General features: G+C 41.3%; 2 protein-coding genes across 2 annotated transcripts; one reads left to right on the top strand and one right to left on the bottom strand.

Moving 5' to 3' along the window:
• Window positions 1-27,886: 27,886 nt before the first annotated feature.
• Window positions 27,887-91,566, bottom strand: FAM120B (family with sequence similarity 120 member B; the record flags this gene model as incomplete). Its single annotated transcript, XM_080342110.1, has 10 exons — window positions 90,523-91,566; window positions 87,125-87,305; window positions 80,932-81,027; window positions 75,477-75,649; window positions 71,316-71,408; window positions 53,934-54,140; window positions 49,625-49,733; window positions 48,285-48,398; window positions 44,360-44,417; window positions 27,887-27,938 (listed from the first exon to the last, which is right to left on the bottom strand). Exons 1-10 carry the CDS (start codon window positions 91,540-91,542, stop codon window positions 27,887-27,889), a joined length of 2,103 nt encoding a protein of 700 aa, XP_080198236.1. The 5' UTR covers window positions 91,543-91,566.
• Window positions 91,567-102,283: 10,717 nt separating this feature from the next.
• DLL1 (delta like canonical Notch ligand 1) lies at window positions 102,284-109,642 on the top strand (the record flags this gene model as incomplete). The annotated part of the gene is made up of 11 exons (XM_080341446.1): window positions 102,284-102,343; window positions 102,545-102,856; window positions 103,121-103,181; window positions 103,443-103,700; window positions 106,140-106,200; window positions 106,701-106,831; window positions 106,976-107,145; window positions 107,285-107,501; window positions 108,231-109,023; window positions 109,138-109,252; window positions 109,637-109,642. 11 exons carry the CDS (start codon window positions 102,284-102,286, stop codon window positions 109,640-109,642), a joined length of 2,184 nt encoding a protein of 727 aa, XP_080197572.1.
• Between the last annotated feature and the right edge of the window lie 34,537 nt (window positions 109,643-144,179).

The raw sequence follows: 144,179 nt of genomic DNA, 5'->3' as shown, positions 1-144,179 counted from the left end.
TATTGTTTGCCATTTGTTACACAGGATTTGCGTGCATTTAAGAGTTTTATGTGTTTAATAGTTATTTAAGAGGCTTAGCATAGCTAATACCTTCAAGCAGTTCTGTCCCTGCAGACTGCAGAGAAGTAAAGGCTACTTCTGACAGCAGTGGTTTTGCCTCTAAGAGTTTTAAAAATTTTAAAAGCCTGAGTGGCAAAGGAGCTGGGAAAGCAGGTAGCAACTACTGAAGCTATTTAGAGAGCGTGCTGCTGCTGTCTGTTGCCTGATAGAAGGAGCTACAAAGCAGACCCACCTCCCACTGGTGGAAGAGGCCCTGCAGGATGCAGGTCTCCAAATTCCATATTGTTCAGCTACTGCCTCTTTCCACTCATGTCCATGCAAAAGCCTGGATACCAGCATAGGCTCCTATTCTGGCTCGAGGCTGACTGCAAGCGAACACATCGGCATTTCCTCTCAGCTGCCAGATCCTGTTCTCCTTAACATGTTGCCAAAGCATTAATCATATCTCAAATCCCGCGTGCCCCTAAGCAGCCTTTCCCTCCCAAGTGCCTCATCCCCATTCCTTGATAGACAAGACTTTCATCTCTCTCCCACTCTTTACGCATCCTTGATCTTTTCCAAGAGCTGCAGCCCTGCCAGAACGAGCAGGCGGGGAACAATGAGGGGTTTGCTGCCATCAAGTTGGCTTTTCTGCTCCCTCTCCGGTCGCATAGCAGAGGCCACTCCAGTGCACTCAGCAAAGCACACAGAATCCAGGCAATACCTACAGCTTTTCTGTAAGCAATTAACTGAAGAAGTCAGGTTTGGTTTTCTTAAACAAATTAGCCTGTTAGTATTGAGTAATACACACCGTTGAGAAAACAGAGAGTAAAGTAAATACGTTCTTGAAAAGCAACCCTTCTTCCATGCAGCCCCAGAGAGTCGTACTCACACATTTGCCCACTGCAAACAGATGGGCCATTTTCTTGTGTCTCTATTAGGTAATAGGCTCAAGCTGTGAACAAATAAAGCAGAAAACACCCAATATGCCAATGTGTTAATTTTGTCTTCCTGTAGGTGTCCCTGTCGATTGCAAAAACAAGTCAGGCTCAACTTTTTTGTTTCTTATTTTTCACTAACAGAAAAAAAGAGACTTGTTATAACCTTTTTCCTGCGTGAAATCAACTCTGAACATTTTTTCACAGTAACACATCTATAGAAGCTGTTGATTAAGCCACATGCAAGAAACAACAAAACTGTCCCTAACAACTTGATAGGCTGTTTGTATATGTGTTATCTTCTTAGCTAGCTGGATACTCCTTTAAAACATATATTTATATACATGTTCCTTATCAACCCCAAGTTTTAATGGTACGCCCAGAACTAGTCTCCCTAATGTGCATATGAATATGCATGGTATGTACAATTATTTGTCATTTGCATGGCCTTTCCAGCCTGTGGTACTTGATGTACTTCACTGGTATATAGCTTGGGACAGAATCTGGCTCAGGCTGCACAGAGCTTATAAACTAGAAACATGTGTGAACGGTTCATCATCACTTTTATACACAAGACTTTCCATACTTGCACTGGAACTGCCAAGAGGTTTCCACAGGGAACAAAATGGAAGAGAACAACCTCTGAAAAGGTCTAAATATTACCTAAAACCAACTAAGATTCAGTATTATTTTTCCAAGGCGCTTGGTCCAAATCTGCAGTTTTACTTATTTTGCCCAGAACGGCTTTGTTGTTGCAGGTCTGGATTCTTCAGGCCAAGGAGGAGCGAGTGCTGAGTGCCACAGGGATTAATTTGTGTACTCCCAACAGTTCTTAATGCACTCAGGCCTATACCCAGGAGATACAAAGGTGCTTCTCTTTCTTTAAAGTCTAACCTGATTAGAATCACTCCTATGACTCTTAATTTACCGCTATCAAACTACCTCTCCTATTGTTATAACCTTTCTTTCTTTCTTTCATGAAGGCTCTTTGGAAGCTTTTCACGTACTTGTTAAATGCTCTTGGTCACAAAGCCTGCTCAAAGTTCCCTTGATCATGTCATTGCTATGGTGTAAAATTGAATTACTTTTACAATGCATGCTGTACCCTGGCGAAGTGAAGCCTTTTCCCACAGTTAACAGAGGCAGAAGGCCTCAAAAATAAATGAATAAAGCGGGACCAAAAAAAAAAAAAAAGAAAAAAAAAAGAAAAAAGTGAATTTTTATTAAAAAGAGAAATGCAGGAAAGGCAAGCTCAAATGGCTCTCTGGTTAGTGTCAGCCAGGCAGACTATCTCACTGTTTCAAGAGAGAAAAGGATTGACTTGCTGGAGATGGGTCAATAATAATGAAAAATAGAGTATCTGCAGCTTACTCAATTTTTTGGTGGTGGTTATAGAAAATTGACCAGAGTCTTGTCTCCCACAAAGAATCAAGAACATGAACAGCTTCTTCCTTGCTGAAAATGGCTGTGGGATATTGTAGGGTTGCAGATCACGAAGTTGGTTCTCATCCTTACTTGTGTCCTTTTTGTAAGACTGGACATCAAATGAATGAGGTTATCCAAACCAGAAATAAGTACCAAAACCAGACAAGCATATCCTCAGAGCATACTTCCCCTGCCCTCAAAAGAAACCCTCCTACATATCCCTTCCTGGAAAATAAGCCAGGCTTTGTTATTCCTGTTGTATTGTTTAAACAAAGGACCTTGATTAGCCCTGCTTTTCCCAGGTTCTTGTTACGTGTTTGCAACTCAGGACAATAAGGAGCCTGCACTGACAATCCGTTGCCTCATGTTGCAGATAGCAGAATGCCCCTTGGAAGCCTGAGGCTTTCTTGGAAGAGCTCAGTCATGCTACACCTTCTACAAAGAATGAAACTCATGCAGCAAAACACATGGACATGCCTAACATCCTTCCTGAATTCAGCGTGGTCCTCCTGTGACTATCAACCTGTTGACAAACCATTTCACCCAGTGTCAAAAACTTGGGCTAATTTTCTTTCTCCTCAGCTTCTGGTGCATGTCCTATTCATTGCTATTACACTTTTTCTGTGAAGCTCCCACTCCTTCCTGTCACAGCTACAGCGGCTTCCCTCAGCTTCAAGTCTTCATGTACTTGACAGCACATTCAGTCCAGCGGCCAGTGGGCCAAGACCAGTGGGAGCTCATGCTCAGGGAGGTGCAATGGTCATCCCCAAGGTCCTAGCTGGAGAGGGTCTAGATGCACCCATTTTTGTCTGTGGTAACTCAGACCAAGTCTTAAGTGCCCACAAAGTCCTAGCTCAGTTCAAGACAGTCCTGAGTGGTTTCAGTCCTGCCTCTTCTGTAAAAGAGACTGTGTTGCCGTGTCATAGGGTAATCATCTTCCACTGGTGGTTGTGCTTGCAGGTATATATTCTGCTAAAACCATGCTTTCATGGTGAGAGCTTGTGTCCTGCCTCGCAGGGTGATTTCCTTGTGCTTTTACCATGAAAAGGTGTTTGTGAAGGGCCACTTACACACTGGCAGCACTGCCCTGCCCTAGGATACAAGCAGGGCACATCTGGGGAGATGTGACCTCTCTGTGGCTCAAAGGGATTCCCAGTTAGCCAAGCAGCAAGAAGAACAATGGGAGCAGAACCCTTTTGACTTGCATGGTTTTCATCTTCCCTTTGCTTCCCTTGGATTTTCTAAGGCAGGCTGTGAATACTGAAGTGTCACCACTTGCACTTAAGGACTTTGCAGGTGATAGTGCGGTGCTTGTTCACACCAATATGAGAGGAACCCCACAGCAGGAAGTCAGCTCTTTCAGACCTCCTCAGAAATGTGTGATAATCTTATAGTGCATCAACACTTTCTCCCGCCCCACTCTCCCAGCCTCTAATTTCTCTTAAACAAGGCTGTGTTAGTCTCTACGTTTTGATGCTGCTGCTGACATAGCTCTCCTTTCTCTAAATTTGCCCTATTTCACACCTCACTGTCCCATGTTGTCGCACTATTCAGTGTTTTGGGGATAGGTTTATGTATTCAGTTTACACCTAGCCTGCTGTGTTGCACTCTCCATGATGTTTTTTTCCACATGCTTTGGAAAAGACACATTTGGTGATAGATATGCAGTCCTTTTTATATTCTCTTTTCTTCTCTCCCCTCATGTCTTGCCTTCTCTATAAGGATTGGTCCATATTTATATTTTGCACTTATGCATCACATTCCTTTTGTTCTTACTGTGGCAGAGCCAGCCAGATTATTATTTTTTTTAAAACACAAACAGCTTGTTTAGTTTTGTTTTGTTTTGTTTTGTTTTGTTTTTTAACCAAGCACCCCAGTTCTGAACAGTTTTCCAGGAAAGAAAAGCCACAGGTCCAAGTTCCTCTATGAAATTAGTTATTGCCAATTTCAATGTGAATTCATGTCCTATACGAGCATGCTTATCACCAAAACTATGTAAGTTCTATGCATGTGTTTGTTTCAATTACCAATCCACCAAACAACCTTTGAAAGACTGGTTTATCTTGACATGCAATAATGTTGAAGGATCTGAGAAGAGTTTCCTGGCCAGCTCTATTTATACCACTGTAGTATCTGAGTGCATCTCAGAGGCTGATTAATTTGCTTATGCAATCCTGCAAACAAGGCAATAACATATCAACTTGGATTTAGTATTGGACGATAAAAACACAGCGGACAGGTTAAGCAATTTTCCCAAGGTCACATTCAAAATAGGAATGCGCTCTCCCATAAGACTCCCTCTCATGCCAGACTAATACTTTATCCCCAAACTCATCATTTTTAGTTAAGTACCTAGCAATATTTGTGCCATCACCTGATACCAGAGCACTGAGACTTATTGAACCTTTCATTAAAGCCATGTACAAACACTAAATTCTCACAGTGTCTGTCTGGAGTAGCGCTCACTATTTTGTCTCATCTGCAGGTTGTGACACCAGAGGACATACGGGAAAGATGACATGACCGAAACTGTGCTGAGAATCAGCAGGGGAAGTCCTGTCATTGTCCCTGTCTCCCCATGTGCACACACTGGGTTCCCTGTAGTGAACACCAGGTTCCCAGGCCACTTTTCATTTGGTTTAAATATTGGATGCTAATATTTTTGTGTACCTTATTAATCCTGGAGAAGATCAGCATTTCTCTTTTTAATGCAACTGAGGTGTGTTAAAACCCACCAGGATTTACACACCACATGTGGGCCTCTCTTAAGAAGCTCAGCTGTAAAAATAATTCTCATCACACATTACAAAGTTGACTGTGGTGTTAAACACAGCAGACATTTGGCGATGTGTACACCTGGAAAGGACCAAGTAGTTGTTAAGCATGCCAAGAAATGGTTCTCTCATTCAAACAGGGGCCACCAAAATGGTTTTTGAATAAGGACTCACTGGGTTTTGTTCACACTTTCATCTTGCTGGGAAATCTCTGTGAACTTCTCTCCATTTGCTTTCCTTCCCCTTTCTGTGCTGTCACTTACCAGCCGGGCTATTTTCTTCAAAGTACCCTCCAAATGTCACAGCCACCAAACAACCACAGCAAATAATGGAAATGCCCTAGTAACCCTTCCCAAAGCACTTATATACCAATGCTGAATAATTTGACCTGCTCTTATTCTTGGGTGCATATTTCACAGTAGTGGCAGAGGAAAGAGAACGGTTTTAAGATTTTGTTCTCTTTTCTCTTGGTTCTCTTTTGATGTGAGACAGCTCTACAAATGCGAACTAGAAAAACCATACAGCCCAAACCAGACACCCCTCAGAAGGGGTGTGCCACATAATACAAAATGAGGAACATTCCCACTTTGAGTGCTGTTGCACATGCTTCACTGTGTCCCCCTGATTATAAGAAAATTACTTAAAAGTCCTCAGGGACCTCTAAAACAAATAATCCATAACAATAAAGGGCTTGGGTGCAGCAAAGGTGTACACGTGCTTATCTTTGAACATAGGGCTTCAGCTGGGAGACACAGCCTGTGATACAGGATTTCAGGCAGAAATCCAACTCTTACTTCAGTTTTAGAAAAACAGGAGCCGTGAGAACTGTTCTTTTGCTGATTTTTTTCCAACGTATCAAAAGACACTTGCTGTAAAGGCCCACACTAATAGGCATTTAACCACGTTAGAATATGTTTAGATACTGTATTTGGCTAGTATTGGGAGTTGGACTTGATGATCCTTGTGAGTCCCTTCCAATGGAGGACATTCTATGATTCTGTGATTTCTGTATAATTTATTTCTGTGTTGGCTAAAATTCTTATCTCACAAATAGGTTATTTCTATCTGTCTCTTTGATCACTGACAAATATGAATTTCATGGTATTTTGTACTCAAGATGTACCTGAAGCAATATCCTCAAACCAGCTCCTACCCAAAATCAGAAAACAAATATTTAAGTCAGCTGTGAAGATGATCTTATTGCAGTCTCAACAAGACCTCTGGATCTAATCTAGATCAGGGCTTTGGTCGCTGCCCTCTTTCTCTTTTACAGGCTATTCTCACAATAGCCTTCCCTCCTTCCCTTCAGGCCTTTCACTGTACCTAATTTGCCCTACCCTACACAAGCAACACTGACCTTATCTACTGTCACCAGAGAGACATTTCAAACCCAGCTGAGTTACTCACTCTGGTTTACAGGTCGGGAGTGAACAGAGTGTTCAGTTAGGCTCTCAGAGGTGTGGGTTTAGCAATACACTTATCTGTTCACACATAAGCTCCCTCTGAACTGCTTCACATCTACAGAAAACAAAACAGTGGCACTGACAATGCAACCCAGCCAGAGTCTAGGTGCTTCCCTGGACATGGTTGGAGTACACAAGTGAAGGAAATTCAAAAGAAAGAAACAAGATCCCCTCCACAAATTAAGCTACCTATGCAATTAGATAATGAAGAAAAAAATTGTTTATGGATTCCAGCTATGAAATTTGGGGACTAACATAACTCTCCTGCCTGTATACCTGTTTCCAGGTCTGCACTGGAAACTCCTCTCAGACCAGTTGTAGCAGCCAGGATTTGGAGCATATTCTTTCTCTTACCACCACCATTTTTCCAGGAAAAGACCTTGTGCAGGTACAACTAAACCAGCAGAAACGCTCATCTGTAATTCTGCTCAGAAAACGAGCAGGATCAAAACTGGACAGAGAACGTGATGTCCACTAGCTGGAAGGCTTGCCTACATGTTTCAGGGACTAACTGCACCAAGATCCCCTCTGAAGAAGAGACAAAGTCTTGTTCTCCTTGCTGTGCAATTGCAGGAGTTATCCTCTGCCTCCCTGACACCACGTGGCTGCAAGTTCCTCTGGTTAATTTGAAGCAGCGCAAGCAGGAGAAGTTTCTACACCCAGTCAGCCCCCTCTGTGTCTTACACAAGTACTAAGGATACAAGCTGGTCTTGTGGTTGATGGTACTGGCCCATCTTGCCAGAAATGTGTTGCTGCAATACCCATGCTACTCATATGCTGTAGCCTTTTGTCTCTTGCCTGTCATTTGTGGCAAGGATGATCTGGGCATGTGTGGTACCTGGTATGACATGGCTCCCCTATCAGCTGTGGTTTCTGAAACCTTACACAAGTAGCTGCTGATGATAAGAGATCCTTTGTCCTCAGTGTGTAAAAATAGGCAAACAGGTAAAAGTTTTAAATGCTCAGCTCTTGGTTTTGCTGAAACAATGCCAAAATGGTCAGCAGAGTTTGAAGGAAGGAGGCCCAAGCGATTCAGCTGTGCCCTCACCCACCTACCAACCCTGTGTCCTCCATTTTCACTGCAGCCTCTTTGCGCACATGGAGCTCTTCACTCAACTGTTAATATACTGAAGGTCATCATGTCCTGTGCTGCCCTGTTGGCTTCACGGTGGGATTTGCAAGCTTGCTCCTTCTGGTGATCTGATTTCCATGTGTATGAGATGAGGTGAGAGCATGGCCATTTCAAAGCCTCGGAAATGGACATCCAGCACTGGGATGCCAAAGGAGGGCAGAGGAATCAGCATGAGAATGTTATCCTAACACCTTGGCAAGAATGGGAACCCTCACATAAATGTTTATTCAGAGGCAGAGGGATGGCCTAGCTGGGCAGCATTTTATTTTTCACTCCTAGGAGTGTGAAAGGAGAACACGTAAAGAAATTTACAACTTGTAATTCCCCTCCTGAGCCCTAGGAAAAACAAAAGGCTTTTAAGATGAGGGAGGGTATTTGCTGCCCACAGTGAGCTTAAACCTGCAGCTTGTTCCTCTGTGTTCAGACAAAAATTCAGACAAAAATTTGATGTCGGTAGGAGTGGTATCAGAAAAGAGCAATGGGATTTTACCCAGGCCACAGCTTTCGAAATCAAACAGGATCCATTTTTTTTGTGGCTGGCAATGCTCAGCAGCATGACACGGTATGGACACAGAGCTGTGCAAGGGGTGAGATAACTAACAGGAGATCAGAAAATCTGGTCAGGTAATGAAAGTTACCATCTGCCTAGCAAAAGCTGTGAGTACTTATCTGGTGCTCTTGAAAGAGCACATGACATATTAATTAGTGTCAGACACTAATGAAAGACTAACTCAGTGATTACTGCTGAACCCAAGCCTTGGCTGCTCCTGCTGCTGCTCAGCGCACGGTGCAGGAGAATGCAGAGAAGGGTCTTGTGTTCGGGTCCAGCCTGAGCTGGTCCCAGCTGTGCCCCAGGAGCTGCCTTCAGCTTCCAATGGCCACTCTCTCTCATGTCTTCCCTCCACAGCGAGAGGGAACATGGCTTTTCACATTAGCATATCACACCTTTCTCCTGGATGAGTACACACATGGGATATTTCTAAAGATTTCGTCCAGCTTTAGGAGAGATTTGCAAAAAGACAAGCCTCTTCTGCCCCACAACATCCTTTAGAAGACCATCCTGTAAGAATATTTCACATATGTAGAACAATGACCAAATATAATTAGAACAAACTGTATCTAGACAAGCGTATTTCAAACCCAGAAAGCCCATTGTATTTTTCTGACCTGAACACTCCTGCATCCTAAGCATCCTCAGCCATGGAACTTCAGCCCATTCCTCTGCACTGAGCAGGGCTTTCACTTTGGAAAGATGAAAAATTGCTGTGCTCTGGTGGAGATTAAAAGTAAGTAAACAGACAGCATGGCCTTGACCTATTTCTTGTACATTTCACACAGGTGAGTTCAGCCAGTTTCTAAAGTTTACCTACCTGTCAATGATAAGCAATTTACATTAGTTTCCTGTTTTAACCACCAGCCTCTGGCTAACTTGTGTTACAGGGTCATGCTTCTCTACAACAGATCAGTGAGTCTGTCCCATGAGCGTGCTTCTGACCCAAGCTGAAGCAGCTGAGGAGGAACTGAAATAACAGGCCTAGCACAGAAGCTTGATCTTATTGCCCAGCCTTTTAGGACAACTGAATGAGATGAGCACATTCACCTGTACATCAGAAAACGGTGGCACATACTTCTAACTTGTCCTAATGTGACTAGGACTAACATGAGCAAGGCCAGTTTTCTGGAGCAATGTGTTGGCAAGTGAAAATTTATTGTTATATTTAGTTTTCCAAATAAAAGCAGCCCACTTTGTTAAGTCTATGGGAATGAGTGTCTGTGTTCAGATGTCATAGCAGACTATTTTCCAATCAATATGGCACGTATCTTCACTTCATGAAGAAAACCAGCTTGGTAAGTCAAAATGCTTTTGGTAAAGCATTTGTATCCCACAGACGGTAACACTTACAGACTTCCTTATACAGAAGAACAACAGGTCCCAGAGAGAGATTTCCAGTGACCTGGCAGAGCTCTGGGGCTCTGCAACAAGTCCCTTTCCTCCAGAATTAGACCGCAGGAAGACAACCTGGTTTCATCTGAACACTGTCTCTCTGAGCTGCCCATTTGTAATAGTCAAAGGGAAAACAGCACTTCCCAAGAGCAGATTCAGTTCCCAAGTGAACTGAACAACCTCCTGGAAGAGACTGTCTTTCCTTTATCGTGAGTGAAGGGAACAACGAGGTTAACTGGGGTAACACTCACCCCAGGTAACCAAGCCACGAAAAATCAGGTTTCCAGCTCATGTCAGCACTTTAGGCTCCCTTTACAGTCAAATAAAAAACACAAATCTGTGGGAGACAATTCTCCTACCTACTTTAGGAGGGGCTGAACTGCCCTCTGAAAATACCTCTTGTGTCCTGACCGGCAAGTGAAGGAAGACAGACTAGATCAGTTTGGATCTGCAGCAGCCTGGCCTTCTGACAGCTGGTGCTGGGTCAGAGCCTTAGGCATGGTCGGTTAGATGCCTCCAGCTAGCTGATGGAAATCTGGATCAAACCACTTTGTCAACTTCAGAGAGGAGTTTCACATTTTCAGTACTGAAACCCTTCTAAAAAGAATCAGGAAAAAAAAAAAAGAAACAAACAGCAGAAGAGATTAGATCATATTGCAGGCTATTTATCAGACATTTATGTTTTAAAATTGCATCATCTTCAGCTCTCTGAGGGCAAAACAAGAGCAATCAGAAACAGCTGCATTTATTTTAGTTGAAGGAATAAACCTTCCAGCCTGGGCTAAGATTTTGCATGCACACTGGCCACTCTGGCTAGTGCTACACTCGACAGCATCTTGGAAAATCAGATGATAAGCTTGCACATCCACATGGAATTTTCCGCAACAGCCACAGGCAAAACTTATTCCAGTGATCCAACCTCAAACTTCCTATCAAGGCATTTCAATTCCCGTATTACTGAAGACAGAGCATAGCTGGCTACTGCTTCGAAGGGCAGTAAAACTGCATGGAAAATTCAGGTTGTAGAATTAAAATAGTAAAATAATTATAAGCAGAAGCACGAAAACCCTGCCTGACCAGCAAGAATAATGTGTAAACAACTGACAGTGAACCTAAGAAGCACTATACATTCTTTGCAATGTTATAAAGAAGCATTCTTGATTTCTTTGTAACTTGGCAAGCTCAGGCCATATCTGAAGATAGTGTCAGGCAACCTGAACTGATAATCTGATCTGGTGCAGCAAATCCCACTTTGTTCTGATTTCAGCCTCTTTTTTTTTTTTTTCCACCATGTTAATGTTAATGTTTGATATGCAAGGCACTGGGATAATTATCACTGCATCTGTTTTCTCTATTACGGACTGCATTTTTAGCCATATAATCACTTACAATTGGATGGAGGATTCTCAGAATGTGTTTACCAAAGAAGTGTATTGAGAGGCATCTGTTTCATTTAGTCTGGAATGAAAAAAAAAAAAAAAAAAGTCAAAATTGAATACTTACCCTGCAGCAATGCTGAAATTATGCTACAAACTTAAGTCCAGACTACTACTCTATTAAATCAATTTTTAATGCCTCCTTGTTAAATCCACTAAATTTTCCTGCACCAGGCATGCCCGGATTTCATGAGCATCCTTGCCAATACTAGGAAGCAACTGATGCTAACCCAGAATAGAATGCAGCAAAATTTAATTCTCAGAGTAAAAGCAGCTTGTATTTTGCACTGTTATAATAAGCAAACTCTAATCTAGTGTGCTAAGCAAAGTCCTGGCTTGCAGAAGATCTGCACAGACTGCAAAAGCTCTGAAGGGCAGGAGATGCTTTATTTGACAGCTTCTGCTAAAGAAAATAAAAATAAATACTTATATGGAATATTCACATAACCCTTTGTTCATTTCACAGTCTGTGGTTTGCAGATCACTGCAGCCGAACTAAAATTGCAACACTTGGCTAAGTGAACTCCCACGTATCTGTCTCAAAGTCTTGTTCTTTGAAGATGGAGGAAGTTTTGACTATTAAAACCATCTTTAAAATCTTTATGAGAGTTTGTGACAAGCTATTTTGTGCTTGTAGGGAGATGGAAAGCCAAAGACTTGTAATTTTTTCCAGCTTTTCTTATGCTACTAATAAAACATGCTTGTACAGGGAGATACTCTCCTCTCATACTGTCCTCTCAACTCCTTCCCAGCTCCAGGTAGAGTAGGACCTTGAGCTGTAGAGCAGATGTATCTACTGTTTGAGAGATGACACTTCACAGGTCTTGGGCATGTCTCAGCTGTGCCACACGCTACACCATTTAGCTTGCTTGTATAGGTGTAGAGTCCCCATATTCAAAACCTGAAGAGTAAGGTGGACTAAGTTAAAACCACCTCTTTCACTGGGGACACGCAGCCCTTACATACCTGCATATTTCTGCTGCATTTTGGCACTGTGATTAATTACTTCTTTCTATAGCTGCCTCCCAGAAGTAAACTACCAAATAGGTTTCTGATCACTCACATTTAATTATTCATACCAGAGGTTTTGCTTTCACATCAAAGCTCTGGGATGTGTGATGACTTTCAACAGGATCTGTATCGATCTGTCTATAATATCTCTCTCTCTCTCTCTCTATCTTTCTATCTACCCAGAGCTAGCAGCGTTAACTGGTGTTAATGAAACACTGCATAATATTTCAACATTTAGAAAACTCAACAGCATGAGGTGAGATTTAAATAAAAGCACATTTTAAAGTCATAAAAATGACCATCAAAAATTGACTTCCTGTTACTCTCTCAGCTGGCTGCTGTCAGTGTGAAGAACTAAGTTATTCCATTTTTTAATGCCATGTAAATTATATCACTGTGTTGTGATACATCAATTAAGTTCTTTGAATAAATTAATCAGAAAATTCTGTAAAGATGCTTCTTTGCTTTCTAAAGGGGAGAAATAATAAACCCAAACACAAATCCAGGCTTTGTGTTTATCTGGTGGTTTGTTTTCCTCTGGAGTTAATTCGTGGGTTGAAATCTCCTTGCATATATATTCACACATGTAAATAAGGAATGAAAAGCTTCACATTCTGTGTGAAAGGCCTCAAAACACTTCTCATAATTTAACTTAATAGATGTTAGCAACATGCCAACTAAATAAAGTGCCTTACACACATTCAGATGAAGCATCAGTTTTGCAGCTGACTACTGCTCCATTATTTCTACTAATTACATATTTATCTGCCTTAAGGAGCAGTTTTACTATTGATTCAACTAGAAACAGCTTGCACAAAGCCAAAAATAAAGCAGCATTATGAAGTCAGACTTTTACATGCAAATACAGGACCCTGTTAGCGGGGTATAGAGCAGCAGAGTCATGTAACTTCACTAGGAGCTGCACCACCTCATCATACAACGAAATTTGTTTCATCTCACGTTTTAACATGAAAGCAGGCAAGTGGGTTGAAATCAGATGAACTTATGAATGACCTGTGAACATCCTCTGGTTAGTGCAAACACATCAGTGCTACACAAAAGAACGAGAGTCAGAATCACAAATGCTGAGTATCATCAAAGCTCTCATCATGGCATCAAGAGCTTGGGTCCTTTGTGAGTGTGTAATGCTGTGTTTTGAGCAGAACCTAATTTCTCAAAAACTAACAGACTCTTCTGTCTGCCACACAGAATGAACTGAGATCAAACCTTGTTATGCTTGAGTTTTGCTGTAGCGTCAACAACTTTCTCTTGATTGCTGCATCACACTTAAATCTTCATTAATCATTTAAATCCTGAATTTTGTTTATTTAAATTAAATAATGATTTTTAATGCTTACAACTTCTCGGGAGAGGCTCTGGCTATCTGGGTAAATGAGTGCAATATTTATGTGTTGCACAAAAATCTCAGTTGCTGGTTTTGCTCAGCCATCTCCAGATACAAAGTGCTTTCATTAACTAATAAAAGGTGCATCCTATCCCCTCTCTCCCACAGAAAACATAAAAAAAATAGGAAAAAGGAAACGTCATCAAATGCCAGGGATCCAAATCTCAGCTGGCATGGGCCAAAACACTGGTGCTGAAAGACTATGAAGTTGCACTGATTTATGCAAACAGAGCCAAGATGCTGAGCTGTTGCAACGGCATATGCATTCTCAGAGTATTCCCTGTATTGTTCTCCATAACTCAGAGCCCACAAGGGAATATTACAGCCAGGCCATGAAGCAAAAATCAAGGTCTTGCTGATGACAAGGCACTGGGAGGCTACCTTATAGTGTGTTTTCTTTCTTTTTTTTGTTTAAAAATTAGTCTATGTGTTTAGGGATTTTGGTGTCTAGCATATGCAAAAGGAGACTGGGTATATTTTGTACACTTCCATTATGTGTGAAAGTGCTGAAAGAACATGCACACATGAGGAAATGTCCAATACATGTTATATATTTTCAAGGGAACACACGAGTCTTTCTTTTGGAATAATGAAGAGAGCAGTAGTTGACAGAGGGAACAGAAAAGTTCCCCCATCCCCTTGCAAAATCAAGCATCCTCTGTACTGCATTCTGGCAAATAATAAGCATAAAAGCCCTTAAACAATGTGTGCTTGAAGAAAAAGGATGGATGGATTGAGGGAGGGGAGGTTTGTAAATATTGCCCACAAATCATTCAGTACTTCTTTCACAGTGCAGTATTAAAGCCAGACTAAATTAGCAGTCCACTTCCCCCGCTCTCCTTCCCACTCAAGTCATGTCTGTTTACCCTCAGTAATGACAAAACGTAGACAACTGTCTGCTAGGACTGTGGTGACATTGGCACACACATACCAGACAAGCAGAATGTTGTGGGAAACAGAGATTGAAGCATCTTGATATACGAGAAACAATTATCATGGGAATTGTTGTTTCTCAATGCAACAGCTATAATAAATAGTTGCCATATGCTAAGCACAGATGCCTCCTTGAAAAGCAGCCCTGTGATGGCACAGCCCATTTTCTCCAGAGTCTGGGCCTCTGATGAGATGATTGGCTTTTTGCAAGCAGAACTGCTGCCCCAAGGAAAGGTATCTCAGGACACTGAAGAGCTCGGGGGGAAAAAAAAGGCTCAGTAACAGCTTTGTGGTTTGCTGGTGGGTTTTGCAGGGGAATCTGAAACCGATCCCTTTGGTCAGGTGAGAGAAACTGGGATGCCTCTTGGTAACACGGGTTTCACCTCTGCTTGCTTCTCAAAAACTAGACAAATGGAGAGGCACAGAAAAGCTTTTTGGAGAAGACATACTAGTTGCCTGCTTTATGCATGTATCAGAACCGCAAGAGGATTTCGTGCACTGCAGGGGGCTCAGCCTTTGTTTGATTTCAGGACTTACGGGTGGAATGCTTCTTATACACATATGCACGCACGCACACACACACATACACACACACACACACTTGCATCTTTACCCATATATCACAAGATAGTTCTGTCAATCTAGACAGGAAAAACACATTTTTGTAGCAGAGGAAGATAAAGAAGCAAACAGAAGACTTACACCTGTTTCACTGATACATCACAGAAGGCTGGTGCTGCTCAACACGGAAAGCAAAACAAAAACCTGAAGGGTCAAAATAAACCAGGCAGACCAACTGATACAGCATCCCATCAAGGCTGGCAGGACTGATGCTGTTTTATCACTGCTCCTGATTTTACATCTGCCTAGATCCCAAGTTCTCTAAAACCCTATCTTACTTGCATTCACAAAACCCTACAGGCACACCTTCAGCCTTTCCCCCTGCACAATGCAGAGGCTAGATTGTAAAAGATAAGTGCTAAAAAGGCAGAGAGCGCCAGACCCTGGACCATTAAATGTCTGAAGACAGTCGACTACCAGACTTCTGTGAGACCTAGAAGGGTAGATTCTGAAGGGAAAAAAAACCCCCAAACCAAAAGCTTATCTGTATCATTAGGCATCAAAAACTCATTTAAAAATATCTGTCTCTGTATTCTTCAAGGTTTTACAACAGTTTCAACCCTTGCACTATGATAGAAGCAACTATTAATAATTTCTGCTTCTTCACTTGTACTAAAATGGGATTACAGTCTCAGTCTGGACATCAATGTGTTATTGTAACAAAAACATCTGTTTAACACTCAGGACGTCACCTCCAGAACACGTGAGAACTGACACTGCAACAAGCTTCCCCAGATGAGAAAACTGGATGAAAACCTAAACCTGCACGCGATCTCTCTGTGTGTGTGTGTGTGTGTGTGTGTGTGTGTGTGTGTGTGTGTCACTTTAAGAACGTGGCAGGGCATATATTTGGAAAGCCAGCTGTAAACCCCTTAGACAGGCTTTGGAAAAGCGAACCCACCATGCACAGCAGATGCTGGCTTCATAAATGTCACAGAAGGCAATGATGTAACCTGCCGTACTGTTTGGCTGACATAATTTACGTGTGTTATCATATAGAATGCTAAGAGGTTTTAAAATACATTTTTTTTTAAAGTGTTAACCGAATTAATATAACATGCTACAAAAATCTTGGCTGGTTTTTCATTTCTCATATGATTAACATATGACAATGATTAACAACAGTGAGAAATTTCCAATAACTTTTCAAATTTTTCATTCATACAGTTCCTTTTAATCAGAAACTTTCTTTTATCTGAATTCAGCTGTATGCTTTATTAAGAACTGTAACATCAACAATACCAGGAACTTCCTTATTATTATCCCATTTATGCCAAAGATTCTGATTGCTACCTCCCACTCCCACCCCAAATTTGAAGGAATATGGAAAACTGTTAAGGAAAATTAAACCCTGCCGAGTGGTTGCTATGCATTTTGAATAGCCCTTTTGTGCATGTATTATACATAGATACATACTACATGAACCTTTTATTGGCTAAATTTGTATCTAGTGTATGTTTATTAAACAGCCAAAAAAAAAAGCTGCTGTTAAAAGACTACCTATTTTCAGCTCCTGCTGCATTTGCAGTAACACTTACCAGATAGCTGAATAAAAGACAAATGCTGAAGTGTTAAAGAATCTTTTTTTTAGCATATGAAGACTTTCACGGCTTCACACTTGGAGTTCTCAGAAGTTGCCTTGTTTCCATGATCTTTTTGGGCTCTGACTGAAACCTTTGAAACTATTTTTTTAGAGCTAACCTACTGGTCATTAAAAACAAACAAACAAACGCCCAAAACACTAAAAAGACCCAACAATGGGATTTTTCTCACCAACCTTGCTATGAGCCTGTTAAAAATATTGTACAATGATGACAATATCTATATGCAATCTGTTTTAACTCTGTGAATTCTACAGCAGCGTTTTATCTGAGGGATGTTTAGACTCAGAACCCATTGCTGCACCTGGCTGCTGACAGAGCAGCCTTTTCAGGCTCACAGAGCTGAAGAGAAGGAATGAAATTGCACCAAAGTCCACTTTAATTTAGACCTAGGATTGGAGGCATTTCACAGCCCTCACTTAAACCTTCTCCTCACAACATTTGCACTGAAATCAAGGGAAGTGCCAGCTGGAGTACAGACTGAAGGATTCAGCTTGTAGGTAATGCTGCGAAAAACAAACTCACTTCTGAAATTAGGCTGCCCTTTGCTAGTGTGGCACAAGGAAGTGGTTTAGCCTCACAAGTGCCACCCAGCCATTCAGATCAATACATGAACGCGAGAACTGAAATCATGTAAAGAAGGCAGAGAAGTGAAGTCCAGTTACTCCAATGTGGAATTTAGTTGCAATGTACAAGTTGGCATTGGACAGCTGTGAAAAGTACCAGGAGATGTTCTGTAATAGGAGTCAGGGCCCTGGTTTACGGTATACTTGAAGGAGAAGTTCAGGCACATCAAACAGCATCTATCATGGACCTGAACTGTGTTCACGGAGGGCAGGAAGTTCTCCTCCTCTTTTAGACCAGATCATTAAGGAGGGCAATTTCCTTCTCCTTCCTCTAGATGAGAAGGTTTGCTTAGGAGATATTTGCAAGTGAAAAATCTGACACTCAGATGAAGGGAAGGGTTAGAAAACCAGTAGCTGATGGCGTTCATGACAAGAGCTATATGCTCCTGAATGTTTATCGTGGTGTGCCTAAGAGGAGTGGCACAAAGCACTCTATAGAATAGATCAAGCTGGACAGAATGGCGTTAATCTCCTGAGTCATACATTTTGTCAACCCTTTCTATCAGCAACCCTGCCCCAGGCTCCCTGTGTAGATCCTCCCACCTGAACACACTGCTGAACTACCAGTACATCAGGGTACGCTTTTGGAACTAAGAGAAAAAGCTTTCAGAAAAAATGCAGTTCTGTACAATTCGTTTATTCTCACAAGCTAAAGTTAAAGCACTTTTACAAGCACCATTATGATACATTGCCTGTAAGGAGTTCTCCAGAAACCCTTGTGCTTGGGGTCTAAAAGAGTGTCTCCACCACTCCTCAGTGTCAGCAATGACAGGCATGCTTGGAGCACTGCTCCATGTGTCCTCCGGCTGCAGTAGCGGGGACACAAAGCAGCTGTCACACCGGGGTCTCACCAGCCTTTGGCTGCCACGAAAGGGACAAGTATGTGTGGCACCAACATGGCCCACTATGGCTCCAAATGCCACCACAATGGAAATACTGAGAGACCAAAGGGCCAAAAAAAGACAAGAGAAATGCAAAATTGCTAGGAATGTTACTCTTCACAGTTGCCATAGTGGTCCTCTACAGCCAAACAATTTGGACATTTATTTCCTCATCTGTAAGCACCTCAGACAATTTATTTCAGGTGCTACATCTGTATTTTCTTGTGACAGATAAGATCTTATATATTGTTGCACACCTAATTGGCAGCAGACACCTTACAGCCCTGCTCTGAATGGGAGTTATCACAGCCATCCACGAGCAGCATCTCCCCAGGCCCATGTTGCTTACTTGGCTTGCAGGGCCCGAGGAGGGGATGGTGGTCGTTTCTGACTCTCCCTTTCTCCCACCTCTGCTGCCCCAAGGATTAATTTCTGATGGACAGTGCTGGGCTCAGAGGCTGTTGTTAGCTCTGCTTTCTGACATGTCTAATTCAGGACAGTCTCTTAAGATTTCCTCTGGAGCATCAAGAGTTCCTGCAGAGAGATCTTTATCTAATCTCCTCTGGGATAGTCTTAAGTGTCTTGTTTTCCCTTTTCCTCCTGCTTGGGCTTTGTCCTTTTCAGTTTGCATAGCAGTTAAATTCTCAAGATGACAGCAGTTACTGAGCATCTGGGGGTAACTTAAGTATCTCTTTCACCAGAAGAAAATATTTCTATTTTCCTCAGCTCTATTTTGCATAGACTGCGTAGTTGCCTTGGTTAATTCCTTAATTTTTCTACTCAAAGACATATGGTTTCTGTGCTTGACTCTCAAGTTTTTCAAAGCACTAAAAACCACAAAGGTAATAATAACCAATGGTTTCAAGCATGCAGGGCATGTTTTGAATAGGACAAAGCCTCACGTTTGAAGAGCTATGTCCATGTTCCTCTGGGGATGGACACAGGAACTTTGCACCTCACTACATTTTCAAAGGAGGTAAGCTGTTAGAAAAAGTGAGCTTCACATCAGATTCCTAAACGCACACATAAGCAGATAAGAAAGCTCCCAAAGCATCAAGGATTCACAACTGCAATATAGTCACTAGGAGCTGACAGAGTATTACCACACAGAGGAAAGAGCCTGGTGTTCAACGACCATTTTGAGCCAAGTTTACTGGAAAAAAAGTTTGTTCAAGAATTTTCTGCACACTTGCCTATCTGCATGTATGCTTGGCTCTCTTGATGGCCGTAGAGTTAAATAACCCGTTTCCATCAAGTTTGATGGAGGTGGAAATTACACTACAACATTCCTGAAAGTCTCATGAAAATGGACACCTGGGTTGGAGAAGGTGGTTCTGTTTGTGCCCCTATTGAAGAAAAGTCTTCAGCAGAAGCTAAACTTTACTAGGTGCGGTGTCTCCCACATGGGAGACACTAATGTCTCACTCATGGGGAAAACCCTTGACTAGAGCCAACGCTTTCTTCAGCAGCAGAGTATACAAGCACAAAGCAGAATTCCCACAGAGATCATGCTCCTCCAGTGCCTCTACCCTTGCCATGGAACTTCTCATCTTAAATTTTTAAGAAATTTTCATAGGTGGATTATCCTCAGGTTTCCCTGTCTTGGTCATTTTGGGCCATTTAAAACATCTGAATCAAAGCAGAAATACCAAGCATTACACAGGCAGTCAACCTACCTTATTCATAGCTTATTTAGTCTGTTACTACTAGTTTGTCTGCTCCTTCCACTCACCATCTAAATGCAGATAATAAAAAAGATGAATGGGAGAACTGTGCTAACAGTGTTCTGCATGGGCAATTGCTTTCTGAGGGTAATATCTATTTCATTTATGGCACTACTAAATACTGCTGGCCAGGGCTGATGGGGGTATTTGCAACCACATGAAATCTAGCCAAATATGTTGTTTTGCTAAGGATGAAATGCTTCCCAGAAACATATCCATTGCAACAATTTTCTGGTCCAGATCCCTCTAGTCACTTCTTATTACAGAGAGAGTAAAGAGTGAACTGAAAGGTTTGAGTTTTCAAGGCTTTATATATGAAAATCCAGTGACAAAGTAGTTATCCATCTTGTTCTGAAGGGCAGCCAGTAAAATATTAGTAATATCAGAAATTTAAGTGAGTTGAATAACACAAAGCATTGAATGACAGCAGTTGTTCTGAGAGGAACCCATCTTTGCGTTATTTTGCTGTTGTGTCTTACTCAGCTGTTGAATTCTGCCCTTTTGCTAAAATGTCACATGTTCTACTTGGTTAAGGAAAGTCAGGGATAGCATAAAGAATATCTGTCTTCCTCCTCCTATTACTGTTCGAGTGCTTGCTGAGCTGGAGATAACAGCAGTTTCCCCCTTATTCAATGACTCTGGGTAGTTCAGTGGTATCATCTGAAGTGGTAAATTTTGAGTTAGGATGGATTTATCTGTATGAATCAGCAGACTTTTCATTATCTCTGTGGTTTGGCTGTTGTTACAGAACTTATCTATGTGGTTTAGCAGTTTGAGGACAAATCACAACAGTCAATCTGGTTAGCTTTTCCAAGAAGGTCACCAAATGAAAATGGAATGCCACAATATCAGTTTTTATTATACATAAGCTTATTTTCTTTATGTTTACACGATGTTGAACTTCACTGCTGCCTCCAATACATGTATCTTTTATTGCAGATTTGAAATATTAAATGCCACATCAATAAAAGTAAGCAGGAAAGAGAAGAGGAATGAACATCTTTGAAACCGCACAGAAAACACACACACTTCACACAATTTCAGAAGTCCAAGCTCCAACCTAAAGCCACATCTGAACGTTCATTTGCAAATACTCTTTTGAAAGCTGCCTAAATCTGCAACCACATTATGTTTCAGGATATTGCCAAAGGCTTGAACAGAAATGAAGCAACACAGACTCAGGATTATGAGAAGTATGAACAACCACGGCCAAAAATAGGTCTTTTGGGATGCCATTGGGTCAAAGGAGTAAGGCAATAACAGCTGAGAAAGAAGAAACTTCTAGGAAAACAAAGAAAGAGGACCCAAGGATTACGAACATGTCTTCCACCAGAAAAAAAGCCAAAAACTTTAAAAAACTGGCCCCCAAAACAATGCCCTCCCCTCCCCCAGCAATACTTGAAAAGACAAAGGACTAGTAACCGCCTGTAAAACGTAATACACCATGTGCTAGTGTGCGAGTACGGAATATTGCAAAGAACCAGGCACCTTGCCATTTTCAATAGAAAAACTGTGTCTACAGCAGTTCATTAATTACTGGTAGTATTGCTACTTGTTCTTTAAAGCAAAGGCAGACAAAATAATAGTGCTGAAGAATACCAGATGGATAATCTAAATTCTGAATATTCTGCAGGAAAAAGGCCCTTTGTATACCAAGTGATCTTTGCATTTATCATAAAGTGTCTTTGTTAACCCATATATGACAGCAACTTTTACTCAAAGCGAGAGAAGTTCTATTAAAAAAAAAATGCAAAGCAACAAATAATATTGCAACTGAGAAACAAAACATTTGGAGCCTGAAAGACCAAATTTGAAGGAGACACTAGGTATGTATCAGCCAGGGTGACAAAGGGAAAACAGATCACGTATCCAGACAACTTGTTGATGGATATGCTTGCCAAAGATAATTTAGTGCTGAACACAGAGCTGAAAGCAACCAAGTAAAAAATCAATAGGCATCCAAGTGGTGCTGTGTAGAGCAGTTTTACAGGGGACAGCAGACATCAAAGTCTGCAGTGAGAGTGAGCTGTGGCCTTTTCAGCCCTCAGAACTGAATTAAGTCAAATGCACATGGCTTCTTCATACAATGCTAACAGGATAGAAGGAAGACTTAAGCCCATCAGCAAGAACAGAGCAACAGATAAACCTCTTTGACTAAGACTTAGTTTATTTAGTCAGATGGGGGAAAAAAAAAGCCCCCCTGAAACCATCACTATCCCATCTGCCTGTGTTATTAACAAAGACTTGTCCAAAGGCTGAGTGGTGTTAACAAGGCATCTCTGCTCATTTGAACCACACGAAGGTGCAGAAAGTCATAAAGTTAATACACTGTTAAACATTCACCAGACAACAACAACAAAGGTGGTGAGAAATCCAAGAGGATCTGCTACCAGCATTTATTTCACAGACACAACTGCAGGCCACAAAATCCAAATAAGAGACAAATTTTTCTCTTGCCTTATCGGCAAGTCAAACCTCATCAAATTCCTGCTTAAAAGATTGTGTGTGTGTAATCAGAAAGGTAAAGTACATCACATCTCTAATCTGCTGTGTCTCACACTAACTGAAGACTGCCACAAGAAAACAGAACTTCCCAAAGCGTCATTAAAGAAGGAAGATGTGTGTTATACTGCATGCTCAAACAATGGGTAAAATCCCACAGTAATATAGATCTTGGCTAATGCATGAGAAAGTCAGAAAACAGACACAAAACATCACTCACTGACAGCAATATAATAGGGTGTTCCCCTGGGACCGACACACGCAGAGTACTGATTGGCCTGCATGTCTTTTTGGGATGCAGTGCTGTTCGTGCTTTTTCAGACAAAGGAAACCTGGGAGCCCTAGAACTCATGCAAAGAAAATGCCATTATCAATATAACTTTTCAGTGTTTGGACAACCCTGGGAGCTTTCATCAGGCTTCTTTCAGAAATTACAAGAATTCACATGCCATCTGTTTGTCCCTAAAAGTGCAACAACTGATGCCATTATCTACCCTTCTCTGCCAAAAGGGGTGAAATCAACTCCAGCCAGCTTCCCTCATGCAAAGAGTGCTTATTCCAATATGAACTGCAAACAAACTGTTAAGCAGGAATTTGGAGATGATTCCTGCAATGTGAACCAACTCTGCTAGATCCAACAAGTTATGGCTGGACAACAGATGCCAAAGGGAATTTGGACATTCAGTGGATGCCTGAATCATCATCACCCAAAATTGTCTTGAAGCTTATGAATTACAGATGTGTAATGTCCATTCCTGCCAAATTGATGAATGCTTATGCATTAGTAATGGATTCAAATGTACAAAGATATGCAAGTTCCAAGTCATACCAACTAAGTGACTGATAGTGGAAAGGAACCGAGTTTTCAAGGTCACTTCAGTGAAAATTTGGCAGTGAAAGATGAAAAAGAGAATAATCATGTTATCTGAAATAACATGTTCAAGAAGTGTAGTGTTATACAAGACCTATGAAACAATTATCTGACATGCTTCCACAGCATTTATTGATGGTATATTTAAACTTATCAGTTACCTACTTGTGATCAGAGTTTCCTTTTACCCACAAACTATGTAATCAGATAAAGTGATGGTCATGATCAAAAACATGATTAGCACCATTGGGCTATGCCACTGAGAAAGCTACCACATCCAAACAAAGTCTAGAAGTAGAAACACCTGTAAAGAGCTTCATAAGAATTTTGACCACAGGAACCATGAGTAAGAGGAACACCTGGCCTTGGCTCACCAGCTGTTGGCTGGACAAGACTCTCACTTGTACTTTGAAGGATCTCCTCAAGTGGCTTATTTGGGCAGATGATCCAGCTGCTTAAAATGGGAAAACTGTCCTTACTAAATGGGAAAACAGACTTCAATGGACACAGCTCGTGCTAAAACAAAACAAACAAAAAAAATTGGTCCTGCTTGCTCTCTGCTCTGGTTGCTCAATTCTATCCTTGGAGGTACCATGTGTTGTCTACTGTCACAAGGATTTGTGTAGTCTTGCAGTGAACTGGACTGGGTAATATGGGTCCACCTACATCCCCTCAACTGCCTCATCTCAAGCTCTGAAGTAATCTCAAAAGGTTATTTCCAGTTGAATTGGCTTGAGTTCACCATTAGGCTGCAAAAATAAAAGCCTGGTTAAAGGAAGAGAATAATACAGGGGTGAGAACAAGCAGCCAGAAGCAGCGGAATTGTGGAACTACTGCTTTTATCAACACTGACAACTTATGCCAGCTTAGAATATTTGTCTGACTACAACCCTGGGATCTTTCAAAGAGCATCTCATTTCAGCTTATGTATTACCAACCCATAATCCTGTCACCACTGTCTGAAGCCAGTCGAAACACTGCAAGGCAGGAGTTTTTTCGAATAGAGTTTCTTTTTTCAAAAACTGAACTCAAGCCTTTCTTCGGGTGTGAAAATGACTGAATACCTGAAGAATACTCCTGTACATTTAGATCCAACATGATCCCTCACCCCAAAATATGTCTTTCTTCATTGCCCTTGACAAGCACTACTTCCCAATTACCAAGCACCAAAAGTCTAAATCCTATTGGGAAGATGACCGAAGAGACTGAGAAAGAAAACCCAGAATAAACTTGTGAAAGCCAAAACTGAGTAAGTTGATCACATGTATTCAGAGACCATTGCACCTTCACGGCCGATTAACCTGGCTTCAGGACTCCTCTCCCAGGCTTTGGAAGCGATAACCATTACCCATTCCCCCCTGTTCTTGCACGGCACACACGGTTTGTCGTCCAGGGCTGATGGTGTGCAGAACCCATGCAGGTCTCTCACCTCCAGTGGGAAAAGTGAGCAGTCTTCACACCACTCTAGATCAGTCATTTCTGCTCACCAGCGGTGTCAGCAACAAGTGCCAGCCTGAAAGCTCCAGGCCAGGATTTTAAAATGGATGTTTTTCTGTCCATCAGCCCTCATCTCAGGATGCTCCGACTTTCTACATTGCTATGAAAAAAATCTTCAAACATTTATCTTATCCTTTTCATCTTGTTTATTTTGGCTCAACTTCTTGGTTACCGTTTACTTGTGATTAATGTGAATTGACTTTTGGTATGAAAATATTTTAAACACATTATACTAAATATTTAAATTTAGAATTTACCATAACCTGCTGTATTTCACCACAATTTAACGCTCATTTTAATAGTGCATTTTTGTGTATTTTACTATAAAAAGCATAAAGACACTGACATGACTGAAATAAGAATTTCAGCCTTATTGAAATAAAAATATTCAATCAAGCTGAAGGAGTAAAAAGTGGTATATCTCTTCTGTGACCAATGTAAACACTTTTGCCTTCCACACTGATTCTGAAAATGAGCATCTATAAAATTAATTTCCCATGTACTTCCCACCCCTAAAGACAGTGGCTGTGGAGCAGCTGATGCAGGTACCCCATACCCACGTTTGCTGCCTCTGGTACAGCTGCTGCTGCTGCTCCGTTGGAGCCTGCAGTGCTGTCCCTGAGCTGCTGCTCACCAGTCACAATTTTACTTGTACTTTTTTTGTGAAATTGATTATTGGGCTAAAACTTTTACATTCAGCACCAGTTCTCTGGTATCTGGACACTCACTCGTTTCACCTGAATCCAAAGTTCCTTTGCGATTGGAGGTTTTTTACATATGAAACAAACTCTGGCCAATTCAAATGCTGATGTTAACCTCCTCAGTGTTCAGGTGATGAGAGGGGTCTCATTTCAATCTAATGGCTCAAACCCACCTTTGCTGTAAGATCCTTCTACCCCAGGCAGTCTCTAAGACTGTCTGAAAAACTCCTGGAGCCCCGAGAGTCGGTCTCTTTCCCTCGTACCCCTCTCCAGGTATTTGCATCAGCACTGAAAATAATACCAGAAACAACAGCAAATTCCCATTCGAGGGACGGACCGCACGTCTGTTCGGGAGGGACGCAGGTAGCATGGCTCCCTCCTTCTCCCCAGCAGATCCTCCCCTCCACGGGAGCACACACGGAAGGTTTTATGAAGTGACATATGTCTAATTGGCTGAAAGGTAATATTCAAAGGCTCGCCGCTCCTCTCGGAGCTCAGGGACTGCAGCTGGCAGAGTGTTAAATCAGTTAACAGTTGGGCCCATTACCGCGCTGCACCACTGCTGCTGCTGCTGCTGTTCCCGGGGCTGCTGCCCGGTTTGGCTCATTGAGCTTCGCAGTCAATGGAGAAGGCATCTCTATTGTGCACCTCAAAGCATGCTCACAGCCCCTGAAAGAGAAACAGGCCCCAAACTACTGGGGCAGATCGTATGACAGGATTACTTGCTCGTTGTTCCTCTTTCTTTTTTTTTCTTCTCCCTCTTTAAAGGACTTCTATTGGACTACAGGAAGGAATTACGTGAGGGGGAGGCTGTATTACATAGTGACAGCTGGAAAACTGGGGATTGCAGACTGGTAACAGAGCTGGGTTCCTTCTGTGCCGGCTGGACACCTACCTAAGGCATCTTTTAATTAATTTGTGCGGAGAGTGATCTCCAGAACCCAGGCAGCGCAGAGCAAATCCTTGTGCTACTGATGTTAGTGGCAGCCTGTCCCCTGGACTGCAGAGAGGATGGGATTTTTTCACAAAAGCACACACAACAGCCCCGCTTTGCAAAGCTTAGAGCACAGCAGTGCAAGCAAGTGTTTACTGTTCTTACAGGATCTGCCCATCCAGATTCAGGAAATGTGTTAAAACTGTGATTCAGCAGAGTTCTGAATGTTTAACATTCCAGCCACAGCAGAGATCAGGTTCTTGGCTGGTAAAAATCAGTATTTCTCCAGTGGTATCAATAGACATTGACTGGCTGAGGAACTTCCCTTGCAGCCCAACAGCACTTTCACAACTGCCTCTGATGCCTCTGTCTAAGCAACATCAAACAGGCAAACTATATCCATGCCTCTGCTTTTTGGAAGCCAAGGCTATGTGTACACATCTAAGAATCCTGTACATGTGCTTGCAATCAAACATCTACAGTTTGCCTTCCAGTGCTGTAGACAGGCACAGCACCAGAGGCCTCCATTACCACTTAAAATCAGGACAGTATCTGATACATAGCCGCTCATGAGGACGGCAAGGGTAATGCTACCTGGAATTTTAACACGATGTTTAGCTGCTACCCTGTCCTAGAAATGCTCAGGCATTACAAATTTCTGCTGAAGTACAAGTATATGCCTCATCTCACCTAGTTAGTAGCATCTCAAAGCTCTGAAAGTCTTTAGTTTGCTGCTCTCACTGTTAAAATACAACTCAGTAAAGCCACAGTGTAATCTATCCTCTCAGCCACATGTAGAAATCAGTGCAATTATTTAATCTGAGTCTAAAATCTACACAAAACACGCAGTCCTGTCCTGCACAAACCCAGCACTTTCAGTAGAGAACTGCAAGTCCTGCTGGAGCCTGGGTAGATGGTCAGTCATGCTACCAGTTCTCTTTCACATTTTTTGATCAAGGGAAATTCAACTTGTCAAATCATAAAGCAAAGTGTTAAATTCTGCATTGTTTTGATTCAAAATGCATAGTAGTCCATGCCTGTAAAACCAGGAAACCCCCTAAGCTATGACATTCTTGGAGGGGAGAAAAAGATTGGCCCAATTTTCATTTATGTACTGGCATGTTTGCACCATTCTGGCAAAACATAAGGACACCACAGTGGATTTAAAAGCAGACTGGAACCAAATGAGCTGCCACAAGAGAGGGTATAAATTTAGAATGCTCAGGCTCCATTGTGGTAATTGTGATAAACTGCAAATAAATGTTTTTATCATAACCAGAATAAAGGCAAGGTAAGACCCAACTTGCCACTTGACAAAAGCACCACACACTGCCTCACCCTTGCTGTGGACCCAACACTCAGGCATTTAGCACAAAGAATATGAGGCAATGTAAATCCCCACCTTGGCTGGCCTTGCAGTAATTTGTTCATGTACTTGTCCCCAGGGTGAATAAAACCAGCCTGTTGTAACAGCTCATCCTGAAATAGCAACATATGCTGAAGTAGTACATTATTATTAGCACCTAGGATTATGTCAGTGTGTATCATATCTTACCCAGCTCTACCACATACGTCATGTAGTCTCTGAGCACACAGTGTTACTGTACTATTCAGTCATTTAATTAAAACAATAATTGGTGTATAGGGTGAAAAAGAAATCACCCTTTTTCTAAAGAGCTTATATCAGCCTTATGAAAAGATGGTACAGATATCTGCCACGTTGAATTAAAATAATAGGAAGAGGATTTTTGTGCTAGGAACAGAAGAGACGAGAATTTTAGAAACATGAGAAGCGAGAGGAGCTCGCAGAAATGCCAGCCAGAGTACAACTGACCGGCCAGGCTACAGGTATGATTGATAGAAGGCTGTGATAGAAGGCAGAAAGGATAGGCTGGAGGAGAGAGAAGTTAACTTTTTGCTATGTAGGGACTGCAAAGGGCTAACATACATGAGAAATGATTTTGAGGAAACAGGAGAGAGGCAAGGCTGGACAGAAGGGAAGGGAGAGGAATGGAAGGATGATGGGAGAGTCTTTGTCCCCAGAGCTGGCCCTGAGAGATATTGGAAGTGACTGCTGATATTCAGGGACCAAAACACCAAGGAACACCAAAGCAGAAAATGAGAGGCCAAGACATTTCACAGCTTCAGAATGTTTAACACTACCAAGCATCCAGACTTTCTGCACCCTAAAGGCCACTGCTTTTTACCCCAGCTGTTATGGTCAGCTTCACCAATGAAGTTCATTTATCAGACGCTGCCCTTTTCCCTTCACATGTAACAGCGAAATAACTACGGGACACAGTTTACTTGGCCCTGGTGTCTGGTATGCAGCTCCTGTTGGCACCACGGCTGAGCTGTGGCTCTTGGTGTGTAATGAAGGGCAATATGGTCTAGTGATCTCAGCAGGCGAGGGCTGGGAGGTGGGCATGCCGCGCTTCTCATGCCAGCTCTCACACTTTGCTTCTCCCTCTTCAAAATGGGAATACCACCTGCTGGCCCCACAGGCTTGTCAAGAGGATTGATTAACGTTTGTAGACATTTTTAAGAGAGAGGAAAAGCTCACCAGACAGCACTGCAAAAAAGCTGCATGCAGGCAAACAGTTTGATTATCACTATTATCACTACTATTATCACTACTACTGTTTAACGTTGCTTTGACTCCACAAACTGATGCCTATACTGTAAAGGAATGGTTATATTTGGATTTAGTTATGCCAGAAAGATTTGTGGCTGTCAGGCACAACTACAACACACAGCAATTACAGAACAAGTGACTCTTAAGCAAGGGAAAAGTTGCCTATCATCTCCCACGTTTTGTTTCAGCTCAAAAATTCCCTGTGTCACCTTGGACATCTTCAGGGGTATCGGTGTTTCTGCGTGATGCCAGTCACAGTCTCATCACACAAACTTTCTAACCACCACCAGATGTGCTCCCCTGACCCCGGGCTCCCATCAGAAAGTGTTCCTGCCCCTGCATCCAAGCCCATGACACCAGCAGTTTATCTCGGGCATGTTAGCTCTGCTGCAGCCTTTTACATTTGCCAAAAAACTTGTAACTTGAATTTTGACTGCGCTCCTCACAACAAGTGGAGGGAAAAGGCAGGGATGGGGTAACCCGTGCCACGGCGGGGCTGCCATTCCAAAGCAGGGATAAAAGTGAAACCTAAGCGGAAAATGTTTGCGGTGCCAGTGGCAATCAAGGGCTGGGTTGTCCCAGCAACGGGAACACTTCATCAGCTCAGCTAACAGATGGTCAGTGAGCAACAGGCAGCATATGTTCCAATAAGCACTGACATCAGCACAGATGGAGGGTGGGCAGGAGGCTGGCCCTGAAACATAACCTGACATTTCCTTCTCATTTGGTGCTGCATTGTTATAACTCACACAGGAAGATTAGCAGGGAAAAGTGAATAGCATTAGTGAATCTGCTCAGGAACCGATTACTAACACTTCACTGCAGTTTTAGATTTTTACTTAACCAGAGTGCAACATTGTTAACAACATTCGGGGACAGAAAAGGAAAATGCAGTGGGTTTTAACGATGGAGCTTTATTTTCATCACAGGCAGGTTTTCCCAAGAACACTAATTAACAGATTGCCACCTTCTAGGACTCTAGATCTCCAGTTCCACTGATTTCTACAGCTTTTTTCTTTTACTCCTTCCATCTCTCTCCCAACAGAATGCACCCAAATACCCCACAGGATTAAATAAAGCCCCACAACATGTTGTCAGAAGGGGTATAACTTTCCCTAGCCCACAAATAAACTTTAACCATTGCTACAGAAGACAGAAAAACAGCCACAGAAGGAAGAAAATAATCAAGCATATATCCCTGCTGAAGAGCACTCAATAAAATACCAGGAATCAAAGGAGACTGTAGTCCTTGGAAATCAACAGATTGATCTAGGGGACAGGGAACCAGTATGCAAACAGATTACACACAAGTTGTATATTTATAGACTTGCATTGAGGATAATGGGAAAGCATGCTGGACGGCTCCAAAATGCCTCTTTGTGACAGATAGTAAGATGTCAAGCAGATACATCCAAATGACGTAAGCACACAGCTATACCTCACGCCAACATGAAAGAAATGACATACGCAGAAACAACCTTCTGTTACCTTGTGAGATACCTGTAGAAGACTTTTCCTCTGCTAATGTGTGGGAAAGTTTATCAGGCACCTCCCTTCAATGCTAATGGGACTTGTATGTACATCCATCTCCTGTGTCAGCAGAACAGACCCTCTGGCGAAGCCAGTCCTGGGGGACCGCCAAGCTGTTCTGGGGGTGGCAAACCCTTGCATCTCTTTTCCTCGTGCCTTTCTTTGGAGAGTATGGGTTTGCTCAGAGACTGGCAGTCTGGATAAGCCTGTGTACACCCCACTATTTATTAATACAGTTTCTCATCTAGAGCTTTACCCAGATACTATACAGCCCTATAACCCATTCACATAAGGCTCTCTTCCCATTCTTCAAGCTATAATATCTCTCAGAGGTGAATATTGTCAGCCCTCTTTTAGCAAGGACCAGCACAAGGAGTCAATTGCTCATATTTTCAAGTGGCTTCCAGTTTTGTACACCTCTACATCTGGCTTCAACATTACAGAGTTATTAGGGGTACTATTCCACATACTTACTGGACACCCACTACAGCAATCAGTGCCTAGTGGATCTAAGCTTCATAGAGACTTCTAGAGATGGCAGACTGTCCTCTAACAGGTGACAAGGGGTGGCACAAGATGACCAAGGTCATTGAGTGAGTAAATAGCAGTTCTAGGGAAATGCAGGGGAATTAATCAGGTTTCCTAACTGTGTCCCATATCCTACCGATTAGACAGAATCCTCTTACAGCAGACCAAATTAGATACTCATCAACTCTGAAAACATGTGTCCAGTGAGAATGCCCTAATGCAGGATGTATGCCAATCACCGGACAGACAATCCCATGCAAACTGCAGATTTTTGCAGAAGTAGCAAGGCATCCCAAGCACGTACTCTTGTTGCTGACCTCCAGGGATAAGCACTGCAACTCCAGTAAAGCCATTTAAACCCACTTTTAACCTGAAAAGACTGAGTAGCTGAACGATTTTTCATTCACTTCAAACACAAGGAAGCCAGGCTCCTGATAGGTGTCCATTTTATGCTCTGTGCTGCTTCAAGCCATCAATGACTTTTAGCCCATCTGTGAGGCACTCTGCAAGTTGGGGATTGTGATGTCAAAAGCTCAGCTCCTTCAGTGACATTTGGGGGACTTTCTTCCAGTCACAGAAGATGATTTTATTTTCTCTCCACCACACATAAGCAAAGCTTGCACATACTTACTAGTTTCGTGCAGCCTCACTGTCCCCATTTCACCAGACACTTGGTTCTTTGGCAAATCTTCACTGAGGTTAAAGCAACACAAATCCTTTATGTTCTCCTTACACGGAAGTTGAAGATGGTTGAAGACACACAAAGTCAAAATGAAAAATTCAAAGCATGTGTTTTAATTGCAGCAATAATGCTGACTGTTTGAGAAACAACTGCAGAGTGAGCACATACAGCTAGTATCTGCTAGTTAAGGACATTTGGAATTAGCATTTAACAAATGAAGCCTTTCAGGATCCAGAATGATTGGTCTAGTTTTGTATAATGTGCTCTTTATCAGAAAAAATATCTCCTGTATCTCTATTTGCACTACATATGTTCCAAAATATGAGGCAAGTAGGACACTGGTATTGGTTAGCCAACAAGACAGACACTGAGTATGCAATTTCTCCCTGTATGTATATCTGTATGAGACAGGGTCTCATGCTGAGATAATTTCTCCAGTAAAACTGGCAGCCTAAGGTTGTCATCACTGCCTAGATCTTCAGAATATTCCTGCCTCCATGTACACGCAGTAAAGAATCAATCTGGTCAAGGTACCCGAGCATTCCCAGTGGCCAGTCTGAGCAAGAAACGGGAAGAGAGGAGAGCGCTTTCACCTCTCCTTCACTCTCCAATTTCCCGATCCTCAGAACAAGCAGCACATTCATGTTTATTGAAATAAAGATTATTTCCCTCTCCTGTTCACTGCCTTCATTCTGATTCACTGCAGCCACTATTCATAATGTAAGATGCCCACTTGCCAAAGCTTAATCTATATTGCTGATGACACTAAACTGCGTGGTGAGATGGACACGTCAGAAGGGAGAACCATCTTACAGAAAGACCTGGTCAAGCTGGAAGGGTGGGCTAGCAAGAACAGTATGGAGTTTAACAAAGACAAGACCAAAGTCCTGTACCTGGCACAACATAGCTGAAGAGCTCAGTGCAGGCCAGGACCTCTGTGCCTGGGGATCAGCGTTGCTGAGAGGAACCTGGGGGTCCTGGTGAACAACAAGATGAATGTAAGTCAGTAGTGTGCTGCTGCAGCAACAAAACCAAATGGAATCCTGGGCTCCACTGGCAGAGGCATCACTAGCAGAGACAAAGACATGATCATCCCATTCTACTCAGCATCTGTTGGGCCACATCTGGAGTACTGTGGCTAGTTGTGGTCCCCATAATTCAAAAAATATGCTGACAGACTGGAGAGGCTCCAAAAGAGGGCCACAAAGATGATCAAAGGGCTGGAGAACCTGTCCTGTGAGTAAGACTGAAGGATTTAGGTCTTTTCTTCCTGTAGAAGGCTCAGAGGGGACCTCATCACAGTACTGCAGTACTTAAAGGGCAGCTACAAAGAGGCCAGAGGTTTTCAGAGCCACACGGAGAAGACAAGGGATAACAGGTGTAAGTTGCACCGGTAAAGTTTTCACCTCAATATAATAAATAATTCTTTACAGTGAGAACACTCTATGACTGGAATGACCTCTCTAGGGAGGTGGTGGAGTCCTCATCACTGGAGGTTGTCATGATGTAATCGGACAGGGTGCTAGATAATCTCATCTAGGCTCAGGGATGAGTCCAACCTCATGAAAGGTTGGACCAGATGATCTTTAGAGATTTTTTCCAATGTGGGCTGCTCTATGATTCTATATCTCCCACCGCTTAAAAAAAATAAAGTGCAAAAAGCTTTCAGGAAGAGTGTCTGGGTTCACCTTAATGTGGAGCAAGTCCTTCCACTAAAGGGAAGGTCTTCTGTTTGCTCACCTGCTCCCAGCTACCAGTTTTTGTCCCTTCTTTGTGCTGGCACTAGCTGTTGTATAGCCACAGCAGACAGACTGAGTAGCTGAGCAAAAACTAGTACTTATTTTTAGTTCCTCAAGCAGGTTACCTTTTAGTCATGTCAACTCCCTGACTTTGTAAACAAGGCATGAGCAAAGCAAGTCTGCAGACAGTAGTTTTCAATTTGCTATAAAGCAGCCCACTGGAAATTTTCAGGACAGATGAAAGCAATATCAGATAACTTCAAATTCTGTGAACATGTAGCCATAAAGGTGTCCAATAATTAAGTGGCAGACACTTGGCAATGTCTTGAATTTTAACCATCGAAGTTGCAAAGTACTAGCACAGGCAGGACCCACAGCAAATGTGCTATACCTACAAGGAAAATCTCTGACGGGACAGAGAAATGGAACCAAGGCATTAAAAATCAGTTCACTGAGAGCTTCCTGAACATTTGCCTTTGGGATCCGGAGAGCAGGGGCCATAAAATACAGAAGAATCCTTACTGAGAACAGATCCCAGAGCCTGTGAAATAGCACGGCAAATGGTGCACTTGGCTAACGTCCCCATCGACATGAGGGCTTCAGCGACCTGTTAAAGCATTGCGAATAGAGAGACCCCAGCAAAATTTGCTATGAGGAAGCATAAACAGAGCAGTTCTAATGAAGCTCATGCAATGTTAGGAGCATATTTGTGCAGGGACTGGCAGTGTTTTACAAGCAATTGCAGGTGCCTGACATTAATGCTAGCAACCGCTTCTTTTTGTCTGTACTGTAGCCAGGACTTGTGAGTGTGAGAGAGATTGAATGCTTTGTAATGAAGGTATATTGTAACATTTCTCTCCAGGTGGCACTTTGTTAACAACAATTAGATCCTGATTGATCTTTGAAGGGCTAATTCTTATGTGGTTTGCAAGGGTCCTACAAGGAGCAAGTGTTGAGTGGGGGCACTTTAAAAGTATTAGTGAGGAAAAAAAAGAAGAATAGTGCCATAAGAAATTTGCAATACAATGCCCAAGCCTCCTTTGCACCCCACAGTAATTTGTTCTTATTCCTGTTATTATCCCCTCGGGCACTAATGGTCACTTTATTAATTAGTTGAAAATTGCATTCTAGGTCAAATGGCAGCTTTTTTCCCTCCCATTGTTGCAAATTGCTAGTGGTATGGCCCAGTAAATGGCAGTGTTACTGCAAAATGGGAAAGATCCTTTGCTTTTCAAGATAAAGCCCATGGACCAGCTGCACTTTCCATGACATTTCTAAGCAGAGCATTTCCCCAGGCCTGCTTTTAAGCAGTTAGAAATTAAACAGAACTCACTGTCATTGTTAAGATTTCTAATCATAGGCTGTTACTGTATTTGCTCTCACTCTCCTCACCCTCCCAACCCCCCCTACCTCCCATTTTAATTCTAGCTGAGCCTGTTTTCTAAGGTGCATCTCTGCAGTGCTTAGCCCCTTTCTTCAGGAAAGCGGGCACTATGGTTAGGTGCCTTCCTGGTGCTCTGATGGAAATACTTTAGAGACATCTGCTTTAGCAGAAGAGGACAGATGCTCAGCAATTTCTGAGAAATAAGGTCCAGTCTGTGGCATCCAAAGTTAGAGACTCGAAAATTACAAATTGCTCTTCAAAATATTTGTTGGCTACTGAATGCAGAAATAGAGCAAACCACCGTCTCAGAAAACAGAATGGGAAATTACAGATTTTGTGAAAGCTTATCACAAAGAAAACTCCTGCTGAGGACAATAGATGTTTAGCCTTTAAACCAGAGGATCGGCCCACCAGAAGTGAACATCAAAGCCGCCTATTTTCCATTAACTACTTTCTGCAGCCTACTGTGCTGGATGCAATCTGTCATGCGAGTCTGTAGTCCAGCAGTCAGAAAAGCTACCAGGAGTCAGAAGGCCTGGGCTGATTTCCCAGCACTGTCAGCCTAACACATCGAAAAGGGTGCAGTTAATCTGACGTCAGTGCACAAGCCATCTAAGACAAAACATGACCCTTAATTTCTATTTTTCAAGTAATTCTGGCCTCATATACTCTTAATGTTCCTCTGTAAAGTTAAACTGATTTAGCCCCTTTTCTGGCCCAATTTAAACTCAACAAAATTCAGGGCAAAAACCCCTCCCTCTGGCCCTTCAGAGATCTAACTGAAGTCATAAAGAGTGAGGAAACTGTGTGGGAGAAAATCCTACGGTGTCTCTCACAGAAACTTCACATGTGCTACCCTCACATACCTAAAAGTACAACTGTTTTAAGGTTGAAACTGTTCCCTCTCGAAGGACAGATCATATCCAAAACACAGAAAGGCAAACACATCTTTATCCTCCAGCAGGCTGGACACTCATCCTCTCAAAATCAAAATACTCTGGGCTGGTACCAACTGTAGCCCCTAGTGAACATTACAGGGGGCAGTTAACAGCCCCTGAGGCAAGCAGAAGACTTCCCCCCCCAACCAGATCCTAATTTCTAAAACAACTAACTACCAGCCTTGCTAGATTGGGCTCTCTCTACAGACAGATGGGGGTGTTTATCAGGCTGGGGGCTGGTGAATTGATTAAGCAATAGCACATTAGTGTAAACAAATGCACAATGACAAATTCGGGATTTCTTTCCTACTCTCAACAAGTAAGTGTTAGGACACACAAACTGTCTCCTATGAGCACTCACTGTTTTTTTTCTGCGATGTTATTTTTTAACTTGCTTGGAGTAGAAGCTTCTTACAGCACTATTATATTTCTTATATTTTTCACCGTATATTATAAGAAATAATATAGTAAGCAGTAATGCAAAGAAGTAAAAGAATTCCCTCCACAAAATAAAAGGAGGATGAATATGCAGATTATTTACTTCTTTTGTTCGACCACTTCAGGAAATCATTAAAAATGTAATCTTTGTGTAAACCGTAAACCAAAGTCACTGTCTAAACTTGCAGAGGGGTCACACACAGTGGCAAAATGAGCCTAAATGTTAATTAAATAAAAAACAAAAAAAACCTGAATTAATGTATTGCAACCATGACGTAAGTACATTATGCCCTAGGTTGCTGAATTGTTTTTAACTCTAGAACTTTTGGTCTAGATGCACTAGCCACCTTCTTAATGTTCTGTGCTGCTGCTCATCAACTGTGTAGCTGCTCTCCCTCTTTCATTTGGAAATGCAACATCACTAGTGGATTTTTTTGAACCTCTCCTATTTGTTTCTTTGTGGAGTCTCCTCTTTGTGTGGGAAGGTAGAGCAGAAATCAAATCACACTTACAAAATGAAGGCTTTGTTAAAGAGAGAAGTTTTGCAATTTGCCTTATCACCATATTTAAATGTGGGGATCTTTCATATGCGTATTACCTAACAAGAGGTCTAGCTTTATCAGCAGCATGCCTCAAAACTGGATAACTTCACTCAAATTGAAAACCCTCCAGCAGAATGTAGATCATAAGGACTAAAGGATCTGATGGGTAATTAAACCAGAGTCGAAGATGATTATCAAAAGGCAGCACATATGCACTTACATCCTTTTAGATGAGCTGCATCATCATCACAAATAAAAACTTAAGTATTCTCAGCAAGTAAATACAGAGCCTGCTGGGCCTCTGCTATTAACAAACACACCAACCCTTGACTAAAATAAAGCTGGATCTGATAAAGCTAACTCCTGAATGGTTGCCTTGACTTACATTTTCCAAATGCTATAAACGACATGCAAATTTCTCATCACTTTTCTAAAAATTATTATTGCATTCATTGTACAATGACTTTTCGAACTACCTACAGCATATTTTGAAATCACATTGAGATCAAAACAGTTCTTACAGTACAGTTTTGCTCTCTACTAAGAGTCCGAAGGCCAGCTGCAAACTTGGCTACCTAATTTTTGAGACGGGGACACCATTCTCTATTAGAAAGCCTTCAGTTATCAAGCATTTTCAGGGGGCTTATATCCAAGATTGATTTCTGTGCCTAGTATTTCCTGTATCTCTGGCACGAAAAAGAGAAGATTCATACATTTGAAATACCAGTGTATTTCACATAAAAATTCATGCCTATATTAAGTATATCAACATTGAATATATCCCTTCTTATCTATGTGACCACTACTAATAACAGGTCATTCAATAAGTGATCTAATGACTAACTGTGGGAGAATAAAAAGCACAAACACAAAAAGCCTAAAAACATTAAATGCTGTATGCCTTCCTTGTATTCTATGTCTCTTCCTTGCTTCCCTAGACTGTGTAATTTTCATGTTTGTGACTGTATCAGATTAGCAAATCAAGTCCTGCATCTCTGAAGGACTGAGGAGCAGCAGTTGCAAAAACAATCAATGAGGAGAGTCTTTTGGTGATGCTTATTGATGAAATACAATTTTAAAATAAAATATGAACAGCCAATGCAGAATGCAACACTGTGACTGAAAGTCTGCAGTCAGAGCGGTTTTCTGGCCTCAGATGTCTACCTCCCTATTTGTAATATGTAGAGATGCAGGACAGAGAGCCTGGAATTACTACAGCTGAAGTCGCGCCTGCACTCCAATTTCAAGCGTGTCAGAGATTTTTCAGTTGTGCTCTACCATAAATCTTACCTGTGCAATGAGCAGCACTCAATAGAAGATCAGGGCCAGTACTGGGTTTTGGTTCCTCACCTGGACAAACAAATATTCAAGACTATAGGGTTGGTATTTTTTTAATACAATAAAGATATATTTTCTCAGTTGGCACAAGCAAAATCAAACATTAGTCCTTACTTTTGTAGTAAGATTAAATAACACATTTAGGCTGGTGAGTGCTCAGACAGAATACCCTGTCAGCTGCCTCTTTTTTACAGACAACTCTTCAACTCATCACGTGTTATCTCAACTACAGAGCCCTAAGAGAACCAAATATTTCCAGGTAGAAAATCTGAAGACACTGTAGGTTAAGCTTAACACCTGATGTCCTACCTAGGACTTCAAAAGCAGCACAAGCCAGCAGAGCTCTAGGAGTATCAGTAGCAAGAACATATTCTTTAACAACTGACCTTTCATGTTCTGAAGCAGCATCACATTTGTGGTGTGTAACTTTGAAACACAGTGTACTCAGTAGCCTGATGTTGAGTGAGAATGATCTGGATGTCAGCTGCAAGGTCTAGGAAAGCAATGAATGCAAGGTCCTAACTGTACAGAGATACACAAAGACACTTTGCTGGTTGTAGCTGTTTTCAGTTTTTCAAGCTGTTTTCAGCAGCAAGTAATCCCACAGGCCGTATCTGTTTTGACACTGTCCAATTCCTATGGTAGTTACAGTTAAACTTCCTGACCACCTGTGCTGTCATGGCCTCAAAGCCCACTGCCATGGAGCAGCAAGGGTGGGCTGCTCCTCAAGGGAAGGCAAGCCAGCAGCAGAGCAGCAACACAGGTGACCTCACCAGTGAGGGTGCAGATCCACCATACCTGAACAAGGGCAGAGCAGGTGTGAGGATTGTAACCAGGTTCACACAACAGTCCTGTGATCACTGGACAAGTCCACAGTGATGAGGGATGTCCGAGGTTAAACCAGGAAGACAGATCAGCAAGGTGAGGGCAGAATCAACAAGGTGCCAGGCTGGACACGGGTGTACCTGCAAAGTAGATTAGGCAAGGACCAAGGGCTTAAATCCACTCTTGAGCCAAGGGGCCTCCCATGAGACTTTTCACAGCTCTCCCACACCAGTCTTTCTCACACACTTGCTGGATCCAAGATCGCCCAGCTACAGTCAGCCAAATCCCTTGGGGGCCAGAACAGCCTGGTAGAGCATTCAGGGTGCAGACAGTCAAGTGGCTGGCAGGCACCTCTGCACCTAGGACATAAGGAAACACCAGAGCTTGTATACTTGCCAACCCCAAGTCCTGTCCTGAGCAACCTCAGCAAGTCTGAACAACCTATGTCCAGGAGCAACCTTATCAGGTCATCAAAATGCATCTATGAGGGCAGCCTCACAAAACGTCATGGTATCCCTTTGCTTTCAAGCACGATGCACCTATGTGGTACAAACAAGCCAAGGTTTCTGCTTATTTACTGGGCTGATCATGCTTCTGTACCACCAAAAGAAACTCTCTAAGAAGGAGGCCCTGCATCACAGAGGAATCGCCCATCCACCTTCCAGCACTAGCCTGCCTCCCAGCTTGGCTGACAGGAGGAGGTCAATGTGTAAATGTGAACACGTAAACTTCTGATCTTCTTCCCCAACTTCTAATTAAAGACCACCTTTGCAAAACAATACCATGTCTCTGTTTATCCTTATAACTTTGCCCAGACAGCATGGTACAAGATTTGTAGAGCTTTAGCACTTCTGTTCCCTCTGCCTCAGTGCAGCACTTGCTAAGGTAGCAAAGGAATTAAAACTGTAGTTTCTTGTTTTATAAAACAGGCATAATCTATATGTTTTGATACTTACAGTGACACAGTCATCCTAAGATTAACTCAGTGTTTCAGTGTTTTCTGATTCAGAGTCCCAGTGTGATGGTGTCACAAATGAGCAAAGTAACGTAAGATAAAGGATACAGAATAGATAAAAAGAGGAAAGCTGACAAATCTCTTCTTGTCAGTCACTCTCTTACAATAACCTTGTCATGATTTCACAGTTGACTAAGTTATTGATGTTAACAAATGTTCTCTGAACCCCCTTCCAGAACGGGAATAAATAAAGCTAATAAATAAATTCACAATTTCAGTGAACGTTTGATGAAAGGCAGCTACCCAGTGTACAGGCTAGAGATGACAGTAAGCAATACAGCTAAACAAGAAATACAAATGTTTTTCTTCACAAACATAGGTTCCTTCACTTCAAATCCACAGGTCTGTTTTTCCTCTGTCCTGTACCCATTCAAAGTAACCCTGTAGTCTGCATGTTAAGGAAACCCTACTAGACTGGAATCTTTAAGGTCATGTTCTTGTACATGATTTCCTTCTACAGTGCACAAGCTTTATTGTACTCTGATGAATTTAAAGTTCAGTAAGACAGGAAAGTAGCACCTCTGTTTCAGCTTCATGCTTCTGCTTTCACTCTATGATTCCTGGTGGGAAAAAAAAATCTTTTGGCTTGGAAATAATAATAAGCAGCTTCTGCTTATGGTCTAACATTAGGAAGAAAAAAAACCTCACAGAGAAGCCACCAATTCTTCAGTAGTCAGGGTAATTATTACCAATAATTCACAACATACAACTAGCACAGCAAAACTCCCACTCTAACTGTATTTAACTTTGTTTATTGAGGCCAACAGAAATCTTTTCTCATATCATAGCCTGAAGAAGGAATTACCAAAAAGTTCTGGCACACAGTTACATTCTTTTCGAATACACTATTATACATCATGAGATTCCTGAAACTAGAGGACTTTCCATAAAACTCAGACCACATTATTCTAAAACGTCTGAGGAGGTAAAAAAAAATTAAAAAAGGTGGTAGTACAATTACAGTCAGTGACAAATCAATAGAAAAAGGAAGCAGGAATGTCACTCCCATGACAGAATCCCTGGAATGCAAATCAGACACTACATTGTGTGAAAACTGTGTCTGTTCAAACCTTTAATAGAACTAGAAATCCTGTATTGTTGCCAATTTATTTCTTTAGCTGGACTGTTGCTATATGCAGAATATGAAAAAATATATTTATTGGGTTAAAAAAAGAAAAATCCATGCAAGGAAATTATAGTATTGAGTTACGTATGTCTGACAATACTGTTCACTTTGACATAACATGTATACTAAATAGGAACTAAGTTCCACTGACAATTGACTCAAAGGAGTTACCTGCACAAGGCCTAAGAAACAACATTAACTGAATAATAATGGACTAAACCCAGAGTTTAAATCAGTAATCACTGTACCATAAAGATCAATATAAGTTTTACTATAGCTATAGTACTTCTTCTAAAAATCTATTTCAAAATTAGAGCTAAATTTGCTCTGTGGAATATAAAAATAATGCTTTTTCCTCACTCAGCTCTGAAACATCCCCAAATAACAGGACATTAAAGCTGTAGCCTTTTGTACATATAAACTAATTTTATAACTTCCTGGAATGTTTTAGTTACTGTTTTCTCATTCTCTGAGACTGAGGAAGTATGAAAGTAAGAAAAGTAACATTTTTCAACTATGACATGGTTATAAACACTTCAGAAGTACACATTTTGTCTGAGAATGGCCACTTTCAGCCTCATATAAGCATAAAAGTTTAACAGCAAACACATAATTGTTTTGCAACAGAACCAGATGAATTAATTAAATGTATAGCTTTCTTCAACACACAGGACTGGCCTTTACTTTTTAAACATAATTTTTAATGACCATTTTTCATAACTGTGTCAGCGAGGTTTTTGTGAAGTCCTCCAAACAATACTATCTGGAATCTAAATTATGTAATAGTTGTTTCACAATATTCCATGATTTATTTCTCTAAGCTATAGGCTAAAATGGAACTTAAAATAAGGCATGATAAATTTCTGATTAGAGCCTTCCCACCACCATTTTTGAAATAATGATGAAGTTTTTATGATGTTCAGCATACAGCATTTCATAAAAAACCAGCTTCTTCTCTTATCCATTTTCATCTGCTTTTAGTAACGAGCCGGGTCACCTGGGTGATCTAAAAGACAAACAGTTGTGAGGAGCCAAATAAAACACATGAACATCAGCACTGAAACAATTTTAAAAGTTATAGCCTGTTGCAGAACAAGATTTTGTGATCTGTATTATGCAGGTGATCAAACTACCATAATGATGTGTTCTGGGTTTCATGATCTACGTATAAATTATTCAGATCAGCACTTATGTTTTGAACCTTAAGTTCAGCAAGTCTTAATGGAAGCATTAAGATTTATGGCATCCGCTCCTTTGTTAGTATGGGTAAGATAGTAAGATAGATAAAGATAGTAAGATTAGATAAATCTAATTTTTGAATGCTTATAAAAATAAATAATGCTGACAGTAGTACACTAAGAAGCCTGAGATACAGTTTCCATATCAGTAAAATCTAGAATGATGATTATGAGAACTACAATAACAAGACACTAATGAGTATTATTCAAAACCAAAAAGAAAAATAATCCAAAGAGTGGATTTTCCAACATGATCAACATTAAAGGCCACAGTTCTCTGTGTAAATACAAAGTTTTGCCCATGTGCAACACCACTGACTTCACTGTGTGGAACAGTTGTCAGCCTCCATAACTAAACACGCTCTTATGAAAATCCACAAACTGTACCAGATTTCAAAACTTGCTCTTAACATTTTGCCTCTGTCTTTGCGCAGCCTCTTTTTTAGCTGCTCAGTCTTTTTAGAGAGCAGGAACAGGACATCAGGCTTTCATTTTTCTTTAATTATATACCTTCCGTATGAGAAGAGAGATTATTCTATAACATCATGTACTCAAAATGCTGAAGTAAAAACTAAAGATACCATGATTCCAAAATGAATTCCACATAAATGAAAACCCATCAGTTCCATAAACATCCACTTGAGCCAACCCAATTCAAAGATTGCTAGAAACCGAAGAAAAGCATGAAATTGTTGAAGATTACATAGATGGAGACAATTTTCAGTTAGGTTGAGATGCAGATCAGTAAAGAGATAAACATGGTTCGAACTGTGTCACCACCTTTCTAAGTCACATAAGTGTTTTTGAGCCTTTTTTTCCTCTGATACAATTTTTACATTTCAGGATTTAAAATGAGATTTCTACATGACTGCTTCATTTTTTTTTCCTGAAGACAGTAATTAAGTAAAGTACCTGTGATTATTTTTAACTGAATGGATATGCAAATGGAAGACATAAGAAAGTTGTTGTAATCTCTAAAACAGTTTCTTAAAAAACAGAAGTAATGACGAAGGGCTTTTGTGGCACCAATTTACCAATGTATGATCCTATGGTCCTGTTAAAAATGCATGTGCTCTGTTATTTTAGATTTCTTTAGTATTACTTATGTTAACTCAATTTAAAATGAATTAATTTTATAATTAAATACATACATCACCAAAATGGAATCACAAAGTAAAATATACCAATTTTTAAGAAATAATTCTGAAAATATGTGTTTAAATTAGAACTCTGGACAAGAAAAAGTGCTTAGCTCTCATAAGCATTATTCAGTATAGATGTAAAGCATGACAGATTCTCTCCTCAGACAGAAAAAGTTGCTTAACTACAAGTGCCAAAAGTAAGAGCAATTTTTGGCTCTCCTAAGAAAGCTCTGCATTTTACAGAAAGGTTATTGTGTTTCACTGGCAGATGATGTTTACATCAGTGATGCCATGTTTCAAACTTTTCAAAAGGTTTCAGTAACAATGGTATAACCCGAAAAATAAAGGTATAATCCAAAATTAAGACACAAATCACAATCAGCATGGATATGCCACATTATACATAGTGAGCAAACTCTTGTAATGTACACAACTATAATGAAAGTATGCAAAACTTACAGTCTAAGTCTTAAAACCTATACTCAGGAACATCTAATGATGTTGTAAAAACACTTGAGAGTTTCCAGCGTCAAAGGGACAGAACAATGTAGCTATACTGGGATGCCACTGGGCTTCAGCTGGTACCTTTAACTTAAGTTTTAATGATTTCAATCTCACAGCAAGCTTAGACCTAACATGACAAGTGATTAACAAGCTGAATAGCTTCAGGTTTGAGTGATTTCCTCCACAGTCACATGGTTCTGTTACTCTGTAAAGTTCATAAAAAGAGGCTCTCACAGACAAAAATTATCTCAGTGGTAACTATCCCATCATCTCAGTTTGCTACTTGTTGTCCTTACCAAGGAGGAAGGTAGAATCTTCTCCTGCAGTCTGGATGTCCCGATCCATATTCTCTACCTGGAGGGAGTAGGAGAGGAATTAAATATTGTAAATTAACATTAAAGCAGGAAAACAAGATCTTATTCAGACAGCCTGCAAGAAAAATTACACTTACACATATTTTGAAAAACGAACGCATCCCTCTCCAGTTGGTTTATAATTATGGCTAGTAATTCGAGATGTTGGAGGATAAAGTCAATGGCGATGTTGGTCTTTTAAAACTGTTAGACCACTGTAACTTAAAAGTCTAGTTCAATTAATGTGTTGGGACAATGTATATACCTGTATATACAGGTTATATACACTGTGGCTGGTAGATCAGACTGTGTGAATTCAGGAAAGGAAAATACACTATTTAGAATCAGACATAAGCTATATTAACAAATATTTTCATCCTGGTTTAAGTGTGCCTCTGTACAATACTGCTTTAGTTATAGATTTCTATAAGAAAAGTACTACTCAAACTGTAAATGAAATGTTTTATTCAGCACCAAAGTTCTACCAAGTCCCATCTACATTACAGTTCTATCAAAATCCTATTTATCAGAAATAGGCTTGAACATAGAGTATGCAATGCAAGTGTGGAAGTCTTGATTAAACACCTAACAAACAAAAACTTGCTACAAACTTAGATGCTTCAGTATAGTTGTATTATGTTCAACTACATGGTTAACGGTGTGCTAAGACTCAAGTGGCTGTACCCTTTTGGTGCTACATTCCATGAAGAAATGGGACTCTGGACAGTCTTGGACAAAAGAGTTTCTTTCGAGTGAGACATACTTCCAATGACTGTATTTTTTCATATCTTTCCTTGACACTAATCTTTCCTTTCCTCTGAAAAAACTGCTTTCACTTTTCCAAAAAAAGTTTTCTCCAATGCCTTGTTTTTAAAGAAAAATAAAACACTTTTTAAAAAGTTATATTTTCTAAGTTGAATTCTTTAAAAAACAAAAGTTGTCAATTTCCCTTTTCCTATTCTTGTCCCATAGAGAGATGTAAGAAAAACAAGGCAAAGGTGGATGGAAACAAAGAAAACTAAACTATTTTTTTTGAGATAACATACTTAGGCAGAATATAGTTGACCTCCAAATCCAAAACCTTCTAAATGCAAGTACGAAATTGTCAAAATGCTTTACTATTTCCTCATCTCACTGTTTATAATTCTGGGTCCACTATACAGGGTATTCTAATATTTACTGCATCACCATCAGGAATTCTATATCGTTGCCAATACCTTTCACTATTTCTAATGTATTAGTGTATCCTCGATTTCAACCATTCATGTTGCTGTTACAACCAGTCCCACAGACACCTTCTCCCCATCACCTTCCTTCATCTTCAGTCCACTTTTCAAACAGGTTCTCAAATACTAGCATGAGAATCATTGTCCAAATCACCAATATTTTTAAATACAGCTATAAAGTATACAAGACAGTGCATAGGTAAGGTTAGACTTTCTAATTTTCTTTTCTTGCTAGCTTTTGTACATAGATTCAGACCTAGGTGGTAATTTGCATGCTATGACAATCTCGTGTGTATCAGTTGGACTGATGAAGAGAATGACAAACATACTCAATAGTGTTTTCCATAGTTCTTAGGGCTCAGTTTACTTTTAGCTATTTGCAGAACAAGGTAACAATGTGACCCAAACAACATATCAGTGGTCTTAACTGCTAATTAATAAGGTTTTGTCTGCCAATAGGCTATATGGCATGTGGTGCGCTGTTTCAGTCATGAACCTAGAATTTGGAAAGTCATGCTTTATTACAGACATCTATGCTAACTCAGGCAAGATTACTTTAAACACAAAGTACACAGATTACGAAGTGCTGCAATGCAAAATTTTGTATCTCAATATTGGAAGCCTATCCTTAGCTTTAAATGAGATACCTACAATCTGTTTAACAAGCATCGGAAGGGACAGACACTCACAATGGGATACACAAAAGTCAGTGTGCTAAACAGGAAGTCTTCTAAATTAACAAACAAGAAACACCAAGGAAAATTCTACCTCCCCGTGAGGCTTAGTTGTCCTGCTCTGAGGTACAGGGATGCACTCTCCATTTGTGACATGAAGCCAAGAAATTTATGAAGATAACATAAAACAAATAAAATCAAACCAAACAAAAAAACCCCCACAAACCCCTGAAAACCCCAAAACTCCACAGCTGAACTCCCTTCTGTCAAAATACAGCTAGAGGATGAGATGTTAATTACAACAGATCAGTTGTAATTAAAAAATGAGGGATGCCCAAGTTGAATTCTTGTTCTGCCTGAAAGGATTCAAACCATCATCTCAAAGAAATACCAGTGCTTCTCAGGTTTATGCTTTCTGGGTGGAAGCACCCTTTCCTCCACTGTTGACACTGAGCCATTGTTATGGGATTCTTAAATGTTAACTGATCAGAGAGCGTGAAGGCTGCCCAATTGTTGGGTACACTCCTGACACAGAAGATTTGAGTCCTGTGGTTACTGTTCCATTACCTTCTAATGCATTTTATCCAATGATTTACATATAATATACAACAGCAAGGACCATAACATATACCGTGGAAGGTTTATAAATGGTGGGACAGATAGGTAACAGTAATATTACTAGGAAGTTTTATCACGTAAGCTATAATGGAACACAAAATTGCTACTCTTCTGTCTTTTTTTCTCTCTTCTTCGTGAGACACACACACATAGCAGAGACAACAGCTACATAATGAAGCAAATCAAATATCTGTCTTAATATTAGCAAACTTAGGAAAAAGAAACTTTGTAAAAATGAGTCATTTTGGCAGATCAGATCTAAAAGATTACAGGACTCTTTTGTAAGGTATATATTTTCAATAAGTCTATTTTACTAAAAACAGAGGCAATTTAACCACATTAATGGGATCATGTTTTAAAGAGCATCCTGAAGCTAGTAAAGAGGGCTAGTGTATAAGAAGTGTATTTGTTTTAGTAATGGTACTGAAACACATTTATAACACAATTCAGCACAGTGGAACTTTGTGGAATTCATGAGATCTCTGGAGCTGGTTAGAGATGACGTGACCTCTGAATAGCAGGCTTCTTGAGATGGTCACATTCCACACTTTACTGTATTTATTTATTATTTGTCCTCCCTAATCACATCACTACATCAATCTTCTTTGAAAAAATCACCTGGAAACAGAAGAAATTTAGACTCTGCAAACTTAATAACTGACCTTTCTTAGACACTTCTCTTCCTTTGCTTATTTTATTTAATCTACATGTATATGCTTCAAGTCATAACGATGAGGAAGTGAAACTGAACTGATGTCAGCTCAACAGTATTATCCACAGTGATGCTTCATTGAAATGTCTGTTCTGTCCAATAAGTGAGATTGGTGAATGACTTAAGATAAACTTCCACCGAGATAAAACAGAACTTACATTTGTATTACTTAGGTGATGATCTGGAAGCTGAGACTGATGTAGAAAACCACTTAAGAATGTGCTTAACTTTATTCATGTGCTTAATGGTTTTCTTGAATTATGAACCAAGCTAAAGACTTCAGACAACACATACTTCTGTGCATCTGCGCCAATTTGTTTTAGAACTATTACAATTTCAAATACAGTCATCAGCTGAGACCAAGCATGGAAAGTTTCAATACAACATGAAAGCTTTTTTTCTCAGAACACTGTGAATAAAAGAAGACTCCAGGTTATAATGCTACACTCTACCTAACCTTGCAGAGTTTGTTTTTGCTAATGGTAGTACACAACCATAATTGATACAAGTTTTGTTACTGACTCCTGTGGCCACAGGGTAACTGCGTACCCACAAACACAAATTGCAGATAGCCATAGAGCTGTTATACTGTTCACAGAGATGATTCCAAATACACACACATGAACACATTTTTTTACCTTGTGGTTGATGATTTCTCCGTGGAAAGCCTCTCGTCTGGTTATGGTATGGAGGAACAAAAGAACTTCTGTGTGTTTGTTGGAACCTGGGATTATATTCTCTTTGTCGTGTTCCTGAAAAACAGTATTTACTAAGCAACTCTGACTATATACAAGACTAAATGAAGAAAAAGAGAGCATATTCTTTTTTTGGGAAACAATATTTCTTAGTTTTATGCCAAAATAATTATACACAACTATGTTTTTTGCAAACTAAAGCCAGCCTAATAAGCATGGTTCTTGTCCTCATTTCCATCTATGCACATCATGATTACAAGCTGTTAACAAGTGTATTTAGAAACCAGACCAAAATTTTATGACACAGATTAGAAGACGGCAGTCATTAAAACAAAACAGAAATCTCTGTCCAAATTGGAATCACAAATCATAATTAAAATGTTTAAGTACAGCTCTCAAGCAATAGCAGATGCTAACAAGGTCTGGTATCATAAATCACCCTGAGATACTCTCAGTTTTGAATGTCCAGCACCAGTGTGGTGTAGTACCACATCAGAAGTATTGTTGTCACATAATGCAGGGTACTGAACTAGCAGAAATCATTCTATCTATTGTAATTTGCTCAAGGATTTTTGAAGGGGTAATTTTCATCCTCACAGGCATTATAATTAATCAGGTATTAAGCAGGTAATAAACATAATACCAGTATAAACACTGAGATTCAGTGTGAATTACTTTGAAACCTCAAAAGTCTCAACATTCAGGCTGATTTGTGAACAATGCTGAAAATCCTTTAGATGGTTTTTTTTTTGTCTCCCCTGAAAGCTGGGAAGATCGGGTGGGGAAAACAAATGCCTTTAGTAAACTGAGCCACAAAGTTATGGACAACAAAAAAAGTCATTCTCTAGGTTGCCCAAAAGCTTTCTCATATGTTGAACTGTCAGTCCCATAAAGAGTATTCTCTCTTCAATGCATCACTCAGACCTTCAACTACCAATGTTAAAAGAGGGCCCCTGAAGGAAAGGAAGAAAAAACTTTGAGTAATCTAGTTCCTCCTATAAAAATAATTTTCGTCACTGAATAAATAGCAGTGAAGTTTGGCTGTGAATGATATTTACTGCCCGTATCTCACTAACTATGTAGCTAGATGGAAATATTTTTTAATCCGAACTTGGGTAATCAAATTCACATGAATTCCTAAAAAAATGGATCTCAGATCTCTCCTTTAGTTTCTTAGAGAAAGACTTTACAACTTAGCTTGATGGGCTACCTATGTAAATGCTGCTGCTATTGAAGGATAATTGAGTTAATCAATTTACTGGGAAAATTAACACAATACCAACCTGTGAAAAATCCATTCCCCCTTGGTCTGTTCTGTATTGTTCTTTTCTTCGCCATGCAAACCTTGCAAATGAAAGACTTCAGCTTCTGGAAGGGTGTGTATAAAGACTCCTGCAGACAACAGGATTAAAAATAATGACTGTTCTGCTTTTCTCACTTCAGGTATAGCACAAATCAATTATATACACAACAACTAAAAGACTTGTCTTACCCTCCTATGTATATGAAGGTGGTAGATCTGGTTTGCATTTTTTTTCAGGAAACAAAGTTCAAACATTTCATACTAAAAGTTGATCCTTGGAGGGATGAGTAGAGATGCAGAAGGAACATTTTCCCCTTTCTCAGTGAAGTTTGTTTTTCTTTCCTACTCACAACTGTAAATTACTTGCTTTCCTATTCTATTACCTTGCACCTGTAGATAAACTTAACTAGACTTCCATCGGCAGATGGTTAAAGCCTCCAGATAAGGACTGATGAACTCATGGAAAACACATCAATGAAAAACAAAGTGTCTTAATTTCAGATATTACAAGCAAAATTTAACAGAGTAGTAATACATCAGCCTCAACTCCTGACTGATAAAATATAATCATGTCTAAAGAGAAACGAGGGAATTATATAAAAATGTATACCTTGTGATGTGATGAAAAGTTCTACTGTCAAAATGACAAGCTGAAGCTACTTAAAGACGCAATACTAGGAGATGTTACATATTCTTAACTTTCACTGACTTCGGGGAGCTTTGAAGAAGTGTCAGATCTAAGAATCTTTTTATTGATTTGTACTGGGCATGTGGGCAGTAGTACACATTGAAAAGAACTATGAAAAGATAGATTTTTAGAGCAATAGCATAATTTACGATTTTCATAAAATGGAACTGATTTTTACAGGATTATAGTTACTTTTTGTAACCACCAACAAGGCAGAGAGGGGAGCAGGAAGGAGGGGACAGAATTACAGCATAAGATAAAAATCCAACAGGTGTCAAGACAGCAGCAACTAGACGGTTTCTTAAATTAGAGGTAGAGCCTGAATCCGTGAACTTTCCTAGCACATTTTTGAATTAATGATCTTCTTTACAGACCCTTAAGCAAAACCCACAGATTTTTTTTCCCCACACAGAATACAGTCTGTGAAGAACACCCACTAATGGGAAAAACCTTTCATTATATTACCGGGAGAATAAATTCAGAATGTGTTTATGAAGGTTGGATGAAAGATATGACAAAACATATCACTTAGGTTGACCCCATTTGGTAATTTGGTTTTAATTTTAAAAAATTGATCATGAACACAGTCATTAGTGAGAAGCACAATAAAAAGGCTAATAAAGTGATAATATAATTGCCTCACTGTTTCATGAGACAATTATATCCAATTTTCTGTATGGATAAACAAACTAATATGATTACTGTTATGAAAACCAGAGAACTAGCATAATATGAGCTTATAATTTGTTTTTTTTTAAAGAAAGATGGCTCTATTTTTGATTCTTATCAGAAGCTTTCAATTTTTTATCTTTAACAGCTGCTAGGGGTACAAAGAGCTGAGCTACACAAAATCTTGCCCACAAATGCATCAACTGCATTTAGTTTAAACATTTTATTTTGGTACAAGAATCTGTGGGAATCAAACCATAAAGTGTTGAAAAATTCTGGAATATGTGTAAATATTTAACCAAGATTGTATTTCTACTGTGCTTTTCATAAAATTATTAACTCAATTTAAGTCCATAATAATCAAAACAACACTGATTCTGAGTTCTCCTGAACACCCTGAAGTATCACAGTATCACAGTATGTTTGGGATTGGAAGGGACCTCAAAAGATCATCTAGTCCAATCCCCCTGCTGGAGCAGGAACGCCTAGGTAAGGTCACACAGGAACATGTCCAGGCGGGTTTTGAATGTCTCCAGAGAAGGAGACTCCAAAATCCCCCTGAGCAGCCTGTTCCAGTGCTCTGTCACCCTTACTGAGAAGAAGTTTTTTCTCAAATTTAAGTGGAACCTCTTGTGTTCCAGCTTGATCCCATTACCCCTTGTCCTATCATTGTTTGCCACCAAGAAGAGCCTGGCTCCATCCTCTGTCCAGATCATGGAGAAGGGACCTGAGGAGTTAAGAGACAAGCAAGGAACACCAAAAGAAGTAATTTTTTCCTATTACTTATCTTTTCTATAACAAAACATGTCATGCAGTATAACTTTTTTTCTTAATACAATGCTGTAGCTATAATCAGATTTGATTTATGGTGCTCAGGGGTAGATTGTTAGCAAACAAGTGCTGAAAGATCTTGGCTTTCAATGGTCCACTGAGCTCTGCCAGGAAATAAGTACCAGTTTTATTTATTAAAGTTGAACTTATAATAATAGGAAAAACCAGTCACACATGCTTGTTGCCTTGCCAGTGTCCCCAGCTAAACTGGCATCTCTTGGCAATTCTCCCAAAAACAGATTCTTGCCTCAAACTGATAAGCTGGAAAGCTATTTTATTAGTCTGGGAGCAATCTCTGCCATATATGTACCACAAAATCGTACCTAAACAGGAAAAAGGTATTTAAACTACTCTAAAAATTCACAGGGATAGACTATTTTTTCCCCACAACAGAATAATTTATCTGGGGTTTATTTAAACTAGAGTAGCAGACTTTTAAAAAAACTGACCTAGATATTTAAGTTGATCAAGCAAATTTCCATCTTTCTTCTAGGGATCTAAGTGTCTTCATTCATCTTTCTTCTAAGGCAGGTCAAAATATAACTTTAACCTAGCTAACATACTAGCTAACACATCTAAAAAGTCCTCTTAGCCAATATCAATTTTATTCAGATTTAGTTACATGTTGTAGAAGTTATTCTCTAACCTGAATTCTACTCAAATGGAAAGGAGGTATCAGTTTAACATAGATTCGTATAGTTTTACATTTTTCTATTTATTCTTTAGACCCTCTATTGTTCTGTAAAAGTCCTACATGAAAAACTGGATGAACCACTGGCCCAATCTAAAATCTACTGAAATCAACAGACCAATTGATAAAAACCACAGGATTTGGATAGAGGTTATAGTCTTAATCATATGATTGGTTCCATATGAAAAGGCTTATCCCACTCCTCCATGCTGAAAACACATACATTCCACCCACCCACACGCGTTCCACTCATCACTCCAGATCAGGATGGTGTGTAACTGGACACAAAACTGAAACAGAAAACATTATACAACAACTGATATCGAATGCATGAGATTAAAATAATTCAAAACTAAAAACTTTCTTCTCTGTAATCACTTTTATATATGTTAACCTCAAGTGATATACGTAACAGCAGGTAAAAACATTCCAAAGGTAAAATTTTCAAAAGTAATTAAACAAACATAGGGTTTTCAGTCCTACATTGAAAAGAGACACATCAATCAAAGGTCTTAAGAGCTGTCTACATAGCTGAGTACAGATGAGCACAGACATAACCAAGCATCTCTCCACAAAGTCTGTGCTGCTGGGGTATGAGCCAGGTCTGGTCTGAGGCTTCACTGGTGCGTTAGTAGAGCCTTGCACCAGCCTAGGAGATCCTGGCTCAGCCTGGCCACCGTCCCACCCTCATGCACCACACAGGGCCCACACCCAGCAGGACTCTGCTGGTGTCTCCCTGCCCTTGCCTGGCAGACATGATTTAAGTCATATTGGTTTTTTTGGTAACATAGCATGGAAAATGTACAAATTCCAAGCTTCTGAAAAGTAGGATTGAGACCTAAACAAGTACTTAAAGGCACAGGAAGGTACTTGGTGAGATTCTAAAAAAATACCTAGATATATACTTTCCTCTGATTTCCAATTCCGCTTTGAGTTCACCAAACCTTCATCTTAAAGATTAGGTTCCTTAATACCTTTAAAAATATCACTCGTAAATACTTCAAAAATTATAACCAGTATGCTTACTTAAAGGCATTCTTAATATATTGCTTAAAGTCTTACAGGAAAAAGATATCATCCATATCTTAGCACCAGAAAACCATTACATTTTCACTTTTTCAAATTGACAACTATTCTGACACTCCCTATATTATTTTCTGAGTAACATAAACAAAAATAAAGGTAAAATTATACCTTCCTTCATAGTCCCAGTATTTCCACTTTTTTTTCTTTTTTTTCTTTTCTTTTTTTTTTTTTTTTTTGATTTCAGAGGGGATGGAAAAGGAATAAGAAAGGAAAAATAAAAATAAAGGGGGACAGTGTAAACAAGTGTATTAAAACAAGCAACAAACATGGACAGGCCCATTTTTCAAAGAATATAGAACTGTCGAAGAGGATGTTATTACTCACATTGCCTTCCAAAAGCTCTTCCATAGAGCAACCTCGGTGTGACCGCTGGTATTTTTCTTGAAAAAGTTTTCCATCAAACACTTCCCAAGGCATCAAATCATCCATTCTGAATGGAAAGCCACAGGCACTATTGGCCATGAGCAAAGTTGTAAGGCCACGAACAATGACAGCGCCAAGATGTACAGCTCTGGAGTCCACTTGTGCAAGCTGTTAACACCAAACAAAAAAAAACCTGTAGGCTTCACAAATCAGAGAATATAAGCAAGCTTACCATACCATACAACAATGTAAACAGCAGAGCACATGCTAAACCGTCCCAAAGTTGTGACAATGATGGTCCTCTATTGCACAGCAAATTCATCAAAGGATTCTGTATATAGTTTTATTCAATAAAGTGAAAGAAGTGAAGTTTGTTTTAACAAATACAGCATCTCACTCAAGTTTTTAGGACAGATACATTCAAAGTGAAAATGGAAATACAAAATAAATGGCTAATCTCCACAGTATTTCTCAAGCATTACCAGTTGCCCAGAAAGAATTCTATTAGTGGAATGCAAAACATGAACTGGGAGTAAAACATGATGTGTACAGTGATCCATTGACCTTCCACAGTTTGATCAACTGGGAAATGATACAGCACTTAAAGATCAGTTAAATTACAAGATTTGACAGAACAAAGTTTATTGTGTCCAGGCTTTTATTTCAAACACATTAAAATTCCCTCTGACTGCAGTTTGAAAGTCAAATTACTTCACTTCAACATAGATGTCTCCAGAAGAAATACTGGAATGTTATGACAACATCCAGAAAATGCAAAATGAGAAACTCAACAAGACAATTAAAACTCACTGTCAAAATAAACATGATGGGTCAATTTAACATCCTGCTGCGGCAAGGCATAGCAAACTATAAAAGACTTGAGTCCAATATGGGGAAAACCATGATTTTAATTTTGTGTGAACAGTACAGAGCTCCTCAGTGGGGAATGCCTTTTCCACATAACAGAGCAGCCATCGATACTGTAAATCCGTGGCAGCTGATATACCCTTACAATACAGTTTTCCTTACAGCGTAAGTTATACCAGGAATGGAATAGCATCCCAAATAGTCCAGAACAGAAAGGATGAAAATGTGGTTCAAATTTGTCTTAGCCCGAGCTCCTGAAGAGCTGTGAATTGTTTGTTGGAAATGCAATGAAAAGGGTCGGCCCGTTTTTACTAACAGTAACAACATCTTACACGTTGAAAGATCCCCAAAAGACTTACAAGTATGCATATATGCCACAAATGCCCTATTTAAAAAAAATGACAAGTAACAGCAGACAGCATGAAATGTTGTACTAACAGATCAGAACTTTTTCACCCCTAAGGCCCACATAACAAAATGAGGAAACCTTTACTAGCAACAAAGCTTATTTCAAAAGAGACAAATCCAATAAATCATTTGGAGAATACAGCTAGAATTTGGTCAAAGACTTAGGTTTTCTGTATTATTACGCAGCAAGTTGAAGTTTGTTGTATAATTTTATTATGTGAGACTGAACCACAAACAAGGTGCAGGAGAGTTCTGTTAACCTGACTTGAAGGTAGAGGGTGTACCTCCAGTGGCTGTTTTTTCTAGCATGTAGAAGAAAAGATGACCTAGAGCTGATGATGCAATCAAAAGATACCAGGCAGGATGGTCCAGAGCTCTCTTGAAAGCGCGGCTTCTGCCTCTAGTGATTCCTGGAAAGGCATCAAGCTGGCCCTCAGGGCACTGACCCAACATGACACTCAGTACTTGAAATTCACCCAATACAGACAACTGAAGACAACCACGGATGTGCAGACAAATGCAGACAACACTAAGCTGAGCAGTCATTTAGAAAATGAAAGGCCCATCCTCCCCTGACTGTGACACTTCATACTTGAGTAAGAGAGACCTCCTTCTCCCAGCCCATTGAATATCTTCAGCACAGGCTATGGAGTTACAGGAAGTTATTGCCTGCAGATGTAAGCTATCATTTTGCCAGCTGAGACTCATAACTACATGCACACTCATAGCCCTCTTGCTCTGGCAAGTAAAGCAGGTTTTCACAAAGCACTTACCAACACCAAAAGGTACTTGAAAGAGAAACATAATTTAAATGAACTGGTATTGTTTCTACTAAAGTACATCGTGAGCATGCACACAACCAGATGTCATGAGAGATTCTTACAGTGCCTTAAACAGATTGTTTCTGATCACCTGATCAAATCTTGAGACATGCTGAGAGAAATGAGTTCACATCATTACAAGCTTTAAAATGGAACCTGCTTGGTTTGTGACCACAAAGAAAGACTTCACGAGTGGGAACTACAAAGAGTAAGAACTGCTGGGAATCAGAACTCCCTTTTTTTTTTTGAGAACTAATCCAGCTGGGGAATTCTTTCAGAATTTATGCACCCCGGTCTCCCTTGCAACACAACAATAAATGGAACTAGAAATAACTTCAGTAAAATACTTTGGCAGGCACTTAATATAGGTAAAGTTTTGCTCTTAAGCTATATGGAAAGGGACATGTCAAGCTACAATTAGCAGCAGAGGCCAAGAGTGATAGAAGCACACCAACCAGATGAATCAAACTTGGCCAAATTTGTATCAATATGATTTATGCCATCAATAGTCACTTTATTACAGATCTGTACAAAACCAGACTGAAACTTCCTGCCATACAAACCAGTATCTTGTCACTGAATTAACAGTGAGTACTGATAATGTCAAAAGATTTCATTGCTGAAAACAAACTTCCATGAAGAAGAATGAAAACAAGTATTTAAGCTGCTGGAAAGAAAACAGTAAATGCAGTCATCTGCAACAAGCAATTTCCTATCTTCTCATTTAATGGCTGTGTACTGTATGACTATTAATTCATACCTTCCTGTCATTTATTGACAAAGATGCTTTTACTGTCTTTTTTAATGCCACTGGTACCAGAGATGTAAAACAGCTGTTAGAACAGATTACAAATATTATATGTGGATGTTGGATGCCATCTGGGCTATAAATCTTAAAATAAAGCTTTTGTATCTTCGTTTTACTCTGAAAACACTAAGTAAATACCCAAGACAAATATGTGATTAAATCAACTTTCTTCAGTGATGATATTCAAGGTAGTGCAAAACAAATGCATACATATTTGCAGAACACATGTCCACAGGAGAATTTGAAACAATTTGCTTTTGATGGTGATGTACAAAATAGTAAAATATAGAAGACGACTTTGAGTGCTGTCTCAAGCTGGAGATCAGTGTAGTACAGTCATTGATGCTAACTCTTCCTTCCATCTAAGTGAGTATGAAGTCTGAGCCACCAATACATTCCTAGTTCTGCTCTTTTCAATTACAACTGAGATATACTGGTTAAAAGGATAAAATAATGTTGCCAGTGACAGGTGGAACACTTCACTGTCTAAGGATATCAAACCAGAACTTTCCTAAAGCACTAAAGTAATAGGGGCAAACGAGGGTAACGCTTGTCTTTTTTTAATGGAAATCAAGATTGGGAAGACCGAGGCAAGAACTATCAATAGTGATTTCTTTATTTTAATAAGACAGGAAATATATTCACTAAAGGGTAGTTTCTATTTTCCATATCTGGTGATGAAAAACAAAGAAAATGAAAGCACAGTAAGTCTATAACAATGAGCCTCTGCACATGGCAAACCACAGACTTGCTTTGCCATGGGAATGCTCACAACTGCTTGGTGTCTGCAATGCAAAGACGTCATGATGAGGAGAAGTGGAAAATTCCAAAAGAAAAGAAGGCCTGCCTTCCAGGGCATTACACCCTAGAGATTACTTCTTATTGGAAATTATGTCTGTTCTTTTTACTATTTTTATAAACTCAGGACCCCAGTGAATCATGCGAGATACACCCGCTGCTGCTACTCCTACCACCAGCTGATGAGATTTGTTGTGAGAGAGCTGGGGACTGCGTGAGAACGGCTCCTCCTGCACCAGCTGCCTGCGCTGTGCCCCCACTGCTGCTCCTGCCTGCACAGCTCCCCACCCGCTCAGCCTTTGGGGAAAAAGATTACATTTCCCATTTGCCAACATTAACTGAAGACCGAGAACTCAAAGCTCACAGTCCTCTAGTATCACTGCAGCAGACATTACTGATACTGTGCTTAGAAGGCTTGAGCTGAACTGGGGAAGCCCACTTGAAAGGAGCAAGAGAAGCGCTACCGTACCCACATCACTAATGCATAATGTTTTTTCCCAACAATGTGAGATATGTGTTTGCTAGAAGAGCCATCACCACAGACTTCTCTCATACCATGCCTTTTTCTTCTCTAGAAACACATGGCTTTAGTCTGTGGACCGCAAGTTTGGGTTGATCTCTGTGCTCATGTGCATCCTCACTGACCGCAGAAAGAGGCTGTGCAAGAAGGAAAGTCTTTGCTCACAGAGGCAGTTTGCAATTCAGATCCAGAAACTGCATATCCTCCTGGGGAGTTCTTTCTTACAAGAAGAAAAATACATGGATCTCATAAATGAAATGCAAATTTCCAGTTCAAATTATACCTGATTAAATAATAATAGTAAAAAATAGCCAGGATGTAAAATTACCTTTATGTTTTAAGGAAATACAACTAGTCCTCTGAGTCTTCTTTGTGGATTCACAAGTTATTTTTTGACAGAGATGTAAACTCTATCTTGTGTACTTGGAAAGCTGCACACTGTATTTTCAGGAACATACTAAAAATCCCCATGACTCCTTCACCACTCTACTCTTTGGAGTTTAGAGGGTTCAAATTCTGTTAAAAGGATGAATAGGTCCTGCCACATGTGAAATGTGAGGGCAAGCATCTGAACATGCCAGATGTGAGCACACATAAATGAAGGCCAGAATCATACCCATCAGCAAAACTACCTCGCTATCTTCATTTCTGGAAACCAAGGAGAAAGATGAGGATATGATAATAATTTTACATTTCTTTACTTGTGCTACTTTACATGTCATATGTATCTCAATCCACTAAATACTACATTTGAATTAAGAACTGGTTCCCTTAGTAGGATGTTTAATAATGTTCTGGTAACACACTTTAACAACCATCGATACAAGTTTTTTTCATTGAAACTTAGGTTAGAGTTGTTCTTACGCATTTTATTATTTTTTCTAGTATGTTGCCTTCTTCCTGTGGTTGAGCTGAATGTAGAAGATATGACTATGGCTAACATTTTAAAATATAAATTTAAAAATAAATAACTTCAGAATCACATAGTTGGGGTTTTTTTCCTCCCTTCTTCTCCCTCCCCCCAAAACAGCATACGTGTTTCTGTTATAAGGAGGAAAACTCAACACACAAAGATAGGTCAGTATTTGCTAATTTCTAGTTAAAATTAATCAACTGGAGAATAATAACTAAAACTCAGTGAAATTTGATCCAAGCAATACACTGCTAGAGTTCAAGTGAAGGTGATTAAAATCTGAGTACTTTCCTAGTTTAACTGGTTCTTTTTAGATCTATTTGAAGTCAGTCAGGATATTGTTTGTATACTACTTACATTACCTCCTTCAAACCCACCTGTCTCTTAAATAATCAAATATTTAACCATAGGCAATTTGTGCCTGAGCAATAAAGGTAGCTGGTAGATCCTATCTCAGGAACTTGTCATTAAAACAGTAAGGCTTAGCTTTGGCAGGGAGAGGTAAGGCACATGGTGTTCCAAATAGAAACAGATGAACTGTCAAGTGATGATAACTTCACTAAAGTTAAATTCTCTGCAATGCAAAGTATCACTTAACAAAATATTTCAATCAAATGACAGGAGTCCTTTCCTGAATTCCAGATCTTCCTGCCTTCAGCCATTATTATAAATTCTCAGTGGGAGTTGTCAAAAGACGTCGTAAACCCCGTGTACTAGAATGATATGCTCTGTTCTTGAGCAAAGATAACTGGTGCAATGGTCGTATATTAAAGGAGTGTTATCCTATAGAGCTGGGCTGGTCAAAAAGTGCATTTACAGTCAACTTTAAGCAATAGGCTGCTGGGAGTGTCATACCTCACCTGCTTCCTTGACCTGTCAAATAGAGGGGGGAGAGGAGCACCAGTATTTTGAAAACACGACTAAAGTTTATTCTGATAAAAGATTACGGCTTAAATTAAGCTCTTCCTGCTTAAACAAGGTGTGTGCAAAGGAAAATAGGCATTGAAGAGATCCTATGAGGGCATCTGCTAGGACAGAAACTAGAAAAACCAGTTTTTAAACACTTCTAAGGCTTCATGGTAAATATTTAGCAGTAAACAATCCAATTGTTTAGTGTTTATATATTGAGGAAAGTTTACTTACTGTGTTTTATCAGGAGTTTGATGTAAAATGATACCTCTCTGAGGAACAACATTGTTATTTACATTAAGCAAAAAACGCCAATGAAGTCAATCTACAAAAACCTTCAAAGTTACTTTTACCTCTAAGCACCCTATGAAATAACAACAACAAAGTAATACTGCTAACCAGTCTGCAACCAGATAAAAATCTCATTCAGTTCCAAAGTGATTGCTTTTCATTTCTTGTTTCATTTTCAAAAATATCAGTGTTCAACAGAGCTCTTAATCCTTTCTACAAGAAAACCTAACACAAATGACATTTCTGTAATGATTAATATCACCATTTAAAAAGCTTAGCCCCTTCAGGTTATTTGCACACAGTTATGTAATGGACAGCACACTAGCACCTGCAAAAAAGATTAAAATAACATTATTTTTCTTATTTTGGCCACAACTGCTTGACTCTGAGCTAAACAATTACTGGGCTAATGACAGTCCATAATACATGTGACAGTTACAGAACATTTACATAAACTTTTGAGTTACAGTCACCAGGCTAACCATCTGACTATAGCCCAGCCAGCAGCCACATCCTTTCTGTAAAACTGAATGGATTCATGAGGGTTTTCATTTTTACTGTCTTAAATACACGCTCAAGTTTTTGGTGACATACTTCTCTTCGAGCTTCCTCACCTGTCTCTCACGTAGATAATATTAGCTTACTTTGGTATTAAAATACATGTTATTTGTTTGAGACTCTGAAAACTCTTCTGATCACATTTTCTTTCTTTTTTTTTTTTTCTCCATACATTAGTCAGATGTTGTGGAATTATGAGATGGGGATGTATTGGTGGCTCCATCTGCCTTGCAACTAATAAAGTTTGTCCCTGATGGTGGACAAACTGCTGAGGTGCTCCTGGTACGTCTGCACCAGGAACTGATGGGCTCTCAGGGTGTCAGTCACTACCACCTGTATGTGCTGTCACTGGCACCTGAAAGGGTTCAGTAACTATCTGAAATTTTTTCCCATACTTGTAGTAATGTCTCCCTCTCACGTGAATGCCCTAGTAAAGTGATCTCGCATCAAAGCTTCCTTTTGTTGGACAACCGAGATTGCCTTCCCCTTCTCCTCAGCTGTCTATTTAAAACAATCAGCAGTAACTTTTCTAAAAGACCCCTACATCCCTGTCAAACACAGCTGAAACTACCCAACACATTCAAAGTTATTAGGACACATAGAGAAAAGATTTTTTAAAATGTACAAAAGGTCAGTTCCCTCTCTTAGTTCCAGTAACTTTCCATTGTAAGCCTTCAAGGACCAGACTTCTAGTCTCTCACTTTCTGACACTCACTATATACTTCCGTATTCTACTATACACTGATTAGCTCCTTTATCATGGCTTCATGTGCCACTACCCGCATCTTGACTACAGTCCCCATCTAAAATCCTTATCCATACCATACCCCAGCCCTTTCCCTTTGTTTTATCATAGAACCCGTCCACAGAATAAAGCTTTAGGAGTAAAAATTCTGCCATCAGTGCAACTGCTCGGCATAGTGTGCTTGGCTGCCTTTGTTGATGCAGCATGTCCCTGCACAGCAGCAAACGATGGCTTCTCAGGGTGCTGCTGGGTGGTGGTCTCTCTTGTGGACATTTTGTAGCATACTCTGGAACCATTGCCATGGATTAAGATAATCATTGTGACTACAAAGAAATTTTGATAGGTGGGAGTTCACTGCTAAAACCATCTAAGGCTTATTAGCCAAGCTTAAAAATCAGTTTTTTTCTCTCCCCAGAGGTAGAGTAGAAGATGTATTTAATTGTCCTAATGCATGACCATTCCCTCTCAAGCTGTTTCGAGTATATACTTTGTAAGGCACTGACCTATTTGCCACTGAAACCAACAGAAAGACTAGTAAACGTCAGCAGAATTAGACTAGGCAAAATTGAGTACATTTGAAGCTGTACAGCTTCCAGAAACATTACTACAACTGTTACTAATGTCATGTCTGGCATATAAGCTATTAAAACTGTCATTGAACCTAGTATAGAAAATTCCAGAAGAACAAATACTTTTTGCCAGTGCAATATAGTTGTGTTTTTTCTCCTAGGGTTTCGTTGTATTGCAAAGCAGTTGCACAAGAAGAATGTTGATACTATGGTTTACCTTTTACAGTGATACGGTCTAAGGTAAACAGTTCTGGCTAAGGAATTTTCCAAGTGTTAAGTCCACAGGTTGAGGAAGAAAAGAAGATCTACTCTACTTTTAATTCACAACCATCCTGAAGTCCAAGACACACTGAACCATAAATCAATGCAGCAGTATCTCAGATGACCTATGAAAGGAACTGCCAACCTGCAGCTTGTGATCAGGTATGTTCAAGATACTAGAAAATGATTTGTAATTAAGCTGCAATAGAGTATCCACTTCTAGAATACCTATTTATTTTGGGATGGTAAACTGCCATACACAGCTTGAAAGCTGCTACCTTTTGGCACAAGAACATCAACACCATTCTGTAGTTTAGATGAACACACACAGTGAAATCAGAGAATCCTGGTTTGGTGCACACAGCTGTTGCATAAAGATGCTCTTCTGAGCTACTCAAGAACTGACCACAAATAATGGTTTTAAAGAAAATAACATCTCTTACGTGTAATACTCTACAATTACTTGTATCAGCACTGTGTCAGAGCAAATTGAATATAAATAGGGAAACAGTTAACGTGAGAGTAACCTGGCCATTTTAAGAGGTGTACTTAACATGGAGAAGAACACCATTTAAAAGATAATGCAAACTCTGTAATAAGTCAAACTTTGGGATCTCAGCATTTCAGCCAGTATTGGACTCTGCAGGCACTTTGCTTATGAAATCAGTATTCACTGACATTCCAGCCTCAGGAACTGATCCACAGCCATTTTAAAACAAAAGGTACCTATTTTTTTTTTTTTTGGCACAACACCTTGTGCCAAAATAAACTTCCTGTAGAACCCACCATGCTTTAAGCCTCCTATAACTGCAAAATATTACTTGCTGTTGTTGCTGGACTGAAGTCTGCCTCTGTTGTATTGAAGTCTCAGCGTACAAATACAAAATACAACTGTATAATTTTGCTAAAAAGTAAATAGCACTGAGAAAATTAAGGGATGCTTTTTTCAATAGTGTATTGGCATAGCTTTATTTTTATTAAATTCAGTAGTAAAGCTCTCCCTGACTTTAGTAGAAACTTAGGGTACTTCAGTCCTAGCATAGAAATATTTTTCACAAAGATGTATTTCTGTATCCTATACACAAAAAGTAAATAGAAAACTATTGCTAAATAGGAAACGATACCTGGGTATGCATTGACTGCCTGTGTTAAAACCAATACATACATTATTTTGTATTTGGCAAGGAACTGAATGCCTCTTCTTTTAAAACCATCAGGAGAATAGATAGCAGCCTAGATGAATGCAATATACCTTTTCAGTTAATGTGCAAATGCTTCCTACTAGTGCTGGAGTGACACTAGACATGTGGGTTAGATTCTTAAACAATTAACTAAATCTCACCAAAAATAATTAGTTTTGTTTGGAGGCAACACACAATCACTGTAACACATCTGGTGTTTATTGTCCATGTGTGTGGCTTCCCCACTTGTAATACTGGGATACAATTGTCTTAATGAGTGATGATATCTTGAGGTGCTAAGATATAATGCTGGTAAGGGATGTCATAATGTACACATACTATTTTTCTCTTAACACAGCTCCACTTCTTTATAAAAAGATCCTTTAACCATGTCTCAGCTGTTGTTCAGTGAACATCAAATTAAATCATCCTAAAAATAAAAGTGAAGGGGAGTAGAATATACATCCACCATCAATATTAACGTTAAGGATATATTAAAAATTCACACTTATACATAACTTTCGGCTAAGGAACTTCTATTATTGAGACTACTGATGCAGGAGTGTTATAAGTAAGAAATAAAATATGAGAAAGAACTGAACAATTTGACCAAAGTCATAGAGGAAGCAACTGGACACCATCTTGACTTTTAACCCCTGGACAATGATAACATCGATCAAGAATACTCCTACAAAGAAAGAGAACAAATCAGTTCTTGGTTAGCCTGGCTGTTTCTGATATCTTGAAGACAAACATTTCTACTAGTTATTTTAAAAATTCCAGTACCTCCTACAAAGCACTGTAACCATATGCCTAAAGGCTTGTTTTATCTTCTTTCTCAATCCAACTACAAATGGCTCGTTAGGTCATTTCAGAAAACATTTTTGCTCCTCCAAAGTTACACAGGGCCACCTGCTTCTCCAGGGAGAGCCCAGGCAGATGTGCAGCTTGCATTCCTGCTTGGGTGTGCCAAGGCCAGGTGGGCAGGTGCGGGCAGCCCTGAGCAGACCACAGGCAGGTGCGTGGGTGCCGGCATCTCCTGACGGGACCATCCCTGCCTGTCCCGGCTCCAGCCCTTGCGAGTCACCTGCCCCACACAGCTCAGCCCTTAGAGGCTACGGAGAGCGACCCCACCTATGCCAGGCAAACACCAGGAAGTGAAAACTGGTTATCTCATGAGTAAACGTACACTTTGACAAACACAAGCTTGGCAGGAAAATGTCAGTTGATACTAGAAATTATTATTCTCCTTGTCTGTAATAAGTTATCTCTGACTTTCTCAAAGCTGTCCGTTTGTTTAATATTTTGGGAGAGGTTTATTACTCTCACTACCAGTAACTACGGTTCACCTTCTGCAGACTTATTGAGCGCGGATTAAAAATTAACAGTAATTTTGTTATCTGAGTGTCTTTTACCTTAAACATCACTGAGAATTCTTTATGCTATACGAAGCCCAAAAGCAATTTATATCTGAAATTTTAATTTGAAACCTTGCTAATAAGCTGCATGACAGTAAAGGCGAAAACTCACAGAAAAGCAGAAAGAACTCATACAATTATGGAGAAAAATGCAAGATCGTTTTCCACAAAAAGGAATTTGCATCCTCTAGTTTAAGGCCCTTGCTCAAAATCTTGCTCACGATTTTATTTGTAAGCAAACTATGTCCAACTAAATGAATGCATTTTTCTCAGAAGGTAGAAGAGCTGATTTAGTCATGCTGGGGTTTGTATTTGTGCCCCTGACACATCACAGAATTCATAGTTACGTGAATTCTTATACTTGAGCTTATGTCAAATGTAAACAGACTCAATGATCTTTGTGGGTCCCTTCCAACTCGTGACATTCTATGATTCTATGACTCTAATAATACTAATAAATATACCAAATTCAGCAAAGAAGAAAATAAGGGAGAGCAGGGCAGAACAGCAGTCTTGTCTGGAAGTTGAATACGTTAGCCTAAGAAAAGAGGTTTTTTATATGTTTATGAACAAACAGCAGCAAAGAAAGGTAAGGCAACAGGACCAAGAAAACTTGAATTTATTCAGAACTTCAAAAGATGATTATGAAAATAGCAATGGATTTAGAGATGGGACTTTCAAAAACCACTGTAAACAGTGACTTCAGCTCCTGAGATAGAACTGTATTTGCACTAATGCCTGATCCATGCAAATACAACACTTCACTCTTGGTAACAGAATGGAGGAGCCACACCCACCACTTCGAAGTCCTTAGAGAAAATAAATAGACTCTACGGTACTGACCCAGGCAGGTAGGCCTGGGAGGCAAAAAGACAGATATTAAAGAAAAGCGAGTATAGAAACCTGAATATATTCACCCTTAATATACAGATTTAATACAAGCAGGTTCATCGGATGCAACTTTCTCTTGATTAATCCTGTAATTTTTTTTTTAATACTTGAAACCAAAACTAATTTCGTTGCTGGAAGACTTGAACTGTTGCTATTTGGATTAGTTCATTGAAGGCTATCCTGAGGAAATGAGAAGAACGTTATTTCTGAGGTTGAACAGGGACTGAACCAAACTCAGTTTGCAATCACATCACATACTGCTGCTTTTTGTTCCAGATTAGCCCAGAACACTGAGAAAACCTGAAGTCTGCAAATGAGAGAATAGGCTGGGAAGCAGTGCCAAGATCAGTAAACCACCTCAATCCCCCCATTCCCCATCCCCTGCCGGTTACACTCTCACCTGTCATTTTAAAACCACTTTTGACAGATTCAAATTTTGTGGGAATATAAAGCCCCAATTCAGTAAAGCATTTGGGAATGCACTCAAATTCCACTTTAGCTGATACCAACATACATCACAGAAGCAGGTCCTAAGTATGTAAGAGAGGTTTATCTTTGAGATCTTTACAATATTCTTACTTGTGATTTTATGTTTTCCTCAATCCAATTAGACTTCAAGCAAGTATTTATTAGGAAACAGTCACAGAGGCACAACAAACATACACTCCCTGGGAGAGAAAGGAGTTTTTGTAAACAATTATATTTTGAAAAACATAGAAAGCTCATAAAGCCTGTTTGGAGTCTGTCTAAAAAGTATTGCATCTAATGGTGTTGACTAACGTTGCTTGGCTTGCCAAATAGGTCAGAAGACTGAAATTCTGGAATGTTCAGAATCTGGGTATTATTTATGCTTTTCTGTCCGCATAGTAAGGGAGAAAGAATACTGAGTTGAAAAATACAGAACAGATTTAGCAACATCCTTCTGAAATTTGCGGGACCTTAACCAAGATACCTACACACTACTCTAAAACATACTGCTTTTTTTGCATGCATGTGGCTAAGTATCCCTCAGGAAAATATGTGTAAATATATGTGTAAAATTGTTATAATACTATTACCAAGCTAATTCTTTTCTCATGACACTGTACAAAAGAAAATATTCTTGCTAAAGCTACTTCTGCCTGTCAAACTAGTTAACTAGTTTGCTGAGTATTTTTTTCATTATTATTCCAAAAGCTAATTAAGGAATACTTAATATGTGTTTTGTGAAAGTTCATTTGCAATCAAATTGCAACGACTCTCTGGAGCTTATAATTTAAGATCTAAAATGACTGTGTTCATTTTGTATCCATAATACTTTTAAAATAACTGAAAGCACTTAAAAATTGCAGGAATACACTTCAGTGTTTGACTTTCTTATACCTCATGCACAGCCAAACTGTTCCTTTTACAAGTGGCACAAAAGATGTAATTACCTCCAAAGCAGATACTCTGGCACAACTGGATATTTTATGACAAAGCTATAAAGAGCTTGCAAATGCCATGAATTCCAGTAGTTAAGGGATGTGTTTGTCCACCCATGCATCTGCTACTAACTTTGAGTTCATGTTTTCTGACATACATTTCATTTTAAAAAGCATTTAGCAGGACCCAAATTCAATCTACCAATTTCTAGGTGTATTTCCTTTTTAACCATTTTTTTCTGTCTCATCTCTAGCTACACCGTTCAGAAATGATGCAGTTCACAACTTTCCACCTGCAATACAATTTTTTCATATATTTGTATATGGAGAGAAATCTTAGAAGAAATGTATTTCTGTTTATAATTCACTAGGGCCTTTCCTGTTTGGGCAGTATTTTGCATGTATTACAGGTAAGAAATGATCTCTAATTGTCCTTGCAAACAATCAGGGCCAGCACAACATAAGAAGCAAGACAGTAAGCCTGACTGCTGGTGCCTCTTTTTCTCTACAATGGCCTCCAAGTCAGACTGAGGGCTTTCTGGGCTTTTTGCCAAAACCGCACACTGGATTAAAATAGAAAGCAGGGAAACAGGCAACCTGGGGTCCAAAATTTAATTCTGACCTTATGTATAAGCTCTATGGGAGGCTTGGGCAAAGCAGAATGTTAATCCATAATAAAAGGGAGGGTACAAGAAAACTAGAAAATCTTAGAGAAAAATAACATATAAAATCTCTTTTCTCTATCGTGAGTAGATTTTGCTATTTTGAAATCATCAATCTTGAAAAATAATTAAATCTTCATGTATAAACGTTAAGTTATTCTCAGAAAGTAACTATTTACTGTGCATTTTAGTTATATGTCCCCAGACCACTTTCTTTCAGTATGAGAAAAACTACATTTTTTATGGCTTTAACCCACTTTATTCCAAACATGGACATTTCTGCTTCATAAATGTGTGGGTTTACGGATCTCATTAACTATGAAATAAGGATAGCATACCAGAAAGCAGATTTCAAAGTGAAGGCTGAAAAGACCTCTTCATCCTATGAGAAGAACAGGCTCTATTTACATTTTCTCTCATACTTCACATTGGAAATGTTCTTATTTGCTAACGTACTCTTGCAGAAACAGAGCAATTGCTTTTTATCAAATCAGTGTTCTTCACAGAATTGTTTACAATGAGTAGACATGTTTTCTACATTTAAAATAGTAATAGAGTGTTAAGTCCAAAATCGCAAATGAGCAAACATTTTCATTAAAATTTTCAGATGGTGACTGAGTTTAACGTAACTTCCTTGAAAGTTCTGTTATTAAGTTGTTTCTAGGGATTGTGTTTAACTTCTTATTGGAGAATAACAGTATGGTAAACAGATTACACTCTCTTCCTCTGTTTTCCCACTATAAACGCCATATTTTAATTAGCTGTGTACTAATGTGAACCATTGCACTTGGATCCGCTGATTTTAAATACAAATATCTAGAAAATTAAGCTATTAAATACCTGTTGATAACCTGTTGAAAACGATCTGCTAAAAGAACTTAACAGCATAACTCATTTTTGTAAAACTATTAAATAAACATAATAATGAGTAAAACCAGTTTAAGCTATTCTGAGGTGGAATCTTGAAAATGAGATATTTGAATTACAATGCTGAGAAAGCTTGCTTTATTCCTTATTATTTTTAGAATATTTATATAAGATATTCTACTAGTTTAGTCTCCTGCCCTTTTGAGAAAAAAATCACAGGACATTCTTAAGTTCACCTACACACCACATTTTAAAAGCACAGCAACAGACAATTTTTTACTCTTCCTGTGAAGTGAGATTAACCTCATATGATTCTGCAAATTGATCCTGGTGCTACCACAAAATCACAGGTGGCTTATACATGAAGAAAAAAAAAAGTATTTTAGTGGCAATTAATACAACATAACATCACCTCTTCATACAGCTTGACAAGTCAGAGATATACAATATACCAAGAAAGAGCAACTATTTTCCACTGGGAGATCCAAGACATTAAAACATAGGAAGGGAGGTTAATTTGAAGGTAATGGGAAAGTTTTGAAACTGTTACTTCCCTATTCACAACCTCGTAAGGGAAAGAGGCCAAAATCTTCCCTGACTGTTCTCTTCAGAGGGATTTGTTCTGGCTCAAACTACTACCAAAGGCGCTACTGTAAACTTCAATAGAATAAGACAAGCAAGTGTTCTACAAAATAGCCTGATACAACAATTTCAACTGCATTATATGAATCTTTTGTTGTTTTTTAGCAGAGCAGAAGGCATTCTGCGTCACTGCAAGAAGTGCTTACATAAGCAGCAGAGTGATGTAACTTTGGGAGGTACCTGCCAATAGCCTGGGTAAGTCAATTCAAACATCATACTATCGGCTTCACAAAGTGACACAGGGATGTATGACACAGTGTCAGACCAGCTTCATCCTTCATATACTTCTATATCAACAATGTAACAGCTGACAGTATCTGTTCTGCCATAAGCTTTGTGGGAAAGTTACAAAATATTGTGAACTACTTGGAATTAGTAGAATGACTGCTGGTAAGCAGTGTGCATTGATTAATATTATGCATTTGGATGCAAACCCCAGATTTATAATTTCATAGAATCACAACATAAATTAATCACATAAAGTCATCTAATTCAAACAGAATGAATCTCCAAGCACTTTAGAAACTTGAATAATACCTGCAAGTGCACCTATAAACAAATTGTTTCACCACTTCCTGCTTCTGCTTGGCTTCCTTTATGCTTTTACTCAATGGCTTCCACAACAGACTTGATAAAATAACGATACTCTCAATACTCACTATGTGCAATAATTTCTTCAACACAAAAATAAATCCCACGTTTTTGTTGTTTTCCATACTGCCCTCACCTCATTGCTTCTTTTTGTTACACAGATCTAACACTTGACCAGTTGCAAAGCAAATTTGTGATGATTTTGGAAAAAACTGACAGGAGACGTGACTTATCTGTTATAATGAATCAAATCATGAAACTGGAATCACACAAGTTTTGTTATTTTGGTCCCTGTGCACTAGAAACCAATGGATAGTACCAGAAGTGCTTGATTTATGTTGCTATCGGCAAAAAGTACTTTTAAAACTCCAACATGGACTGTTCAAAGCAACAAAGAATTTATTGGAAATACAACAAGATTTTCAGAATGAAGATACATTAAGGTTCCAATCATTTCTAACTCTTTCCCTCTTAAGTAAAGCCACAACTCAAATAGGCATTGACGTGCAGCAGGTGCTGTACACTGCTAATACTTGGAATAGAATCCTAACCTATGAGATTGAAAATACTCTTGTATAATTAGATATTCAAGAAGAACCATTTAGATGGTTCTGCTGTAATAACATCTAGAAACTTGCTTTTCCACATGGATTAAAGAAGATAGAAAAGGAAACAAAACAAAACAGATTTGCACCAAAAACTCCTGAATAATTACAGAACAGAGTGATCCAAAAGGTCTTCACTCCAGTGGACCATGTTAGGTAACAAGACATTTTTTTTTGTTAGGTTTATGTTATGTTCATATTCTCCCACAAGTAGCAATACCAAACTTTATTTAATGTAGTTATTTTCATACAACTTATGTCCCAGAACACTATCCTCCTCAGGTAAAAAGAACAAAGCAATTTTGCAAGACAGAATTCACCATTACAAATTTTCCATCAGCTGAAGCCTAGAAGCCAAATCAGGAAGAAATCTGAGACTAATTTGCTCACCCTAGGACTGCAATCACTAGAAAATGTCCTTCCTATTTTATGTTTTTTATGCCATTAACAAATGTAAGTATTCACATGAACTGTAACACATCAAAAGTTTATATATTTACCATGACCCTCAGTTCCTATATCTGAAAAAACTTTATGTAGAAGAATTTTCTCGAAAAACATTTATCCCAAAGTTACCATGAACATTGTATGTTACTCAATTATTCCAGTCCATACCTGCAAACCTGCCAGTTGAGCAGCTGACTTCCCTTTGAGGCAGAGAATGAGTGCCACAAATGCATTTAAGTCCTCCAGAGAGAGGCTACTGACCTAAAATAGATGAAAAAAAATAACAGATTATCTGAAGGCTCTGAAGAGAAACTTTCTGAAAATTGGCTCCTCTTGTGCAAGCACATCAACCTTAAATCAATGACCTCATAAAATTATGACCACCATGAATGCATCGTTTAGGAAAAGACACTTGCAGGGAACAAAATACTTACTTTCACAACTTTAGTGCATAGCCCATACCTGTGTATAGTGTGTATACATGGATTTCCACACACCAAACAAAATGCCCACCCTTCATGTATTCCTGTCTCCTCTCCCTTGGAGTTTCTTAATAATAGGAAATTTCTTCAACACTGTAACACCGAGCACAGCAAAAAATTGAGATTTAAAAAAAAAATATAAATTGCTTTATAATCAAGACCCAGAACAAAAACCACCACAATGAGCCACAAGTGTGACGATCATTAGGATGACCTTCAAATGCTGACATGGTTATCTGTTGGAAACCTTAAAAATAATCTAAAATATTTCAATGGCCTATTATAAACTAAGTTTCAGGATTTTACAAAACACGTTTGGATTCTTTTAGTATTTGACATTACATGTTAAAGTGGGAAGAACTCAAAACTATAAGAAAAGTGAAACTAAAATGTTCAAGTGGGAAAACATAAAGGAAAATTCTAAATTAATGTAACAGTTCACTCTAATACTTCTATCAGAAAAGGGAGAATGGGGGCATTTACTGTTGTGAAAAAGTATTCTGAGCTTCTACAGAGGAACATGGTCAGCTCAGGAGCAAAGACAGAGCCTCTACACCAGCTGGGTGCTTCACTGACAGTACGAGTCCACTTGCTTTCTCTTGTAAGAACACTACAGATTATACATGTGCACCAAGACCAAATATCTGTTACAAATATTGAAGTTATAAAGAGGGCTCTGAGTGAGATCCATAAAGCATTACAATTCTTTATCAGTGTGAACTCGAGGGAAGGTTTCTCTTGCAAAGTGTGGAAATGCGGGTTGTGGGCTTACAGTACAGTTAAAAGGCTGCCTAGAACTCCACATGCCCTGAAAACCAAGTTGTTAAAAGAAAGGGAATGTTGTGTATATCCCATTTCAATCTCTTAAGAGTTTCTATTAAGGCTATTGCAAATCAAAAAGTGACAGAAAAAATGAAGCACAGAAAAATTAACAAAAAAAGTATTGATGTAAATCAATAGGAACTGAAAAAAAAACCAAACAAACCACCAAGAAGCCATCTACAATTACTTCATTCATTTATTTGCTCAGAACGACTAACCCATTCTTTCGTCCTCAAGATAAAAAATTATTCAACCACAACTGAGATTTTTTTTAATCAGGCCTTGCTGCTTATCCCACTGTAAAATACTTTGCCCTCCATGACTCTATTAAAACTTGCATAACACAAGTATGTTAGGGGGATCAGAAAAGTTTTAAGCTTTCAAAATGCTCCTTGGTATTCATTAACTCCACCTGGCTGCTAAGATCTGATAAAGGCTCTACTTTACCCTGAGTCAACTTTGTACAGATGGCAACATGAGAGGTTTACTAAACCTAGACATTTTATACATTACAGTAACAGAAAAAGTTAATTTAATCCACAAAACAATTCTTAATACTTGCAAATTTTGTCTTAAGAAAAGTCAAAGATTGCTTGCAAGTACAACAGCATAGAAATCCCCCCAATAGAGGGAATCAGTCAAAAAGCTGATGAATGTCAAAACATTTCTTTAGACAAATATGTTATTCAGTAACCAAACTTGGTGAGTTATCACACTTCCATTGCCAGATTTCTTCCAAAACTGTAAGAGCTTGAAAGAGGAATTTCCCCTTTCGTTGGAGGCTCCACAGTTTGATACGCAAACTCATTTGCTCCTTTCCCTAACCTTAAAGACACTTCTATTATTTTGTATTTTTTGACTATTTTGTTCTTAATTTGGAGAATATTTGAAAACTACTCTCACTGAAAAAAAAAAAATACTCTTCAAAGTGACACTTGCTTTATATAGTTCAGATTTGCTTACTGGATTTTTAAAAAAGGAAAAAAAAAAAAGCATCTGAAGTTTTCATTAAACACTTGCACATAAATGTTGAGGAAGCCAGGTGGGTTGGCCAGTATGCTTGTTCCTGCAAAAACCATTAGATTAAATTATAAGTAATGACATTTTTAAGAAGTTTATTTCTCCCTCATATGAGCTGAAGAAAAAGATGTTAGCGTGCTTCAAGGCAACTTAAAATCACTCAACTTAAACCAGCTTTGGGCTAACAATCCACCTTCCCTCTCTAATGCAAATATAAGACTGAAGTGTAAAGTAAAGAGAAGAATTAGGCCACAGTGAGACAAGCATTGTTTTCTCAACTATAAAACAAATGGATGCAGTACAGGCAGCTCAAAGCATGACTGCTGACACTCTCATGTTTTCTTCTCAAACACCTCAAGAAACAAACGGACAATATCAGAGAACTAACCAAAGTTTAAAACAACTCAGCAGTGAAAAACATTTTAATCCAAAACAATTTCCTAATCTTTCACAGGGTAGACTGTATCACTGCAGCTCAGAGAATCAAGAAAATGGGAAAATGGGACAGGTGTTGAGAAACTGGTACTGCCATGAAAAATCTTAAATCAAACTAAGCCCTTTGCATGATCTCTCAATATATTATTCTCATTGAAAACACAGGCTGCAAAACTGTTTTCATGTCTGGGTTTTTTGCATTAGTCATTGATTACCAAGTTCTGAAAACCATATCCTTAACAAGCTTTTTTAAAAATTAATATTTATTAATAGGCTCAGTAAATTCACATTTCTGTAGGTGTTGTGTCCCATTATTCCTTTGCTTAATGCCACTAAACAAACACTTCTCAAATAATTCAGTAATCATGCTATGAAAGGGTGTACAGGATAGTACAATAAATACACGAAATAGTGCAAATAGATAAATAAGTGAACCAGTGATTTCATATCCAAACATAAAAAACACTCAAAATACATTTAAAGCTAAGTACATGATATGTGTTTTGCTGAACTGAAACCACAAAGCATGAAATTATGTTCAGTGAGTTTCATCTCCAAAAAGCTTTCCATTTATATTCTGCTGTACAGAAAGTAAAGAAAAATAAATAAATAAATATATGGATCATTTGTATAATTCCCATATGTCCTTCGTCAATGCATCATTTAAATTTAAGCAAACACATATGAAGGAAAAAGAAGGGAAAAGTCAGGGAGAACTTGTTTTCCTGTATCACACATCAGTACATATCTGTTATTGAGGAAACGGAAATCTGAAAAAGCAAAAGAAAAGATAAAATGTAGCCCAGTGTAAGTAAAAGTGTAACAGAGCTTATGAGATTAGATAAAGGCATTATAATTTTCTCAGCCTCGAAGAAGAAAACCTGCTTGTGAGATCAGTATTTGAAAGGCAGCAAGTACAGACAATATATTAAACACCTAAAAGAAATGTAAATAATGAAATAATATTGTATTTAATCTTATATTTCTTTTTATTACAATTAAGGTAGTCTGCAGGCTGCCAAATGTTTGGAATTATAACAGAACTGCTACCTAATGATCACCTATAACTCAGAATTCAATGAGCAGAGTCAAATCCTCAATTCTGCCTTGAAACTAAGTAGACTGACAAAATGGTGTGAAAAAGTAGGAGAGCTGACTAAATATTTATATTGCTTGTTTGCACAGCCTGCATAGTCACCTGAGGGAATGTCTTCTTTTGACAACACAAAGGAAACACAAAAAGAGAAGCTTTAATTTGCAAACAGGCCACAAAAAGTGGTGGAAATCCCTCAGTTTACATTGTCTCTATTAAAATGCTCAGGGGGCTTTGTCATGGGCACGTGAGAGTTATGATGAACCAGTAAAAATTATGCAAATGTTTCTTGAACAGGATGACACACATTAAATGGTGTAATTAAAAATACCGTAATGCAGCACTATTATATTTGCTCAACTATGCCTACAGTAAAGATTAAGAGAAAATTCCAGCATAGGCTAGAAATAAACAGTTTATTAGTCAGTCACATCTATCATGGCTGACAGCTGAAGAAAAAGCAAGTGTCCCAGTTACCTGCATCATAAGATAGGCCAGCAAGCAGCAGAATGCTGCAACAGGTGCTTCTAGAGCTTGAAACTCTTCCATTTCATCCTGAAGGTGAAAGCATGCCAGAAATGTTCTATACCGTTGCTTTTCCACGTCAGGTCCTTTGGCAAACCACAGTGTTTTCAAACTAGGTGTTCCACCTGCAAAAGCAACCCATTATTTTATCTTGGCAGCAATGACATAAAACATGCTCTCCTCATTACAATCCAAAAGGAAACAACTGATCTGCTTTTGGCGCCTGCAAGAACCACAGAGTTGAAAATGAAATGTATTTGACAAAATCTGGCATTTGAAAAAAAAATAAAAAAATTATGGCCTGTAATTTAAACAAATTGTGTTGAATAGAGGCACATTTAAGCACAGTGGCCTAAATTCAATTGTTACAACACCACAGACAACTTTCAGACATCAGGCTTTTAACCTCTGCAGGAGTAGTTTGCCTACAAGTACGTCCTTTCCCGTGGGGATCCATAGCATTGAGTGCGGTCAGCTTCATCATAAAATAGCTAACCAGCAGAAAACAACTATATCTGTTTCTGCTTTCTCTCTCCGAGAGCTGGCGTACCAGGGTTCCTTGAGGGATCTTCGCATTACCTGGTCTAATGAACAAACTGGTCACCTCTGCTATTGGCTGGCGAACACACATTCTCCACAAAACACTGTGCTGGTATGACTCCTCTGCAGCAGGTCCACCAGCAAGTCTGGGAACAAAAATCAAGGCTATCTGGTATTTTGCAGTTCCTTGGCTACTGTATGAAACACTGCTGCACACACACACACACACACACACCTGTCATCAGTTATGTATAATGTATCAGCAGGGGGATTGGACTAGATGATCTTTTGAGGTCCCTTCCAATCCCAAACATACTGTGATACTGTGATCTTTCCAGGCTTTCTATAGTATCATTCACCCTGGTCTCTAAAGCCTTAACATTTACCTCATGTTGCCATCTCCCAACTTGTGACATGTGAACTAATGTAAAATTTGTTCCCCATTTAAATTACATTAAATCCATTATCAAAATAAACACTAATGAAATAACAGCACAGCTAACTGGTTATGCCTGAGAATCCCAATTAAAGACAGAACTCTCCCATAAAGTACTGCTGCTTCTGTAGTTAAATAAAACGAGGTGTGAATTATAAATGTAGACTAATTAAGCTACATTTGGTAACACCTTTTCTTTTTTGTGTGACATGCAGCAACTGCAGTCCAGTTAGGAACACTTGGTGGTAATAAATGGTTAAAGTGACAAGGTGCTGAAATCTACATAGACAATGTTTATTTAGTCAGGAAAGCCCATTAACCAAATGGTACTAATTCCTTAGAGAGGGGGAAGAGAAGCTGCTATTTTCTTTCTTCATCTCCCTGATGGATGTTTCTTTTACTATTTGTAAGACTAAGTCTCTCATCAAACATTTTAACCATGTAAAAATCTACCATCATACAACCTGTAAGTTTTTAACTGGATTTTGTAGGGAAATATATATATATTAAGAAAAAAATACCAGTTGGTTATTTGGAGGTAGAAGAGCAGGTTAGTGATAACACAAATACTGGCAGCAAGAGGGCCAGTACAGACAGCACGACAAGGCTCAGATTACTGGTTTTGATACTGGTAATTGCTGCCTTAAGAAAAGTCAGCAGAGACTTTTCTAAGAAAAGCAAATATAACACACATAAAACCAAAACAAAGCCAACATTTCCTACCAAGGCTAAGCAACTTTAATGTGCAAGACAATTTTAACAGAAAAACTATTTTACTCAAATAGTTTTGATGGTTTCTGCTTTCCAGAAGGTTCCAAATCAGCTGCATACGAAGAGATACGCCAAGAATCTGTTAAAGGAAAGTACTCCTTCCATCTGTACTTTTTTTTTTTTAATTAATTGCATCCAGGGGTATACCTAATAATAGAAATCCTTCTTTCTTCAGACTAAACCCATGAAACTACATCAATAATCAAGATTTCATATCTATATTGAGAGAGCTCAACAAAAAATTCAAGACATCTCTTCCATAAATAGTTTCTTATACTTTCAGAAACAACATCTACTTGCGTCTGGGAAAAAGAGGTACTGAAGAATTATGAGTTATTCACTCTGGGAAAGAAAACTTGACGCTATCTCCTCTTGGAACATAACCAACCAACAGCATTATTTTTCAGAAAAGATCTCTTCTGCAAGTAATTACATTCCATGTAATACCAAAGAGCGAGCCATTATATTAACCCTTAAATGAAAGATAAGTAAAACAAAGAAACAAAGACGCTGAAGTTTAAGGACTCTCCCATCATGTGCAGTCAACAACAGAGCCAAGATTCACATACAATAGACCCTCCAAACTGTTACATCCTCACTACATACTTCACAGCATTAGAAAACATTCCTGAAAGAGAGAAATTTACTTGGGCAGGGAGGAGATATATTTTGCTTTCTGAACACATTTAAATATTTACTAAATTAACATTAAAAAAAACAACCAAACAAAATAATAACAAACAACAACTGAGTAACAAAATGGAAACAAAGCAAAACATACTTAGATATACATAATTGATACTTCTTTACTATAAAGATCAGTCATGAGAAAATTATCTGTCCTGCTGGGGCCATAGAAACCACAAGTTCCTATGAATTACAAAGAGATACTCAAACACTTCATATGCTTATGGTTATTTTCAACACGCACAAAATTGTGTGAAAACTGTATTCAGTCAACAGAAAAAGTATTGATGGAATTATTTTTTTCCTTTTTCCTTTTGACTCACGTTTAAAGACATTGTGATACAGAAAGCATCGTGATAAATGAACACTTCAAGAGAATATATATTACTTAATTTGTCTGAATGTCAATAACTGATTCATGAATATGCAATGCATGCAAAAGTTGTGGAATGCTATGTTATTGTTGAAGTCAAGGCTTACATAAAGGTGATCCTCACAATCATTTATAAAAATGTACTTGCTGGGAACACTCAACATGACCGTGTCAACAACTGTGGCCAATTTTAAAGATGCCATAAACCCAAAAGCCAATTAAATCTGACCATTAAAGAAGCATTCCAGAGACGGCATTTTGAAAATCAGTGTATTCAGGATATATTCCTGTAAGATGCAATGATTAGAATAATGAAAGAACATCCAAGCTCCTGTGGTATGAAGCTACAATATCCTACACATTTTCAAAAATAAAATGAAAAACAGAATTCATACATTTCCAGTAAAGACTTTAAAACTTCCTCCATTCCATTTAAACTGCACACATATCAAACAGATCAGCTATGTTCACAACATATGGATATTAACCAGTATCTTCTTGGATCACAGATCTTCTGGCAAAATTAATTTATCAGAGACTTTTTAAAATGAATTTAAGTGCTACTCTGTCAACGTGTGGGAAACATCATGATCACATTCATTCAACTGGAAGGAAACATTCCAGAAGCGAGAGAGACAGAGAATGACAGCAAACGCAGATGCTAATTCAGAAGACGGTCTCTCAAGAAAAATACATATTCATAAAACAGACTATATTTTAAATATATTTCAAGCTATAATCTTACAGCCTTTAGGATTCGATATTTCATTTTTTTAAAGAAAGCTAACATTCAGTCTCTCACCTGAAAGTTTTTTCACATGCAAGACAGTTTTGCTGTTTGATACACACCCACAAAAAAAAATCAGTGGGAATTCTATGGTTTTTTGATGATTAATGTGAAGTTTAAATATTTCTGGTTATGCACATTACAGTTCAAAGTTTGTATCAAATATTCTTTCTTCAGATTTTTTAATCTAAATCAAATCCAATAGTCAGGATTTCCCATATATTCTCTGTACACTTCTAAAGTAGTCATGATGATGAAATTACCATTTTTAGCAAAAATGATAAAACAAAGAACCTCCCCAGATTAAATGCACCTGTGATTTTTCAAATAGTTTCTGGTAAGGTTTCTTCTCTTTTTTGAGCAACCTGATCTTGTTTGACAGCTTTGAACTCTTAACTTCCTATAACAACTTCTTTAAATTTAGCTCTAAATATGATCCCTGTTTGAAAAATGTGATGCGCTGTTGAGAACCTTATTTGGTGAATTAGAAAGTCATGCTGTGGAAACTAAAAGATGCATGAGCGAATGTAAGGCATACAAATATGGACTGTAAAAATTTTAGAAAAATATTTGTTCACTGAAGGAATGACAACAGAGCACTAAAAATAAACACTGGTAGTCCTCCTCCCCCTTTTTAACAGTCTGGTTGAACAGCCTTTCATTACTTAGTAAAGATTATGTCTGAGAAGATGTTTTTATAAACTCCTCCTATGTGGTTGCTATAAACAAACACAGACAGTGATTTTCAATTCTGCTTATTGTCAACATGAAGGTGGGTTCTACGTGGAGCATGTTTGCAGAGCAGTAGAACCAGAGTACATTAGATTAAGTGGATTCTTCTCCAGAAACAGAAGAAGGTACTATGCTATCAGGAAAGGAAAATTTCACAACCATAAATACAATATATTTGCCATGCAAACTGAAATGTAACTACATAGGTATGGTTTATGCTTTGTTGAGCTTTTATTTGCTTGTTTTACAAATGCATGTTCCCAGATCATTGTATGCTGCAATAAAACAGTTGTACAGGACAGACTTATCAATTTTTACCCTGCATATTCATATCCATTTGGAAAATTTCACAGCAATTTCATGCGATCATCAAGTCAATTAGATAATCACCGTCCTAATACTGTACCAGGGTACTGGACATTGAAACTACTGTATATCAAATGAAATCTTGTTTGCAGTTTGTCTGTATAGCTCATTTCTTTCTTACTTCCTTGTAAATACTACACATTCCTCATAACACTAATTTCACTAAGAGTGTTCACAAATGTGTCCTTTACCAAAGGAAAGAAGATAAAAACACACAAAACACTCGATGCTTAAGACAGTAGAAAAAGCTTAACAGAAACAGATAGTCTAATCATTTTTTTTTATTGAAAGAGGTATTCTCTTTTTGGGTTGTCACAGGTGATCTAAAAATGTCCCTATTTTATATTCTCTGTCAGTCTCATTAACACATTCTCTCAAACAGCTTAACAGAAGAATTTTAATATGGCCCTATACTCCACTTACCCTGGCCTCAGAGCAGTATTGAGAACGTCAAATAAATTGTTTATATTTTAAAACTCATGTTTGAATTAGCACTGGGTTTAACAAGACATAGTAATAACAGATAGCTCCAAGCTGAATCCTATTATAATTACATACAGTAATTAAAAACAATGACAGGCATGCAGCATTTCTACTTCAGCTCCCTGTTCTCCACAGTCCTTTGGATCCCATTTCAAACGTGATGATGGATTGCTTAACTTCATTTTAGTGATGTAGTTGTTTCAGTTCAGATTTAAACACATTTTTATTCTACCTGGTATAGAAGGTTGTACAGGTTGTATCAGCTCTGGCTGCCGAAGAGGATTTCCAAAATAGACAAACCACTCTTTTACCACAGGATAGTCTCCATCTAAAAAAGACAGAATTGGATCAGCAAGTCAAATGCAAGTATTAACACTTGTGTAAAAGTTGGAAGCAGTGGTGATCAGGATTCTCAAGTATTATAATAGAAAGCACTTCATAATGACTTGCTTGCTCAGCTTCTTTAAAAACAAACCAAGAAAAATTAGTTTTAGTATCTTTATGACAAATCATCAGAACAAAAGAAGAGTGTTTGAATTATGTACTAGAAACATGAGTTTGGTGCTGGTAATTGCAGCCAAAAATGTAAGTACAAGAGTGTGGAAAGCATTCTAAAACAGCTTTCAGCCAGTTTTAGGCATTCCCATTCCAAGGCAGTTCAGGAAGCTGTGGAGGCATCTGGCATAGCTTAGGGATCTACATGAGCTACCTCAGTCTCTCAGAGCTGCCACACTGCCACATATGCAGCCCTTAATATGATTCTCCTCCCAACTTGCCCTGACATTTCCTGTGTCAGGGTCTGAGACAAAATCTTTATAAGGAGCTTTGATGGCTATTTGAAAGCTGACAGCAATGGAGTCATCCCACTGTCAGATGCAGAGCTTTTACAGCCCATTGTTCCAGACCTTTTATCTAGTATAAAGAGATTGTTTATGCATAATAGCTCAAGTGGCTTTCACCCCCGCTAACCCCTACTCTGCCCCGCCTGCCCACGCCCTGTAAAAAGTAGGGTGCCACTTAAATTAAAAATTTCACTACTTGAGTTGTGCATCTAACTACTTGATGCTTAAAAAAAAAATACCCTCAGAAAAAAACCTCAAACATTTAGGAATTTTTGAAATGCAATCTATCCAATTTTCAATAGTCAGCTTGTAATCATTCCAATGTATTCATACAATAATCTAGAAACATGATTGTTGTTATAAATGTTGCTTCTGCCTTTTGTACACATTTTGCTTATGGCAACCATGTCATAATGCCCTAATTTCCACCTTCTGTAACCTGGTAAACAGCAAGAAGTAAACAGATTTAGCCAGTCCTGGGCATGTGGAACAGTGTTTTCACATCTTTTCCAGGCAAATCTCAAAGCTTTTTTTCCTTTTTCTCTTGACTCTTTAGAGATTCACAGAATAGCTTCTCTAATTCCTAGCTCTCAGCCAGTGCTAAAGCCACTGTTCTTAAAAATTCTGGCCTTTTATCATCAATTCCAATCACCCTGCACTTTACTGCACGAGTACTTCTGATGCCACATTATGAACCCTAATAAAAAACTTCACCTAGCTTAAAACAAACCAAAGAAATCTCTCCCAACACTCTCTTTCCCTTCCTTCCACCACTCCAAAATGTATGGTCACATTAATTTCCTGATCTCGTTCATAGCTCAACACTGCAAATGGCTGCTGGCATGAATGAACAAGTAGTGCTATGGTGCAAGAGCAGAAACTGCCCAGATGGAGTCCTAGTGTCAGGGGTAAGAGAGAGGTAAAAGAACATGATAAAATCGGCTTCTTCCTTCTTTACCGCAGACCTGCAGCACAAACTCCCGACAAAGGTGAGGGACTGAAGAACCAACAGCTGGACTATGAGGGACAGCATTGCACCTGGCCTGCCATACTTCACTATTCAAAAATTGATGACATTAAAACAAAAAAATGTCTAAACTGAGAGGGCGGGGAAAAAAGCCTTAAACTGCATATTCCTGTAGCTGAATAGTCTCCCATCCTGATTATAAATCACTGCCTACGATAGTGCTATTTCATGAACAAAACCCTGCAATTTAATACCCCAAAGTCACTTTCAGAAACATTCTGATGTTTTAGCATTCTGGTTTAGGATTTATTATGTAAATTACTCTGCTTTATTCAATCTATTCAGCTCACTCAGCCTCCCAAATTTTAGCCTGGCTTCTTTAAGAAGCAAACCTAATTCAATTAGGACATCTGTCTTATAGCTAATTCATGGATGCAAGGCTCTGTTTCAACTCAACCTGACAGAGAAGAAGAGATTGCAAATGTATTAAATTCCTAAACTTTTTGTGAACCTGGTGACTCAGCTGGACATCAACTGAAAGAAAGGCAGGAAAGTCAAGTTACCTGTTGCATCTGAATGCACTGGATGGCAAATCAATACACAGGTAACTATGGAAGAGCTGAAGTGGAATAAAAAGGTAGATGCTATTTAGGGAGAGCAGAAGGAAATAGGGAACCTATTTGTCAACACCACGTATTGTAGGAGGGAGTTGTCAAGAACACAGGGAGAAGTTAAGAGGATGCTAGAAAGGAGCATGGAAATATAAAAGCTTTGCTGAGAGGAAGCTGCTGGGCAGAGTCATTCTTTACAAGTTCCATGACTCACAGAACTTATCAAAATGGCACTTGATTCCAAATGCCAGTGAGATACTATTTTTACGTCACGCATCGATCTCAAGAACAGTAAAAAGAGAAGTCAATAGGAAACCTCTAGTTTTGTTCTTTTAATCTATGTGAATGTTGGTAGAGGATGTAGCACACATTGGCCGAGTGCTTTTCAGTATTCTAATCCATTAGAAACAAAAGTATATGACTATTAACACACATAGCCAAATAAATATAGCTGAAAGTAAGATCCTGCAAACTGACAGCACATTAACATACCAAGAACAAAATGAAGACATGATTACTAAATGCCAACCCTCCTTGCATGGAAATACCTCTGGGGGAAAAAAAAAAAAGGTAATTTTTTTTTTCAAACTTTTTCCCCCACAGTGCATATACAGAATTTCATCAGTGACATTTAAATAACAACAGTTCCTTTGTTTTATTAGAGTTTGAATGACCAGTAGAAGCACTGCTTAGGCAGCCTAAGGAAAACTTCCACTATGTGCAAAACACTGAAACACGAGTCAGCTGGAAATGGGGTTGTGTGCCCCTTTACACCTGCAACAATGCCCGCCATCCTAAGTGGTCACTGGTGATAACTGGCAAAAATTCTGCTAACGGAGTGGTTCTGACAATGTCAAAGCAAGGGTCAGTCTGGCCTGCTAATGTTAGAACTGGGAGGGATGCCAGGACTTCCAGGAGCTGGCCACAGGCGTAGGCTGCATTATACAACCTCCTAATTGGCAACAGTCACGCAGGTGTGGGTATTTCCATGGACTGCACTAGTGCCAGAACCTGCCTGCTTTGTTCTGAACTCTTCCCACACAAAAGAAAGGGCTTGGCTGGCCTACCAAGATGCATTATTTACTGTTATTTTCCCCTCCTCCTTGATTTTTTCTAATAGTACCAGTTTTCTAGGAAAGATGCTAAAAGTTGACAACACATCACTATACGCAATATTCCACTTAATGATGAGAAATAGCTCAATTATAAAGATATCTTTAAAATACACTGTCAACAAATGCCATGTTATCAGGATCATCATCAACCCCCTATTTATTTTGGTAGGATCAAAAATAAGCCTGTGATTCTAGTAACATTTCTGTGAGTAAAAGTATACGTAGCCTTACCACAGACCAAACTATGCCAAAGTCAGAGCTTGATAAGCAGTTCTTTCAGCAGTGCTGCTTTTTCAGGCAACCACTCATGGGCTCATTCCCACTCCCTGCCATTCCTTTGGGCTGTTTCACCCCAGCTGTTTGTGGCTACACACAGAGTCAGATGGGGAAACAGCAGGTTAGTTACCTGACTACAAGAAAGGGAGGGAGGAGAGAGGGTCTATTTTCAGTTTCTCAAACTAGGCCAACACACAGCTGCACAAACAGCTGCACCAGCACAACTGAGAGCTTGCACAGGGACTAAAAGGAGTGGCTGTGCAAGAGGATTACACTGGCACTGACAGCAAAAGAAACGCTTATCACATGATGGCTTCGGGTAATGTGGCATAGTCTATGTAGGTGATTTCAAAGGATATGAGAGTTTCCAGCTCCTATGGATTTTTGGCTCTCCTGGCAGCCTTGGAAATCTCAACCTAAACATTCAAAATCAACAGTTTCTCGTTTCAGGGTAGAGGAAACAGTTTATGGTATTTTTAACTCGTTCTTACTAAAACTGTAATCACTGCTTTTTCTAAATGTTGGCTGCTTTGCCAGCCAACTTATTTAGTAAATAAGCAGATTTGCAAACTGCGAAGAGGTCAGTTTTCAACACAGGAATCTTGTAACTGAGGGATCTTAAGGAATTAAAAACAAGATCATTAATGCACGTATCTCCCCTGCAAACTGGAACATTGTGTAGAGTTAGCCAAGTTAGCTTCAAAGGAGCTACATCAGCAACTGTATCCCAGTGGCAGCAGACTTGACATGAACTAATTTAATTGGTTGACTCTTTCCAATAAAGTCCTCTTTAATGCTAATCCAAAGTATTTCTACATCATACTACAACCTACATACAGTGTAGGTTACTTCTTCCCATCCTACCTTTCATCAAATTACAACAGTCAGTCAATTTGGCCTCATCTGAGGGAAACTGGAAAAGGATTCTACTTACTTTGTAAAGAACAAAACTTCCTTGTAGATCTAGCAGCAAATTAATAAAAAATAATGCTGACATTTACTATGAATTCCCATTCAGACTCTGAGTAATGATCTACACGCTTGACTTCGAAGCAGCTTTACACTGGAATAAAAAAACAACCCACAAACTAGTACGAAGTGACCTGGTTAAAGCAGTTGGAGGTAGATATATGCACTAAAAATGCAGATTTAATAGGGGTGCCCATGCAGACATAGGCTGAAACCGGAAGGGTTAAGGATTCAGGTGCACTATCGTTCACTTAAGAAAATTATCTCTGGAATTTGAAGCAGGAACTGAGAACAAATAATGCATGTTATCTGTGGGTTTATACCAAAATCACTTTCTCAAAAGAAGACCTCTTTCACATTTGAATTTCAATTTCTATAAGATTCTAAATTAACGTTTCTGTACTTCAGTTCTAATCTTAATCTGAGTACTACAAACACTGTAACACAAATGCAAATTTGCCTACTACCCTGCCATCTCACAGCAATAACTGTTAATTAGAACTTTTGGTCTGGGTGTGTCTGAAAACATCAATGAATATCCTGCTGCTTAGAGGAATAAACAAAACCTAACCAAGTTACAATTGTCTACAAAATTTAGAGGCAGTAGGCCAAAAAGTGAAAAATGGCAGATGTGCATGATTACTGCTGAGATTTTTGTTACTCTCTCCAAATGACTATGTAAACTCTGATTCAGTTTTTCCTATTTTTTTGTTTCCTATTATGGCACAACTTCAACCTCTAGTTGCTGAAGGAAGTCAAGTACTTAATTGCCTTTCTAAACACATTGTCTGATTATTAGGTTTGATGGTGGTGCACTTTCATCAATAAAATGTAAAGTGATTACCAAGGAGAAATCAACATATTAAAAAGAGTAAGAGTTCAGTACATTTTAAATTTTCAACTCACTAACTAGAAGACACTGTAAAGATAACATTTAATGAATGGAAGTCTTAAGAACATAACATTTGTCTAAAGACGAGAATAAAGAATTATCTGTCTTAAAGCAGAAGAACAGAAGAACAGCTATATATACCTGCTACAGAATCTGTTTATACCACTAGATAAAGAAATCTTTTTTTTTTGCACTTCGATGAAAGAACTAATAAACACTGGCATGACTACTTGCATTTGTATTACTACAGTAACTATATTTGACTTTCCACTGTTCTTAAAATTGCAGACTTAAAATTAACAGAAGGTAAAACCTGTAACAGTGCATGACTGTTTTGCAGAAGTGTATTACAACTCACTGTTTCATCTGGAGCTACACTTATCAAAGTAACTTAAGATTTCATACCCCTCAAACTTCTAAAAATCTTCTGAATGTCATTGTTTTGCTCAACCTTTTGATCATTAACAACTTTCACAACTTCCCATTTAACGAGGAAAAAAGAAACAACAAAAAAATATCCCACAAACCAATTTTTAAAAATCTCTTTAAAAGCACTGAAACTGAAAAACATGCAGAAAAACTGCAATTTCATTGTCACATTTTCTCTTGACTCCTTAAGCAGTACACTTCAGCTGCCCACAGTTTTTATCCTAAACGCGATGCTGTTGTAGTCACTGAAACAATGAATTCGGGGTTTTATATTTAAAAATTGAAAGTATATATGAATAACAGTGTAAGTAGTTTAATCCTTACCTTTTCCAGATTCCAACAAGACAGAATAAATATGCTGACGAGCAGGGCGGTAGATCAGTGCCTGTCCAGGAATCTCTCTATCACAGTCATCTTCCAAAGAGTTGCTGCACTTTATCTCTCCATTACTCAGGATATTGAAGATTGTGTAATTTTCAGATTGGATATGCTGTTCTTTAGCTAACTGTTTGTTCAAAAAAGGAAGAAGGCATTATCTCCAAAATTAAGAAGGATCAAAAAGTAACAAAATGTATTCACTGTTCAAGGAAGTAGTGATTTCTTTATTAGTGGAAATGGAGGAAATGTCTAGGGAGGGAACAAGTACTTTTTCAAATAACACCAGCATAGTATATTTTCAGAAATCTATCTTTAGGCAGACAAGAATCCCTGAGAAACCCATCGTTGCCTTTCTTAGCTCCTCCTTGAATTCTTAAAACTTTGTTTTTTTAATGACAGTTTTTTAAAGAGTAATTATTCTTAAAATGATTTCTGAATTCAGACATGGAAAATTTAGCTGCCCTCCTTTAGTTACCTGAAAGCATATCTTCCCTCTTTAAATAGGGAGTGAAGGCATGACAAAACCCAAACTTTTAATTTTATTGCAAGATGAACTACATAAGACAGCTCTATTTCTTTCCTGAGCTGACTTTGTGTAACTTCACCACACTTTTTACTTTGCAATAGCTCTTCCTCAAGAAAATAAATACAATCTGCTCCAATAAGGAAAACCAGGTCTACAGGCTGTTTTCTGTTGAAAAGCAGAATCACAGCATTGCCAAGGCTGCATATTAACCATGAACCACTCATCTGGGTGCAGATACATCTGGCTACAGCAGCCTCAGCACCAACAAGGACCGCTGGTCTGGAGCAGCTTAGACGCAGAAGCAACAAAGCTGCTCTCAGGCAGTGCAGAATTTCAACCAGTAACACCTGTAACCTGGACTGGCCAAGCATAGACCCAGACAGACTGTCTACTTCACAACTTCAGACCCAAACTATGGGAGTGCTCAAACAGCTGAGCAGAGCCAGTGATTTCCATGGGGTGCCACTAATCAATTCTCCTGAACCCATGCCAGATGGTGAGCAGACACTGAAGTGTCTCTGCTCTGTATTCCCTGCATGTGTCACGCTATCTGTATTAGCTGGGTTTTGTGCCCTCCATACGGTCATCTCAGCCCCTTTCACTGGAAATTACCAGACCACCGGCCAGAGCCAAATTCACCATTTCTGCAGAATTCCAGTATCTGCAAATTTGGGAACTTGGCAGGTCAAGGCTGCAGTCAATCACCGAGTCATTACTGATCAAAACTAATGCTATTGAAACGTCATACTTTCAGGAGATACTCTCATGTAAGCATAAAATCAGTGATAGGCTTCTGTGTACAAAGTCATTCAAGAAAGCATTTTCTTATAGCAACAAATGGTTACCCTGGAAGAAATATGTCAGTATTTGTAATATATATAAACTATGTCATCCCCCAAATCTATTTTTGTATTAAAAAAAATCCCAAGGAGTTAAGTATTTCTAAGCATGATTTGAAAGAATCATTGAACTATTTCATACAAATCACTGTCACAGATAGGATATCATTAGAAAAAATCAGTTTCTTGCAACTTCAGAATAATCTAAATTAGGTACTGAAAAAAAATACAAGCTGATTTCAAAAGTATTGCTTTATTCAGTGTTGTATCTTGAAAAATATTTCTGATTTACACCTACAATCAGCTTGAAAGCAGCTAGAAGCAACAACATGAGGTTATGTCCTCAAGGTTAAAATTGAGCTGTGTATGTAATTTATGTGCAGTTCAGGATATATGCAAGGTAAGCAGAACTACATATGGGTTTCTAAATAAGAAGCAAAGCACACACAGTACATATACAAATATTTAAACACCTGTAACAAAACCAAAATACAAGTTAACACATCTACAACTTTAACTTGGCCCAGAAACTGGCTCAAGATAGGATTTATGCAGCGACCATGAGGCATTCTTTAGTAGCGTTTCTAAACATTATTATTTTATTACAGCAGTAGCTCAGCATGACACTAGAGAATTGCAACCTTTCAAATGAAAGATCAAGCCAAAAAATAATGATAACTTGTCATAAAGACCACATGGTACAGTTTCTTAAGGAGTAAGAATTTCATTACTATTGTCTGGGCCATAATCCAACCTAGCTAATTACATTCTAGCTAATTTTTCCTTGCACTTCAAGCATAAGCAGTATTTTTCAACACTTTATTGGGATGTATGGTGGTTGTTTTTTTAAAATAATGTATTCTATTTAACTACTACAGTCAGAAGTGACATGTACTGTATCCAAGTGTGATTTACATATATATATATATATATATGCAGTTTAGCTGAAATGAGCATTGCATAGGTTACATGGTAGCTTTAAAATGTTTTAGAGTCCTTTTAGAAAAGGAAAATGGAAATTCTAGGATTACTTTAGAATACTATGAGGAAAGAGAAAAATAGTTTTAAAGAATGCTCAAGATAAGTAAGAGACAGACAAAAAAAGACTCTCTATTTGAAGTCTGTAAGTACATAAATTACAGAGCAATGGATGTCTAATATGTAGTCTAAAATACACTACCTCATACAGTTTTTTGTAAATTAAATCTCAGTATGTTATCTCAATTGCCATTAATTTACAGAATTGTAATAGACTTACTACTATTGCATAAACTCTGATGCAAGGTAGCTCAGTTTCTATTAGCCAGGTAGGCTACCCTAGCTAATATATCCAAGCTCTTAGAATGACCCAATCTGACTGCATTGTTTCTCACCCCAACATCAGTACACCTCTGCCCTTCTGGGAAGCCGCAAGGGAAGCTTGCTAGTGCAGCCCTGCCTTTAAAGGATTAACAAGCCACTCAAAGAGCTTTTGGTTCATTCAGGGACAATGAATCTGAAGGATAATTAACCTGACCCAAAACTCACAAAATACAGATTTATAGGAAGTTGCTTCATGTCCTCAACAAAAGCAACTTCAGCTTCTGCATTCTTAGCAGAACTCCCTTTAGTACCTTGAGTGCATGTGCCAGGCACAGCCAAAAAGACCACTAACCAGCTGTTGCTGATGAAGCAAAAAGCAAGTAATTACATCATGCAATACATGAGAAGCACATCTTTACACCCAGCCATAGTCCTACACAGGAGCTGCTCCCCATTATTTGACCTACCTGATGCTTCAAAAAGGGAGAAACCACTTTTAATTAAATGTGCTGCATCTGCCCTCACCTTGATGTACCCAATAGTCCTAACCATGGCTGTACTTGACAAAAGATTTTGCTCTTGCAAATTTAAATCAATGGGTTCAGTGTACTCATTGCCAACTTCCACTAAGTAGTCATGGCGATAAAGCGACCATTAGGTTTTAAAAAACAAGGTACCTGAAAGATTTCCTTATCTTGACACATGGCTGTTTGTTGCTGAAGGGGCAACATTTGACAATTTGTTATGTTGGGAAGAATCCATGGAGAGTGCTGTCCAGGCAAAATATAGGACTCCACTCCTTGGGAAAGTAATGTCTTGTCTGATCCCAAAGGTAGCATCTCTTCCAAGTGTTTCAGGCTGCTGTATGAGCATGGAAGCTTTGAGATGTAATTTGCTACAGCTAGAAGTATGTTTGTTCTTCTGTTGTAGCCATTATTCCTGCAGGGACTGGTGACTAAACATTTTTGCCAAAAACCTTCCAACAAGATTTCTGGAACAACATCATTGCCAAGTAAGCTAGCAAAAAGAGGGAGGTGTGTCAAACTAAGACCCAACGCATGGCAAAGATCTTCTCGAGAGTACATAACAGTGACCAGCCTGTCCAAATGGAGCTTCTCAATGGAAAAGTAGGGGCATGTGTTATAGATGAGATAGTCACTATCTTGCCCGAGAATCCCCATGCAGTTATGTTGCAAACCATATGCAGCCACCTCAAAGTCTGCCTCTTGCAATGTGCATACTGTTTTTTGACCAAGTGACTTCAGGGCAAAACGTGTAAAAGTAGGCATAGCAGAAGGAATAGTGAACATTTCTCTCCCTGGTTGTTTCCTGTGAGTCTTGATAAACTGAAATATTCTGGCTATTTCCTTGTTATTCTGAAACCTCCGTTTGATCCACTCATCTCTCTTTTTCTCTTCTACCACTCCATCAAAGTAAAACACCAACTTGATTCCAGCTGCCATAAATGCTTTAATAAAATCCTCTAAAATGGCAAGATACTCTCGCCACTGGCCACCACACACCCAGGATTCTGGTGTATACCAGTATTTAACACAACTCATGGCATCTACCACGATAACAGGCGGGGAATCAGGATGATCGATGCGATGTTTTTCTGCCATCTCTCTCAGATCGACCGTTCTGCATGCATCAGGGCAAACTCTTGCCACAAATCCCTGCAAACCTTTAATGCCCATCGCTGATCTCCAAAATTCACAGCAGTCTGAAAGAGGAAAAATAAAAACAATATTCTAAACTGCAATACTGAGAAATGCAATTAAATTATTCAGTCAAAGCAAAGCAGTTTGGAAACTAAACAGTTGTTTTTCTGCTTTTGCTAATAGCCTATTGTGTTGTCCTGACTTTCAAACTGTTCGAACCATTTTTTTTTCCCATGAACAAATTGGAAATAAGCACCCATTCACTTTGCCTTCCACTTCCACTTTTTGTATCAGTGACAACTGTAAATATCTTAACAATTTCAGATTAATAGTGTAAAATATAGAAAAGTGTGCATTGCTAGAAAACTGGTATAAACATAATTAAAAGCTTCGTAATTTCTTAGCTGACAGTGTATAACACTGGAATTAATAGTTTGATTTTCACACCAAGAGTATACAAACATCTTTAATTGAAGTCAGTGGAAAAAAAATACTGAACTTGGGAAATCAGTCTTGAACGTTGACTGTGCAAATGGCTGTTACCAGCTGAGTTTACAGACAGCAGTTCATTGATGTGGCACCAGCTGCAATACCTCTACTTCTGGAACAATTTTGGTAGTATAATTTCTGCTTTGAAGAAGAAATTCAATCTATTTTACCATCCTGTCATTTGAAGACATAATTTTCAAGACCTGTTTAAAGAATTAGAGGTTTACCTATATTTTGTGAATCTACAAATCTGACCACCATGAATAGTGAAGTTTATATATCAAATGGGATTTCTAACAAACACGGCAATTTTGACCCAATCTATTTTAGAAGACACACATGCAAACATTAGCTAGGAATTATTAATTCAAAAATGAATAAGGCTATTTTTGGTTTAGGAAATACCAAAATATTGAAGAAGAAAGTCTCCAAATTCTGTGTTAGAACTTAGTAGCATGCCAAGTAAACCAATTTACATGTTCTATAGAAAGCTGTGGGATAAAATTAAAACTGTTGATGACCTCCACTTTTATTTCTAGAAGTCTCAATGCAAATAAGTTTGTCACAGCTTCTATGTTAGATGTGCTCTTTACTACAGCATCAGTTTCCTCTACCACAGCAACATTTTATTTTAAAGGACCTTCCAATGAAAAATTGAGGTAACAAGCTCCATCAAGCTTTGCTTTCTTCTTTATTCTCAGAAAACCTGTTTTGTTTTCATTTTGATTTTACCTGAAAGTCAAATCCTTTCCCAGTTAAACAATGAAGAAATTCACAATGTTTTAATTAAATGGATACTATTTTTCCTGCTCTTCACACTGCTGATTACTGACATTCCAATTACAGACTGTCTCCAGAATGTAACATTACAATATACATGCTTACAAAAAGAAAAAATAAAATGAAGTAGAATTCAGAAGAGTATTGCAAATTGACATCTTTTAAAGGTATTCCTGAGTCTTTGGAGTTTAAATATCTAATAGCCTCCAGATACAGTTTTTTATTATCATCCTCTTTAATAACAGAATGGCTGGGATTGGAAGGGACCTTTAAAGGTCATTTAGTCCAATCCCCTGCCATGAGCAGGGACATTTTCAACTAGATCTGGTTGCTCAGAGCCCCGTCCAGCCTGGTCTTGAATGTCTCCAGGGATGGGGCATCTACCACCTCTCTAGGCAACCTCATCACAAACCATTTCTTCCTCATATAATGCAATATGAAATACATACAAAATAAAGCTGAGAGCAGACAGCAGACGTTGTTGTTATCAAACCAGAAATAAATGTGTATGAATCTGCTTCATTGCTACATACGGACACAAGGTAGGGCACAGCTTTCTCAGTGATGCTACTTCCAGTGTCATCTGGGTGTCCTTAAGACTCCAGCCATTTGCTCTTTCAGGAAAGCTGCACCTCTGATTCCAAACAGTTTGAGCACTGGTAGGTTATTGGTTTTTATTATCTTCCATGGACACCTAGCAATGGGTGTGAAGGTCTTAATCTTTCAATCACTAACACACGTGGTCAGACTAAATGTTCTAAAGTCACTACACAGATACCATATGCCATGGCAGGTCTTACTTCTGCAAAAATGCATTACATCCAAGCAAGTTTCAGTTATGATTCAGTACTGTGTTCTTAGTGGCCATGCACTTAGAGCAAGAAATGTGGTAAGCAACTTACTTGCTACACTGTACTGTAATGAATGGAAACATTTTCCCACCTCCTCACACCTGTATTTGAAGCACTCCTCTTACTTAACAACTTAAGCAAGTCCATGATGCAGAGATTATCAGAAAAAAAATCCATTACCGGTACAGTTTAGCTTAATCAATAGAAAGTGGACATCCAAACACGTAAGCAAGCACCTTGCCCACCACTAGCATTTTAATATTATTATCACATTCACTGAAAGTATAATAAAAAAAATAAAGTTTATGTTCTGTCAACCATCCTGTTTTGCTACTAAACAGTAACAGTCATGTCACTCTTTAGTCCATCAAAGTAGCAGAAAAGAGAATAAATAGATTCTACTGACTTGAGAGGCACTTTCATCAGAGGCACCTCAATAAAGTTGGCAGAATCAGGACTAAAATGCTTTACATTGCAGTGCTAAGTTTCCCAAGAGTAGAAACATACACATTCTGTGTAACAGATGAACAGTTTAAGGCTGGATGCTTATTTTTAACATTACTTGGGTAAAATGGAGATCTCAGGTTACCACAGCATCTCAACGGCACTACTATCAAGAGTATGAAACCACAGGGGGAATTTCTGCATAAACTGAAACAATCAAAAACATTCCATGTCATCCTCCCTGCACTGTTTTATACAGACGCAAATTTCAGAGACGTGACCCCTACAAGAGTTGATAATACCACTAAACTTGATGTTATCAGCAAGTAACTACCACGACACAAATTTTATTATGCCCATACATAGTAACACACAGTGTTGCAGAGTTGATAGCAGAAACGTTCAAAATAACCACCCCTGCCCTCACAACAGCCCTCTGGCCGAGAGCCACAGCACAAGGAACGTGGAGCAAAGTCCTCCACTCCTGAAGCGCAGCAGCGCACAGACTGGCCCACAGCTCCCCACCGCCTTGGAAGGCCGGAGTCCGTCCCGGAGACGAGAGCGGGAGGCCGCGGGCGGGTGAAGGGCGGACGGTATCCGCCCGCGGGTGAAGGGAGGGCCGCTGCGAGCAGCCCCTAAAGGGCCGAGCCCCTCCCTCAGGAGGCCGTGCGGCGCCCGGACCGTGCTCCGAGTTGGGCTCCGCTCAGTCTCACCACCGGCAGCCCCCTCCTCCCTTCGCCCCGCGCACTGTGGCCGTTGAACAACCAACCGCCCCCTCCCAACGGCACCGCGGCACTGACCCGAACCTGCGCTTCCGCTTCCCGCGGGGGCGGGCTCGCGCATGCGCGCGGCGCTCGCCCGGGCCCGAGGCGGTCGCTGCTGTCGCTATCCCTGTGTCGCCCCCTCCCCCCCCCCGCCTCTCGCGCGGCTGGGGACAGCCGGCTGCAACGGGCCCCTTCGCACGACAGCGGAGGGGGGTTGGAGCGGGGGGGAGCGGACTGGTCTGAACCGCGGTTGTCCCCGCTCGCGGCCTGGTGTCCCTCGGCTTTGTACGGCCACAATGGGGCCGGAGGGGCCATTATGCCCCCGAACAAACCCAGCCGGGACGGAAGGGGGGACGTGGCGAGATGAAAGAGTCGCGCACCGAAATGGCTTGAAAACCCCCGAGTCGTAGATGGGAGATTTATGTCGGCCCTTGGCTGCGCGGCCTGCTGAGCGGCGCTGGGGGGAACAAAGCGGCCCGGGGCAGCCTGGCGGGCGGCTCCGGCGGGACCCCGGGTTTGCTTCGCTTCGCTTTGCCCGGCAGTCGCCAGTGCAGGAGAGCCCCCGGTTTCTCGGGTGGGTCTCGGGGCACAGCGCGGGATAACGGCGTGGCTGCAGGCGTGCCGGGAGCACCGCCCGCTCCCACACCGCCGGCAACAGGTGGGGACCTGAATAACTTCACATCTTTCCAGGGGGGGAAGAGGGCCATGGGGGAGCCGGTGGGAGGATTAGATCAGATGTTATTGCCGGTGAAAAACTAAACAGAGCGATGCTCTGGGGAGCACAGATTAATATATTGGGTGACTCCGTGTGCACAAAGCCTCACCATTGTAGCTGTGGCTGAATGCCTGTGAATAGGATGGAGCATATGTGGCCTGTCACCGCAGGTGCCCACATCTGTTCGTCTCCGGGCAGATGCTCTCAGAAAAGAGGAGAGCATTTCCAAAAGCTCTGGCCTGCCTCATCTATACCCATCCTCTTTCTCATAATCACCTTCTGCAGAGGAGTTTCTGCTCTCTCCTTCTCCCTCCTCCCCCACCTTCCCTGCATATGGAGAGATGTGGAAGGAAATAAAAACGACACAAATTGGAAGTGGCTGAGAAAGCCCTGGAAACATATGATCAAACTGCTCCCCCTCCAAAGTTTCTTAGCAGCAGGTTTTGTGCTACAGCCTGTGCACAATGCACAAGATGTGTGCACCGTGCAAGGGGAGGTTGCAGGCCACAGGGGAACAGAAAAACCCCTTCATGCACAAAATGCAGTACAGCACAGTGGCATGCTGTGCTGGCTGTCATAGGGGGAGAGTGATCTGTGCAGCTACTGTCTGGAGTGGTAGTTTGCAGCTCCTATTTAAAGTTCTGGACTATGGTGATGGTTAATAAAACCAGGGAAAAGAGAATAGAGGGTTTCCCTGTGAGAACTGGTGAACGCAGTGAATATTGCTACTGAAGTGGGTATTAAAAAGGAATATTTTCAGCCATCTAATGAAATCTCATAGCTGGAATGCAAAACATTTTTCTGAGAAGTGCTGTCATGGTTTATATCCCAAGTACATGATCTGAGCCTGATTGCTCCCCCTCCCTGCTCTGTGACACCCCGTCAAGACAAGCCAGGTGTCAGTGCTGCTCGGGGTTATGCCAGGCTTGCCTGATGGGGTGGATAAGGTGCTGGAGCACAGGGTAAATCTCAGGATCGTGGGATATCTTGGGTTGGAAGGGATCTCAGGAGGTCATCTAGTGCAAGTGTGATCTGTGTTTTGTAGGATGCTGAAGATTGTGAGTGTCCTTGGAGTTAAAGGGGGGCAAAGAGGCCAGTTCTTCAAATGTGAGGCTGAGCTGCTCCCGGGAGGGGCATGGGCAGTGAGAGCATTGGAATCACTGTGTCACAAAGCAGAGACCGGGGGAGGCAGCAGGACCCACCATGCCCGGGGCACCTGCTGGAAGTTTTGGGAGAAGATGCTGTTTCGGACCCGGGGGAGGCCGAGGGCCCGGAGGACAGCAAGCAGGGGAGGCCTCCTTCATCTGGGCTCCTGATGTGCCCTCATCCCCGGGAGGCCCGACGGCTCTGCCCCCCGGGTGGTCAGCGCTTAACCCTCGGAGGGGTCTGCAGCCCTTCGCCCTTCCTACTTTTGGAGCAACGACAGCTCATGCACACGAGCGACCAATTTTTACCTCTCGTAGTTTCCCACAAGCAAAATCCCGTCGGAAGCAAGGCAGGAAGCAAACTCAAGTAGCGCAGGGGAGCGGGGCGGGGGTGGGCTCGCTTTTTCCTCGTGTGCAATCAGTAAAACACATATAGGGGCCACTGCGGGATTTGCCCGGGAAAGGGTTGGAGAGCAGCTGGCTGCGGTAATCTCCTCGGGAGACAAAGGAATGCCCCGTCGGTCCCAGGATCACAGGTAAACACACAGCCATTGTCATGAAAATAAGGGGCTAGGATAGGGCCGGAGCAGATGATTTGCGATTTGAAAAAGGGGGCTGGGGGGGAGGGAAGGCCCAGAGCTGCTTATCTATCATCTGGCCTCGCTGTGTGCCAGCTGAGCCACGCGACTGCTCTTTCTTATTCTAATCAGCACATGCCTTTGCAACTTTGGGCTAACCTACACGCTGAACTTCTTAATCCCTCTCCCCGCACACGGCAAGGGCGGCGGAGCGCCCCTCCGGCACCGCGGTACCTCCGCGCCCGCCGCCCACCCGCCTCGGGTCTGGGCGCCCCGCGGCGGAGCCCCAGGCAGCGCCGGCACCCCAGTAACGCCGCCGAGCCCGGGGCCGGCCGGGGAGACGAAGACCCGGCCCGACGGCGCCGCGCCTGGCATCCCATGCTTTCCTTATCCCGCCCGGCTCGGTCCGGGGGGACAGGTGAAAGGGTCGTGCACAGAGAGCTGCGGCGGAGGAGCAGCCGCGCACACATACCTCCATAGGGACTATAGACCTAATTAAAATATTATGAACACTCGGCTACACATAGCTCCACACGTACATGTCCCTCCGCCGACACACCGTTCGCCATATGCCCGGAGCCCTTCATCCCAGGAAAAATCAGAGTTGCGCGCCAGCGATGGCAGGGCTTCGCCCTAATTAACAGTCCGTCCCCCGCTTTTGAAGTGACTTTTCCCATAATCTGGCTCGCTGAGAAATAAAAGCTGTGGCCGATGGGGATCTCTCGGCCGCGCTGCTGCGCGGCGGGACCGTAAATCCTCGCCGGGGCAGGAGAGGGGGGCCGGCGTTGCGGGAAGGGTACCAATTAGGGGCGGGGAGGGAGAGCACAATACCCCACCAGCCCCAGCGAGCCTCTGGCAGGCGGGGCCGGGCCCGCCGCGTCCCGGCCGTGCGGGGTCACCGCGGCCCGGCGGGGCCCCGGGCACCGCGCCCGCCTCCGAGGGGTCCCACCGCCGGCTCGCCCCGCCAGGGCGGGCGCGGCCGGGCAAGACGTCAGGCGGGACCGGCGGCTCATCCCCGGCAGCGGGGGCCGGCGGCGGTGCGCGGGCGCGGTTAACACCACGGGGGCGGCGCGGAGGGCGGCGGGCGAGCGCGGTGCGGAGACACGCGGTTGGGAGCGAAAAAGCGCCATTTGGTTGGGAGCAGATGGCTGGCTGGGGGGCTGATCGCGTCTAAAGGCGTGTCATCCCCCTTCAGCGAGAATCCCTAAGGGCTCCCCTTGTCTTCGAAATCAATGAAAATTAAAGTGCAGAGAATGGATGAATAGTTAGACCTCGAGTCCCTCCTTTGTTCGCCTCAGCTACTGGTGGGCAGGAGTTAAACTACAACAGCCTCCTATAGAAACACTTAAGTTAAACAGTCTCCCCGTTAGCCCAGCATCTGAAAGAGAGAGGGAGAGGGGGGAAAAAAGCAGAAAAAGGAGCTTTCTGCTTGATTTCCCCAATACAGAATCGCGTGGCATAAATTAAGCCGGAGAAGAATGAGCGCCGTGGGCAGGATCCTGCCGGCTCTCACGGCGCCTTTCAGTCACGCTCAGCAGCGGTAATCGAGAAATCTGTGCCACGTCAATTTAACAAATACCCGGTACCGAAGGGGGGTTGTTAAGGATTTGAGGGCAAGTTTTTTTCGGGTCTTTTTTTTTTTTTTTTTTTTTCCTTTCGCTAGGTTAAAGCCCTCGCGCGTGTAACTTTTTATTTCCAGTTTTTTAAGCAAGGGGATGCTAATGGACCAACTTTCTATCTCTCACAGATTAAAAGATCCGCGGTGATATGTCACTTCTCGCCTCCACCGACGAGCTATCTTCAAATTTCGAGACAGATATTGCCCTCCCTCCTTACCCCACTCGTTTAGTAAACCCCATACGAAACGATTTAGGTTTTTTTTTTTTTCTTTCTCCCTGTCCTGCTGATAACGCCGCAGCAAAGTTCGCGAAGCAGCGGCAAGCCACTTGAAAAGATGTTGACGCTAGGTGGCAAAAGTAATGTGCAGTTAAATCCGACGCTGCTGCGGGGCGCGCCCCCGCCCCACTCCCCGCTGCACGGGCTGCGCACTCCGGGCGGGTGGCCCGTCCTCCGGGCACCCATCGCCCGCTCCGCTCCCTCCAGGGACGCCCTCTCTGCGCCCTCGCACGGTGCCCGCGGGATTGCTGCTCCCTTCCCTGCCCAGGTATAACTCCGGGGTAAAAAAAAAAAAAAAAGAAAGCAACCAAACATTCCTGTACATTTAAGCTTTCGCTTAAGCGTCGAGGGGCAGGGAGAGCGTAGAAGACGAGTACCTGGGTGTGGGTGGCTCGTTTGACCAAAATCAAATGTAAAGGACACACACGTTGAGTGGCGAAACGTTGCAAAAGTCTGGATGCGTGCTTATGTACTGCGAGTACCTGCCTGGGTTTGGGATAGGTGCCACAAACGGCGGGTAAATGAACGAGGGCAGCTACAGTCCTAGAACAGTTAAGAAGAGCTGGGATGAATGAACTCATTAGTGATTTTCTTTTAATTGGTATTACCCAATGCTTTTACTTTAAGAAGTCTTTGAGATTTTTTTTTTTTCTAGCGCATTGTAAGATAATTTGTGATCAAGACATCTGCTTCAATGAAAGTCACATTTTGCCATGCAAATGCACGTTTCACCCAATAAAGTCGCCATAATAAGGCTTTTAGCACGGCATACCTACAGTGAGGTTATTGTAGCCAAATCCTCTCCTTTTGCACACAAGCTTAATCTGTGCTGAAATGATCTGTTACAATTAAAATGACATTTACAGAGACAGTTACACCTTGCATCCTAATGAATCCGCCTGTGCCTACCGAAGGTGTTTGAACAGAGGGCCCAAACAAAGTGGAAAACCCCGCTTCGAGTGACATGCCAGAGTCGCTCTCCAACTTTTATCCTCTGCTTCCATCCATCCATCCATCATTAAGAAAGTGCTCAAATGGTAATCATCTCTATCCCCCTTTCACCGTAAATTCCTTTCCATGTTTTTAAGATAAAAACAAAAGTTCTAGTGTCTGATGGATATTAAAAAAAAAAAAAAAGATGACGGTTGGTGTAAAGTTGTGGTTTTCCTTTTTTTTTTTTTTTTTTACGGAGGGGGTAAGTGCTGGAAGGGATTTCTTTAAAAAATGTGCGGACATTGTTGTAGAGGCAGTAGCGTGCGCCGAGGGGAGCTCTTTCTCTCCCTCGCATTGTGCGGGGAGCAGGTGCTGTCTACATTACCATACAGCTGAGAGCACAAAGAGCTAACTGATTCAGCCCTCACACAATAACAAACGGCCTTAATGACAGCCACGCGAACGACACACACCAAACTCACTTTTTACTAAGCTGAAGGAGGAAAAAAGAGAGAGAGGGAGAGGTTGCTGGTGATGATGATAATAATCATACAGGGGTGCAGGACCCGGGCGGAAAGCTCTCTTCGGCCGCGTCGAGGACGGGATCGCGGAGCCCCACAGACGGGTCCCCTCCACGAGTCCCCTCCGCGAACTCGCCCGCACCCTCCCCCGCCACCAGGACCCCCGGAGACCCCCCTTCCCTCCGCCGGCGGGATGAGCGCTGTGAGCGGAGCCGAGGGAAGGACGATCCCCAGCTCGGTTCCCGCAAAATCATATCCCCCTCCTCAATTATCCTGGTTATGCCACGGGAAATGCGGTGTGAATTTCAAGGGATCAGCTTCCCCTTGGTGCGGACCGCTGGGTCCCACCTCCCTCGTCCCTTTAAAGCCGAAGATGCCCCTTGGAAGTGGTCACGATCACCGAATTACTTTTTGGGGGCACGGCGGCTGCTTTGCACGTTTCAGGAGGTAATTACAACCCGCCGTCCGCGGAGTTGTTTTCTCGCCGGAGTATGTTGCGCTGCCTCTCTTCGGTACAGAGGGGGTGTTACTCTCTCCCCGGAGCAGAAGGGGGATTCTTGCGGTTACCAAATTTACAGGAATGTAAATGAGCACGTTTTGTGAGCACGGAGGGGAGGGGGAGGAGGGTTGCACATTTTACAGCTCACTGACCATTTGGCGATCCATTGAGAGGAGGGTTTGGAAAAGTGGCTCCTTTGTGACAGCTCTAGCCAGATTGGGGGGCTGCTCATTTGCATCTCATTAGGCATGCAGGCGGCCGGCGGGATATAAGGGAGGCAGGCGCCCAAGGAGAGGCAGATCCTTAGCTCTTCACCCTCGGAGAGAGCCGCCGAGCCGCGGCGCGGAGCAGACACCCCCCTCCCTCGTAGGAGCACACCCGGACACGCTCCGTGCGCCGCTATTGACACGAGCTTATTTTTGTTGGCTGGGATTCCTCTAAAAACAAAAGTAAGCCCACAACAAGGAAAGAGAGCTTCGCTTCTTTTGAAAAGAAAAAAAAAAAAAAGAAGAAAAAGAAAAAAAAAAAAAGGGAAAAGGAAAGAGGGGGATCAAGGCTCCGAGGTGACCTGCCCGCCGCCGCTGCTGTTTGACACCCACCAGCCCTGACGCGCGCAGGGCGAGCGCAGCCGCGCAGAGCTGCTCCCGCATCTCACCGCACCGGGAATTATCGCCGTTGCCGCCGTGTCCGCCGCTGCCTCTGCAGGGATTTCCAGATCGCCGATTTTTAATCTTCCTTGGGAAGCCTCTTCTCTGCCTCTGTTGGGAATTAAGTTGCCTTTTTTTTTTTTTAATTTAATTTTTATTTTTTTTCTTCCTGGAGAAAAGGAGGAGCACCGTGGATTGGGAAAGAAAAAGTGTTTAGCAGATTAATCTTAACCTTTCTTTTTTATTATTCCCCCCCTGCTCCTTTCTTTTTCTTTTGCCATCCGTAAGAGCTGTCAGTCGCTGACAGGCTACACCTAGAGGTATCGACAGAGGGGAAAAAAAAAAGTCAGAGACACTCCTGAAAGGAGACCGTGACACTAACTCTTCCAGCTCTGCTGGAGCGAGCGGCTTTGGCCGCTCTATTTTTCCCTTTCCCCGAGAAACACTTTCCCCTTTCCCCTCTGACGAGAAGACGAGAGGGAGGAAAGCGAGGGCACCAGAGCTGCCCCTCCAAAATGGGAGGTCGGTTCCTGCTGACGCTTGCCCTCCTCTCGGTGCTGCTCGGCCGCTGCCAGGTAAGTGCCTGGGGGAGAGCTGAAATGCCTGCCGTGATCCCTGTGCCGGGCAGTCCCGCGGGGCTGCCTGTGGCAGCAGGGAGAAGCGGGGAAGGGTGGCGGGGAGCGGGGCCTCAGTCCCGCTGATGCCCGGCGGGGTTGAGGTCGGGCCGGGGGAGCGGGCTGTTCGGCGGGCTGACGGCCGCGGTCCCCACCCTGCAGGTCGGCTGCTCCGGGGTCTTCGAGCTGAAGCTGCAGGAGTTTGTCAATAAGAAGGGGCTGCTCAGCAACCGCAACTGCTGCCGCGGGGGCGGCCCCGGCGCTGGCGGGCTGCAGCAGTGCGACTGCAAGACCTTCTTCCGCGTCTGCCTCAAGCACTACCAGGCCAGCGTCTCCCCCGAGCCGCCCTGCACCTACGGGAGCGCCATCACCCCCGTCCTCGGCGCCAACTCCTTCAGCGTCCCCGACGGCGCGGGCGGCGCCGACCCCGCCTTCAGCAACCCCATCCGCTTCCCCTTCGGCTTCACCTGGCCCGTAAGTGGGGAGCGGCGCGGGAGGGGGCAGCCCACATCCCGTCCCATCCCGCCCTGCCCAATGCCATCCCATCCCTCCCGTCCCATCCCACCCCACACCCCCCGGCCGCCCCAGGCAGGTGAACTGCCATCCGAGGGGCCGCCGATCCCCTGATGGTGTCTTGTGGCGGGCTGAGTAACCCCTGGGAGGTTGGGGTAGCTGCCTCCTGGCCCTGCCCTCTCTCACGCTCTCCCGGCGTGTTGTCTCTGCTCCTTCTTTCCTCAGGGTACCTTTTCGCTCATCATTGAGGCTCTGCATACGGACTCGCCTGACGACCTCACCACAGGTAACTGTCCTGAAATAGACCCCTCACGGGAACAATCCCAGCACTGCGGCTCCATTCAGCCCCTCTCTCTGTGATGTGTAGCACATTCCCTCACCCCATCCCTTGCTCCTTTGTGGGAGACCATGGGAAGAGAGGCCAACCTGCTGGCACATAGCCCTATCATACTGCTTTTGCAGTTCCCCTCTCACCTGATACCCCCTGTTGAGCGTCTTCCTCTGCTCACTTCGGGCTCCCTAATCACACCTCTCCACTTTCACACAGAAAACCCTGAGCGCCTCATCAGCCGTCTGGCCACCCAGAGGCACTTGGCGGTGGGTGAAGAGTGGTCCCAGGACCTGCACAGCAGTGGCCGCACTGACCTCAAGTACTCCTATCGCTTCGTGTGTGATGAGCACTACTATGGAGAAGGCTGCTCCGTCTTCTGCCGCCCCCGGGATGATGCCTTTGGTCACTTCACTTGTGGAGAGCGTGGCGAGAAAGTCTGCAACCCGGGCTGGAAAGGCCAGTACTGCACTGAGCGTGAGTGTCCACCTTCTTGTCTCTCTGGGCGCCAGTTGCAGCTGTGTCCCCTGAGCTCTTGGGGGGGTGTTTCTCTGACATCAGGTCCCATGGGAGAGGGGGAACCAAGCAACAACACATGGAGGTCTGGTGCTGTGTACAGGCTTTACTGGTGCAGGGGACAGGAAGTCCTCAGAATTACCACAGAAAGTTAAGTCAGCCCCTTCTCAAGCTAATATAATGTCAGTGTCAACATTACACTCTTGCTCATTTGCTGTAGACATCAAGTCTGATAGCAAAATGTTCAGCAGTTGTTTGAAGATTTATTAAAAGATATCAGGACTACTTTTTATACCTAGCTATCTCTTCAAACATGGTACATTGATACCATCATCTACAGGGTACATGGCTTCAGGAGAAGGAGCTAGGTTTTGGCAACATCTATTCAGCAGGCCTATTGATAGGCTTGTTATGGCCTGATCTTGCCACCTTAGATTGAGAAAAGTATTGGGAAGTCCAAGATATTATCTGTGGCCTCTAGACCTTACATTTCTCATTTGGGGTACTCAAAAACTGCCATTAGCAGAGATTGTTCCATAAGAACATTCAACTTCTTCCCCATCTCAAAATGGCACAGAAGACTGTACTATTGTCACAATCATTACTACTAATTAAGTAGTGAGGGACATGAATTTTAAAGTACACCTGATCTTGAAGTTGTTGGGGAATGTGGTGTGTTGATACAGCAGGAAACCTGGGAGAGTAAGCAGATCACAGAGAGGATAGTCAGAGATGTCAGATACCTCCAGCTTTGTATTAGGTTGGGGTCCTTTTGTAGATACATAGTGGTGTACACCCAAACACACAGACTGAGCTCCTGCTGCAGCATGTGATGGCATTCTCTGTTTGTGTGTATACATGGATCTGAAGTACACTTGCAGATGATGTACTGGGCGAGTACTCTACTCCAGCCATCAAAGGGCCAGCCAGGCAGGGAGAAAACAGTTACAGGCTGTAAAGCAGCTTCTTGATTTTCTTCTTGTTGTGTTTTTGTTTTTCTTAAAACCCACCTACACTGTGGTCTCAGCTGAACTGCTATCCATATTGATTATTCACACTCTTAGTGACTGATAGGATGCTTTCAGCAGTTCATGGTCCAATGTTGCACGATAAACAGCAGGCAGAGGAGCCTGCATTTCCTTTGATAGTGTTTTAAATAGGAACTACAACCTTTCCCATGGTCAAAAGTGCCTAGAGCAGTTGTGTCAATGGGTGTGGAAAAAGGAAGCATTTTGATAATGAGCTCTTTCAGGGCTGTCAGCACTTTTGGATGCCTATGCATTGCTGCTCTTCCCATAGTGAAGTAGAAGTCTGTCTGTCTTTCTTGACTCGTTATGTACGTTCTTTGCTCTGCTTTCCCTCTCAGAAAAAAAAAGAGCTTATAACAGCAATGCAAACCTACTAAGCGGGGGAGATGTGTTTATGTGTGCATGCAAAAAGAATGTTTTGCTGTTAGCAAGTGGAGCTGCCAGTCGCAGATTGCTTCCCGTCGCCTTGCCCCCAGCTCCATTCTTTCCAACTTGGAGGCAATCTGATTATCAGCGCAGATTCTTTCTTTCTTTTTCTTCACCCCCCCTTCCCCTTGCATGCCATTGTCTCTGGCTGGCTTTGTTGTATTAAAACTTTGCAGTGCCTGCTTAATGAGTTCCATAACCAGGCAAAGTAATGAGCAGAAGTCCTTTTTTCCTCTTCCCTCATCCTCCCTCCCGCTGGCCTGCTTACCTCTTTTACCAGGGCTGCACCCACCCGCCCACCCCTTTTTGGAGCAGAGCGGAGGCGGGGGAGGAGGGAGGAAGAACTTTAGACTTATTTATTTGAATAAGAAAAAAAAAAAAGTTTTTTTGCAGCGAAATCATGCGCGTGCCATAGATTAACTGTGGGCAGGGATAGGCTGCCCGGCCGCCGGCCGCCAGCCCCATTGGCTCCGGGGCTGGGGTATTGTTGCAGTGGGGCAGCTGCTGGGAGAGAATAGACAATAGAGCAGCTGTCTTGCACTGGCACCCTGCACACCAGCTGTCCACTCTTATCTGCACACACACTTTTGGGGGATATTAAGAGGTGGAGCTGTGTGCATAGAATTGGAAAAAAGGACTTCTGACCCTCACTGGGAAGGGAAGGGGGGGTGAGGGGCTGTGGGGACGGGAGCAATTGTGAGCCCTCTTTTGTCTGTGTGCAACTGTATTAAGAAGAATGCTCATCCCCGGCGATAAGTAAAGTGCCCAGTTACGGAGTGAGATCAATACTCCTGTGGACTCCAGAGATTAACTCAGCTGTGCTTAACTGCCCTGACCCAGTGAAAGGGGCTCACTCCCCACCTGCAAGGTGCTCTTGGAATCGGTCTTGTGAAAGCGGGTGTTTGGCCCCAGTGCTGATGACTCTCTCTGCTTGGTTTCTTTATAGCGATTTGTTTGCCTGGATGTGATGAGCAACATGGCTTTTGCGACAAACCTGGGGAATGCAAGTAAGTTTTCTACCCCCCTCCTGCTCCCGTCTTTGTCTTTAACGCTGGTGGTCTGGTGTTAAGTAAGCCACTGGTCATTTGAAGGGTCAGTTTAAGTGCCTTTCTTCATATTAGATAGTAGTTTGAGACATCCAGGTCATGCTAGATCGAAGTATTAATCTACAAGTCAAACATCAGTGCTATTAATATTAACCTAATGAGTTTACAGTGCTGTGTGTACGACTTAGCTGTTTGTTATTAGAGTAAACAAATTAACTACCTGGAACCATGGCTCTATCTAAGGAAGTGGAAGAAATAGCTGGGCCTGATGAAAGCTGATACTGCAGTTGGACTCGGTGACTTTCTCACATGAAGGATCACTGAGGGCTTTTAGGAAACTTGATCTCTGGCATCAGTGTGTTTGCAGAGTTTGCGATAGGGTTTCCAACTGTAAGCAGTCTAAATCTGACAAGACTTTGTTGTTGGGTTTTTTTTGTTTATTTATTTATTTTTTTTTTCAGATGCAGAGTGGGTTGGCAGGGGCGATATTGTGATGAGTGCATCCGATACCCAGGCTGTCTTCATGGTACATGTCAGCAGCCGTGGCAGTGCAACTGCCAAGAAGGCTGGGGTGGCCTTTTCTGCAACCAGGGTGAGTTCTCAGTCCTTGCCTGAGTATCTGTTTTAAAATGCAAAGAGCATGTGGCTATTTCCAGCTCACCCACCCTGTGCTAGCCTTGCAAAGTAGCAAGTATATTGACTGCTTTCTTTTTTTTTTAAAAAAAATCTTTTACAGACCTGAACTACTGCACCCACCACAAGCCCTGCAAGAATGGTGCCACATGCACCAACACTGGTCAGGGAAGCTACACTTGTTCTTGCCGACCTGGGTACACAGGCTCCAACTGTGAGACTGAAATCAATGAATGTGATGCCAACCCTTGCAAGAATGGTGGAAGCTGCACTGTAAGTTTGAGTTGCTTGTGCCAACTGAAACCCCAAGGGAGGAGTTAATGTCAGTTTTACTGATTTTCAAAATTCCTTTTTGGATTTCAAAGCAGCTTTAGATAAATATTTTGAACATTTCGGATTTCTTTCCCCACAGGATCTTGAGAACAGCTATTCCTGTACCTGCCCCCCGGGCTTCTATGGCAAAAACTGTGAGCTGAGTGCAATGACTTGTGCTGACGGTCCATGCTTCAACGGTGGGCGATGCACCGACAACCCTGATGGGGGATACAACTGCCGCTGCCCACTGGGTTATTCTGGGTTCAACTGTGAAAAGAAAATTGATTACTGCAGTTCCAGCCCTTGTGCTAATGGTAAGGCCAAACATGCTATGGTGACCTTCTAAAAGGAGACCATCCAGTTATTATGGCTTCTGCTCTGGAGTTCATAACAAGGCCCATGGATCAATCATGGTCCATGTCATGTCATGTGAATAGTTGACTTGGTGGAAGAACTGTACTTAAAAAGTAGTGATGTGGTTTGGGACACTGCTACAGATAGCATTTTTTTTTTTTCAAGGGGTGACAGCAGCCAGGTAACTTGACCTGAAGCTTCATGCATAAAAATGTGGAGGATTATACTTGCAAATGTTTTGCAAAGACTCTTTGAGGTCTGTGGATGCAAAATGCCATACAAGTGCTAAATATTATTACTTGTAGTCTGATAACAGTAATCTTCTTGTTTTGATTAAACTAGTGGAAACTTTCTTTACTTCAGTCCTCCTCATTCATTGCGACTCAAACTCTGTAAAGCAAGATTGTGATGTTAACCTGATCTGGACTAACTTTGCTGTCCAAGCTGGGTGAAATGTCAAAAAGGGACTAGGATGGGGAATAAAAAGTAGATCTGATAAACAAATATTTTCCTTTAAAAAACCCCATACTTTTTATGGTGTGTCAGACTTGGCAAAGGTTGAGCTAACCTCTCAAAAAGAAATCTTTTCTCAGCTGCCAGTGGTGATGGTTACCCCGCGAGCAGCAGGTGGGAGGCTGTCGGGTCTGGCTGCCCACCACTCAGTGCTTGTCTCTCTTGATGTCTTGCAGGGGCCCAGTGTGTTGATCTGGGGAACTCCTACATATGCCAGTGCCAGGCTGGCTTCACTGGGAGACACTGCGATGACAATGTGGACGACTGTGCCTCCTTTCCCTGCGTCAATGGAGGGACTTGCCAGGATGGCGTCAATGACTATTCCTGCACCTGCCCGCCGGGATACAACGGGAAGAACTGCAGCACCCCGGTGAGCAGATGCGAACACAACCCCTGCCACAACGGGGCCACCTGCCATGAGAGAAACAACCGCTACGTCTGTGAGTGTGCCCGGGGGTACGGCGGGCTCAACTGCCAGTTTTTGCTCCCTGAGCCACCTCAGGGACCCGTCATCGTCGACTTCACTGAGAAATACACAGAAAGCCAGAACTCCCAGTTCCCCTGGATCGCTGTCTGCGCAGGGATTATTCTGGTCCTGATGCTGCTGCTGGGGTGTGCTGCTGTGGTTGTCTGTGTCAGGCTCAGAGTGCAGAAGAGGCACCACCAGCCTGATGCCTGCAGGAGTGAGACTGAGACCATGAACAACCTGGCAAACTGCCAGCGAGAGAAAGACATTTCCATAAGTGTCATTGGTGCCACTCAGATTAAAAACACGAATAAGAAAGTAGACTTTCACAGTGATAACTCTGATAAAAATGGCTACAAAGTCAGATACCCATCAGTGGATTACAATTTGGTGCATGAACTTAAGAACGAGGACTCTGTTAAAGAGGAGCACAGCAAATGTGAAGCCAAGTGTGAAACGTATGATTCAGAGGCAGAGGAGAAAAGTGCAGTACAACTAAAGAGGTATCTCTCACATCTGAGCGCAGGGGGTAGCTTGACTCTGAAGGGTGGGGTGTCCCATAAGTAGCATTAAGCAACATCCATCTGACCTGTGTTGTTTCTTTTTGTCTTTGACAGTGATACTTCTGAAAGAAAACGACCAGATTCAGTATATTCCACTTCAAAGGACACAAAGTACCAGTCGGTGTATGTCATATCAGAAGAGAAAGACGAGTGCATCATAGCAACTGAGGTGAGTATACTGCCTGGCAGTTGGACCAGAAGAGAAAAGTCTCAGTGAGTGACCCTCCTCTAACACACGTCAGGGCAGCTACACTATTTTCATGGTGCCACAGCCATTTGTACCTGTTGGAATCCAGCCAGCATGAGTTTGTCATGCTGCGTATGTTGTAAAGACAAGCTCCGTGACGTGCCACTGTAGATGTTATGGTTACAATGACTTTTGTAGACAAGGGTACAAAATAGTGTGGTTGTGGTCTGCTGACCTACCCCTTCATGTGCTTCATGCAGCGACCATTCTTGCCTGGTGCAGAGTTGCAACTCTTTGCAGCCTCACAGCCCTCTTCTTACTTTCCATTAACCTCTCCTGATCTCTGCTTATGTTTTCTCTCACCAGGTGTAAACCAGAGGCGATATGGCAAGGTGGTTGTTCAGAACAATTTCAGAGGAGATGTGCCCCAATGAATGCTGCTGAAAGAGGAATGGGAGATAGATTCCTTCACTGACTGCTGCTGAGAAACTAAATTCAGGCTTGAGCTGGTTCTCTACTGAAGTTAGCAAAGTGACTGCAAAATAAACAAGATGGACACCAGGCAAGGGTCTGTGTTCAAGGATTACTGTTGCACTGCCTTTTACGAATTTTATCATTGCACTATGGTCAGTTGCTTTTCTATATATATTTAAATGAATGGACTTAATTACTACATAAGAAGCATGCACTGCCTGAAGTGTATATTTTGGATTCTTATGAGCCAGTCTTTTCTTGAATTAGAGACACAAACACTGCCTTTATTGTCTTTTTTGATACTAAAATGTGTTTTTACTAGGTGATAAAAAGTGTGTTATTTTTTTGAATCTGTAAAAATATTTTCATGATAATTGTAAAGCTTGAGTATTTTGTGATGTTCATTTTTTTATAATTTAAATTTTTTGGTAAATATGTACAAAGGCACTTCGGGTCTATGTGACTATATTTTTTTGTATATAAATGTATTTATGCAATATTGTGCAAATGTTATTTGAGTTTTTTTTACCGTTTTGTTAATGAAAAAATTCATTTTAAAAATATTTTTCCAAAATAAATATTATTAATGATAATCAGAGTGCTATGTTTATTCCATAACCCATGATGAACTGACTGAACCTTTCAGCCAGGCATCTGACAGGCTTCTGTGGACTGACAGGTGGACAAAGTAAGACCAAGACCTATCACAAAGATGGGGAAACAGCTTGTTCTGTGTAGATTGCCCCCTCTTTCCACTCCTAACCTTCTGAATTGTTGACCCCATGGTTGTGCTCACTCTTATCCCAAAGGCAAATGTCTGTCAAGACCTTGAGTAATGTTTGCTCAGTCATGTTGGGCTGTGTATATATTAAACACATTCAGCACTACTTCCTGAGGAATAGCAACATGAGTGTGCTCTGTTGCAATCCTGAAATGGGGCTCATCGTGACTCAGTTAGTCATTTCTTGCAACCTCAAACGTTTGCCTGGAGCCCAGAGGAGTTTGGGACACCCAAGGTACACCAGTGAGGTTCCCCCCAGTTCAGGCCGTTGATGCTCATCTATGGGTATGAGCTCACCCAGTCACATCTGCCAGAGGACTGGCGCTTCCAGCCCTGGGAAAGGGTGACACAACTGACTGATGGCCACAACTCTTCTGGCTGTGATACCTGTCTAAAGTATTAACTGCATCTTTGGTTTCAACCCTGTCCCTGGTGCCTGCTGCCTTCACACTGCGTCAGGGTGTGATCCCATCCCGTGGCTTGGTCCCAAAAGTTCAGGCAATTTCCCCAGTTGTTTGCTCTCACAAGCTCTCCTTCAGGCTGTGCTGTGTGTTAAAACAAGACCAGGCAAAGTGTTCATCCACTCTAGGAAGAAAAGGAAAATCTAGGAAACAATTTATTTTTTTAAACTATTAAAGCTGAACCCACACCAGTCATTGTGGGCCACCTCCTGCATCTTCTGGGGGCTGCAGAAATTACTCTGTTCCCACACCCTTCAAGGGTGAGAGATGCTATCCTAAATGCAAAGAATGGTTAGCAGATACAATCAAACAATTATTGCAGCTGTTGGTATATAACTACAAAGTATAACTGTGCTTCCTTTGTTTTAGTGTACATAAGTACCTAAGTACCACTGAAACTGTAGTTTGGTGTGAGGTCAATGGAAATATCATGCTGACTGCAGGGGTTGTCCATTTACAAGGCCTCCTCACTAAGCCAAACCTTACACAAGATCTACTGACTCACTTCTCATGAAGTGACCTGACAGGGTAATCCTCTTCATTTATCCCAAAGTGTCCTTTTACTGGAAGTTTTTATGAGGATAGTTGTGGGAGGTGTTAAAAACCAGCCTGTCAGTGATGGTCTGAACAGCATTTCAATCTGAGCAGTAACATAAGAACCTGCCAATAGCCAGTCGATGCATCATATTGAACAAGGCACAATGATGTGTATGGTAGCAAGTGTTCAGAGCAACATAATGTCACAGATTGAACAAAAAAGTCAGCTTCGTTAGGTTTCATTGCCATCTTTGTTGCCATCTTGCTCTTCAACCTTAGGAAAATAACTTCATTTCTCTCTGTTTCCTCTTCTTCCCAAGGTTTTTGGAGCAGGCTTGTCTCTTTTGACATACTGCACTTAGCACAGCCAGTGCCATGGTCTCAGCTGGGCCCTCTCAGTGCTGCTTCTGTAGAAACAGCAGTCATGAACGGAAAGTCACTGATGCCTGAGGGCCCCTACAACATCAGGTCTTTAGTGCTACAACAAGTACTACTTTAATATGGTGTCAGGAAAAGGTCTGGAAAAGCAGACAGCTCCTTGCTCTTATAAAGAGGCACAGCATCAGCATCTGCCTAACTTCACTTACAAATAAAACAGCTTTGAAAAGCTCAGTTTCTCCAAATGTGCTAATTACAAGAAGTGCTGAGCTTGGCAAGAGAAGGAAAATATACTGTGGGCAAAGAGAAGGGCATGGTCTTGTCCTTCTGAAGCACCTTCTGAAATGATAGCTATGCAGATGAGCCCAACAGCTTCTTCCGTTTCTGCCTTGAGCAAGGTTGGGGCTACTGGCATGTTCAGGATTTATTTATTGTACAGGAATACTAAGTCCCCCAAAACCTGTGCGTGTGCATACGCAGGGGTTCTCAATGACAAGAGTAGGTTGAGGCATGCAGTGTGGAGCACTGGATCCATACTTCTCAGCTTTGTACCTGGGCCTTTCTGGGGAAGGAAAAGGATGATGTGGGCAGGGACCCCACTGGGGCAGTGCTCACCCGAGAGTGTGAGCTCTGCTGCAAAAAGTGGCAGGAGCCTCCTGGTCAACAGGGTATCTGAAAGGCCTCCTTGGTCTAAAACGAGAGGAGAAGCTGCCTGAGGAGGCCATGTAGCTGGGACAGCTGAGAATTCAGGGCCTGATCCAAAGCCCATTAAAATTAATGGAAAGGCTCCAACGAGCTGCAGGAACACGTGGCACCGTGCCCCTCCTGACACAGCACATCTCTGGCTCTCCCTGGGGAAGCTGCACGTACCGACGCAGCGTGTGTCCCCACAGGAGGGGACATGAAAGCTCATGGCTGGTCTAGCTGGGTCTGCCCCCAGGGCAGCTCGTTCCCCCAGTGCCAGCCTGCAGGGGCCTGGGGTCCTTCTTCAGGCTACCCCTGCAGCACCGTCCCTTCATGCCCCCACCTTGACCTGCAACATCACCTTCCCTTCCCCTTGCAGCGACCAGGGAGGGCTTGGCCTTGTTATGTGCCAGGTCTCAGCAGGGTGGCCAGAGAGGGCACCCCTCAGCCCATGCCTGTGCCTGCAAAACTGTTTCTCTGTGGCAAGAGGCAAAGTATTTTGCAGGATTGGCATGGGCAGGACATGCTGGGAACTTAGAGGCACTGAGGCAGCAGAAGAGTTTAGCTGCAGGGAGGTATCAGCTGCCCTGTTTGTGGAAGGGGACTTTTTAAGCAAGGTATGTCACAGCTTTCGAAATGTAAGAAGCTTTGGGTTCAGACAGCGTGTCATAGGTTTAATGACAAGACACGGGTTTATAAACTGCTTTAAATCAATATTTGTGCTTACTTTGTACACAGTGCAGGAGGATGGCTTTGGGCATCAGGAAACTTGGGTACTATTCCTGGCTGCACCGCAGACTCAGTGTGTAACCTTGGGAGAGGAAGGATGGTCTTGTGGTCAAGGCGCTGTGGAGGGACTTGGGAGGGCCCACTTCTATTTCCAGTGCTCCCTCCAGACTTCCTGTGCAACCTTGGACCTGTGTCACTTAATCTTTCCAGGGCCTTAGGAAAATGGGGGCCTCCTGGTTGTGCTAAGAGGGAGAAGGTCATTTGTGCTTGTGGAAGGATACTGCGGTGGTGGGGAATGTTAAAATACCCTCCAAGGCAAGTAAGGTTATTTCCTATCTCTGTATGCCGGATTGCTTGTCTGCGAGGTGGTGAGCTATTTTTGTAAAACGCTTTGAGATTCTTGCATGAAATAAAGACCCCTATCACAACTGAAACATCCATCATCTCAGAGAGGGTAAGCAAGCCCTGTACTGGAAGCAAGGAGACAAACTGGTGGGGGAGGGAGGCAGCTGTGGAGGTATAAGCCTGCGCAGGGTCTGTGCTGGGGGATGTGATGCAGCTGTGTACCCGCAGCCCAGAAAGGATGCCACACATGGCAGTGTTAATGTGGGGGACCAGTGTGCCACCAACCTCCTCTCAGGAATGAGCACCTGCACTCAAAGTCTGTAGCTAGCTGGCTCTCCGCTGTACCAGTATCTCATTTTGCAGGTAGAGATACAGATTAAACTTGGCTTGGGACAATGGAGGACAAGAAGGAAAGGTGCAGAAATGATACAGATGGGTATTCTCTGCTCACAAACCCTGGGAAATCTTGCTGATGTCCACGGTCATATATTTCAAAGAAAATGACCTGAGAACTACTTCTCCTAGGACAAATCCCAAACTGAGTAGTGATCTCTCATGATGCCTGAGATCTATTTGTGTCAGACAAACGGGGAGCCTCTCTGTTTCCTTCCCTCCTCAGCAGCCACTTTTTTCACCTGGTTGTTAAGACCTGGCTTTCTGCCTGTGTCTCTGCTACCTATTATGCAAGTCAGAGAAATCAAGAGCCTGCCTGGAAAAGATCTGATGTGTGCTACAGGACAGATTTTCAGATGAAACATGGGACCTTCTGTTGCGAAAACATGACGGCTGATCCTGCTACTCACAGTGAGGCAGAGGTGGAGGACAGACCCACTGCCATGAAGAGGCTGCTGCCTGCTCAGAGGGGCAGGGAGGTGGGGGAGATGGGGCTGGAGGCTGCAGCATCCTTGTGGCAGGATGGCTTTCTTTTTTTTTCTCAGAAATAAACACCCCTTATGTTTTCTTCTGCTGCTGCTGCAGCCTCATCTCCTGCACCAAGAAATTCAGCACTGCTGGGGCTGTTCTCTGGCCCTTAAACCAATCAGTATGGATTGGTTTATATCCATAGTGTTAAACTGCCTTTCTCTCCCAATCCGACTGCTTACATCCACACTGCCTGTGGGGGTGGTTGCTGCTCTGTGCCTGGGAACAGCCTGGGACACTGCTAACTGCAGGGGCAAAAGCATGACAAGGACCACTGTAGCAACGCGACTATAGAGATGATTGTGCTCCAGAGACCAGGAGGTGCTTAATTTCCCAGCACAGATGTATCCAGAGTGTCTTAGTGCCGTGTCCAGGAATGCCTTACTCCTTGGCATAGGCGAGGAACGCTGTGTGTCAGCTGCGAGGGTAACTGTGAGGGTCAGTGCAGAGCCATGTCACCTGCTAGGGGCAACTATATAAACCGGCATTGCTTACTTTAAAGCCTGCTTTATGCCTGGGTTATATATGACCAGGGTAATTTTTTTTGGTGGTATAAAACTATACCAGCTGAATAGACAGAGTAGATGTAGCTACATTGAAAGAAAGGTCACATATATCAGTGCAAGTATTTTCTCTTCCTATGTTTATTTATCTAAACCATGCTAGTAAAAGCAACTTTATACCACTGTGCTCTCCAGAGCCTGGTTGTGCAGCTATAAAGATGCAGGTACAATTCAGAAAATATATGGTTATTCAGGCAAGGCTCGAGTGCTTACAGCTGCATGAGGTTAGGACTGCTAGTTCATCCATTTATCTCCATAAGGTAATTTCCCTGGGCGCTGAAGGCTGAGCAAGAGAAAGAACCAGGACAGGTGTGTCCTACGTTCTCTTTCAAAACATGAAACTGGAACTTTGTGAGGGCAGCACTTTCTCTGGGAAAGAACAGAGCAGATGGACAACTCTGACCAGCCCTTAGTGCAGGGAGGACATGTGCTGCAGAGCCATTTCTGCACCCAGCTCCCACCACTGCCACGATGTTTGTGCTGGAGGCTGTCGATGACAATTTCTAATCAGAATTTTTACCTAGCAGAAAATTATGTTTTTCCACAACACTTCAAAGTCAATATTAATAGGAACGACATTTTCAGTGGAGAAACTGTTTTTCAGGTATGGTAAACTGAAACATCCTCTTGGATAAGTTCTTATGAGTTTCATTTTCTTTGTGAAACAAGATAATAAAATGACAAGCAAGTGCTTCCCAGAACACAGCAAATTAGCTGAAAACGCCTTTTTTTTTTTTTTTTTTTTTTTCCCCTACCAAGAATAGAATTGATATGGGAATTGTATGTCATTAAAAAGTTGTGTATTTTACTTTTGATTTTGCTTTACATTGTGAACATCTTCAAAGATAAGTTGTCATCTCAACCCATTTTCTGGCCCTAAGTAGCACTTCAGTGGCTTGAGGAAGGTTGTATTAATATTTAACACAGGTAAACTGCAGGATTTGGCAACATGTCAGAAAATACTTTTAATGGTAACCTGCACAATGAAAAACTGGTATCCTCAAGAACAACTAATTGCTTGAGGTATAAAGCATTTCAAGCTATGAACTCCTAGCACAAAAGACTAATATTTCACTATTGGTGTAAATGAATTAAACCTCTTCCTAGCATTTTCAACAGGCATAGGTCAAAATATCTCATCTGCATTTAAAATAAAAATTGTATAGATGGAGGTCAGGCCTCCAATATTTGGATACAAGTTCCGCACCCAAGATAATTTGACTATTACTTATGTGCTTTCCTTTTCAAGGCACTAGGAGATTTTCCTTTACGAGTTTTTCCATAGATGCAAGCACGGGTGTTTACAAAGGCCACCTGTCCGAAAAATGTAAGCCCCTTGCTTCGGTCTGGTTTTACCTTATTTTGAATCGAAGGGCCCATGGAATTCTGCATTGCCCTGCAGTGGTGATGGTTTGGCACAGCTGCCACTGCTGCTGCCGCAATTGTGGGTGTCTTTGGAATAGTCAGATGCCCGGTACTTTTGCTTAAAGTTAGCGGGATTTTTCAGAGCAGAAAATAACGTGGACTGACTACATATCATGCTGGTTGTAGCCTGTATCTTAATTTTCTTTATTTATTTCTTTATCAGTTTGAAGAAAGGAACAGTGAAAAATGTCTGATGTTGTGTAAGTTCTTCTAATTGACTTCAGGAAGTGTTATCTGGAATGGCAGTTGTGAGCACACAAACTCAGCAGACTTATCTGCGTTATCTAATTACCAGACTATAAAGTTCTGCTGACATTTCCTTTCGATAAATACAATACACTGCTTTCTTTATCTATCCGTATTAAAGAAACAATGTTCTCCTAAATCCAACCCCATGCATGCTTTTTACTAAAACAATGTTATAAACCCCAAGACTAACAGAAATGTTGCCACAACTTCAACAGTCCTAAATGAAAACAGTGGCTTTCAGATGAAAAACATCATCTAACAGTGGTAGGAAACCACTACAAATCTTAATGTTTAAACTGTGAATCAGCATGAAGCAGATTTGGCTCATATTTATTAAGCAAAAAGAGAGAGCTGGAAAAAGAAAAAGGAAATAAAGAGCAGCAATATTACAGATATGCTTGCATTTCTTCACTGCTGCTGATATACTTAACTATGTGCGGAAATACAGAATCATTGAATAATAGAATAATTTCAGTTGGAAGAGACCCTCAGGATCCTCGAGTCCAAACATAACCTAACCCTCACACTAAACCATGTCCCTAAGAACTTCATCTAAACGCTTTTTAAACACCTCCAGGGATGGTGACTCCACCACTTCCCTGGGCAGCCTGTTCCAGTGCCTGACAACCCTTTCTGTGAAGATTTTTTTCCTAATATCCAATCTAAACCTTCCCTGGTGCAACTTGAGGCCATTTCTTCTAGTTCCTGTCGCTTGTTACTTGGGAGAAGAGACGAACACTCTCCGCGCTACAGCCTCCTTTCAGGTAGTTGTAGACAGCGATAAGGTCTCCCCTCAGCCTCCTTTTTTCCAGGCTGAACAGCCCCAGTTCCCTCAGCTGCTCCTCATCAGACTTGTGCTCCAGAGCCCTCACCAGCTTTGTTGCCTCTTCTGCACTCATAGAATCATTTAGGTTGGAAAAGACCCTTAAGATCATCAAGTCCAGCCATTAACCTAACACTGCCAAGTCTACCACTAAACCATGTCCCTAAGCATCTACATGTCTTCTATATCACATTATTTTATATTATATTATATATTAGTGTTTACCATAAGATGTTCAAACCAGGATTGCTAGAGCCTGCTGGACTTTCAGAACTCACTTCTGTGCACAGAAGGGTTTTAAATGATTGTGGAAAGCAGGACTTCACACACCAAGCTGTGGTGCTGGAAGCCTGGAGGCAATGGATATAAAGGAAAGGTGCCTCTAAATGATGATGTTGCTGTTCTCCCCTGTTTTCTTCTGCAATGTGAAAAGAGGTTGGGCTGCCTCCTGCACTGGGAAGGGAAGGGGCAAGAGGCAGCCAGGGGCTGTTGCAAGAAGTGGTAATCCAGGGCATTGTTTAGCCTGGGGAACCCCCCTTGTCTGGATGGTGTTAGGGAGCCAGGGGATCACAGAGCTGTGCTGGTGGGGAAAGGTAGGTGAGGAACCTCCTCGCCAGCTCCATGGAGGTGCTGGCTGAGCTTGATCTGAGCAGGGAGGTGGGGGCTCTGACAGAAGACAAAACTGACACAACAACATTACAGCACCTGCAGCACTGAAATCCCAGCTCGTAAGCTGGCGGAGGGGGGCCATGATGGCTGGGAATCCTTTGGCACCTGTGCACAGCCCACAGTCAATATGTGCCCCTGTGGCCAATTAACCAGAGCATAATGAAGACTAGAGACTGCACAAGTATTCAGCAAAACATATGGAATTTTTAGGGCTTTTAAAACCTACATTCAGAATAAAGAAAAAAACTCACAAGTGAAAAAGAAAAGCTGCAATACCACACTGGGGTAAGCCATAAATGCACCTTGTCGATCAAACACAGCCATCAAGTTCTGGGGATGTTCCACAGAGTGTTTGGATGGAAAAGATACCCATTTCTGTCAGAAATGCTAAAGGAAGTGTTAATGACGGGAATAAATAACAGGTGCTGGGAGCAGCTGTTACTGATTAATGACTTGTCTTTTTTAAAATAGGTTTTCTGTTGGTGGAATCAGAAGTTTTCAGTAATGCTCCATTGTCCTATATTCAAGGAATGTTTTTTTCCTTTTTCTAATAAAGGGGTCCTCCATTACTTCTAAGGCAAACCAGATTCAGGAATCAAGCTAAATTTATATTTGAATTTCAGGGCATCAATAGTTGAGGAAAATCCAAGCTATAATACTTTTCAATTGCACAAATAATCTTTCCTTTCTTTCTGTCCATTTCCATCTTGTGCTCTCTCACTCTTCCTGTTTTGTTTTTTTTCCCCCTTTTTTTACCTCTCTGCCCCCCTCTTGCTGTTTACTTGAGGTACCTGGAGATGGTGGTTCCAATGCCATGTATATTTGGCCCTGAAGTTGTCTTTTTGTAAGCCTATGAGGGATAATGAAATTGAATGTCACAGGAAAGACTGGCACTGTTGCCATTTTTCAATGATGAAGTAATTTAAAAGCCATTGAGGACAGCTCAGTGAAAACATCTGTTTTGTGCCTTGGGGCCATCAGAGAAGCACAAAAAATAGTGTGATGGAAAACAATATGGAAAATACAGTAATAATGAGTTTTTATTTAATAATTTTATATGCATCTGAAATGACTTCAGAAACAATGGTACGTACCATAATATCCCATTTTCAGCACAAAAATGAAGGCACAGGGGCTACTATCTTGGCCCCTTTGAAGCCAATGGCAACACTGGTATTTACTAAGGTGTTGCTAGGATTTCTTGCAGAAATCTAGGTCATCCAAGACTGCCTTTCCAGCAGGCTAGAGCCCCATCTCCTTGCACCTAAAATGGACAGAAAGCCACAGTCAGTTCCCATCTCTGCATTTTAAAACAGGTAGGTTCATAAATGAATGAACTGCAGAGACTGATAGTGGAGGTTACGAGGCATATGGAAAGGCTTTCATGTCATGATAAAATACTAGGATTTCATTACTCAAAGGTAGGTAAAGATGGAACAATACATGGAACAGTGAATTGGTGTCTCCTACTTGCTTACTGGAAAAAGCCAAAATAAGAGGACTTGAACCCACAACATGCAGCTTGCCAGTGGAATTTAGTGCCTATGAGCAATTTTGATGTCATTTCAAGAACTTGGCATGCTTTAGAAAAGCATTTTTTAAATATCAATAGTGAGGATCTCTAGAGCTACATTAGAGATGTTAAGTATTAAAATACAAGCTTTTACATGCTGAAGTATAAAATTATCATACCTGGGACATGTGTTACATCCTCTTCTAAGGCTAGTTCCTCAAAATTCATTACAAATCTTTGCCTCTTTCTTTTAAAGTGACTGTTTAAAACCATCATCAAAGACAAGAAGCAGTATTAAATGAACACAGTGATTCGTTCTGGTTTAGAGACAGAGCTGAAGAGCTGCTGTCTCTGACTTTTCAGAAACTCTGAGTTGTCTTCGTCTTATCTTGTTCTTTCATTTATAATCTGAAGATAATGCTAATAGTCATGCTATCACGCTATGACTTCCATGTACTGAGCTACATATTTATCTTTGCTCATGTAAGGAAAACACACTTATTTTACAATGGAGCCATAACTGGGGAAGAACACAATGTTATTCTGTACAACACCAGTTACCTATGACAGTCCTGAAGAGAAATGCAGATATAACTGCAGATACGAAGGGAAGAGAAGGTGGTTATGGTTAGGAAGAAGGTAATGGTGCTCACTGCCATTAGTTTATGGCCTGTGACGATAAATCAGTTTCTGTTCTGTGCTGTGCACAGTGGTACCCAGCAAGTGCAGTTCCAGGTGGAGCGGTGCCACTCACTGCATCACCACTGCCGCCTCCTGAGCTCTGTGGCACCAGGGCTGTGTGTGGAGTGGTCCCACTGCAAACCTGGGGGTGCTCTGTGCCCTCAGCCCATTTGCAAGATGTAGAGATTGTAGTTCAAGGTAGCACAGACAAATGGCTATGGCCTCAAGCAATTCTAGAGCATCCATGCACAGCAGTCTCTTTTTATCATCCACCCACTGTATTTGTCATCTGAAACCACACCTAAGATTCTTTTTCTTTTTTTTTTCAGCTGACATGACCAAAACAAAAAGTGTCTCTACATTTAGATTCACTGGTTGTTATGAACAAGCCACTTCACAGTGGTTCCATGAAAACATCTTGGGCTAAAACAGTTTCTGAGAACATGAAGTGGCAACCCTAATGGATCTGTTTGGTTGTGCATGGTAGTCATAACCATTCCTGACTGCTTTAAAAATCTTCAGGAAGTATTCCCTTTGCCCAAAGAAATCCATCCCACAGTTTTCAGCATCCCTCTCTGACAACCAGGATCTCAAATCCCTTTATCTGGAGACAAACAGAAAGAGTGTGCTTGTGGTGAATAATTTGAGCTGATATTCTTGCCAGCTGTTAAGGGACACATGCAAAAAAAAAAAAAGTCAGTGACATCTGGTCAGCACTGATATTTCCTAACAGAAGTATTTGTTTCGGGATGGGGAAGGGGCGGTGGGGGTAAAGAGAAATACCATCTCCATGCACCCCTTTGCCCCCTTTTGAAAAGTGAAAGCGATAACATTGACCACAGCAACTGGAACAAAAATTGCAACTTACATCATGGGGAAACAGTGACATTACATTAGCCCATATTACACAATGGTTGAGCTGTTGCTTTCACACACTAAGCTTTCAACTTTAACTTTTTTTTCCCCTTACGCTACACAATGGATTTTTTTGCTGAGTTGGAAAATATCAGGAGACAGGCAGAAAGCCTTCCTTTTGTTCCTTCATCCTGCTGAGCACCTCATCATAAAGATTTTTTCCCTTCTGTTTTGCTTTCCCAACTTCCTTTCCCCTTTTCACCCTCCCCCACTTTTTTTTTGGTCAAATAAATATGACTAATGAATAGTATGACTTCTTTCCACTATATTGTAGTAACACCTCCTTTAACTTCACAAAGGTGATAGCATTGCATCCTGGCTTGTTCTTGGGAAGCAGACTTGTAAACTACATTCTAAGTGCTTTGCTTCAAATGATGGCTTTCTTGGGCCTCAGACTGGAAGACAAGTTGACTTTAGTTCAAGAGTAACTTCGGCTCTTGCCTTCTCTTTTGGACCTTTTCACGGAAGTACACCCGGCTCAAGTCAGTAGATAATAGAAATCCCAGAATGGAAACACATAAAAAAAGTTGTTTCCTGGGGTCAACAAAGGACAGGAAAAGAGCCAACAATTACTTAAATAAACAGCATTCAGAGAAACCACCACCAAAAAAAAATACAAGTCTGTACAAACTGAGTTACATATGAGGGAAGCAATGGTTTAAAGCATCCCAGTGCTCATTCGGCTGAAGTTCAATACTGATAGGAAAAGGAAATCAAATAAAATTCAGACAGCACTTACTCTCAGAAAAACATCTTTTTTTCCCCCTTCTCACCTCATAATAATACTCTGCTCTTAAATAGCACTTTTCATCCTAAGAGCTGTAGTGACTACTGGGTGGACATTTCCTGGGGATTAATGACTAGCTGAAGGTTAATGTTTTTCTGCTACACCTCAAACCAGCAGCTCCTTCTGACTTGTCAGGAACTCTTCAGAAATAATCCCTGCAGCCATTACTGCTTATTAAGAATAGAAGACTGTTAAAGAAACTGTGAGTTTTATACTGTATAGTCATCTTAGAAGAAGCATGGCAGGAAAGAGAGATTAATGTCTTTAAACTGCAAGAGAAAGATACAACATGAAGAGCTCAGTGTTTGCTCACTAATGACCACTACTGACTGTCATCATGGCAAAAAGCAACTGTATTACCAATTGCTCTAGTTATTTCTGGCTTCTCAAAGAAACCATACGGCAACTGCAGGGGAGAAGAGGAAAGTGAATTTGCCCCACTGGGAGAAAATACTTTGCCTTCACATCCAGAATGCTCAAGGAAAAATCCAGGCCTGACCATAGGCAGAAGATCTGTGAATTCAAAGCGTGGGAAGCCATTTGTTGTCCAGCACTGGCTCAGCTAGAAGAAAAAGCCATCTTCTGAGAGTTTCCTGGCTGGTAAAATTCTGTGTTCTTTTGCAAGAATCAGCATGAAGAGGGAGACAGGAGTCAGAACTCTGAGAAATCTGTGAGAATGGTGGGTCTGTCCCTCCTTGAGTCCTGGCATAAGGAAGGACACGCGATGACACGCTATTTATTTTCTTCATTCCTTTGGGCTGTGCCTCCAACATTTCCCTTTTCACTTTGGTGTTAGAGATTGGCTCTCTGCCCACAAGGTGGGTGAGGTGCTCTGAGACAACTCATCTGGTATGGTAGACCTAGAGTCTCCATTAAAGGAAGGAGACCTAACTCTCTTGAATAACTACTTCCAGAAACACAAAAGCTATCGGAATATATGTCAGGATCAGCTGAGCCACTCAGTTCTATGTAATAATCTTCTTCCTAATTGTAATCTCTTATTGGAAATGTGAGTTCAAACAGGTCAAGTGAGAAGAGGTGTACTTGTGCCTGTAGTCTGCTATGATGCCACTTTTTACCTTGTGAAGCTTTGTGGATGGAATTCCTGTCTTGCAGATGATCAGTAAAAAGTAGGTCCTTATCATTTAAGTCCTTAAGACAAGACTTCACCGGCACACAGTTTTTTTCTGGATGTATGTGCAGAAGCTGTCTTTGCTCTATTAGAAAACCCCAGTGCACTCTGATTCAACTTCAAAAGATCCAAGACAAAGTACCCCTTGGCTCTAGTATTTGGAATGACTTATTTTTAAAAAATGTATTTATAAAAACACCTGGAAATAAATAAATGAACCCATAAAACTAATGAGAATACTTCAGTTAGGGAGAGACAATCTCTATCTATCTTGTATGTATATCTATTCTGTATCTGTACCTATATCTTGCGATCTCCAGACGTGCACACATACACCACACGCATCACCATATTCTGTTCCTTTCTATTAACTCCTCTAAGATTTTTTTTTTTTTTTTAATTTAATGAAACAGAATAGTTCCTTCAAATATTTTTGAGACTCTCTTATATGTAACCAATTAATTCCTCAGGCAGCTTGCAGCAGATGTTATCTTACTCAGGGCTTTTGGAGAAGTGCGCTCTCTCAGTCAGGAGAGAGGGGTCTGGCACTCCTGGATCATAGTTCTCACACTGCCTAGAAATGAGGACGAGATTTTGGGCTACCTGCTTTGCTCCAACATCCCCATCTCCAAAAATGGAATTGTTGCACTTCTTGCAGTGTTGTGGATGCATCCCTGAACATTAGCACTTCAATTATTTCCTCCAAAACAAAGTAGAAATAGCAATGGGATCACTTCTATCAGGAAGCAAGTGGCAACCTCACAGAGACCACAAATAGCCCTTCAGAGAGCATACAGCACCCCAAGTACAGTATAATCAGCACTTCAGGTGCAATGGCTTGGGAAGAAAAGTATTGCTTAATTAGGTGAGCATAAGTGGTGAGGTTCAGTGGAGAGTGGCAATGAAAGCCTTTGGATTATGAGTTCTTTGAGAGCAGTCAGAACTATTTATTTAAATTGTTGATCTTGTGTGGTTGAATTTCAATGTTATTGTCACTGAAGTAGCACTGAATTATAGAGTGTCACAGGTCGACTGAACATGAGAGCAGAGTTAGCAGGTGATCTGAAGGACAAGAAACACTTCTGCAATAGAGTAATGAAAACGAAGCTCGTCACATCAGGAAGGTTGCTCAGAACAGAAGTTAACTTTAGGAGGATCAGCCTAAAAGGTGTGCTGACAACTAACCAAACATTAAACTTATTTACGTGACTCATTCAACCTGAGTTGCCAGTGAAGGATCAGGAATTAAAACACAATAAAGGCATAGGGCAGGACTGAAATGACCTCTTCCGGAACCCTATACTCTTGTAACAAGACTGAGGCACAAGGAGATTAATTCAGAAATCCAGTTCCCCATTGCTGAGGAGGCACCTAGCACCAATGAGCTTTTGAGCTTTGGGTCACAAAGGTCCCTGAAATTCCCCCATTGCCACAGAAGCTTTTACAATCCTGGGGGCAAGCACTTGCCTCCAGGCCAAGCTCAGTGAACTTTGGAGACACCTATGCTCTACCTGAGTGCCACAATGGGGCTGATCTCTTGGTGTGTATGGATTATGCTTAATGCACCCCAAGAGCGTCGAGGTGCCTACAGAGGATACTAGGTGTGGTGGAGCAGGTGGCTGCTTACCTCACTGAGCACACAAAGACAAACAAAAAAAGTGAGCCTAGAAGGGTGATGTGTATGATTTGCAGCCATAATACTTTGCTGATCAACTGGCAGCAACAAAAGTGATGCAAATGATCCTCTCAACCAGGGAGTTGGGAAATTTGTGGGAGAGGAAAGTAAACATACTCCTACATTGTCCCTCCAGAAAAGAGTCCAGTTGAAGATGAAGACATTCGTGCAAGCAGTACGTGATGGTCAAGCTGATGATAGCCAAAACTAAGTTGAAAAAGATTCTAGTTTAAGGAGTGAGGAAACAAACCCTACTTTGATGGAAGAAAAACCTGGCTTATCCAAACCAGAAAGAGAAACAAACTCAGATGACTTCTGTGAAGTTCAGATGGTGAATTCTGAAGAATGAGAATGTGCTGAAAAAAGCTGGCGACAGTTTGCTACTAACTCTGACTATATTATGAAAGCTCAGGAATGAAACCATTTTGCATAAGGAGCAAATTAGTCCTGACCTTGCAGAACCTCACAAGCAACTGAGGATTAGCGCTAACAGAGGCTATTTTGGGTCACGGAGGGTCTTCAACTGTGAGGTATTTCCCATTTTTCTGTTCCTGTTTTCTTCTTGATGCTTTCTGATCCTCAGCTGCAATGCAGAGAGCCTGACATGGCAGTGAGGTTAGCTTCAGCAGGTAAGATCAAAGTCTGGAAGCAGACGCAGCCCCACACTGTGCTCTCTGACCAGCCCTTTGTCATTAATGGAAGCACAACCCAATGATTGCTGCAGTTTTTGGCACATGCACAGTCGTGGGACTAAATCCCTCCACACCAATTTTTGCAGAAACACAACGGGCATCTCTGCTCCTTGCTATGGCTTGTCATCTTTTCAGTGATTTCAAGTAGCAAAAAAGAAAAGTGTGTGTGTGTGGGGAGAGAATACCATATTTTTCGGTAGGTGGATGGGTCATGACTCGTGTGTACAGCCCGAGTGTCAGTGTGCAGTGTTTGCCTGGAGTAATGTGCACTTACAATTAGTTGAATTTCACTGTGTTGGAGATGGAAGCTGACAGGCCACCACACAAAACCTCCCCGCAGCCAGACTCACGCTGAGATCCAGAGCGGAAAAGGATTTTAACTGAAGGCTTTGAAGGCTTTAAATATGGAGACAGTGAATTCATGCAGTGTTTACCTTTGCAGGCCTGGCTTTGACTCTGTCTTTTATTTTGTTTTAATGAACTAGGTGGTCTCATGTAATTCCCAATTACTGCAAAACTCCAGTTCTCTAAACCCCATAGCTTACAAGTGATGAATATTCACTGAGGCTCACCCAAATCCTGAGGAGGTGACAATATTGCAGTATTTAGACAGAAACAGCTCAAAACAGGTATGTCCTCACAGAACTGCCTATTGCAGGGGTGTAACAGCTTCTGAGCAAGCATCTGCTGGTGGCTCCACTGGGGTACTGAATTAAATGGACCAGAGGTCTGAGCCACTGTTGAAATTTCTCTGTTTCCAATTGAAATGGTGTTCTTCTGTTTGCAGCCTATTTATTCCAGTACTGATATAATCTCTGAAAAGGCCAAATTATTCAGAGGAAGGTCAGAGACCTCACAGGTGCAATTCACCTGTGTGTGATGTTTCTATCTGCCCCTGAATATTTTGTTCTTGTTTGTATTCTAAGAGATGAGGACTATCATAGAGCATACTCTTGGTTTTAGTTTGTCAACGGATGCTCTACAAATGACATTCCTCTTAATACAACTCCTTACCCGCTGTGAATTACAAACCATATATCCCACAGCATGCTATGGAGATGGGCTCATCCTGCAAACTCTCCTTCCTAGCTCTGCTCTTTCTCTTCTTTGCCTGTGGCAGGATATTCATCCTAGCTCTTTACTCATGGCAGCAAAATTCACTTTGCACTTACCCCACTGGCAAACCTCTGAACAAAGTGGTTTAACTTGGATTAAACAGAGAAAGGATCCTATGGAGTATGAGACTCCAGCCAAAGCCCAGCTAGTTCAGTTGCCATAACACACTTGCAGAACCCTGAGTGCTTGTTCTTAACCTTCCTGCCCAAGGACTGGTTCAGACTGAGGTGGGACCAGTGCCTGTTAGGCCATTACGTCTTCTTATGACCTTTCAAATAATTTCAGCTAGTGGGAAGGCAACAGCTCCTTTTTTTAGATTTTGGAGGTATCCTAGTATCTCTTACTCTTCAGACTCTGAGCTACAAGGGACTTCAGTGTGCACAGGCAGCTTTGATAGCAGTCAGTGTTCATTACTGTCCAGACTGAAATAGCTAGAACTTTCCAGGTGTTTTCTTTTCTTGGCAGTAATACGGGGACCACCAATGAAAACTGAAAACGAATTTCTTCCATGCAGACACATCACTTATTTATCCCCAGCTCTAGAGAAATGGCATAGAGGGTCCATGTGCTGGTGAAGACCACTGCCAGATCTCCCCCCCGCACCAGATTGCGTCTAGCTGCAGTCTATCTGATGATGGAAAGGGAATGGTGGGAGTTCAGAAGGGCATCACATGAGAGAGCATCATGTCTTTTTCTTGCTCCTACTTTGAGAATTGAGGTGTTGCTTTCCCTAGTGCCCAGTCTGACAAGTAACTGTGATGCTTGCTGTGGGTGCTGAAAAGGGTATTTTCTATATATGAAAGAGGACCATGTATGTCAAAGACTTAGTTGCACAAGGCTTGACTTACAAAACTCAAGTTCATCCTAATCTTTTCAGGCTTCTTTTCTTCCTTGACCCTATGCCATGCACCTAAATGTCACAGCTGTAATATCACACAATCTGCTCATGAAGTTCAATGTTGGGAGCCGCTCATTCACATGTCACAAAATCCACTTGTAGCCTGGATGCTTTCAGCTGGAGTGTGCCTGATGTGATCTCACCCTCTTACCCTTCTGTGTGTAGCCCTGAAAGCGGAAACAGATATTCACAAGGTGGATTTCCCACTTTGTGAGACTTTGTTTCAGAGCTTTGCCAGCAGATCTGACACCTTTCACTGCTTTCCCTCTTGTCTGCAGTGGCAGGCACAGATTTACCCTGTAGAAAACATCACTGGCCAGGACCATCTCAGCAGACTTTGGAGTACTTGTTGGTGCCCCAGTTAGCTAAGGCCATCCTGTCATCTCTGATGTCCCACTGCAAAATCTCTGCTCCCAGGAGGCATTTGACAGAAGCGAGGTGGCTGTGGCTTAAAGCACAATTGAAAGTCCCCCTCATAATATCCTTTTCATAATACATTATCCCCACACAATAGGAGAGGTATCAGCTGCTTGGAGAACACTGATAAAATTCATGATTAAAACTGTCAACTCCAGGGCACTACTTTTTATTAACCTCTTGAAGTCAATCTTTTATTTCTTCCTTTATTATTTTAACATCTTAGATTCAGCTCACTTTGTCAGACCCCCCCTCACATGAGTTTGTCTTGTTAAAAACTGAAATTCTCTGAAAATATTACTGAACTTATTTGGATGTGCCCTTATGTGAGAGAGCCCAAATTTTCTTCCACTGCCACAAGTGGAAGTTGGACGTGGGCTTCCCCGCTCCTGTTTTGCAGGCAGAATTGTAGTTATAGACCCTCAGGCTCTGGGGACTGGGCTTGGTAGCCCAATGGGTCCTTTCAGTGACCCATGCTTGCACAGACACCCTCCCATGGGGCCACCAACAAACAACGGTGTCCACGTGCAATATACTGGAGGCCTAAGGCCTTACCACCTCACATCCTCACCAAGAAATCTGTGTTCACAAGAGGTCTTTACCACATCAGAGGCCTCCCCTTTGCCCCGAAGTCTTTTGTTGGTCCAAAGAGCAGATGTGGTGCAGGCAACAGCAGTGCCAGCTTCCCCCAGCGTCCCCCAGCACTCACCTGGAGGGAGCAGCTGGACAAGAGGAGGAGGTGGTTCAGCCCTACTGCTTTTTCCTTTCTTCAGCCTTTTAGCTGAGCTGGCCTCAAAAAAGTACCAATTACTGCCACTTGTAGCAATAGCCTTGATGATGGGGAGAGCTGTCAGCTGGGAAGTGGACTGACACAACCAGTTCATTTCACATAGGTCAGCAAACAGCCATCAGATTAAAATGATTTTTGTTCGCTATCGACCTGGGCTCGATTGGAACCAGTGACCCGGAGATGAAAGGCTCAGAAACAAGGGTTTCTATTTTGTGTATGGTCACACATCACTTCTGTCTCCACCTCACTCATTTTCTTGTCCAAAACTCTTTCTTTTCTTTTTATTTTCTCCACCCCAAAAATTATAAATCCATCCTCTACTCTTTTAATTGCAATGCACCATATGGGGATCTGTTGAGGTTTTGTTAAGGCTTCAGTAATCTATTAGTCATTCTCCCCTTTGTGTTACAAAAGATCTATCCTTCAAGAGGCATGTATTGATTTCAGCATTTCTGCAGCTTGTTTGAGTTTGGAGGGCACTTTATGAAGTAAAGCAGAGCCTGGTTTGAAATCAAGAATGATAGCAGAATAGCATTAACAGTATTAGGAACAATTCAACATGCAAACTACACATAGACAAGTTAAATGAATGGGAAAGGAGACACACCGGTAGCCCACATCTGCTTCTTTTGGGGAATAAAATAATGTTCTCTTGCATCTAAAACGTCTCTATCCATTTTTAAAACATGGGCAACTCTTCAGTTCTATCTTATCACACCCTTCTCATTTTTTGTTCCCTAACCTCCATACAACATATAAATGAAGATTCTAACCTCTCTTTTTGAGAAAAAAAAAAGGACATGTGCTGTAAAACGAATATGCTTAACAATTTTTTTAGTGCTAATATATTGTTCCAGACCTCCTCCATATATCCTTTGTTTGAAAGAGCTTCTCTCTCATCTACGCGTGTGTTTTAAGTTGCACTCTAATAAAAGGAATATCAACATTCTTCTGAATTTGGATCTTTAGTGCTTAAGAATTTCACAAGATGCTCACAAGTCTTAATTTCTCTTTAGCATATGGATAGCTTTTTCTTTCTATGCCAGAGACAAAACAAAGAGGATATAAATAGGACTCGAGTAAAATTTTAGAGCTTATAAAAATGACACAAATAAATGTGAGACTCTGTAATGGCTCTCCTTACTATGATCATGACATTAACACGCATTTTTTTAAGGATGGCAAAGAATATCTACATAAAAGTGCTGCATTCTCTCTTCTCCTAAATGAATAGTGCAAATATGGTAGCCCACTACTTAAATCAATGTAATTTTCAGGCATTCAGAACAAGGCATTTTACTAGGACTATATTCCCCTGTAAAATTCATTATCTGTGATAAACTATTCATTTTGATTAAACCTGTAATCCGTCCCCTAAAACACTGGTTATTATCATCCTTGCTACAGTTGAACAGTATCATCACCATCCTCACCACCATCATTACCATATGAATCACTGGTAATAACTGATTTTGTTGGGATAATTGCTTCTTTGTCATGTCTGCTGTTGCATTTCCAGCACATGGGTGATGGTTGAAGACCAGGAACGGGCAGTAGTTAATACCTCCAGATACTTGCATTTAACCCACAGAAGTCTGCAGGCACCAGCCCTTATTCTGAAGCTTTTACCACCGACAAGCTGGAGGTGGCTAGCACTGGTCTTTGGGTCTTTAGAGAGAGAAGTCTTGCTCTTCTTTGAGACTGAGCCATTTTTATTCAGGTGGCAATACCTGAAAACATGGACTTCAGAAAAATAGTCCTGGAAGGCACCTTTGCATGTCATTAAGTCCATAGCACTGCATCAGGGCAGGATCAGCTCTAGCTATGGGATGTATCTCCTTAGCTGAGAGATATTTTCTAATTGCTTCTTTAAGACCTTCAGTGACACAGATCCTGCAATCACCCCCTGTGACCCAGGCAGGTGCTTCACTGTCAGCACTGTCAGAAAGCTTTCCTAATGTCTGAATGAACTCCTAACGTGTGGATAAGGAGAGCAAGATATTATATTATTTGTTACTGGCAGCCTTTCACATATTTGAAGACTCTCATTCTGGAGTCCCTCAGACTTTTCTGAATGTGACCACCCCAAGCTGTTCAGCCTTCTCTTATCTTATTTGGGCTTCCTCTAATTTCCATACATCTTGTCTCAACAGTGATGCTCAAATTTGCACACAAGACCAATGGTGAGTTAAGTACAAGACTGTCATACACCGACCATACCTGCTGTAAAATCAATAAATGTTTATATGAGATATCTTACATATATTTATGAAAATAAATAGAATATATTCTTATGTTATACAAGCCAAATTAATATAGTAGTGGCATCATTCATTAAGAACACACAACTGCAGGCTGGCACAGCCCCAGCATAGGACTGACACCTGTGGCTTTTCCAGTTGTTTTTCTGAGGAAGAACACTATTCTGTCCATGAAAAACTGCTAGGCTAAGTCATGTTGTCTCTTTCTCAGGAGAATTTGCTTCCAGCATTAGAAGATTTTGACCTCTGGTTTTGTCTAACTAGAATGAATTGTAGAAACAGGATTGTTTCTGACTAATTGCACAGCACTAATTTTTCCTGAGAGGTCTTGGGCAATGGACTTTTGAGTGTTCTTTTTCCCATATCTCATGCACATAGGCTATACAGAAGATGTTGCTATATGGTGCAATGGCTGTGTGATACTTCACAGACAGCTGCCTCGTTCAGTAAGGTAGCTGGACACATGACAGCTCCAAACTGGAAGTTGTGGCTAGAGGGATGCTGAGCCTTTGCTAAAAAATGATGCTGAGAGGTGCAGGAGAAACTGCCTTGGATCCATGCAGCACTAGTACAGCTGCAGGGACTCCAGAACAAAGTTTCCTTGGTTTTGACTAGGGTGGAAAGAGTTTGTGCTTGCCTGGAGTGTGGGCAGAGCGAGCTTGTGTCAGCCTACAAAGCTTCTTGCAGCCAAACCCTAAGACAGTGATGCAGAGTCTAGGTATTTCTTTAATATGTCCTGATTCATTTAAAAAAATTTGGCCCCTGGGGCTTTTCTGAAATACTGTCTAACCAGTTGTTTCCCAGTCTGAGCACAGTATACCATTGGCCATGCAAGGACCAGTTTATGGACCAGTCTTTCCTTTGGAGTGCATTCAACTAAAAGTTTAACAGACATGATTGAATGGCTGACAGAATTGTGGATGTCTGTCACAAGTATCTAATCCAAAAAGCCTGATAACTCCCACACTGAGAAAATCTCCAGACTCTGTATCACTTCTTCTCCAACCAATAGCTGGTTTGCAAGACCACAAAATCTGGTACTATTCAACAGAGTACCGATGGCTAAACAGAATGGGTCCACAAATAGGACTCTGTAACGCTACAGAAATATAAACAACAACAGAAGAGGCAGTGCGCAACCCAACTAATGATGAAGTAGTTAAAACTTGGAAAAGAGTTTATTGCTAGATGTTGTACAATTTTCTGACAATGTTACACATGTCAACAAAGTCTCTTTATTACGGTGTTTAGTTCCTCTGCTGGCTTATTTTTAGATACAGCTTCTGTCTACAAGATATTTCTGGGTAAACCAGGGATTGCATGGTATGCAGACCAAACTAAATTTTGTGAATGCTGGTAAATGGAAATTGCAGAGTTTTGTTCCATTTTCTTGACTATCTGCTGTGAAAGGAAGTTCACTGTCTCTGACTGCACTATTAGGAAGAGAAAATGATGCAACAGCAACAACAACAACAATAATAATAATAATACACCAGCAATAATACCACTTTTTGTCTTTCCTTGTTGATTTACAAGAACAGTTGGCTCCAGCCCTTGTTGTAATATTATGTTGCATCACAGTTATTGGCTTTAAGAGGCCTTAATGCTGGACAATGTGGTGTCTCTTCTTAAAATCTAATGGTTTCCTCTCTAAGGGCAGTAGTTTTATTTAAAATTTGGCAACGAGTGCCTGTACAGCATCTTGGCTCCTATATCACCCAATCCATATTTTGGCATTGTTTTCATTAAGCTCAGACTCAGGGATTTGGCACCAAAGCCAACATGTTTCTCCTCTCACTTTTCTCCCACTGCTCCCCACCAGCTAAACTGAAACAAGAAATAATGACATCCTACATGTGTCAAGTGAGGCGGGAAAAAGTGTCCCACAGTAGGACTGACAGGCCTTGTGCTGTGTAGAGATGAATTGTCACTGAGGCAAATATCTGACTTGCAAGTAGACATTTAAATTCTGATTAAAAATCTCATTACTTTAACGTATATGGGTGAAAATCAGAAATATTTATTCTGTTTTCATGTTGTTGTTGTTGAGTTCAGACTTGAGCGTAAGAGAGAGTATTTCTCCCCGGAACACTGTTCCTTCAGTGTGGAGTAAGACCCTCACCTAGTAGGTGGCTCAAAATGCCTGGATTTCTCCCTCTGTTTAAGAAGCAGCTAACACCACTTGCACTCCAATGCTTGTTTCACACGCTACTACTCAGGGAAGCAGATTTGCTTGAGGGTGAGAAGAAGGAGTGGCAGTACTCTGAACCAGCTGTAGACCCTCTCCTCCTCATACCTTTGTGCACCCAGAGGGTTCCCCATGTCCATCAGCCCAAGTAGAGCAGTGCTTCTGGCCAGCTCTTGGGCTGTTGCTTGTGTCTGGTACAACTACAATGTGCCGAGACATTCCTGCTGGTGACTGCACACCTGCCATGTGTCACGCACTCCCCTAGTTCCGCCTGGGATTGCTTGAACTGGTTTTCATGCCTCCTCTGCATGCTCTTGCCAATGTGACACAGTCATGAGGATGCAGTGGTGCAGCCTGCAGCTTTGGACTGCATCGAAATTCACCAACATGTTGGTATATAAACCCTTCCCTCTTGGAAAGAGGACAGCTCTGCACGGACTAACAGAGAGTTCATAATTTCTTAGATTTCCTTTAGAGAGTCTATAATAGTGTAGATATGCTAAAAATGCAGTACATTTTGGCATTTTCTCTGGATAAAAGTGATATTTTATGGTAAATGTGCACTTATCATAAGAAGAAACAACACAGCATTGGCAAAACATTGAAAGCAGTAGTCAGAAATAAATAATGACAGAGGTAAAATTGAGAGCAGGGGATGTAACAAGGGATGAAATGCAGAAAATTGCTGAGGAAAAGCTAAAGTTGGGTAAATCCCTATCTGGAGTTGCTGAAGACAATGAACAGGAATTTTTAAACTACAGTAGGAACAAAAGAAATCCTAATGATATGATATAAATATTGCCAGATGGAGTTTACAAAAAAATATTCCCTGGATGTGGAAAAACAGGTATTCCACACTGTGCTGGTTTTGGCTGGGATAGCGTTAAATTTTCTTCAGAGTAGCTAGTATGGGTCTATGTTTTGGATTTATGCTGACAACGGTGTTGGTAACACAGGGGTGTTTTAGTCACTGCTGAGCAGGGATTGCACAGAGTCAAGGCCTGTTCTGCTTCTCAAACCACCCCGCCAGTGAACGGGCTGGGGGTGCACAAGAAGTTGGGAAGGGAAACAGCGGGACAGCTGACCCAAACTGACCAAAGGGATATCCCACACCATATGACGTCATGCTCAGCGTATAAAGCTGAGGGAAGAAAGGAGAGGGACATTCAGAGTGATGGCGTTTGTTTTCCCAAGTAACCATTACATGTTATGGAGCCCGGCTGTCCTGGAGATGACTGAACACCTGCCTGCCCATGGGAAGCAGTGAATGGACCCCTTGTTTTGCTTTGCTTGTGTGTGTGGCTTTTGCTTTACCTATTAAAATTCCTTTATCTCAAACCATGAGTTTTCTTACTTTCACTCTTCTGATTCTCTCCCCCACCTCACCAGGGGAGAGGGACCGAGTGACTGTGTGGGATTTAGTTGCTGGTTGGGGTTAAAACATGAGACACAGCTATTTTTTTTTTCCTTTTCTTTATATGGTTCTATTTTATGAAGATCATATAAGCTCCTTTCAGACACTGGGTTACTGGAAGAAAAGCAAGGCAATGTCTTTTAGTGACAATCATTTATAAACCAATAATTTATACCCAGAAGTTCAGAAAACATTGGCTGAGGAAACCTTCCACTTGTTGACATGCATTTTCAATTAATCTCAAAGTACCAAGGATATTCCAGCTGTACAGAGTGCAAATGGCCTGCTAACATTCAAAGAGGGCAAGAAGGATGACCCAAGTAGCAGTGGCCCAGTTAGCCTACCATTTATTTGGGAGGAAATAACACTTAAGACTGATGTAGGCTTCAATCAATAAAGAATTAGAAGATGGAAATATCTTCGGATTAATGATACCAAAGAAAGCTGATCTTGCCAAGTAACTGCCAACTCCTTCATTGAGATTCAAAGTCCAACTTTTAAAGGTAAATACAGCGATACAATATATTCTATACAGCATTCATGCATGCTATGGAACATTAATTAAGAGTACAGTTCTTTAAAATATCATGTGATAAACAGATTAATAGATAGATACTGGCCTGTGATGAAGAGAAGTTGTCCTAAGTAATTACCTTTCAATGAGATTGTTTCTAGTGTGCTTGACAGCAGCCAGATGCAAGCCTCATCCTACCCATCTTGGATGAAAAAAATGCTCTGCTAAATACACATTTACATACAAAGATTAGTAGGATGGTTGAGGACACAGAAGTCATATGGAACAATGTGTCTAAAACTGCAAAACGGTGCACACTTAGGAGCAAAGAAGGTGAACCACTCCTTGAGAAAGTGGAGTTGCCTCCTGGAATATGGCATTTTTGAAAAGGTTTGGCACTGACAGTGGACGAGCTGCCTGAACATGGCTAAGGCAAAGGGGTCAAAGCAGTCCTTGGGTACCTGAGCAGGATTAGAAAGCGACAGTAGGCAATCCCCATTTAACACCAAAGAAAGGTCAAGGAAGTGGCTTCCAGTGAACACCGGAAGGAGTTCAACCAGCTTATGTTGTCAAAAAAATGACATAAAGACACAAAGATTGCAAAGAAATCAATATATTTTCACAAGATGAAAATACCACATTCACAAAGGCTCTTCTACTTTAGTAGAGCTGAATCAGGCAAAAATGAACATTGAAGCCAGGCTCACTCAAATGAGAAATGGGGCACATGTTTTTGAAGAGTGAAGGTCATTAAAATACTGGCACAAACTACTACAGGAGGTAGTTGTTTCTCATTTTTTTATTTCATCTCATTAGGACAGGATGGGTGATCTGTTTTAATCAAGTACAGTTAATTAGGCTCAATATGGGAATAACTGGGCAAGATGTGATGGCATATGGTATACAGAAAGTCAGAGCAGATGATCTAACAATCCCTGTGGTCTTTGACTCTGTGAAATTATGAAATCTGTCTGATCAAATTTAGTGCTAGCAAAGTGCTGACCTCCAAATCCAGGCTTAGCCCAGAAGAGTCTTTAACGTCTTTGGACCCAGGCAGATCAGCCTGCTGTTGCTGTAGGCTTCACAAGTGGATCCTGGAAAATCATTGAACTCATTGAACATTGAACCTGGACAACTTTACAGTATCAATCAATCGTAAATGGGACCAGTGAGGGTGAAGAAACTGTTGGGCAGTAGCAGATGTTTGCCACTCAGCAGTGACTTTATGCAGAAACTGTGGTACGGCCAAATCCAGAAATCAGCAAAATCCATGAGAGGAGTCTCATGGATTAGCTTAGGTTGAGGCAGACCAGGGTCATGGTGTTTCCACTTATTTATATAGGAACATTTTGAATCTAGAGGAAATAATACAGGGTTTAATATAAATACTATGTGCATGCTGCACAAGGAAGCTGATGGTGCATTTATTCTCACTCAGTGGCTACTACCTGTCCAAAGCTCCTCTCTGATATGTCAGACATATCAGGCTTTTAAATATTTAGTATATGATAAATTCATAGACTGCAATGTCAGCTTTGCTGTTATCTGTGAAACAGCTTCCAGTCTTTGACTACTAAAATGGTGAGTGAAAAAAACAGAGAAAAACGAAAGTGTATTTAGGGTCTGACCCAGGAGGCACAAACCTCAAATCTCTGACTGACACTCAGGCACTTATCCTACTCCCCTTGATGTCAAAGAACAAATGGCCTTATGGACAAGGCTGGCAACAGGACTGTCTCCTTCCATCCCAATGATGCTCCAGCATGCAATCTACTGTTGAGTCCAGTTCTCCGCACCAGGACTTGCCAGCAATGCTCTCTTCTCCTCTATTTTTCATCCCACAAACATATTAAAACTAATCAAAGCTGTCTCCTTAACCAGGAACTCTGAGAATGTGCAGCAAAAAGAAAAAAAAACACAAAGAGAATGAGTTAAAGGTAGGGCATCCGCCACTATGTTGAATTTCCTGTCTTTTGTGGTCAGCCTGTCTTACAACACACAGACATTATTTCCAGGCTGTAATGGAGATTGATATAGATTTGTATTTATTAATGATTTTAGTGTATGTGAGGGCTGGTCACTTTTGTGTGCAGTTTTTGCAGTTTTTCTTTTTTTTTTTTTCTTTTTTTCCTTTCATGTTCTGTTGTTCTTGCTGCTGCAAACACTTGTGCCTGGAGAAAAAAAGCATTAAAATCGGGGAGAAAAATAGATCGGCCTCTATCAATTGGCCTGTTCAGCAAAGAAGGAATAGATTTTACTCTAATCTGTACCATTAGCATAACAAGAGAAATGCTGGAGCAGTTGTTAATAACAGCAAAGAGGTTGTTTAAGTCAAGCATGTGTTTCAGCTCCACGGGCTGATTAATCTTGTCACCATTTTTTTTTTGTTCAGAAAACTTTTCACTGGAGGCAGAGAGGAAGGGAGGGAGAGGGGAAAAAAAAGCAAAAAAAAAGAGGCAGCAGAATAGCCACGTCCCCGCCTTCAAACCTGTCTCTGTGTCTACCCTTACTTCTGCCTGGATTAGTCGACATAAAGCTGTTTTCTACAGCCAGGGACCTCAATGGCAAGTTAAATTCAGACAGATTGTGAGGAGTGGAGAACATGGGCCTGAGAAAAGGGACCCGGCTCCCGCCCTGACCCCGCTTTGTTCCCCCGCCGTGGTCACCTGCCACCCCGCACAAAGGCCCGCGCCGCCGCCGCTGCCGCCGCCCGGCCGCCCTGACCCGCCCGGCCCCATTGGCTGCCGCCCTGCTGTTGCCGGGGGAAGGAAGGGCCGGGGAAGGCCGCGCAAGGCCAGGAAAGGCCAGGGGAGGCTGGAGGAAGCCGGGGAACACCGGGGGATGGGGTCTCAGCGAGCGCGGCCGCCCCGCTGGCCCAGCCGCAGGGCGCTGGGTAGAGGCCGCCAGCTGGTGCCCCATGGGCGATGGGGCGGCAAGGTGGTGCTGCCAGGGCAGGTGGCTGATCTCCCCCAGCGTGCGGCCTACTCCTCCAGTAACCCCTGCCCCTTCTAGCTACCAGGCTCTCCTGCCCTGTTTTAAATTTTTCCGCTTCTCTGTTTTGCATGATGGGAGCTGTAGCCACTTGGCTAAATAGCAAACAGACACTGGGTGAGAGCAGCTTGTGGCTCACGCTTGCTGCCAAAACCTACCTGCACATGGCAGAAGTTTTCTTTGTTTGTGTGGTTTTTGTTTTTTTTTCTTCTAGTTTGCAAACAGATCTTCTGAAAATAATGCTGGAGGGAGGAGAAGAGACAGCAGATCCCAGCCTGAACACCCTGCTTGCCCATAATAAAGGAATACTGCCCATACTTGTTCCTGCTGCTGAAACAGAGAAAAAATATTGCTGCCTCCTTGCAATATTTCCTGATTTAGGAGGACATTTATATGTATGCTTGTCTATGAATGTGCCAGTGCTGCTTTTCATTCAGGGAAGCTGCTGGCTGGTTGATAGTGCTGGTGAGGGCTCGGCCCCATGTCCATGTCGGAGGGGCAGGGAGCACCCACTGCCTCTGGCAGGAGCAGTTCACTGGTGTCAGACAGACCATGAGCAGCAAGGAGACAAACCAAAGAGCAACAGAGTCCCCATGATGGGCCTGAAGTAGGAAAAAGTCTCCAGTGAGGCTCGTTGAAGCAATATTATGTCATTAGTGTGCAAATCTCTCTCTGTTGAAAGCCGTGCATGTCTGCCTCCTTACATCACACCTGCTTTTCTGTAGATCTCAGGATGGTAATAGTGTCCTTCACAGTAGGTCTTACCATGGTTCACTGTGTTACAGGAAAACATAAACACACAGCTCCTCCTGCAAAAAAAGCTGTCAGTAAGGCATCCTAGTAAAGGATTTGGTGACGACTCAGGGACCTATAGACTCAAACAGTGGTAGGTTTGCAGTAGCTGAGCTTCTACAGCCAACCTGGGAGGAATCTGTAGCTTGAAATCTGTTGTTCAGAGCATTTGTGATCCCGCTAAATGATTCTGTCACAAGTCATATTATCTGTCTGCTAGGAAAATCTTACTGCTTTCCATTGGTTGATATGAAATGTTTATAAAAGTGGGTCACGCACTGTTTGTACCTATGGATTCCTTCACATGCACACACTCTCTTTTTTAAAAAGAAGTCTTGAATTTCTCCATGCAAATCTTCTTGTGTGGATTTTGCTGCCACTGTGGAGACCAGATACCACAAGTACAGAGCTCCAGCTCTAGGTACTCTCTTTGCTTTCCCAGGCTCATCCTGTCTTAGTGATAGAAAAGCTGCAAGTCATCTAGCCATGGTTCTCCTGTTTTCTGTTGCCTTTGGAAAAAGGATTTTAGAGTGCAGAGAGGAATTAGATCTTGGATTCAGCAGTGTATTTTAATGCTCTTAACCAACATCAGCTTGGCAGTTCTGCTATCTAACATCACACCTGCCTTAGCCTGCAAAGTACCTCATTCTCCCTAGCATTTTATGTGCGCAGAGAAGATGGAAAACAATTTTAAATCAGACTTACTCATTTAAATTTATGGTAACACTGAAAATGGACTTTAAATAACTAGGAAAAGTGTGACATCAAGATGAACTGGTGCCCAAGAGAGCAGTACATCTCTACAGTACTTGTTTTTTACATTCCTTCCATGCTGGTACTACACTCAGCATTATTAGAGCAGACAGAGTAAAAACACAGTTGAAATAACATGAGTCCCCACTTAAAATAGGAACCACAGAGACAGAAAGTAACACAATTTTCCCCTTCCTCAGAAACCCTCTCCCCTGGAAAATATAATGAAGGTGACACAAAAGATAAAAGAAATTAAGTGAAGAGGGGAACAGTAGCCATATGTAGTCATGTAGATAAATGATGCCCTGATATTTACTTTGTCACCGTGTGCTGTATTGCACTGTCTGACAGTTCCTCAGGACTGGGAAGAAGGAGAGATGAGGATTTTGAGGTGGCTTAGTTTTAAAAGCCTTCTTCACAAATTTCGTGGTTGTTTTTTCCCCTCATCTCTCCAATATTTTGGTCTGCTCTAAGATGGATTAAAAAAAATGAGCTGATTATTATTACTGCTTCCAGAGTCAGCCACCTTGCTTGCTTTAACTATTACAAAATTGTGAACGTACCTCTGAGGGGATTTAGAGATGATTCCATACATAATAAATAGCCCCAAAAGTTAAAGGGGAAAAAAAGTTTAAAAAGAAGAGAAATAGAAGAGGATAAATGATGTATGGATGCATTTGGAGATATAAAACCTCGCTCATGTCCTATGTATTTCAGGGAGAGATATTTGCAGTTCTTATACAGATATAGAAACTACCATAAATAGAGCTGTAAGTGATAACTATGTTAGTCAAAAGTCCACACAATTACAAATGTTCTGGGGGAAATACGAGGGGCACGTACACATGAGAGGTGTGATGTCTATTTTAATCGCACTGATACTGTACGCTAAGGTTTATGTAAACAGAATTGACTTAAAAATCCAACCATTAGGAACCTGGCCGTCTTTTAAGTGGGTTTTGGTTAGAAGGTACGTAAGGGCAATAACTTTACAGAATTGTAAACATGGTTTTACTAGTAACATCTGTTGCGCTTTCTTTCTCCTTGCCCCATAGTGGGCTATTCTGAGCTGACACCGAGGATATTGTCGTGAGTTAAAAGTGGCTCTCTGGAGACCGGACCGTTCTGCGCTTACAGTCTCTTGCTCTAAAAGTTCCCAGGAGAAGCGCTTGACACACTAACTGTTTGACAGAAGGACAAGGCAAGATGACAGCTTGGGACGCCTATGTCCATCAGAAGTCTCAGTCTGTATCCCTCTAGCAGAGGGTATTTAAAGATCAGACACATAAATAATAGCATTCACACACATTTGGTTACAATGCTTAATAGCCGTATCAGGAATCAGGAGAAAAAACAATACATCCTTTATAGTATTTTTAAAGGAATTAAAACTGCTACTTAGGACATTTTTTTGCTTTTTGTCTTTTTGTTTGTTTATTTTTAAACCTTGAGTTTACTTAGTGCCACACTCTCATTATTTTAAAAGCAAAAAATATCCCAACCAAAAAAAAAAACCACATAAAAAAACCCCCAAAACACCCACCACTGTTTCACTTTCACATCCCTTGCAAGCCCCAAAGGTTTTCCTTCCAAAAATGGTCCAGCCTGTTTCTTTTTATTTTAATGGTTTGATGCATAGGAAAAGGGTTAACTGCATAACTCAATCACACAATATCTTAGATTACAGATAGCCTGCAAGAAAAGGTTTTGCAGCGTGGTAATAACTACCACTGCATCGTGGGAACAGGCTGTGGCAGACAATGATGGAATTGACAATGGTGCATACAAAGGCCACCTTTGGGAGAAACCATATCTCACAGCATGCTGGGAAAAGTGAGAAATAGTAGCAGATGCTGTCAGGACTATAAGCAACAGATGCCTCCTGGCCAGCGTTCAGCCACTACAACCAGATCACACCATTCATAAGCAGGGAACATTTTTTTTTCTCCCTCTCTTTGTAGGAGGGAGGTAGCAAATACAAATATTGCAGAGGAATTAAAAACAGCAGATGGTGGCAGCAGGATTTGATGAGATCAGGGTCAGGTATGGGTATACATTTGGTAGTGGCATTAATCATCCTTTCCCTTTGGGAACTGAAAGTTCAGGCCACTAACACAGCATTAAATTGACCACCTTCAGGTTATGTTTTACTTACCCAGTCACCCTCAATACCCCCTTGTCATCCTCCCCCCACTTCAACAGCATGGCTGCATAGCTCTCCTGCACACGGCTCTGGTAGATTTAAGAGAGTTTAAAAGAACATATGTTCAATATTTGGTTAATTCAATTTGTGCTTAAATCATTAATAAGCCAGCCAATCCTGAACAGGAAATGTTAAAAGCCTCCTATTAAACCCATTGCATTATCTCTCTCTCTCTTGTGCCAAGCTGGTTGTTTTCACCTACAAATGCTCTCTGTTTATTATCGGCTTGAATATATTTGGCCACCTTTCATCTTCCATCTATTACTTGAGACATTTAGCTTATAGCTGCCATCGTAAGAGCTCCAAAGGAAATGAGGAGGTAAATAATATAGCTCCCTTGGAAAAACAAAGTTGGAAGTGTAAATGAGCTTTCTTGCATGTGTTGCTCAGAGTGTTGGGTTCAATACAGTCAGATCATTAAAGGAATGTAAATGAACAGTTTGTTTCAGAAAGTGACACAGATTCCTTTTCGGAAGCTTGTTTCAGATTTTAGTTTTATTTCATGGTAGTTTGAAACCATTACAGGTCTCTGTGTGAGGACTTGTCAAATCTCTGAAATAATTTTTCAAAAACAAAATGTATTTTCTCACAGTCATTGCTCTATTACTGGATTGTTGAATAAACAGGATGGTGATGAAGGCATAATCATTCTTCTGCTAGGGCTGTGGGTTTATTTGGCAATTAGGGGAACACAGTCCAGTAATTAGTCGATTTGAGTTCTAGCGTTGTCTGTGATGCTGGTTTCCTCACCTTAGGTATGTGGTATTTTTTCCATTCCTCAGTTTTCTCTGCTGTGAAATAGAGATTTTCATTATACCTGCATCAAAGGAGTAGTGTGGATACTTAAACAAATTATTCTTCATTTTCCTGGTGAGTTTGTGGAGTCTGAAAAACATGCCCAGTAGGCATGTTGTGTCAGATGCCAAAGTCTGATGGTTTGGTGGTTGTAATCTGAAACTCTGAGACATAAAATGTAGGTTCTGAAATTCAAGGTGCAGGAGAGGTGAGAGCTGACTTCCATTTATTGAATTTCTTTTCTAAACTCTGTTGTTAAGCTTACGCAGAGTGTTCTGGGAAGAAACCCAGCATTGCCCCAGAACCCTGACTTCCCAGGCCAGTGGACTTTTCCAGCCACTCAAAGCACTGACTGTCTGGAGATGTAACAGGGAATCTGGCAACGAGTTGTTGGTCAAATCAGGTCCTTTGATCAGACTGGTAGATTTTACTTTATATGATTTTGTAGGTATTTGCTACATGGATGAAATACTTCTACATCATTATTAGAGGTTTTTATTTTTATTCTTGCTCTAAAATACATCCTAATTATCAGTGAGTTAGGATTTGGAGCATATTGTAGCCATATGCTGGCGATAAACTGGAGATTGGGGAGGCACTATTTAATTTATTAATCTGTCTGTTGCCTAAATATGCTGGGATGAGAAAGAATGAAGAAAATAGTCTGTGGGCAGCAGGGGAAGAAAATATTTCCAGTCTCCTCTGCCTGTTTTCCTTCTCCCAGATTGCAATCTTCAGCATCATCAGATTCATTTGCCTCCGGGTCTGTGGCCTGATCTTTCTTACTAAAGCCAGGTGACTCGTCACTACTGGAATGGTAAAAAGACTGGGCTTTCAATATCCAGTATACTCTTCTGTTGTAATTATTTAACAGAAAAGGGGGAAATTTGTGTGTTCAACACAAGATTGCACTGGAGATAGATGTTACTTCCTACCTTTGCACACAGAGCACATGAAAAAGGAGTTATCTCAGTTAAAAGGCAGTGGGTGTAACATGAATGGAAGGGCATGACTCCTTATGCTAAGTTGTTTCACAGACCTCTGAGCCAGACGGGAGAACTAGATAATTTAGTTTGACCTCCTCTTTATCAGAAATTATTACACTTTTCCCAGTTTCCTCTCTCTCAAGCCTGGTTGAACGCATGCTTGCCCGAAGCATAGCTTGTTCTTGGCTGATGCACATGTGATTATCTGATGAAACTCAGCTTTGGTATATTAAAAAATAAAGCAGTAGACAACTGTATGGATAAAAATATTAGCCACATAAACGCTGTCTGGTCTGTGATGAAGAATGATGAGGTTATTCTGGGACATTAACGTTCAAGGTATCTACCGTTAGAAAA

The sequence above is a fragment of the Nesoenas mayeri genome (assembly GCF_963082525.1).
Source record: "Nesoenas mayeri genome assembly, chromosome: 3".
Lineage (NCBI taxonomy): Eukaryota > Metazoa > Chordata > Aves > Columbiformes > Columbidae > Nesoenas > Nesoenas mayeri.
This window is presented reverse-complemented; position numbering and strand designations above follow the sequence as displayed.